This window comes from Plectropomus leopardus, chromosome 11 (assembly GCF_008729295.1).
Source record: "Plectropomus leopardus isolate mb chromosome 11, YSFRI_Pleo_2.0, whole genome shotgun sequence".
NCBI classification, from domain to species: Eukaryota; Metazoa; Chordata; class Actinopteri; order Perciformes; family Serranidae; genus Plectropomus; species Plectropomus leopardus.
Window position 1 is genome coordinate 32,203,452 of NC_056473.1, and position 123,261 is coordinate 32,326,712.

At 39.8% G+C, this 123,261-nt stretch overlaps 2 protein-coding genes and 1 long non-coding RNA gene across 3 annotated transcripts; all 3 read right to left on the reverse strand.

Annotated features, from left to right (window-relative positions):
• Positions 1–5,819: 5,819 nt before the first annotated feature.
• sf3b3 (splicing factor 3b, subunit 3) lies at positions 5,820–46,677 on the reverse strand. Its single transcript, XM_042495824.1, has 27 exons — positions 46,579–46,677; positions 45,028–45,168; positions 43,875–44,030; positions 43,452–43,622; positions 42,349–42,521; positions 30,650–30,791; positions 29,766–29,878; positions 29,021–29,158; positions 28,671–28,774; positions 28,300–28,465; positions 27,495–27,590; positions 26,914–26,986; positions 25,853–26,004; positions 25,572–25,727; positions 25,058–25,213; positions 24,211–24,354; positions 23,574–23,696; positions 23,215–23,369; positions 22,706–22,880; positions 21,783–21,988; positions 19,936–20,092; positions 17,992–18,117; positions 16,090–16,302; positions 15,738–15,836; positions 8,711–8,854; positions 8,476–8,580; positions 5,820–7,759 (listed from the first exon to the last, which is right to left on the reverse strand). Exons 2-27 carry the CDS (start codon positions 45,095–45,097, stop codon positions 7,619–7,621), a joined length of 3,654 nt encoding a protein of 1,217 aa, XP_042351758.1. The 5' UTR covers positions 45,098–45,168; positions 46,579–46,677; the 3' UTR covers positions 5,820–7,618.
• Positions 46,678–52,559: 5,882 nt separating this feature from the next.
• st3gal2 (ST3 beta-galactoside alpha-2,3-sialyltransferase 2) lies at positions 52,560–73,278 on the reverse strand. The gene is given in 9 exon segments (XM_042496128.1): positions 52,560–55,274; positions 55,437–55,556; positions 57,607–57,652; positions 58,145–58,324; positions 61,061–61,194; positions 61,630–61,689; positions 71,718–72,074; positions 72,077–72,310; positions 73,201–73,278. Coding segments are annotated over 9 exon segments (1,383 nt in total). The 3' UTR covers positions 52,560–55,100.
• A 408-nt stretch (positions 73,279–73,686) lies between these two features.
• LOC121949739 lies at positions 73,687–119,043 on the reverse strand. Its single transcript, XR_006106293.1, has 3 exons — positions 118,865–119,043; positions 74,254–74,434; positions 73,687–73,752 (listed from the first exon to the last, which is right to left on the reverse strand). It is a non-coding gene; the product is annotated as an uncharacterized LOC121949739 (long non-coding RNA).
• Positions 119,044–123,261: the final 4,218 nt, after the last annotated feature.

Below are 123,261 nucleotides of genomic sequence, written 5' to 3' on the forward strand. Positions count from 1 at the left end.
TTTCTGCCTCTGTCCCAGTCGAGAGATATGAAGGCGGAAGTGGAAATTATAAATGAATGTTTGATGGTATGTTTGGTGCAAATTCAGGAGGCTCATCTAACTACACATCATGGAGACCCATTCAAAAAAAGAGCTGGCTCAAATCCATCAGAGGAGCGAAATCTCAAAAGTTGACGAGATGGATGACATGTACGGCAGCATGCGGTAATTAATATTTTTTTATCTTTCAGAGCGGGGCCAGATTTAAAGATCCCATTCCATGTTTTATGGAGCCTATCTCCGTATCTGGGGCATAATGTCAGTGAATTTGAGTAAAATACAGACATCACTTATGTGTAAATGCATTGCACGAAACACAGACGTGGAGGTGTGATTTCTTACACGAGGTCCCCGTGTAATTATAGACCCGTGCAAACTGGGCTATAAATCTGATAACTCAGCAGCTCAAAATGAAATTACGCTAAAGCTGGACATTGGCCAAATTAAGTGTCAACAAACAAACTATTACCTCATCACACATTCAAAATACAAATTTTTGATTAATATTTCTTGATCAGGTCTCAGCTAAATTTCAAACGACACAGGAACTGCTGACATTAGCAGGAGGTGTCTCACATGTGTGAAGTTAAAAAAGAAAGTAACAGCTGTCTGGTTTCAATATGTGATGACGCGATGACTAAAATGGAAAACAGGCACATTATGTGAAAAACACAAAAACCATGACTGACATGATTACGGTAAATCAGTTTAGCGTCACTGTGATGGATGTTAAATAAGCGTTTGAGTTTTCACACAGAGTTCTGCAGTGGGACGTCCCACAAAGAGTCCCGGCTGCGTCTGGACCTCTTGCCCAGGCTCAGGCCATGACCCCCGTTCTTAAATTGACCCTCAGTCCACCCCATCTTTTCCGATTAGAGAGATAGACTTTAACCCCTGCACAGGGAGGATGTCTCCCTTTTGTGCTCTCCCATGGGCAGACGTGGAGTTAAACTGGACACAAGGACCGGAGTATAAAATGGTTACTTTGAAAATAAATTTAAGACAAATTTTCATAACTTTTTACTATATTTGCAGCTGACTGAATAAAGAATTTTGGGCTAAAATCCTGTTTTTATGCTTATTTTATTAACAATGTCAGTAGATTATATTTTATTTTCCATTTTATATCATGCATTCTGTGCACTACATTTTTACACTTATATTTTCTTACTTTTACTAGTATTATCACGTGGATTTTATCCATTGGAAGATGCATTCTCTGTATTCTGTTCTGATTTTATTTTATTTTCACATGCAGGTTGTATAATATCTTGTTGTCTTTTATGTGTTTTGATGTGAAGCACTTGGTTCATTTAATTTATTTCTTGTAAAGCACGCTGGGCTGCATTTCTTGTATGAAAGGTGCTATACAAATATAGTTTATTATTAATATTAACACACTTGAGTAATGTTGGAGATTTAGATAAAATCAGATGCAAGCAAAGAAAAAGTTATATTTTAAGGGATATTTGATGCCCCTTTGCCACAGAGACAGGTGTATAATCTAATTTATAATTCCATCATAAATACTAAATCACAGTACTTTTTACAATTTAAAATTCTATACAAAATCTTGGTCACAAGAAAAATGCTTTTCATTTGTGAGATGGAAGAGAATCAAAACTGTCGTTTGTGTAAAACTGGAATTGAATGCATGTTGCGTGTGTTTTGGTTTTGTCCACATGTGGTGACATTTTGGATGAACCTGAAAAAATGGCTTTACAGCCTCTATAGTTAACAATGTGCCCTCAAACAATAATACTTGGTGGATTCAGAAACTGATGTCCACGTATTGTAAATACAGTTATTTTACTGGGTAAGAGATTTATTTTTGAACTGAAAGGAAAAACAACATTTTACTTTAGAACATTATTTTGCAACAAAACAGGGAACAATTAAGGAGAAGAAGAAAACGTAACACATTAAGGGCTTTTTATAAGACTGATGATAATGATGACTGTATTTTTGTTTGTTTTGTTCTTTAGAAATAATGTGTTAGTCTCTGTGTTGTTCTTTTTGGGTTTTTTACTCATTTTGTGGCTTGTTGATGGTTTGTGATCTGTTGCTAATATGATGCATCTTGTGTGTATTGTTTTAATGTTATAGATATAATAATAATAAAAGAAAAGAAAAAGTTAAAGAGGAAAACAATATGACTAATTGACCTTTTTTGTAATATTTTTCTAATATTTCTCTCTCTGTATCCTTTTTTTCAAACATTCATTTTCAGATTGCTTTCTTCTCATTTTTTTTCTCAATTTCTTACAACTTGCTAAATGCCTTTTCCCATGTTTTGGAAGAGAATGAAACCTTATTGTGCAGGTTTTTAAGGTTTAAACAGTTGTGAAATGCATCCAAATGCAGCAAAAGAAAAACCTATGTCTATCCAGGTTTCAAAGGGTTAAGGGACCACAAAAAGAAAAACTATATATAGTTTATTTTTAGATGTTTTATTTGATATTTGATACTAATTTAATACGGTTGAAAGGTGCACACATTATGTTGATTTTTTTTTCTCAAGCGCAGTATTTTAAGCTGGTTTCAAGTTTTGCAAATGGAAAAAAAAAGACTAAATAAAAGACACAATCCACCCAGTTACTCCCTCACATCACAAGGTCGTACACTGCATTTTAAGGAGCATCATACCCTCTGTCATTCTGAAATGAATTGGTAAAGTAGCATGTGAAACCAGTCATTTTCCTGAGGGGCATTCTCACAGGTCCAGATGTTTCTCTCCTCTGTCCTGAAAACTTTGCTGAAATTAGGAGCACATGTCCTCTGGATGAAATCCGCTGCAGGGCACCGTTTTGTTGTCCTTTACATATTTAAAAAAGCTGACCATGTGGTTATAGTTCTATAAAACAGTGCAACACCATTGTTCTAAGGAGGAAAGTTTAGTCTGGCAAAGTCCTTTGCTATTTGCAGCAAAACCCCCGACACGTGCAGAAGCACCAAGACCACATGTGAGGATGTTGTTGTAGCTGAGTGTTTGTTATTCTACCATGTGACAAATCATTATCCTCATTACGCACTCCTCAATTACCGTAGGGAGACGTCTTTTACCAAATGTGGAAAATATTTGCTTCCTTGGTCAGAGGTTGATCAGCAGATGATACCACACTCACACCTGTATCTTAAATATGAAGCAGGAGCCAGGAGACTGTTAGCTTACGCCTCCTTCCTACTGCACAAAAAAACTTGCAACACCCACTAACATCTGGCTTTTTAGTGTAATGAGAATACACATGATCAGCATTCACACCTGGGTCAAATGACTGTGCAGAAGAAGCAGGTTGTTATCGCCTCCAGCTCTGATCAGCATTGATGGGAACACGACACCCGAGTGAACAAGATACTTTCATCTCCTTAACCGGTGAGATGAAATGACTGTCAGTCTCCTCCTAAGCAGTGCTAAAACATTTTTCAAAGAGTCTGTGCTGAGTTTGAAATAGAGCCTGAATAAGTCCAGACCTCTGTTCCTGCTTCTGTCTACTGTTTACTTGTTCTCCGGCCTGTCTATGACGACGCACAGAAACACCAACAAAACCCACACACACAAGCTGACAAAAAGGCAGACTGGTCTGCAGCAGCGCTGTGTTCACAGGCAATGACCCGTGTTTACCCGTGTTTAAAAAACCCGAGTAAACTTCATTCACTCCCAAAGGTCCAGACTATCCAAATCCAGCAAATATTCAGTCCAAACATACAAACATCCACAAACTGCCAATGGCAAAGTTTCAAACATTCATATTTCTTTAAATTTCTTCAGAATGGCTTCTCTCATGTAAATATGCTGAACCCTCACTGTCAAAATGGCGGCTAAACTCTGACCTTTTGATCAACACCTCTCTTGAGCCAATACAAGCTTCCGCACTGTTGCTGTGGCCTCAATAACCAGCGAGGCCCTGTGCTGAAACAAACCTTACCAAACAATCACTATCCAGCAGTTGGCCCGGTGGTTTACAGCTCTTGTGTACTGAGAGTCCTCACCTAAAGAGGAGTTTTTAACTCTTTCTTGTGTCACTTTATGCTATTACTCTCTCTTGTTTAGAGCTGTGAGGGCTCGGCTGCCTGTACATATATTATGAGAGTGAGTGTTGAGCTGCCAGGCTGAAGGAGAGAGATTTGGGCCTACCTGTTGCCTCGCTGTGTCAGCCTGGAGAGACTGGCCTTCATGCTTTTAGCTTGAACTCCATGATCCAACATTGCTTTGCTTATGCAATTCTTAAACAGTTCATCTGTAGACATCAAACACGCAGAAAATAACATGGAACTAAACTTAATGGGAAAAGGAGGAAACTCCACCATCTGACTTCCTTGTGCTGCTCAGAAAACACCTCTTCCTTGCTGGGGCTGCACACCTGGTCTGAATCACCTCTCTTAATGACTTCCGCCCGCCCCCCTTCAGACTCACACAGGCTCCACCCCCCAGGTAAGCCCCACCCACCTAACATGACAGCCATGCAGGACAACCAAAAAAGGGACAGTGTGCCATGAAAAAATCAATATTTCTTATCGATTTAGGTTTCTAGAAGTGTCTTTATAGACTCTAAGCTGCTAAACAGACATTTCTGTCTGTGTTGATTTCTTTTACACTCACAGTCACACTTCCAGTGCATGGTTTGACCCTTTTTTTTTTTAAAGTGATGGGACAACACCATAGATATTATTTTCTGTGATACTGTAATCTGCTTTTAATTTGGACAATGTGAAGCTTCATGCTATGATCTAAGTCCCAGTTCTAGTTATCTGCAGCTTCTTTTTATATAATATAACATAGGTGAAGATCAGAGAAACTTTTATTTAAGTGTGTTTAACCATATATAACTCAATAAGAGAAGCACTTAGTGATTCTGACTGTTGGGGAAAAGAAGTTTTCCTTTCATTAAGACTATGGATGTATATCTACTAAAAATGGAACAAGAACAGGATTAATATAATTTTCCAGAACTTTTCCACGATATTTTACCCCTTTTTATTAACTTTATTTCAGCAAACTGCTTGCACTTAAGCTTGCACTGCTTAGCTGCAAATGCTAATAAACCAGACCAGCACATACAGGGACTTTGCAAAACATAAAAACCTCTCTTTTTGGGAAATAGAAATGAGAGATTCTGAGACGTCCCTGCAATTTGACATGTAATTAGGTTTTGATTTTGACAAGTTTATATGTATTTATTTCTTGGTAAATGTTTGCTTTACAGATAATTGTCAAGCAACACAGCATTAGATTTTATATCAGTAACGCAACAAATGTATTTTGCATAACTTTAAATAGCTTTTAAAGAATAGATCGCTTTTGTTTAATGAACACTTTTTTAAACAATAGCCAAAATATTGGATATTCCAAATTCAATTTTTTTTTCCAGGAATTTCATAACCATGGGAACACTGTTTAAAGAAACAGGTGCTGAAGGAAAATAAAGTGGTTTTAAACATTAAATTATGTATACTGGTAAAACCCCAAATCTAATTATGAACCTGAAAATGAGCAAAATAAAACAAATTTAGAGTTGGCGGTTTTAGCCAGTTAGTGCACAATAACCTGACTGTTCTGCCTGCAAGGTCTAAACCACATCATTGTGTTAAGCACTTTTTTTAATTTAAAAAAACAAAACAAAAAACAGCAGGAATACTGTTCCTGTGACGCCATGATAAATCGACAAAACTTAATATTGGATCTCTTATGTGTTAATGATTGAGACAAATCAATCATGAATACGTTGGCAGAGTAATGGTTACACACACACACAGGCAGGAAATGACACAAACACACAGTATTATAAAGCACAAAAAACAACAACTTTATTTACAAAAACAGACCACTGCCCCCATCCCACAAACCCCTAAATTCAGTGACTACTGAGGAATGCTATGTCTGTGCCTGTGGCTGAGGTTGGGAATTTACAGGACTGAGAAGAACAACACCCAGTGCAAACCTTCGGTGTTCTTCCACCCACTTATTTAGTCTGAGTTCAGCCGTCGTTTAATGCAGCAGTATGGCAGCACTTGTTGAACCGCGGCCTGAGGCTCAGACCGGCTCGGACATTGGCTTCATTTCAGTTGTAAGGAAGCGATGTGCTTTAATGAGCCTGGGGTCAACAGACAGACAGGTAGGACAAGGAGGTATAGATTTAATAATACCATATTATGGTATATGCATCATTAACAGATCATCCTAAACACATTTTTAAAAAATCATACCGTACAAAAACATGTTGGTTTAATTTAGCTGAGTTCACAAAATAGAGGGCACGCAAACCGAAAAACACATTCTCGCTCGATAGCAGACACTAAACGTCTTCTGTCCAGGCAGAGTGACATCAATCTCTACACACTGACTACAGTTACATGCACACCAACAGTTCCCCGTTATTCCGAAAGTTTCATTATTCTGAATTTGATACGGGTCATATAAACAAATATTCAGAATTAGGCAACGTATGCAGCCAATTCGGAATATCAGTTGGGTTTTTTACTACGCTTGCGACCTCTTATCTCCACAGTCGGCTCTGTGCATCGTCATGTTGTTCACAAACCAACTTGCCAACAGTGTGCCAGGCTGTGTGGGGTAGAGATGCATGACAAAAAAAAAATCCCACGGAAACCGAAAAAATGCCATTTTAATGCAAAGAAGCACAATGACAAGCAGCTCCACTTCCACTCTTCCATATTTTGGCGTGATAAACGGCATGTCGGGCACGTTATTTGGAGAACGTGCAGCTGCAGGAGTGTTTATTTTCATTGGCCGTGTAAACAGTTTGGTAGGAATAATGGGTTTTTTTCTCGGAATAATGGCAAAAACTGAACTATTTTGTGCGTGTAAACGTACTCACTGTGTGACACTAGACTGTCTGCTTGGCATGAGCTAAAAAGCCTTTAAATAAAATGGAGTCGCTCGCTGACGGATGACGACAGGTGAGACGGGTCAGTATGTTCTGTATGTTCTGTTGTGCGTCAGTGGCTCGTCACGTAATCAGGTGCATGTGAATGCTGTTCACACGGCTGTTTGTGACTGTGGCCCATCAGTTGTGTGTGTGTGTGTGTGTGTGTGAATTCTGTTCACACGGCTGGGTCTGTGTGTGTGTGTGTGTGTGTGTGACTGCAGGTAATTGTGGCATCGCAGTCTCGCAACTTAACAGAGCTGAAGTGGCCGGGACTTCCTGCCATGTTTCTCTGTAATGATGTTGCTGCTTTGTGTTTGTTTTCTGCTGACAGCAGCTCAGGGGAGGTGTGAAAAACTTGACAAAATTCTCAGTAACTGAGTCAGCATGTGTGTACGTTGGGGGTTGTGTGTGACGGGAATACTGTTCACACAGCTCTGTGGGTAAATGTTCACGCCCTTTTAGTTTCAAATGCAGGTATTTGCGTCGGCAAGTATCAATGTACGGGAATTATAAGCATATGACGTGTTTCCATGTAAAGAAGTGTGTGTCTGTCCCCAGTCAACCACACAACACAACCTACAGTGTCCGCCAATCTGTCCTCAACAGACGCATACTGTGGCGGTGACGGATTTGTGTGTTAATGGTCCTAATGAGAGCGTCTCTGTACACTCCTGCTGCACGTAGGTGAACGATTAGAAAGCGTAACGAGTGCGAATGTCCTCCAGTTTCTTAGAGACCTCCGGCGGCGTTCTGTCCAGCTCTTCTGCCACACTTTTCTGCTTGTGAGGGTCCATGCTGTTAAACTGCTCACACAGATCTCCATCAATCACATTCTGTGGAGAAAAAAAACAATAAGACAAAAACGATTTAGAGCAAGCTGGTATCTTAACAGAACTACAACTACCACCCGGCGGTTGTATGCTTCTGCAAAGCAGTCAAGTTGCAATTACAGTTTTCATCCATGTCTGTAAAATCATGGCTGTTTCACATAAATCTTCAGCACACAAGAGCTGCGCAGTCGGTGGACACCCAAGATTAGTTTCACCCATTCAGTATCTGACCAAATTTCTCCCCTTCTGTTACCGAGATATGATGTTGAATAACATCCAGAAAAGTGTTTTTGCAGAACACCATGATCCCACAGTTGACCTTTTGGATATAAAAAGCCATCACTTCTTCATTATAAACTTTTAGACATCTGTGTGAAATTCTGTCAACATTAGTGCGTGAATTCTTGACTTATGGCCAAAAACATGTTTTGTGAGGTCACATTGACTTTTGACCTCTTATCTATTCATTCAGTCCGTATGGATGTTAAGAGCCGAACTTGAAGACACCCTGAGGGCCTTTTTGAGATATTGGGTTCATTATAACGAGATAAACACAAGGTCGCATTGACCTCTGACCACCAAAATCTGATCAGCTCATTAAGTCAAAGTGAACGTTTATGACATATCTGAAGGAATTCCCTCCCCTCGAGAATGCCTCCTCCCTCGGCTATTGCCGGCTCGGAGGCATAAAAACACCGACATGTAGAGGAAATTCCAACCTTGACGGGGAAGTAGTAGGATCTGAAGCTGAGATGATCTCTGCCGCACAGCGGAGGAAACTCAGAGCGCATATGCATCTCTAAATGCTGGAAGAAGTCATGGTCCTGCACAAAAAGACAAAAAATAGAGTGAGACGTGACAACAAAGACAACTAAAAGTACGAAGTAAAAAAAAAAAAAAGTAGTCAAATGTATCATTGAATAAGAACAGTGCGTGTAGATGTTTGCATTTTACCTCGTGTGAGGTGAATGGGACCAGAATGCCGATGCCTCCGGACAGAGTGGTGTAGACCATGGACTCAGACCCTCCGGGGATCAGAGTGGTTTTCTGGAGGGACAGCACCGTCTCTCCTACGTGGTAGTTCACTATCACCTCGGCCTGGAGAGACAGTGGACAAACAGAAGGACAGCAGGGTTTTTAGTCCACTTCAGTAGTCTGGTTTAACTTCTTTAACTAGTATTTTATTTTTTAATATGTATTTTATTGGTTTAACTTAGGTGTGCTTTTACTTTTATGGGTTTATTAGCTTATCTATTATTATTATTATAGATTATTATAGATATTATTATTATTATTTTGTTATATTTTAATTTTATTTTGTCGTTTTTAGTTATGCGTTGTCATCTTCTACTGGTCTATTTATTGGATTTTATTCTGTTTATTCTGTTTTTTTTAATTATTTGAGTTCATATCTATTATTAAAGCTCTATTCTTAGTATTATTATTTTCTTGAATTTTAATGATTTTTTAACATCAGTTCTGACTCTTATGATTTTGTATCTTTTATTCTATTCTTCGTAAATATTACTTTTATTATTTTTACTACTTAATATTATTACTTTTATTGTAAGTTTTAATGGATTTGATTTGTTTTGCGTCTGCTGCTTCTACCACACACATTGTGCTGCACATTGTGCTTCCTCCTGGAATGAAATGTGGTATATAAATAAAGTTTTTCTTGCTAACTTGGTAATTGTCTGGTGGAATCCAGTGCTGAGCCAGAGACTTAAACAAAAAGATAAAAATAGTAACACAGACAGCAAATAGTCTTTTATGTTACTATTAGATTTATTACGAGATATTAGAGGACAGAACATGTATTATACAGTTTTAATCATTGAGAGATGACTGTAAAATTAACAAAATAATGGCCAGAAGCATCAAAGTCATTAAGTTAAATTAGAAAATAAAAGTAATTTTAAAAAAAAATCATCTTCCTCACCGGCAGCACAGAAGAGCTATACCTTTGTTACAGTTTCACTCAAGATTAGTGTCACCAATTTAGTATCTGACCAAATGTCTTGGGTTTTGGCCAAAAACATGTTTTTTGAGGTCACAGTGACCTTTGACCACCAAATTCTAATCAGTTCTTGGGTCCAAGTGACCATTTGTGCCGAATTTAAAGACCTTGGGATGTCGCTTTCACGAGAATGAGAAAGATGCACAGTCACGGTGACCTTGACCTTTGACTGCCAAATTCTTATCAATTAATTGTTAACTCCAGTGGAAGTTTGTGCAAAATTTGAGGAAATTCCCTCACGGCATTGTTTCGATATCGCATTCACAAGATTGGGACAGATATATGAATGTAAGTATGGACAGACCCAAAAACATAATCGTCGACGCCAGAGGCATAAAAATTGGAACATATGTCCAATAAATGAAATAATCTTGTAAGACTGTTTATGTGACCGGGAGAATCGGAACACGATGTAAGTGGTACAATGTGGAAACTGTCTTGACAATATTGTGAAACATCTGCTTTATATTAAAAAAAAAAAAAAAAGATGGTATAGACAGCCAAGAATGATATTTCAACGACCTATTGACCTCCTGTCAGTGACTACAGATTGTAACTTCCATCCCAATTTAATGGAAATATAGTTAAACCATGAAAATCTAATCACATGATAACACATCAGATATGTCACTGAAAGCCCAAAGATCATCCGTCCCGTCAGCTGCATGTATACGCTGAAGTACATGTGGACTCTGTGCCAAGGTCACATAGGAGACACACGCTGTCATCGTCTGCTAAGAGGAAATTGGTCCGGATGGTCAGATCTAATCCAATAACCATCAAAACACCACTTTGCTAAGAATTAGAGGTAATAATCAGGATGTACCCTGGACACACAGGCAGCATTCAGGAGCAATAAAGCGTCAGTATTAGTTTGAGCAAACTACATACAGGACATACGTTACACTGACACCATGAGACCAAGAGAGCTCACAAGAAAGACACGAGTGAGACAGAAAGGCACGGAGCGCCAGAGGAGGGATGGGAATTGTTAAAATTTCATCGATACCAACGCCGTTACTGTGTCTGCTTATCGGTCCAAATTCCCCAATTGATTTTTGATCTATTGTCTGTGTGGAAAAAAATAGAAAGTTACACAAAATCAGCTAGACCTGCCGCTGCAGCGCTGCGTTTATCATAATAAAGCAGGGGTTCTCACACTTAATATTCAAAGGTCTGAATCTGATTTCGATTTAAGGTCAAAGGTCTGGAGCGATTGAATATAAAGTGATACGTTTTTGCGCAGCACCCAGGCCACTCTGGGAGAGGCTTCAGTCGCTCTCTGTTGCCGTGTCACTGATCTCACAAACAACATGGGAAGATTTTAACTGCTGAAGTCTTGTTGTCCTCACCTCTTTTATTCTAAGATTATAGCTGTTAAAAAAGTCTGTGCTTTGCGTCATAGTGGCTTTTAAAAAATCTTGGCGATGGTGGCGACAAACTCGATCACTCAAAAAAGTACCTGCCCATCTGGCAGCCTACAGTTCATCTGGTTGAGAAATCAGAATTTTTTTTAAGCACGCAATGAATGCCATTAGCACCGCTGCTAACTGCACCCTGGTTTTGGTGAGGATGGACGGATGGACGGATGGACGGATGGACGGCGATGGATGATGGTATCGGCTCGATCCTAGATGTAAATCAGTGGCAGTGTAGAGGTGAAAAACACGACATTCCTCAAAGTTACGCCCATGTTGTGTGTTTCCAGCCACACTTTGGTCCGTTTCTTCCACTCTGTCGTTACTCCTTCTTGTTGCAGATTTCCAGCAGTGCACATGCGTGAGTTTTAAGTACTTATTTTGCAATGTGTTAGGGCCAGAAAAACGTTCCAGCATCAATAAGAGGAACTGATAAACTCTGAGGAATACATTTTCTTTGGAGTAGACAATTTAAAACTAGTTCTTGATTCCAATTCTTACTTCAGGGTCCCGGAGACAGGGACAGAAAATGTTATCTTACTCCTCCTCGCTCCCTACGAGACATTAGGCTTCAGTGAGCTCTTTCTGTTGTATTCGGTCCTTGGCAGCATGTTGCGCCTCTCCCCATGACAGATTCATCTCTTCCAGTTCCTGTGTCACAGTTCTGTGCCAGGTGGTTTTGGACCTCCCAGGTTTTTTTTGCGTGCTGGTGGTGCTCCTCTGCGGTCCAGTTTTTATTCTCAGCACGGAGCCATCTCAAACGTCTGTGTGTGATTTTCTTCACGATGCTCCTGGTTTTTGTTTTCTTGTACAGTTGATGGTTGGATATTTTGTTGAAGATCCAGCATATTCATCTAATGCATCCATTGTGAAAGACTTACACTCTCCTCATGTCTGTTTGACCACTCGCCAAACTCTCTAAGAACACAATGTGTTATTGATCACTCTGGCCAAAGCATGACTGGATAAGAAAAAAAAAAAATATATATATATACAAGCCATGATTGACTTTTTTCTTTCCCTCAGAGCATCTCAAACACACTATAGCTCATTTTATGAATGCAGGAACATTCCCCAAAAACTAGGAACCTTTTGAGTTTTTTGACCACCGGGACAAACACTCAGATGATAAAAAGATGATTTACAGTGAAGACAGATGCTCTTAGTTTCATTTCCCTCCTCTGCATTTTTTATTCATTACATCCAACTTGCAGCAACACTTTGCAGCAGTAGATTTTGTCGCAGTGAGACAAACGGTGTTTAGATGAAACACGCAGTCAAACTGAACTGCAGTCTGCAGAGTGTGTTAACCCCTGAGACCACAAGCAGCCCTTCTCCAATCATGTTGCTTTTAATGCCTCAGCGGACTAGTTTGTCCTCTCTTCTTGGGTCTTTAAACTGTCCAAACGCAGATAAAAATGGGCTGAAGGAACCTTTTAGTTACGCAGCTTCTGAAAACATCCAAGGCGTCAGTCTCACACTCTTTTGGTGAAGTAGGACATCCATTGCTTGGACTTTATGTCATGACTCACTCTTTTGTGCGTATAAACTAAAACACTGACAATGATGCAAGAATTTAGAAAAAAACAATTTCGAAAAAACAAGTCTCTAGCCATACTCTCGTCTCTGTGAGGTTGTTCTCTGACACATATCTCATCTCATTCTGATCACCAACTGCAGCCTTAAGCTGCTGTCCGTAAGCACAGTTTCCCACACATTTTTCTATTTGTGGCAGCCCACCACAGCTAAATCATCTGCCGCCACAACTACAGTTCTGGAGCTGGACTGGTAATTAGGAGGGCCACTGTAACATATATATACTGATTGGTTATTTATAGAGCACCTGCTTCAGAGACATTGCAGCAGAACGTCAGGCGCATTACAAGAGAAACTTAACTGTTTATTCGGCTGGTCTAAAACTTCACTTTCACTTACAAACAGCTCCCCTCATCCACTGATGTGATTAGATCAACAGATCGACAGATCAATTATCCATCCCACGAATGACAAGTGATGCAGGAGGAAAGATAGAGACCCACAAAAACATCACATTTTAGAGTAAGTCCACAGAATTATATGATTACATGATGATGATTAAAAAGAAAAACAAACAAACAAACAAACATGAGCCCCATCCACCCCCCAGCCACCGCCACACATACACTGTCATTCTGTGGGAAACACGCACATTTTTGCTGCTGGGGGAGTCCAACACAGTCAAAATGTCACACCAGGCCAACAAAGGCTAAGCAGGAAGACTTAAATATGTTTTCCTTTCTGATGTAAGGAGCTTAGAAAAGGAAGTCAGCACAGGCTAGCGTAGCCTCGGGGACACAGAAGACTTCCCAAGAGACATTCAGAAACAACTTGACCGAAAGCACCCTCACATAGTCTGACATTTGGGGTTAAGACAGTCAACTCTTTCATTTTGCTCAACAGACAGCTGTGTCTCCCTGACCTTGATCTTTTGAGATACATTAATCAAATAGAAGTGGAATGCAACTAATTTAATGTAAGACAGCATTTAGCCGAGCCATGTATGGATAATTAAGTTCATCCAGCCAGATGTGCACACACACAAGGCATTCTGCGTAAGGACAAATCCAGGTTTCCACACCCACATCTAAATACAGACACGGTACATTTCCAAACTCAAATGAAATTCTCAATCAATGTGCACAGAGACAGAAATAGCTGACAAACACTGTGTCACAAAGACAACTGGGACCAGCTCACAATGTCTAAATCGGAGGGACTTTCCCAGTCCATCTGCTACCTAAACAGTTTTTGACCAGAATTTAAATATGGGATGAGTGAAGCTGTGTGTGTGTGTGTGTGTGTGTGTTTCTCTAAACTGTGTGAGTGTGTGTGTGTATGCATTGGCATTTGTGAGAAAGGTTAAACTTGTGGCCGACGATGTTATGCAGTATGTGTATGTGCATGTGTGTAGTGTCTGTGTGTCGGCGGTTGGAGGTCAGAGAAGTGGAGGAGGCAGATTAGTGCACAGGCCGGACTATCTGGACGTTAGAAGGAGCCGGCCTGAATCATTCAAATGTGCGCGACCTGAGCTCTACAGAAAACACATGTTTCTTCCTTAAACATGGCTCACAGCCTGAAGAGACTGATCAAACAAATCTGGTTTTTGCCTCCTCTCCCTGTCTTACACATAAATGCTGAGGAGACGACTGGTCGGACTCTAAAAAATACACACAGAAAAGTTCAGATGTGCAGTAAAGACAGCGGCAGTCTGGTCTCAGGCTTTGTTGGCTTTTTGACATTGGTTGTTTGCTTCTCATCTGCATGCTTTGTAATCAATATTTCCTTACATAATGTTTGGTTTTGATGGATATTTTTCTACTTCAGACCCTAATCATCACCTCAGGCCTGAAAACAGGACTTAACCTTTGTCATCTACTGAACTCAATGTTTTTTGCGACATCTATTGCACGTCTGTTTGTCCTGGAAAAGGGATCCCTCCTCAGTCGCTCTTCCTGAGGGGGGAGTTTTTCCTTAGTCAATGTGAGGGTCTAGGCAAAGAGGGATGTTCATGCTGTAGAGCCCTCTGAGGCAAATTGCGATTTGTGATAATGGTCTGCGCTGGATCGGGTTGTCGAGCATTTACGCGCTGGAGCGGGATGTTGGACATTTTCGTGCTGGAGCAGGATGTTGGACATGTCCATGCTTGATCGGGTTGACGCACATTTATGCGATGGAGTGGGCTGTTGGACATGTCACGCTGAGCGGGCTTGTTGGACATGTCCGCACTGGAACGGGCTGTCGCACATTTCTGTGCTGGAGCGGGATGTTGGACATTGTGCGCTGGAGTGGGCTGCCGGACATGTCCACGCGCTTGACCAGCCCGTCGACACGACTGCGTGCTGGAGCGGGCTGTCGCACATGTCAGCGCTGGAGCAGGCAGATGGACATCAGCTGACAGGGACAGTGTGGTCTTGCCCCTGAGTCAGGAACGGTGGTAATAACAGCTCTGAAACAATGTCTGTATAAAACGTAAAGCTGGAAAGACGTGACCATGGGCAGCACGGATGTGACGTTTTGACGACGTATTTAGTTGCCTGTCCCACGTGGGAGATTTAAAAAGCTGATGTTAGAATAGTGGTTAATACAAAGAAGGCTGTAAATATCCGCAACCTATCTAAAACAATGCAGTTTGGGAGCTTCTTACCTTTGAGCAGAGGACAAGATCAGCCGCCATGTAACAGAGAACGTAAGTGATTACAGCGTTATGGGACTGTTATTGTTGAGAAAGCGCAGCTGACGCATATATTATATGTCACAATAGAGGCGAACGCTCGTGTGTTAAACATACCATCACCCCTCCTTTGATGACAGGATGCCACAATGCAGTATGGAGCAAAATGATGCCTACATCGTCTGGATCTGTGTTGAAATGTAGGAGTGGTATAATGGGCGGACTTTATTACGGCCCTATAGCGCAACCTCTGTGTAAAAGCAGCTCTTGTCATTTTGGTAAACGTTTAAAAGCTTTACAGGCTGTGTGATTTGGGAAAAAGAAGGTTTTTACCTTCTGTGATGCTCCATTAAGGAGGCCTCTGTCCCATAAAGCTTTGTTTCCTGTGGGGTCTTCATCCACATCATCGCTGGTGTTGGGGGGAAGACGCACCTGAGAAAAATAAACAGAAAATGCAGACATGTATTTATTTAGCTCATCAGTCTTACAGGCTCTAGAGGTTTTTTTTGGGTTGATGTTTTTGAGTCAAGTGCCTCAAAGAGGCCATTGTAGGGAGGGTACAATTTTGCCTAATCTGATACATCATATACTGTATATTTCATTGTGGATTCCAGCCTGTTTTTTTTGTCCCCCAAAAGTCCGGTGACAGATTTACACAGCTGACACTCCCCATCCCCAAACTTACAATGCTGATGTTCCCAAACTTGTCAGCAGAGGCCATGGTGTCGTAGTCGAGCAAGCAAGCCGTGGTCACCCAGCGGGGATACGTGTCATCGGCAAAGATGATGAGCTGGTTCTCATTGCGTCGGTAGCGCACCCAGAACAGACTCTCCTGAACGTCAGACACGATCACACGCTGACCGATGGTATGGATGCCAGTCACCAGGTTGGGGACGTGCTACACGGGAGAGTAAAAGAGAGCAGTGAAAGGACACGATGCATTTACACTGTGAAGGAAAATCACCTTTTTTTGCACAAGAGAAACGTGATGAAGCCTGACTATTTGTTAAAACAGATTCAGTTACAGACTTTCTGAAATGACATAACAAACAAGGGAGGTAACACAAAATTGTTACAAGTGCAATGATCAGCTGGCGTATTGTGTCAATATATCTAAGGACCTGTTCATAATTTATGAGACGGGAGGGGATGATGAAAAAAGGGGGATATGCCATACAATTTTGTTAACACCTAAGCGAGACCTTTGCTTTTTAATAAGTAGGTTTATGGGATGGCCATAAAAATTAAAATGGCTGTATTTTGTATTTAGTGTACCGGATATACTAAAAGAAAACATTTTTATGGTGATTTCCAAAACTTTTAGGGTGCACTCAGTTTTCATAAACTTTTCCAGGCCAGAAAACTGCTATTTGCAAATGTCCTTTTTTCAGGTTTTTCATGACTGTACGAACCTTGCCCTATTTTCTTTGCAAACAAAAACTGTTCTGTGTTCATCCTCACAAACTCACAAACATGGCGAATGAATTTCATTCCTCATAAAACATTTGCAAAGCCTGTTTTGTTTTCTAACAGGCTATGAAACCCGTAACGTTAGTGTCGCATTGTTTCCCCACCGACTGCTAATTTGCATTACCACACTACGCAAATGGCAAACTTGTGTTTACACTTGAGACAACACACAAGTGACAGAGGAACTCACTGAAAACTCATTTTGCTCTTCAATGCCTCCAGTGCTCACAAGCGCTATAGCCTACATTTTGGCAGCTGTCAAAGACATAAATATTAATACCTAAACACAAAGCCTCTGCAAACAACACTCGTGCACATGAAAGGAGTCGGGTTATCACAGTGATACTTCATCCTCTGGCTGAAGGTTTATTCTTTGATAGATGATCATATCTGTCCTCGTAAGACTGTGCACCTTTGCTTTGGTCCATTTTAAACTAACGTGCTTCAGAATTACGTTTAATCTACAAAGGAAGAGGCGGGAGAGCGGGAGACTTATTATTGAATTAAACAATTCAACTCATTTAAAGCAGTGCTGTCGTGCACCGCCAGATAAAAATAACATCTTTGTGTTCGCAGGAGGGGAAAGCCAGCGTCCCCGGCTCATCTCTGCTGAAATTCACCTACGAATCAATCAAGGTTACATAGAGACGGCAGATCAACGGCTTGTTTAGCTTTTAAAATCATGAAAATAATATAGACTCAATCCTATATTCTGGATTTACCTGTACTTCAGTTTAATTAATCACATTAAGAGAAACGTTTGGAGAGCTTTGCCCAGTCACCAGGTCCATTGCTCCTTAGTCATCAGTTCAAGGTCCACACATTATAAATTACCATATATTAAATTTTGTTTCACAAAATGTAAACAACACTTTCAAACACAAAGAAATAAAACATATTGAAAGAATTGACACAGGTGGCTCTTTAAATAAAAACTCAGAGCCGGAAATTCTCTGCACTTCAAATAAAGCGTGTTTTTGTTTACAAACTTGACACATTCATGGGTCACTTTTTTTGGACTGCGACCCACCAGTTGGGGAATAACTAGCTTAATACAAAATGTGACTATCGAACATGTTCACATTATCAGCTCAAAGAGATGTGAGTGTGTTTTTACCTTGTTTTCACACTTGCGAAGAAGCTTCTTTTTGCCCAGGTCGTAGATTCTCAGCAGTTTCCCGACTCCCACCAGGACTCGTCCTTGGAACGGAGCGATGGCCAAAGGCACGTCCTCGACCGGGGTCTGCCGATCAAAACACAATGAATTATTAAAACGGAGCTCATCACATTATTTTAGGTGACATTTAGGAGCGTTTACGTTGGGATGCGGCGTGTTTGTTTAAACAGAAACATACTACTACTTTAGAGATTGGCCCAATGTCTCACTAGACAGCGTGAGTCCTCAGCTGCAACTGTGATTTAAGAGGTCTAACAATAAAGAGCATGCCTCTCCCAAATACTTCCAAGCTTCATTCATAATATTGTCATTTGAATTCTAACGCAACTTTTGAACGCTGAGCTGACTTTTTTAGTTTTGCATGTCTTTTCATTCTGTTTGAATGTGGTATTTCTGCTCAGCTGTGGTTTAAAATTAGGCTAATGTTATTAGTATTAAACTGTTTGTAGAATTAGAATTCATAGAATTAGTGGTCGCATAGGCTTGTTTGTGACTTGTGCGATCCAAATATTTCCAAGAATTACTGTGATATGAAGTCCAAAAGTAGGGCTGAGCAATTAACCAAATCTCATTTTCAATTACAATTTGGCCTCCCACTATTTTCAAACAAAATAGTCGTGATTAATTGATTTTGTGCCACATGACGAGTCTACCAATGTTGCTCCTGTTTTGTCTTTTATTTTAGTAAATCACGTGCACCCACTCCAATCAGATAAATCCTCCAAAACCATGTTTTCTGAGGTCACGGCAACCTTTGACAACCAAATTCTGATGAGTTCATTCTTGTGTCTAAGTGGATGTTTGTGCCAAATTTGAGAAAATCCCCTTAAGGTGTCCCTGAAGTTCACAGGAATGAGACAACCATACGGATGTGCGGAAAACCCGAAGACATAAAGCCTCCGACCACAGCTGAATAATCTATCTGTGTGCATGTGTTGTGTGCATCAGTACGAGAAAGTGTGTGTTTAGACCAGATAGACTCATCTAACATATCTGATCTGGTTAAGTGGTTGGGAAATTCCTCTAACATGAACGCCACTGTGCAGCACATAACTCGTGACTCACTTCCCTTGTTAATCCACATCAGGTAACACATGCATGTGGCTGATTCACCCTGATGGACTCCACCCTGCCTGAATTTTTTGGGGAATTGCCCGGAGAGAAGCGCATGGTGCCAAGAGCAGACACATCTGTGTTCAGAGCTTTACTCAAGGCTGTTGTACTTTGACGACCCTCCTTCTTCTCGTCCAACCCCCATCAATCTCAAACCGCGAACTGCTTACTCGCATTTCAGTGATAGAGAACACTTTTCGCCCTCTGCCATGGTCATATAATGGTCATATATTCCAACTACTCTTCCCCTACAGAAAACTGTTTAATAAACAGGTGTCTGATATTAGCTTCATGTCAGACATACCAGCCACATTTCATTTTCACTCCCTTGCACTTTGCATTTTATGTGTTATCAGGATTTAATCACAAAACTGTCACTTTTACTTCAAAACTAGGCTTATCTGAGATCACCCACCTGCAGATCAGTTCGAGATCTGCAGTTCCAGTACAACATGCACCACCTATTCACAAGATAAGTAAAAGCAGCAGTGGTTTTGACCTGCTGTGTGTAAACTTTCTGATGTCACCACCTACAGGCAAAGAAAATTCAGCAGCTGTGCCATCTGCAGTAAATGTGTCACTTTTATCTTTACCGTTTTACCATCTGCTGCATGTGAATGAGTAAATTCAAGTAACTAAGAACATAGTGCAGTTCCTTAAGGTGCTTTGCATGTGAAAATAAGTATTCAAGAAAAAAATTGAAAGAAAAAGTTAGTTTTCCTCACAGAGATGTAAATACACTTTCGGTGTTCAGTCAAGTGTCAAACCCACCTTGTGCACAAACTCCAGCTTCTCCCCTCCGCTGATGAGCCGATAGGTGTAGATAAAGCCGCCGCCCACTGATCTGGGGTTGAGAATCATGTCTCTGGCAACGCCCACCAGAACATACCAATCATCTCCCGTGTTGGGGAAACGACACACTGCAACGCTGAAAAATATCAAACACAGGGAGGTAGGGTTATTAGGGGAAAATGATAAAATATGTCCTATAATTTGTCTATTTTCCCGGTGGTATACAAATCATATCAGATATGATTATTGTTCACGTTATTGTATCCAAGTTAAGCATTCCATAAATGTGACAACACTAAGTTGAACATGCACATATGCGATGCCGGATTATTATGACTTGCTATTGACAATTGTCCTGATTCTAAAATATTCTGTATGTAAATAACGTAGAATCAAACAGTTTTTTTCTTTTTTCAGACAGACATTTAGGTCCTGTTGCTGCTGCTGCTAAGTTTTGCTGTGAGTGCAGGGAGTCAGTTACTGTAGGGAAGGAGGATGATGCAACACCACCAAACAGCCTCTCTTTCTTAAAAAATAAGTAGAAAACCAAGTCCCGCCTCATTACATGAAACATGAAATTTTATAGGATCATCTGTTCCTTTCGGCAAAAGGTTTCACTGTGTCTGCTGGTGAAATTGAGATGGTTAAGAAACTATTTATGAGAGGCTGGCAGTTTTGGATTGTGACTCTCGATCAAAGTGAAAGGCGTAATAATAACTCTGGACTTTATCACCACCACACCCACACACCGCCTAAAATTCAAAGCTATGACACGCTGTCAAGCAAAACCTTTTCTGCAGCATTAGGTGCTTGTATTTCACAAAAAATGTTGACCCTTCCTAATCTCTACTCATCCTCCCACTCTTCGCAGCTCCTTTCCTACCTGTTTATAAATCACTTCATAACGCTTAAAGCTTCACTACAACCATCTGTAAACACCCCCCCCCCCCGGCTGAAGATGCCAAATGTATCAAGCTAATCCAACAACTCTTCCCTTTTTCCTTTGCATCATCATCTCAAATGTTTTGCTTCAGACACATAAGAATCACTCTTATTGAAATTCCTTGTTGGTCCATTACTTTAACCCTTTGAAACTGGACCAACTTTTCTCGTGCTGTATTCAGATGCCTTTCACAAGTATTTAAACCTTTGAAACACGAGCAAACTAGTGTCATTTTTTTTAAACTTGGGAAAAAAGGAAATGAGCAGCTGGGAAAGAAATGTTGCGCAAATTGCAAGACATTAGTAGATCTAATAACTAATCATCATAATTGTATATTTCAATTTTTTTACAGAATGATTGTAATTTTTAAGCAATTATTTTCGGGTCATTTTCCTGTATTTTTTTTTTTACTTTCCAGTTTGTTTGTGTGCTTATTTTCAGGTAATTTTTTTGACCATTTTACTAATTTCTTGCTAATTAGTTTTTCAAAAGAAGCCAAATTGCTGAGGTTTCAAAGGGTTGACCAAACACAAATTTTATCTTTTATTACTATTTAATAAAATAATACATTCAGAACAACATTTTAATTTAATTATATATAATTTATTGTTTCCCTCTGCTAATGTGGAGTCACTACCTGGCAGATCAGGCTGTTGATCAGGAGTTGGTACGGCCAACTCCGCCAGAAAAGTCTACTAGATTGTGCCAAATTTTAGCTCCTGTGTGTACGTGTGTGTGTGTATTCTGGGCTCGTGTGTTATGAAAAATACCAGGGAGTAAAAAAAACAACCTGAATTTCCTCAAAACAGATCAAGCAGTTTTCACTGTTGATCAAGTGTCTGGACATCCAGCCGTGCAAAGCCATGAAAGTCAACGTGCTCACCTGAACGCAGCTTCGTTCTGTTCCAGCTGCACCTGGTCCAGTGTTTGACCCTGGATGGGGTTGACAAGACGCACCAGCGAGGCCCACTGTCCTGCTCCGGCTTTAGGCGCACCAAAAATAGCCTCTGGGAGATTCTCGTTGAGGAAGGCAGCGGCCATCTCAGCGGCCAGCTCTCTTTCATCCTCCCCGGCAGCCTCCACCATCTCCTGCAGAGGCAACAAACAAAGCAGGTCAGCTGGAGGAATACCACACCGGTCTCTCATGTAGCTTTTGACCAGCGACAGACCTCGTTTTAGTTTTGATGTTAACAGCAAAGGTAAATTAAAATAGTTCGATTTATGTGTAAAAAGCCAGACTTGGTCTCATGTGCTTATGGATTATGATGCAGATTTGGTGTGTATTCATGAATGATTGAACTAAAGGGCAACTTAAACTTTTGCATGGTGCCTCCTATTAGCTAGAGATGGCCCTGCTGGCTGATGTGTCTACTGGAAAAGTTGCAACATTCACGAGAAGAAACGCAGCTCGTTGCCAAGGACAACATGCGATTGAGAGATCTCATTACGACCTTTTGTCCCACAGGGGATGAAGAGGAGTCAGTAAGTGGTTCACATCAGCAACATGATTTGAGCTGTAGCAATGTTTGGATTGCAATAAACTGGCAGAAACAGCTGCCAGAGGCAGCAATTTCTCATTATGACTTTGTGTTGTTTGGCTCAGTTAAAGGTGTGTTTTCAGGCACAAGATGAGTAAAGCCCACAGACACGATCAAACATGCTCCACAAAAAAGGCAGAGCAAAGTGTGGGTTACTAATGATAAAGTATTTCTTCTTAAATCTTAAGCTGGAAAAATGAAAACAGATACATCACCAGCAGACCAACTCGCTGCTCTAATAAATATGTTACTGTCTGCGACTTCATACCTCCGCCATTTGTTGCTTTCTCTGAGCTTTGGTTGCCTCGGTGTAGGCATTGTGGTCAGTCTCAATCAAAATCAGGTTGTTGGTCTCCGGGTGGATGACAAATTTCCTGGGGGTGTACTGCAGAGGGAAGGCCACCTGGTTAAAGACGGCTCCTAATTTCTCCAAAGCCAAGATTCTGATAATAAGAAGATAAAGGAAAAGAGAACAACGAGACAGTTACAAATCATTTCATTCACAGGTCAACCTATGATTTCTGTTGACTGTCAGACCAGCATCACAACACCAGAAGGAGGTGTCGTACATTATCAGGCAAAGCTGTGCTCATTATACACCTGAAGTGCTTTTATTCAATCTGTAGCCCCTTTTACACAGAGATTGCAAAACAGAGTCACTACAAAGTCACATCTTTAGCTGCCTTTAGTTGTTTTTTTCTCTCACAGAATCAAACAGCGCCAGCCTTATGCTGCACCAGTGTGTGTATGTGTAACTGCTGCAGTGTGTGTCCATACCTCAGTGTGTTGGTGGAAATGGCCACTATGCCTTCGGGGCACTGCTCGGAGGCAAAGCCGGAGGCGTACTCCAGAGTCTCATATGACAGAGGGGTCAGGTGGAAGCGAGACTGGTACGAGTAGCTGAGCCAGGAGCGACTGGACATCGCCAGCACCTGTCAGTGAGAAGAGACAAAGACAAGTGTGATACATCACATGATTATTTGGCCTTTAAAATGACAAAAAATGATCAGAATTTTGGCAAATCAACAGTGAAAAGAGCCTTAATGTCACACTTGTATGAAAGCAAGCTGATGCATCCTTTCATAATTAAGTTTGAGTTATATTATTGATCATAAGTAAATGTCTGAGTCACATACAGCTTCCTGTCCCTGCATCCTGACTCGGAAGAGTTTGACAGGTCGGGATCCCAGGTAGCGTGTTCTGGTATCTGACAGGTCACCAGTCACCGGGTCCAGCACAGTCCTCAGCAGCACACCGTTCTGACAAAGGGGATCAAACACAGACACATGATTTACAATCTATATCCAACAAACTGTCACAACAGCCCTCAAGAAAAATACATGCAAATAGACAATAACTTTTTTTTTTTATCAGTTAATAGTGCATGCTGGTAATCCAAAACCACTACTTCTATTAATACATCAGTAATTCTGATTAGGTATCACAGGCTGTTGGAGATATTCTTAGAATAATAACAGAGAATTCAGAATATTATCATATTAGAAATTCCGATATTCGGCCGTAATATTCTTGCAGGACAAATATGGAAAAGGTGTTATTCAGAGTTTTCCTCTTGGATCTATCACTCAGTACAGGATCAATCTGAGCCGAAGCTGATGTAGATTTGACTGTCTTAGGTTGTAAAGCCTCAGGAGGCAAATTGTGATTTGTAATATTGGGCTCTTTAAATAAAAATGAACTGAATTACTGTCTAAAATAATGTTATTTTAAAACAACATTTCTGGGATCAGTTCGGTGAACAAGAAACAATACCTGAAGTCCGATGTTGAGGTAAAGGAAGCCGATGGTTCCCTTTTCTCCAAGTTCATCCTGTTTCTCGACGCCTCCCATCTCAACGATACACAGGCTCTCTGGCTGGGCTGGCAGGGCCTGCATACTGAGCGGCTGCAGGCAGTCCTAAACACCATAAACATTCAGAGGGTTTGGACTCTTTCAACATACAGAAGGATGCCGACACACACAACAGGCTCACTAAAGTGCGAACACATAAATATGTAAATAAAAGAGGTTCGCTTCCTTTAAAATATTAGGTGGTATGAACAAACGCTGGAAAAAGACTATTTACTTGCATTGGGTGATTAAAGGAGATTTTGGTAGCAATCTGTTATCAGTGAATTTCAGCAGTGATTCCAGCTCTTCAGAACGAGCAACTTGGTAAGAAAGGGTCCACAAATTGCAAGAAATTAGTAGATTTAGATTTTTTTTTATAAATAAAAAAGCTTGGGAAAATGTCTAGGGAAAAAAAGACAAAAGCTAAAGACAAACAAAATTCATCACTATCATGAATAAATTTTTAAAATTATGTTGCAGATCTTATGAAATCATTTTTAAGCACTGTCTTTTACTTTTTTACTATTATAATTATTATTATTATCCTATTCGTTTATTTATTTATTTAAAACTAATTTTAAGGTAATTCTCATGTACTTCTTACTAATTTCTTGCCAATAGTCTTCTTTTGTTGCTCTTAGCCTTCTCCCATGTTTTTGGAAGAAATCAAGCCCATTTGCTCGGGTTTAAAGGGTTAACTGACACTTACTAACACAAAGAACATTTAATCTAATGGTATCAGGTGCTGGGTGTGTGTTTCTGTTTGTACCGAAGGGTCCAGGGAGATGATTCGGACAGTGTTGTCAACCAGTCCCACAGCCAGGAACCTCGAGCGCTGCTCTCCAGGTGGAACGTTGGCCAGACTCATACACACCACGTCTGCAGACATCTCCTTCCGCTCGGTGTACTCGTTCAGCTGGCCGGACTAGAGGGAGGAAAAGGACGGAGACAAAAACAGAACAATATTACACTGCAGATTTTCAGTCATCTCTAGATGAGTTAATAAATGTGTCAATGACAGTTGTCAGTGAGACGGTGCTCACGGATGAAGAAAAAAAAAAGTTAGAAAAAGGTATAAAAATTGGCATTTTGCAAAAATGGTTGCTCTATAAAAAGAATATAAACTTATTTTTGAAACTTTAAGGCCTGCAGTGGTAGATTTACCCCCCCCACCCCCAAATCCTTTTGAGGTTACACTGCGATTTTGTGACTTGTTAAATATGAGGTTGAAGCAGCATAAAATGTGAGATATGAAATGCTGAAACATCCATGTGCCTTCTTACCGGGTCCATCTCAAAGTAGACCAGCTCCCCTCCAGTGAGTGCGATAACAACCTGTCGCTGGTTCACAGCGCAGCGGACAATGGTTTTTTTACCCGGAGTCTTCCACTCATTTACACGCTTGTCTGCTCGGATGTGGCGAATACCGTCTGGGTACACCTGTACGGAGGAGCCCGGAGGGAGCGAGGGAAGAAATAAGATGGAAAGAAAGTACGTTGGTTTCATTGTTGGTATCACTTTGTATTTAACAAATAAAGATGATGTTCGAGACTCATCACACCCACCTGCACCAGCGCGTCTTCACCGAGCAGCGAGCAGGACAGAGTAGGCGTTGTGCCCAGAAATCCAGAATCTGTCACTTCCTCTACGGTCTCCCCGATGGACAGAACCAGAGTAGCGTTCACGAAAGACACAATGATGTAGGCGTCAAACTCATCTAATGAAAAAAGGAACAGAGACAAACAAAGACAGAGAAACGCTGATTAAAAAGTCCTGCTGAGGCTAAACATGATGAATAAATGTCAGGAAAGATCAACGAGACCACGAGGACAAACACATGGGAATTAAGACAAGAATTATTAGAATAATTCACATTAAAGATGTGTTATAAACGACTACTTCAGTGACATTTGTTGAAACGCGCTCTTACACATCTGCAGAAGACCTTGCACAGGTTTAAAAATGGTGAAGGTTCTATAGGCGACAGCTGGCCGTCCACCCTCACCTCTTTCTGAGCAGGCAAAATGCTTTTAAAGCTGAAATTAAATCTCAGAGTAAAGTGACCTCCTAATCAACAAGAAAGTATTCTTGTCCTTTTAATGAAGACAAATGTGAACATAGGGGGCGACCCAACAACAAAATTAGAAACAGTCTTTGATACTGAATCTGTTGATATGGTAGTTTTTGTTTGTTTTATCTTACCTTCTTATTCATATAATTTGTATACTTTTTTCTTCGTAGTTTCTTCATGTATCTTTTTATCTTTCTGTGAAGCACTTTTATTTTATTTAATTTTATTATTATTACTATTACAAGTTGTTATCAATCCTGTGTTGACTGAATAGCAGATTCACAGACTCAACACCAAACAACTGAATCCAGCCTGAAGGTGTTACCATGCTGCTGTTTGTAAACACAACACCTGGGAAATCTGAGAAGTGAAATTCATTCATTCTGACAGCGTTAAGATACAGTATCAGAGAATCAGTCGTCTCCAGTCATCTCATTAATCCAAGCCCGTCACTGCATCCTTTAACTGACTGTAAGCCCAATTGTAAATTAGGTTTTTGAGACGTTGTTTAAAAAAAGACAAGAAAAGAGAAGGCTGAAACAGGAAGTTCGTTACCTTCTACATGTCTGCGTACTGTCCACACAGCGTTGGGGTTACCGGGCAGCTCGGACACAGCCATCTCGGATACCTGACAGAGACGGAAAGTGAGGGAGGAAGAGAATAAACAAAGTAGAGAAGAACAGAAGAGACAAAAAAGGGATTTAATGTTAGTCACAGTATCATGACACTGTAGGGAAGACTTAGGTCGGTTTCATGCAACGTATAACACAACATTTTAAGTTTGTGTGTGCATGTTATTAAAGAAACAGCATCTCTCAGAGCCGTGCTGCACGTGTGTGCGTGTTTTCTCACAGGAGGGATCTGCTCTCATCACACTCAAAATGAACCAGGAACGCCACACAAGCAACAAACAACCAGTGACTGTCTGTTATGTTTGTAATCAGCGAGTGACAGCAGCTTTCAGTGGTGACACCAGATTCTGTTCGCGCTAAAATCAGAGTAATTGACAGACTCTTCAGCTTTTACTCAGAGAAGAGACATGAACAAACTCATCACTTTCAGCCTGCAGTGTGTCTGCGCCTGAACTCGTCTGCATGCAAGTTACACGCTGTGTTGTTATGTGCGTGTTCATTTACCTCCAGTCCGTGTCTAAGGACCCTCAGGGTGGACCGCGGTCCTCGTCCACAGGCAACGTACAACTGTGGTGTATCTTCATTGGCCAAATCAGCAATCTGTCAAAAACAGGAAGAGAGTAGACAACGAGCCAGCGAGAAATTAGACTTTTTTACAGGGTTTATACCCATTTTTACCAGAAATTCATTCATTTATTTTACTGCAGATCTGTAGAGAAAACATGCCTTTCAAACCCACAGGTATCTTTTCTTTAAATATTTTGGCCTTTTTTAAGGCTAAGTGGGCAGCCACCACTTTAAAAAGTATTTGGTGATTTTAAAAGAAACATTTTGGCTTTTTTTTATTTCTGAAGTAAACATTTGGGCTTGTTTTCAGTATTTTTTGTAGTGTTTTTTAAAGAAAACGTGGGGTTTTTTAATTTGGGGATTTTTTTTTTTCTTTAAAACAAAACTTCCAAAGCCCTTCATGTTTTCTTTAAAACTCACCACGATGTCACCATTTATCACAGCTAGAAACTGTAAAAACAGACAATATCATTGGATTTTCAAATTTCTGATTGTCCTTGGACACATCATGTATTATTTAAAGTTTTGTGAAAGAGATTTCCAGGACTTTTTCCAAAATTTTCAGGGTATATTTATTTTTCTAAAACTCTGCCAGGCCTGTTTGCAAACAAGACTTCCAAGACTTTTCCAGGTTTTTCTTGACTGTACTAACTTTGTTATTATTAAGCGATAGAGCTCACAGGTATCTGAAGGCCCAGTTGTGAGAGAACTAGTGCAAACACACACACACAGACACACTGACCTGACAGGACATGATGGGTGATAAGTTCTCCTGTTCGTCCACCAGCACCAGGTTCTTGAGGGGGCGGGGCTGGAAGAAGAAGGTGTCTCCCTCTTCCAGCGGCATCGCAGAGGAAAACTCAGGCTCCTCATCGTCGTCACCCAAGTGAGCGATCTGGTAAAGGTAACTAAAGGGAAGCAAGGCAAACATCATGAGCAGGAGAGATTAGAGAGAAAAAAACAATAAACAGACAACAACACGGAGCTCTGAGGACTTTTTTTACACCAATCTGAAGGTTGAAAAGAAAGAAAAGTACAAAAGGTTGAAAAATCTGGTAAAACAAGGTAAACATAATTAACCTGAAGAGGAACTGATGCTGAGACATGACTTACTGGTTTCCAAACTCTGAGGACACAAACAAGAAGCCAGTCTTCAGGACACACATAGCAGTTGCCACAGGGATTGTGTCAAAGTATTTTAGCCTGATTTCTGTGACCTGAGAAACAACACAGACAACTTTTAAACACACATATATGTGCCAAAACATTTAGCTGAAGAATCAATTCACAGGAAATGTATCAAAAACTTTGCATTTCTCGTTAACATCAGAGGTGAACGGTATGCAGCACCTAATAAAAAATCATTTCTTTCACTTTGAAACTGTCATGTGACAGCAAAGAAAGTGTAAAAAGACAACACTACAGAGGCAGGGACCCTCCATCCGCGCTTCATCTTTGCTCACCATTTCTTCATCTGTTTCCAGGGTAACCTTAAAGATGTCTCCCTGCTCCGTCTGGGCCAGGAAGAAGAACATTGACTTGGTCTTGTGGGTGGCTGAGCAGACAAAGATCATGCCGCGCTCCGGGTCATCCAGGTCATTCTGCAGGAAGAGACAGATGAAGGAAAAGAGATGGGGGAGGGGAGCAGGAAAAAAAAATGTGCACGCAGAGACAAAACGTGACTCAACACATAAAAATAGGTGGAGTGGGTGTAATGACTTAAATTATAACAAAGCTTCCAAAAACACAGGAGAAAAACATCCTTCTATGTCAAACCGGAATTACCGCCTCACGGCTGTATGTGAAGCAGTCAAGATGCAGATAACATTTATGTCTGAGAAAACATGAATGCTTCACACACATCTCGAACCCGGCAGCACAGGAGATCGATGCAATCAGCACAGTTTCACGGTGGACGCCACCAAATTCTATTAAGTGTATTCTTGAGTACGAGTGGACTTTTGTGCCAAATTTAAGGAAACTCCCTCGTGGCAATCTTCAGATATCAGAACCAGAAGAACCTGAAAACTGGCCACAGCTGTCACCAGCACAGAGGGCTTTTACTAGTAACTAAATTATATCTTAAATCCTTAAAGTCAAGAGAAGCGTCACATTCAGATGCTCAAAAGAAAACTCTCGAAAAAGGAGCTCAGAAAGTTTAGAATAAAGATTTGTTTTTCATGATGTGTTTCTGTATTTCGGACTCACCCTGCGTCGTGGGATGGGACAGCGAATGTCAGGCTGGTCTCCAAAATTCTTGTATGTGATGTAATTTTCGGAGCAGATCAGAACTCCGCTGGGCCCGTCTGAACCACCGGGAACTAGACAGAGAGGAGAGTTTAGTGTCAGTTTCTCTTGAAAATGATGACTGCAGTGAAATCAGCTGATATCCAAAAGCAAGGTGGGCTGTTTTTAGGCTTGTCCTCGCCCTCGTGTGTTGTTGTGTCGGTAGACTTGTGCTGAGATCAGAGGTGTTAAATCTTTCTCCAGTGAAAGTCAGAGAAGAGACATGACAAACTCATCACTTCCACAACACTTTGATGAGGGCAATATTTTATAACCTAACAATCTCTACATGTGGTCTCCTGAAAACGAATTCAGTCCTAAAAACTTACAAGATATCGTCATCACGTCATTGTTCAAACAGGGTAAACTGACCGAGCACGAAGCTCGTTTACAGCAATGCCCTGATTCACATTCAGTGGGCTAAAAGGATATATGATAGCAATAAATTCAATAAAAATAAATAACTAGCAGAAATGGCTGTCAAAAGTTATAAATAACAATAAAATCAGCAAAAACGATAAAAAAGATTAAATAAAAAACATATCTGAGAAACACCAAAAAAACACAAGAGAAAAAAACAAACACTTAAACTTATGACAACATAAACAATAAATAACGATCATGTGAATTAAGAGGAGCAGGAGCACTGTACAGTAACTATATTACCCAGCATACACTTAAACACATTTCTAAATATGTTTCTAAATTTCAATATTTTGACACACCAGCCTGTTTTTGGCATCACAGACTGATGCAACTTTTGTTTTATCCTCCGAGTTTGCAACCACATGTGCCCAAATGCTTACCAGTGATGAGGAAATTCCCGTGCTCTTCCAAAGCCTCGCTGTATTTGCGGACCACGTGATTCAAGCCGAGGTCCAGCTCATAAAAGGTGAGCGTCTGCTGCGTGTTGGCGGCAGCTTCTCCTGTCGGGTCGTTGTCAGCTTCCTATAACGAGCGAATATCAACACACAGGATCAGATAAATCTCGTGTTAGGGCACAGAGTCGAGCCTGAGACAGTGACAAATGTTTAAAGCATCAGGAGAGTCAACAAAATTCAGTGTTTCCTCTACACTCATTTAGGAGTGGCGGCCCACCACTCCTAAATCCTACCCGCCGCTCCTTCAAATGTCGTTTTTTTTTGGTGGTTTTTTTTTTTTTTTTTAAATTGCAAATACACCACCGCCGCATCACAGCACAGTCCTGCACTGCGTTGGGTGTCGCGAGTGCTGAGGCAGATAACTATCTTGCTCCGTATCTACTCTTTGGGGTAGATACCGCCGCCCCCTCCCACCCCCCAACAGAACTAACTGGTGCCGACGTTAATTAGCTACTCGCATCCAGGCATCAGGTCAGAGTCAGAGGAGTGTCGGCTTGAAAATAGCGTGCAACTTACCGGAGAAAGGTAGACTTATTTTAGCTTAAGAAAACTATAATAGATTTTATTAGTTAAATAAACATTCGCAAAATATTGATGGCCAGCTAAGGTTATGTAGCTTAAATTAATTGGGCCCGGTGCCAACTCAACTCAGTGTCGCTAACGTGAGTAAACTAATTGATAGCATTAAGCGATATACACAGCCATGATGTAACTGCTGACTGCATTTTCAGATGAGCTTGTTCAAATATTTTTCAAAGAAGAGAAAGGACACCTGATGAGGATGGCGCTAGTCAGGTATCATTAGCCTTTTTACTGACTCAAATTATGATGGTTAGGTAAAAAATTATGTTCACACTTGTAATCAAATGTGACGTGAGTGTAAAATTATCTAACGTTAATGTTTTATGTAATGTATAAGACAAGTAACAGACAGGGAGGAGCAGTGGAACAAAAGTGAAGGAGAGCAGAGTACAGGAGGGGGAGTGCCGAGTGAAGGAGCAGGAGAGCAAAGTGATGGTGCAGGAGAGAGAGATGAGAGGAGAGGAGAAAAACATAAAGGGAAACACAGGCTATCAGGCTGGGACCCTAATGGGTTGAAAAAAAATACAAAAAAAAAAAAAAAATTATTGTTTTTATTTGTAGGTGAAGACTGACTTGAGAAACAGGCTGCAGGGGGATCACCTTGCAGCAATGTATGCTGCTGAGCATCAACGGGCCACCTCTTGGGGAATTTCCGTACAACAGAGCCTTAGAGCTGTTTCTACAAAAAACCAAGAAAAATCCATTGTTCTGAGCCGGGTGCAAACTTTGCACTGATTACAGCCCCATCAAGAAAATATTATTTATTGTTTTTATTATTTTATTGTTGAATTTTTGTTATTATTTTTTATTTTTACATTCAGCTTTAAAAAGCGTCATTTGTTTACGCCGCCACGGCTCCCCGGAGAGCCTGCCCCCGCTGCTGAAAAAAATCCTAGAGGAAACACTGCAAATACAATAATTTCAGCTCATTGAACACAGAAAATGCTGGTCTACCGCTGTTAGATCAGCTAGTTAGTTTGTGTTATTGTGTCACTTTGGAGAACCTGAACTAAAAACCACTTTAAATGACAAAATCACACAATCTTTTTTTGGGATGGGACTTTTTTTAGGTGGCTATAATACATTTTGTTACTGACCCGTTGCTTAAGCTTCCATCTCGAGCTCCAGGCTGCTTCTCCAAACTATGTTACCGAAAAATACATAATAAAACCCCATTTAAAAAAATCTGAACTATCCCTTTAAATCAGACTTGTTGGATGTAGCTGATTTTTGCAGCTATTCTCAGTTAAATTTCATGTGATTCTGACAGTTTCTTAAAGGAAATTTAGGACAGCAAGAAATTTCATTATGACAGTATAACACTAACAGTCCAGCTTTAAAAATTCAGACTGTTCTGATGTTCAGTTCCGGCCCTGTTGAGATCTTGGCTGTCATCGCTCGTACATGTCAAGTTTAGAGACGGACACAGCAGAAGAACACCCACTTTGGCAGATTGAGATGGGGGTGTGTGAACCCGCCACAACAGACAAGATGATGTGTGCCCACACACACACACACAACACACACACACACACACACACACACACACACACACACCACACACACACACACACACACACACACACACAGAAATAGGCATTGACACCACTTTTAGCCTGCCTGTGCAGGCTGTTCCCACAGACCACAGCTGGGCTGGCTGAGTCACTGTGGTGAGAACCCCTCTGGCAGAGAGTGAGTGAGAGAAAGAGAGTGAGAGCACTGCAGGGTGGAGGAGAGAGGGAATGAATAAATAATTTTGAGTAAATGTTAATTGTAACTATGTTGGGCTCATTGTCAGATTTATTATTTAAAACAAGCAGAAACTTGTCTTTTTTGGTATAAAAATGGGTGAATATAACTTGGATAAGCTCTGTGTGACTTTGTTTTATTTAAATTGCATCAATAAGAAAATCTTCCTGTTAGTAAGATACATAAGCAACAACTTTTTGGTACGTGACGACAATACAATTAAATTTGAACCACTAAAAGTTCTAATTAAAGGTGTGTGTAGGATTTAGTGGGATACACTGGGCAGAAGTGGAATATAACCTGGCTGGAATCTGCAATCCACACCACTGGATGTCACTAAATCCCACTGCTCAGGGTTTCCCCTCTCATTTATATGTGACAGCCTTGATTAAAACATCTTCTACCACATAATGATTTTATATTTTCGGAGCTGGACCATTCATCATTAGGGCTATTGGGAATATATACACTGTTCAGTTGCACATTGCACCACCAGTGAGGCAGAGCGCACTGTGGCACAGACGGAGCAGTGGAAGGTTCAGGCGCAGTGAAAGTGAAACTTTATCGCTTATTGCACTGGGTCTTAAAGTTTGCTTTAAACTTGCCTCTGCAGCAGCTGCTCCTTTTTTTCCATCGATCCGATTTTAGCTTCTGATGGGGAATTGACAGATTCAATTATTACCCACAATTCAAACTTCACAAACTAATGCTGCCAGGAAAATAACAGTATGGTCAAGCACCGCAAAAACAGGAGGACAAAACACAGGCTGACAAAAAAAAATTATGAACCTGAAGAAACTCGTGGGAGTCAATTTAATCTACACAGCCTTTGTAATTGAAAAACAAAAAAACAAATGTTTACATGTTTCTTGTCACTAATGCTGGGATTTCATCAACAAAGAAAAAAAAAAACAACGAAACACAAACTTCAAATAAAATATTTTGATGTACAGCAAATCTTTTACAACACACAAGGCAAACACCAATTTTGAAAATTTCTCAGTTAAAAAATTAAATAGTCTAACCATAATTAACCACTGAAGGACTGATAAGGTCACAGGTTGCTTCTGTAAGGCTCTTTGTGTGTCTGTTTGTTATCACTGGAAGTCAGCTGTGGTGCAGTCAGCAGTGCTGCCGCTCTCGTAAGCAGCCACGGTGAGTTTCAGAAATCCCATCACATCTTCTCTACTCTGCATGTGTGACCTTCACTAGTCATCACTCCAACCCTCAGCACCAGACCTGACCAAAAAAATAAAACTAACCGACGGCTCCCGCTGGGTCACATCATCATTTTTTCAGCTAAGAGCGCAGGCAGCAGTATCACTGTCTGTGTTGGTCTGTGTGGTCTCAGCCTGTTGTCTCTGTGTTCCACAGGCTGTAATTAGCAGTTACTTTGCTAAAGAGGATTGGTTTAAAACAAAAGATACTATGCTTTCACATCAAACATCAAAGTCAAAGCTCGACGGAACCCTAGGCTGACTCTTGGCACAATTATTATACTCCTCTGACTGAAACAGCACTGCATATTTCAGTGAAACTCAAGGCTGATCCTTCTGGTTCCACTAGGGTAATTAACCCTTTGAAACTTTGCAAATTTGGCTTGATTTCTTTCAAAAACATGGAAGAGGGTGACCACATGACACTTAACAAAAAATGGCCAAAAATTAGCAAGAAAACTTAGTAAAAATAGCAAATTATTAAAAAAAGTATGAAACAAAAAACAAAGAAATTACTTCAAAAAAGTGATTAAAAAAATATAGTTCAGATCTATAGTTTTAGGTTCCCGTTGGAAATGCTTACCATATTTTTTTGATAATATCTAAATTAATCCCCCCTCTGCTATTATGCTTTTCAGATCATTCTCTTGTCACATTTTACATTTTTTTTTGCAGTTTGTGGACATTTTTTGCCAAGTTGCTTTTAATGTTTTTTTCCTGTGTTTTTTTTTCTAAGAAAATTAACCTGTTTTTTTCAGGTTTCAGAGGTCTGCATGCTGCTAAATGGCAAATGAACTGCATCACAAGGATGCAAAACTGATGTTGATCCAGGAGTTATAGGGTTAACTTGAAGACTGTGTCACACTGTCTAAATCAGTCTCTTTTGATTAATACTAACGCACAGCACCCAAAGTGGGTGGCAAGAAGGAGTCAGCGGTCTTTCTGGAGGCTGCTGATGATCAGTTCAAACACACTCAAACAGACAGTGGGAAAAAGCTCGTTTTGTTGCCCCAGTTAATGTGGAAGTGATTTCAGGGGACAGTTTCCCTACAGAGACGCTGGCATCAAAGCACTGAAAACACAATGCACTGGCACAATACTGCCACAAGAGGGCAGAAGAGCTCCTTGTATTAATTCTTCTCCGGCATTCATGACGGTTAAATTGCTATTTATACAGGAGTGATTTAAAGCCAAAAAGCATGAAAGTAACCTTCATCCTCCAAACTGGGGCAGACTGATCCATTACAGTGGTATTAAGTGAGATGGAAAATAGGAGCTGAAAATCATCATCCTGTTTCGTCCAAAATCAAGAACAGAATGAATCAGACAATTACTTCTTGACCGCACTAAAACTTGGGGATAATTCTTTTCTTTTTTTTTTTTTGCAAAATATGCAGTGAGAAAAATCACTGATGCAACAACGGATGGGAGGAAAGGGAAGGAAAGATGAATGGAGAGGGATAGGAGAGAAGAGAATAGATGCAGGAGGGAGAGGAGGAGAGGGGGGGTAATCTCATTATCACAAACACACACACACACACTACATCTGTTGTGAGCTGCTGTAATCCTCAAACTCCTGTTGACTCCTCAAACATTGTCTTTGTCTCCTCCTGACACTTTTCCCACCACAATTAAGATAAAAAGCCTAAAAAGCCTGATTGATACAAATCCAGTGAACCCCACTTCAGCTACAGCTGCGGCTTCTTGAATAACATTTTCCCTGCGGAACAATGGTTTTCAGAGTAAATCGCCCTCTTTTTTTGCAAGATCTTATCCTTTTTTCTCATCAGATTAAATAAGAAAAGCTTTAGCCAACATTTTTCTTGAATCACATAGTCGCATCAAGTTGTGTCCAAAAACAGCAGTTCAGATGTTCTTTTTTTTTGTAAAACATGAATTTGTCTTTACACTTCTATGAAACTCTGGGTTGTCTTCTTGTTTAAGAAAATTATATTAATGGAAATAATATATTAAAATAGAAGTGCTAAGTAGGAACGCAATTAATTATGTTACTGTCCTTCTATATTAATTTTGGCTCTTCCTTATCTAATGATACACAGTGGGAGAAAGCATGGGAAATTTGTAATAAATACTGCATAAATAACAAGATATTACAGATAATTTACTAGGTAAAGCTTGTATTTGAAAGATTCAATTTCTCATTATTTCTATTTTTTCAGTATTTCTATTTTTTTCCTCTGTATATTCACAAAGGATATTTTGGATTGATTTTGCCACTTTTCTCAGAATGAACTTCACATCAATGTTGTATTAAATGTTTGATGTAATGCCATAATTGAAAATGACATGTATATCAAACAATCTTTTAGGAAAAACTCCATATTCATCAGAAAAGAAAAAGTCAGAAACTAAAACGCCTGCACTTTATTATTTATTTAAATCATAAGACACCATCTTATCTAATGTTAAGAGCAACAAAGCTATTAAGACCTTCGTAAGTCACTACACAATTATAAAATGATGCATAGCAAAAACTGTCCATTATGAAGGTGTAATGTAATTATTTTTAGTTTGTTTTTTAGTTTGTTTTCTCATTTTATGTTTTCTGTTGTGTTAATTTTCATGTTATGTTTTACGGTTGTTTTTTTGTCTTTGTATCTGTATATATTTCTGTAAATTAACCTGTCGGCAATAAATAAATAAAAAAAAAAAAACAACATAAAATGTACTTTCCTGTATTTCATTTTGAAAAGGTTTTCACTCCTAATTACCACTTTTACTTAAATGGATATCTTGCACCCCTGTAGTATTACACACTGTGGTATATGTAACTGCGATTTACATACTCTGACTCTGTGGAGCACGCACGAGAAACCATTAGTTTAGTGTTAGATTTAACGCATTAAAACTTGAACATCAGCAAGCATCTACTTTCCCGTAAAGGCTTATGACTGCACTCAAATCTGCTTTTTAAGAGATGAAACACAACCACATGCTGCAGGCTGACGATATGTCGGCTGATGCCTGAGCATCTGCTACATTCTGAGTGTAAAACGGAGCTTTAATTCTATTCTCGAGCTTAGTCTTCGATAAAAAGGGCGAGTTGACAGGTGAATTTTAGGATGTCTGTCCACACCCTGACAGCCTTCGTGCAATGCTCAAACGGTTTCATTCTTAACACCCTCAAGTACAAACATCCCCCTGTTATTTCGGCTGCGTCCAATATTTAGTTTGCCATGCTGAAAGCTTCTGGAGCCAGAGCTAAATGAGCTTGCCATTGCTGGTAGGTAGCACTGCACTAATACTGGTAAAGGGATACTGGAATAACTGCGAGTTAAAATGAGGTGTTGCTACCTTGTTAATGTCCATGTATTTTTGCAGGATGTCAAGACTTGAAATATATAGAAGTTGAGAGCATTTTCCTCCATATAAACAAAATATTTTATATTTCTCTCACACTATCAATCATAAATATGCTGACAACAACAATTTAGTCTGATTGCTACATTTTTCTAAATCTTTCACCTCAAACCAGTCAAGTTGCACTCACAGTTTACATTGATGATGGTGAAAACAAAACCCCCACCCAGCAGCACAGAAGATCTATACCAATCAACACAGTTTGAAGGTGGGACACCCAAGGTTAGTGTCACCAATTCAGTTTACTGACCAAATGTCTCCCCTTCTGATCCTGGCTTATGATGTTTTCTTCAGTAATGCCACAGGAAAGTGTTTTTTGCAGAATATTATCATGTCACGTGAAGTTGGCCTTTGACCTTCTGGGTATAACATCATTGCTTTATTATTTCTATCATATAAGAGATTTGTGTGAAATTTTGCCATGATAACCAAGTGAATTATGGTAAAAAAAAAGTTTTGTGAGGTGACCTTTGACTTTTTACTACCAAATTCTAATAAGTTTATTCTTGAGTCCAAGTGGACATTTGTGCCAAATTTGAAGACATGTTCTCAAGGTGTTCCAGAGGAATAGCATTCAAGAGACTGGGACAGACGGTCAGATGGACAACCCGGATGGGCTTGCCTGTAATAAAAGTACTATTGATATATTCCTACAAAGTAAAAGTTTAACTGATAAAAACAAACGTTCATGGTACGCAGCTTCATTTTCTCCTTGCCCATGTAAGGTGCTGTCGAGCTCAGAGGATGTTGTGGGTTCTCTGGTCCCTGAGCCCTGACTGATACAGAGACGGGGAGAGGGAGGAAAGTGAAGACACCTCACTGTTACCACAGAAGGAGATGGGACGGCCTGCGACGGTTACCTCACTGCTAACCCGTGTGTTTATGGCACCGTGGGTTAATGTGGGCCAGACAGTGGAGATGCAACTGTTCACAGGATCCACATTACACACAAATAAGTCAAATGTGCTTCATATGTACTATAACTGCATGCATGTATAGGCCCATAAACACACACAATTGAGTAATCATGACTAAGGCTCGTGTGGGTGGACAATTACTCGAGGTGAACTGCTGAGACTGCTTAAGTGTGAGTGAGTAATCATCCACAAAGCACCCTGAATGCTAATTTTTCTCAGTATTTCCACAAAACTGCGGTTCCTTTGTCCGATTTAGCGTAAAATTACGGGGAAAATAGAAACAGTGTTCAATTGATAAATTATTCATTATGTGCAACTACCTGGTAATCCAAGCATTACCTTCTTTTACTAAGTATTACTGTTTGTCTTTGCTCCACTCTGCAGTAAAGGGTCTATATTCTGTGCAGACCAACAACAAAACCTCTTGTTACTGTTCAACCACACTGCACTGCAGAGCATCATTTGGCACAGACTACAAAACTCACTACAGTAACAATTGGTTAAAACTGGAAACTGGTTACCAGGTGCAGCCTGTTATGAAAATCATCGCCGTTAGGAAATCAACCAACTACCCCAATGATCTGTGAGCAGACAGGCCCAAAAAAAAAGTCCAGACTTGGAACCAGATCAGGTTTTATCTACACTGTGGCATCCAAACTACAACCCTCCGACAGAAGAAAACTCAAACGCGTGGGTACATATATGTATTGTCTCAAAAACAGTATATACATATTCCCTGAAGTCCTTAAGTCCACAGCTTCAATGCCTTACCTAACTATACACGCTGCTTGTTCAATAAAGTCTATATTCGTCAAATGTCTGTGTAGTATGTGTGTGTTTGTTTGTGTTTGTGTGTGTGTTTGTTTGTTTTGTGTGTGTGTGTGTGTGTGTGTGTGTGTGTGTGTGTGTGTGTGTGTATCCTTTCATGCAGCTGTGCAGTCGTCATAGCAACCAACGCCAACAAGGGACACTGCCACACACCCATAAGCCACCGGGAGGAAGCTAAAAAGGCCTTGCATCCGTAACAAGGGTTTGTGGCGCTGTGGTTTGCAGAGCACAAGAGGTGTGCTGTTCGAACACGACCAGCCACAGCAGCGGAAACACACCTCATCAGATCAAACAGCTTTTTTTTCCTGCAAGATTTCTTTACGTGTTTAAACACACACGCAGCTATTTTAGAAATGATTTTGCCCCACAGATCTTTTTTAAATGATTTCAAAGGAATGAGCAGAGAAGGGCTTGTTTGGGGCAAAAAGCTGAGGCGATTTAGATGCGATCAATCTTATGATGGCAATTAGATGTAATTAATCTAATGAAAGAAGCATGTTGTTCAGTGTTACTGATTAAATGGTGTTAGCCATAAAATCATTTGAAGCTTAGTTTGCCAAGTGCCCTCCAGAAAAGGTAAGAGGTGAGAGCTTGTTGATAGATGTTGGAACACCACTGTTTGATCAGACAATCACACACTGAGGAACATCATTTACAACGCTTCAGGGTGATGCCTCCGAAAAACCAATTTAAATTAAACTTACAGTTTACATCCAAACAACAATGATTGTTTATGTTGATTCTTTTTCAGTTAATCAGTTAATATTTTAATCTATTTACTTTTTTTTTAATGCCAAGTTTCATTTTCAATTTAGATCCACGGCTGTGAAGCATGGGTGCTTCACACACATCTTCAACCCGCCAGCACAGAAGATCTGACCAATGAGCACAGTTTTAAGCTGGGCCCCAAGAGATAAGTGTCACTAATTTAGTATCTCACCAAATTGTGTAGTGAAGGGATGACATATTTTTGTAGGCCAACCAGGAAGTTAGCATAGCACTGGTTCCCTCGTCAAAAACCTTACAGGATTTTTGGATGAAATTTTTAGTTATCGCCAAAAAAAAAACTCTCTGACGAACACACTTACACATTTTGTTCAGCATGATAATCTTCACAGATGAACACCACTTCTGCGTGTTTCGAAGAATAAATGCAATCGTCAGAAACAAAAAGCTATTGTTAGGCTGTACAAGAACTACATCGCAGTCGCACCATATTAAACGTCACAACTGCAAACACGGTGAAAACTGACACATTAAAAGACAATCGAAAATTATTATAAACAGATAATTTCTACAAGTTCGAGTCAGCAACTCTGTAAAGCTGAAAAGGTGGGCGAGTGGGTTTAATGAGTTTCTGGTTAAAAGTGTTGGGATGATGGGTCGTATACTGTGAGTGTCTAGGATAATGGGTATAGTCTTTCTGGGGGGGAGTGTCTGATGTGTAGTCCCCTTCCTGCTTTGTTGTTTCAGCAGCTAGACGTTTGACTGCAGCGGACAGATACAGTATATATGGCACTAGAGACAGGAAATGTACTGCAAGACTGGCTATTTTCAAAAAATAGGACTTTGAAGAATGACTGATTATCTGTTTGTGACAGTGATAAAAAATTTGATATAAATCACATGTATGGATCTTAGTTTAAATCATTATATAACAGTGTTTCCTCTACACTCATTTAGGAGTGGTGGCCCGCCACTCCTAAATCCTACCCGCCGCTCCTTCAAATGTCGTTTTTTTTTTGGTTGTTTTTTTTTTTTAAATTGCAAATACACCACCGCCGCATCACAGCACAATCCTGCACTGCGTTGGGTGTCGCGAGTGCTGAGGCAGATAACTATCTTGCTCCGTATCTACTCTTTGGGGTAGATACCACCGCCCCCTCCCACCCCCCAACAGAACTAACTGGTGCCGACGTTAATTAGCTACTCGCATCCAGGCATCAGGTCGGAGAGTCAGAGGAGTGTCGGCTTGAAAATAGCGTGCAACTTACCGGAGAAAAGGTAGACTTATTAGCTTAAGAAAACTTATAATAGATTTTATTAGTTAAATAAACATTCGCAAAATATTGATGGCCAGCTAAGGCAGAGACGGTTTTTTGCTATGGGCAATGTGGGCGACCGCCCAGGGCGCAATCTATTTGGGGGCGCACGAGCACCCGCAAAAAAATAAATAAATAAATAAATAAAAATAAAAATCGCAAATTTTCTACCGCTCATTTCCACGTCACGTTAGTGGCGCAGGTGCGGGGCGCCCTTACTATCATGTCAACTTTCTGCTGAGAGTCATGTCTGCAGGTTGTGTGCGTCAGAAGAAAAGGCAGCAGGGAGACAGGAGGGCGATCAGCTCACAGCTGCAGAGGCTGAGAGCAGGCTGAGTTTAACTCTCAGAGGAAAAGCAACTATTAAAATTTGAGGCATTATGCTCAGATAATACGATGTTAATGGATGACTTTTTTTTGGGGGGGGGGGGGGGTTCGCCCAGGGTGCAAAACTACCCAGGACCGCCTCTGAGTTAAGGTTACGTAGCTTAAGTTAATTGGGCCCGGTGCCAACTCAACTCAGTGTCGCTGACGTGAGTAAACTAATTGATAGCATTAAGCGATATACAGGCCATGATGTATTTTTACATTCAGCCTTTAAAAAGCGATTTTCATGCCAACCATTCAATAAAAAGGGGCATTATGCTGGGCATAAAACTAAAATCTGCAGTCAAGTGTCATTTGTTTACGCCGCCACGGCTCCCCGGAGAGCCTGCCCCCGCTGCTGAAAAAAATCCTAGAGGAAACACTGAAATTGTATACCAATGATGCTGGAAATGAATGGTACGTGCTGAGATCAGAGGCGTTAAATGTTTCTCCAGTGACAGTCAGAGAAGAGACATGACAAACTCATCACATCTGCAGCACCAGCTGTGTTCGTGATCTTTAAGGCGTAACCTTGACCTCACCTCATAGTCCATCTCCAGGCAGGCAAACATGGGGTTTTCAAAGCCCACGTCGACTCCGACTACGTGGTAGACCAGTGTGTTTGCTTTGTGGGCCTCCAGTGGAGAGGAGATGGTCAGTCTCGCAGCTGCATCTCTGTTTAGAATATAAACCAGCTTCTGTTTCTCTATCGCTCCTAAATGGAGGGAGACAAAAGGCATCCCAAATGATTAATTTTATTTAACTTACAGTAATGGCTAAAGACCTCTGAATATGCCTGCTGCCTTCAAATGGAAATCTGCTCACGATTTCCATTTGAAGGCAGCATGTATATTCAGAGGTCTTATTATGACATAGGAAGGCACGTACTGCTAGGGCGACAGTGTCTAGAAGTGAATTGGGCTAACAACTTCACAAGCTGGAAAATGTATTTTGCAGTGATATGACAACATTGCAAGGCTGTGCAGAATTCACGGGGATTGCCTGATTTTGCGTGAATTGTTGCGACCCCAACATCGCCAAATCGTGGATGGACTGATTAAAGGCATTCCAAACTCCCAAAATGTTGGGTTCAACCACCTTTCTATGTACTTTCTGTGAATTTACAAAGCTTGTGACCATTTTTGTTATCATTTGAATAATTATTATACAGCTAAAAACTACTCAGAACATCCTGACAAAGCTCTGTGAAACACAAGCAGAGCAATCTCACAGATATTTGAAATATAATAATTCATTTCTGTATTATTTTTCACAAACATCGATATGACATTTGTTGTCTGCAAAAAATTAAAATAAAAAAAGTATATTTAAAAATTACTAATATTATTCAATTACATTTTTTAAATTAATATTTGAAACCCTAAATTAAAAACTAAATACCTTCAAATACATTCAATGTTCATTTCCAGTGGTATATTGAACTGTGCTACACAGTAAGTAAACTCTTTCTAAGGTGTATATGGAAAAGATGTTGGACAAAAGACGACTGTAAAATACGGACACATTTTACTGTGTTTTAGAGTTATACTGACCTCATCTGTGTGATCACAAGCATATACTGACTATTATATTACTGGGTCGTTTAGATTCATGGAGAAACATTTAAACTCTTAGATTTGCTTACCGATCATGACAGCTCTGCCTTTTGGGTCGACAGCCAGGAACTGTCCGGGGACGATGCGCCTGCAGCCGCTCTTCCCAAACGTTTCCTGGTGGATTTTCTCAAACATGTTTTTAGATGGATGATATTCCAGGATGACGATACGACCGCTGTCACTGCCAACAACAATGTAGTCTGGAAAACATAGAAGAACACTGATAATACAAAAAACTGAGAGAAATATGCACTTTATCAACATATTTATATATTTTTGTGAGGTCATAAAATGATGTTTCTTATGTTTCTCCCAAACTAAGATCTCAGGAAAAGAGGAAAACCAGAGACTAACTCTGCACTTACATTTATCTATATTTAAGTATATATTTAGAACGGTGTATTTAAACTGTATGATCCATGTTAGGGGAACATGCACCTTCAGCTACGTACCTTTGGTTCCTCCGGTGAGTCTAAAGGCCATCAGCGACCTCACGATGCCAAAAACCTCCACTGTGAGCAGAGTGTGCACCTTTCCTGTGTTGGCATCTGGCCGCAATAACTCCAAGATCTTTCCCCTGGAAACAACAATCTCCTGCATCTTGGTTCCTATGAATACACAAATATCTTTCTTTTAGGATTCTGCATGTGTTACGTTTTAGCTGAAAACAAACAGAGTTGCATCCTTTCTGCTGACTGCAGTCAGAGCATACAAACACAAAAAACGCGTATTTGGAAAAAAAACAGAAATGACAGCATGGAGAAAAGGTTTCTATATTTTGACGTGATGAACGTTAATCGGAGCATGCAGGCCTGCATGTTATAAGGTTACATGATCATATCAGCAGGTCATCAGTATTGGCAGATAACTGCTTTAAAATTAAATATCAGCAATGGCCCAAATTAACTTCTCTGCTGATATAACAGGCTAATAAGATGACACTTTAATTATGAGACTTTAATTAGTTAAAATTTGCCCGGGTATCAGCTGTTGTCAGGATTGTCTCAGAGCATCATTCAAGCCTGTTTAAGTGGGAAGAATTTTTCAGTTTTTTTTTTTAAATTTATTACATAAGAATGAAAGTGGTGTGTTTTACTTGTAACCAACGTTAAATTGGCTTTACTGTTTTACCCAGTGAATGTGTACATTTTGAAAAGCAATGTATTTTATGTCGCATCTGACATCCATCACGATAGTAGGCGTAATATGTTAACTGCTACAGGAGAGACTTGATGTTCTCTGCAATTAGCTGAAAAAATACGTGCAAATATCAGCTGGACAAAATTAGTTAGAAATAATCACTTGATTGGATACTGACAAAGACCTAATGTTGTGCTTCCTCACTGCATGTAAACAGAAGTATTAATGTTCATTTTTTATTAGGAACGTTAACAGCTAAGCAGGACTCGGAAAAGCGGGGAAAAAAAAAATATTTAGTGCATGTTAACGTAATCAAAAAGTCGGTCCAAACCAACTTTTTCCTCACACATCTGAAGCAAACTAGAGTTTAAAATGCTGCCCAAGAATACTATTGTGTGGAAAAAAAGAGCCAGATATTGCACCACGACACCCCCAAAAAATCAATAAGGCAGGCAGCGATCTCACCTGAGAAGTTTCCATGGATGGCATGAGTGATGCCCGTAGCGCGCTGCAGGGTGATGTTGTACAGAAACATGGCTCCTTTTCTGTGGTTTCCCCACAAGGTTCTTCAGGGGCTGCAAACAGAGCACTTAGCCCAGCTCAAAACTGTGGAGAAATGATTAAAAACAAACACATATAAGTACTGTAAAACATCAAATAAAGCTAGTCCCAATTAAATGCACAGTGCCTTTTACTAGTCCGATGTGGCGGCACATTTTAACAAATAAAGGCCGGTCTAAATTACAGGCCCAGTCTGACTGCAATGCAGTTTATTTTCATTACTCTTATTTATGACTTTTGGTTGTTTTTTTTCTGCTAATGTTTTATCTTGTAGCACTTTGGTATTTGTTTCTCGTTATAAATAAAATCTATTATTATTTTATATAAGATCTTTGGATGTATAAAACCCGTTTGTTGGCGACCTGCTTCAGATAACGTTTGTTCGCTGCTGAGATCACACAAACAAATATAAATGTTTAAACTTTTTTCAGTGTGGACATACATTTTTTAAAAAAATCCCAGTCAACTATATTCATAATTCTATATATTTACAATATTTTAAAGAATTATTATAGTTTTTAGACACTCTTTTAAGACCATCTCTTGCTTTGTGTTTTTTTATTCTACTTTCTCATTTTTCTTTCTTTTTTGGCGAATTTTCTGGTATTTTTTTGTACTTTTCACAGATTACTTACTAACTTTTGAGTAATTGCTTCTTCTTTTGTTGATCATTTCATTTTTCCCATGTTTTTGAAATAAAAATGAGCTAATGAAGTAAATTCCCACAGGTTTCCAAGAGTTAAATAAAAAAATGGTTTTATTTCCATCTTTTAACAACAGTTTTGTGTGAAAAGAAATAAAAGCCACAAATATAGACGCCTGTCCCAAATACAAGCCTGCTGAGGTCAATGATTTGGAGTTTTAAAACATTAATTTACAGTAATAAGCGTGTTTGTGCGAAGGACAGCTCAGTTTATTCACCATGTGCAGTCTTTTATTCTACATTAATCTGATGTGAAACTGAGCTGAGCTGCACTGTGGAGGAAATATCACCGTGATAAAATAAATCAAGCTTACAAATATAAATACACTTCTCTAAAAACAGCTATTAAAAGTTAATTAAGGGTTAACATGCTTGCTGGACACACATATGAAGTTGTGGTATTTAAGTTACATGTCAATAAACGCTGCTAATGTTAGCTTAGCAAGTCCGAATAACCATAAATTAACGTTTATTTGCAAACTTCGCTCATTTGTTACAAACACGAAGTAGCACAAGGTTACCTATCATTATCTTTGATGACTGAAATTAGCCCAAATTCTGCACAGTCAGCCTACACAGCTTAGATATCAACTTGCATTGATCGGACTGAGTCCATTCATAGAAAGCGCCACTTTTGCCGGACGCCATCCTTCATTTTCGTGCTAAATAACTTCAATCTGTGCGCATTTTACGCGCATATCACGTCCCTTTGGTTACTAACAAACTGCAGATATGTGTGATAAAATATTTACCGGCGTGTTCTTTAAGATGATTCAGATTTCAGGTGGATAAAGTTTCATTTATACAAACAATCTCAATGAAACTCCGACGACGAGCCGCCGTTTTGGGGTCCTTCGTCAGCCAGCATGACGTCACGTGAGGTGGCCCACACAGCGCCTGACAGAAATGTGACTCGTGCTGTAATAGCTCCAAATCTCCGGCAGATGAGGACAAAGACCTCCATAACGGGACCTGGGTACAGATGAACACAAGTTGGGGATATTGTCATGTGTTTTCTTGATACATTATATTTTTTTTAATATTGTTTGTTTCCTTTTAACCCCTTGTAACCTGGAGCGACAACACAAAAACTTTTAAAATAAATTTTAGATTGTTTTTTTGACAATTGTTGATGATTTCATCATGCTGATGCAGCAGGTGCCACCTGGCTGTTCGCTGGTGGACAATAACACCGTGTGAGTTCTGTGTCCGGCCACATTCTCACCTAACGCCATCCAGCGGCGTGTCATGCAGACGTGAAGGGTGGCTTTTGGCACCGTGATCTTACGCCAAAAGCCCTATCAAAGTGGAGGTTGTTGACTTGGGAATTAAATTTAAAATATATATATATATGTATATGTATATATAATCTTATCTTAAATTTAATAATAAATATTTTTTGGGGGGGTGGGGGCTTATTTAAAAGAGTTTTTCTTTATTTCTTTATTTAAATAAGTTTAGTAGATTGTTTTTTCTTTTAAAATATACATATAACAAATAAAACCAACTTGAAGCTAGTTTTAGGATTTTTGTTTATTCAGTTTCATTATTTCAGCAGCTCAGTGTAAATCAAATCAGAAACAAACACATCAGACGTCAATCTCATGTTTCATGAAGCTTTTATTTGTACAATAGCATGAGATACAAAGTGTTGGATCACATATCATACAGATGTTTCGATGTAGTAAATACACATGTACCACCTTGTCCAAAAGGCCGTCCTACTGAAGAATGGGACATTGAAGCCGGGACTAGATGATGATGACAGATCCAGACAGCAGGGAGCCGCCAACATGGAAAGATTTCACCATTCAAACTCTCTGAATCCCTGAACTGCTCTTTCTCCTACAGTATCTCTTTTATATGCACCACCAGTAAATTTGCTGTTCTGGCAGATGTATGCACTGAGCAGCCTTGGCTTGATACTTCATACTTGATAGCTGACAGAGGTGTGAGAGTTAACGTTACAATCCACAGCGACAGTCTGATATGTGCAGTCTGCAGCTCGGTGACTGCTGCTAAAGAGCTGCTGCTTCTGTTCAATGCAGACCAGTGAGCTGATGAGCAAAGAGCTGCCTGAGGCTGTCCTCACCTCAGCCTCAAACGCCGCGGCACGCTGCCAACAGGCGCAGGCGATGTCACGATGCCAGCAGCCTGAACCGCCAGTGTTTTGATCAGGATGCATTTGTTCCTTGAAGCTCTCTTCCCAGCAGTCAGTTACATTTCTGTCCCTGCTGCAGAGAGCTACCCTTCATTACCTCCGAGCTGCAGCATCCTTAACCATGGCAACTAGAAAGACACAGGTTAAGGAGACAGAAGTGGTATTAAAGTAATTTTTGAGCCACAAGAACTGCGATTACCTTTTCTTCTGGTACTGACTGTTATTTATTACAGCTGGAAACGCTGCCTTGACTGTTTTGCCGCCACAAGACAACCACAAATTGATCCAATTTTTTGTTAAGGCTAGTTCAGTAATGAGGCTCTGATTAATATGTTTGAGTAATAAAGCCTTAAGTAATACAGCTAGAAAAAAAACACAACATGCCCTTAAGATAGCAAGAATATATTTTCGTTTTTGGGAAAACAACTTTTCTTTCTCTGATATCCGTATGAGAGCAAGCCAAGCTCTGTCCAAAGGTAACTACTACCTCAAATACACTACCGCAAATTAGCTTGCTTTCTTTCAAAAAAAACGGGGAGAAGGCATTGAGCAGCTTCACAAGAAACGACCCAAAATTAGCAAGAAGTTAGTAAAAAGTGTTAAATAAAGTTGCTATTTTTAATTTATTTATTTTTTCCAAACTTTTTTAAAACTCATTTCAGTTTGTTGCCTTGTCACCTTTTCCAATTTCTTGCAATATGCGATATATTCCTTTGTTTCCATGTTTCAAAAGAAATAAAACCAAAATTGCTTTGGTTTTTAAAGGTTTAAAAGCTTGTGAAAGGCGTCATGCACCACAAAGGTTAAAGGTCATTTAACTTTTATTATTACTTTAGAGGGAGGAAAACAACTATAAATGGCTGTATTTTGTATTTATTTCACTGCTGATTTTTGACATGTTTTCTTTAAAGTGGGCCATTTTATAACTTTTCTTTAAAGAAAATATCTTGGCGAAACTTTTTTTTTTAAACATACCTTCCATTCATCCCGTGCATGTTGTCTTTTAAAAAATTACCAAATTTTACCAGATACCAGATTTTTAAAAAAAATTCTGACAGTTCCTGAACACATCATGTGTTATTATACAAGTCTGAGACACAAAACTCCATGACTTTTTTTCAAAAAATCTAGGGTATATCTAGTTTTCCAAAATGTTTCCAGGCCTGGAAATTGCTATTTGCAAATTCCATGACTTTTCCATGTTTTTCATGACTGTATGAATCCTGCATTATTCTAAATTTAGGGCTGATATGTATTTGGGAGTTGTTCTCCATACTGACAGAGGAATTACTGGGACTCTCAAAGTCATGATGATGGTCCCTATCCTAACCAATGTCATAGTAAGCAACTAAAGCTGGGCAGCAACATGTTCAGGTTCGTACTTTGACCCTGGAAACACAGGGTCCTGGGAGAGCACGCATGTAGAACTGGGACACATAGGACCCTTTGTCATGTTCCCATTATGTGCCACAAAAATCTGGGGAACGTAGGACCCTGAGAACATGGCAGTGACCCCATTGAGATGCTGTACAGATATTCTCTCTCTCGGACATAAAAACATCAGTGTCCACTTTTTCTGAGCTGAACAGGTGTTCTCGCAGACTCTGTTCATTTACACACTCATTCTGTTTAATTACCCCATCAAAATGTCATTTAATGAGTTTAATGTGCCTCCCTCTCTATCCAGGAAGGTGGAAATTGTAAACTCCAGTGGTTTGCTTCTGCTGCTTTGTGCAGCCGTACACGGCTCAATAACACATTTTCAGGCTATCAGCCCGGGTGTTTGTGGCTTTTACTGAAATGTGCCTCAGCGCACAGCGTGCGAGACTAAATGGTGTAAAAATAGTCCTGGATATGAGAGGAACCTGGATACCACTGACAGCAGAGCAGAACAAAGATAAATGATTTTAGTGTGGAGATGTTTTGCGCCTGGAATTTCAAAAAAACTTCACAAAACGCCGTACAGAAAATCAGTCCGAGTTTAATTTGCGGCAGAAGCTTAAAGTCAGCTCTCATTTGTTTCTGTCAGCGCCATCAGAGGACTGAACCGCACATTCAGATTTCACCTGAGAAAACATGCTGCTGGACATCTGACCATCACAATCAAAACTCACGTTTCCCAAAATGCTCTCAACCAACGCAGCTCGTTATGTCTTGATGGATGTTTCTCACACAGCCACGGCCCAGAGAGTGACCTGAAAAGTGGTGCTTCTTCCAGTTATGTTGAGAATCAACTCTGGGGGACAGAAAAAAAAATCTGTGTATTGGGTTGGCGACAGGAGAAAAGACCTATTTTGGGCTCTAAATGCTACAGGGAACACTCTCAGATCTATGTCATGTGCTGTAAAACCTCCACTCTGATTTAGGGCAGCACAGCAAAGAGGGATCACCCTGCCTCCGCCTCTATCTGATCACAATGTTCTGGTCTACAACTGGGAGAAATTGAGGATGCTGATAACGCTATGCGTGGTGGATCGGGGTCTCGCCTTGTTTGGGGGCACATTAAGACTTTTCTTGCCCACTGCCGGCTGCGAGAGTGTGATAGCAATGTGTTACTCTGCTGCCAGAGAGCCACGTTATCTCCGAAACAATTTACACATTCCTTTTGAAGTTGGAAGGAGCATCTTGGGAAACAAACATCAATAACGCAGGACCACAGTAGCTGGCGACTCTGGGAAAACGGCAAACCACGAAAGCAGCAGAGCACTGATATGTCTAAACCTTTGTCATCTTCGCCATCTGTTCTACAGTCGCTGTGTACCTGCAACTTTGCGGGCTCAAATCCAGATTACCTTCTCCGTCTAGCATTCTTCAGTATATGTTATCTAAAAAAGCAGATATGCCTCGAAAGTATAACGTTATATGTTGAAAAAAGTAGCAAATGCCCTAATGTGGATTCACAGCGAGTCACGCTGCATTATCAGTTTACATCCTCTCGTTTACCCTACAGCCATCTTTAGAAAACAATGTCAGTGCACGAAGCAGTAAGGAGCGAAGAGCAGGAGGCCTGTGCACCCCGAGCAGAAGGCAGAGTGTGTGTTTTAATGTGTGTGTGTGTGTGTGTGTGCGTGTGTGTGTGTGCAGCTCAGAAGGCACAGCTCTCAGCCAAAAGACATGACAGTGTGTGTGTGTGTGACTCAAAAAAAAAAAGGTAGCAGGTGTGTGTTTTGCCAATGGAGCAGCTGTAGGCGAGAAACGTCCAGCTGCAGGACAAGGCACGAAAGCATGAACGTGTGTGTGTGTGTGTGTGACAGAGAAACACAACTAATATGTCCAGATTCAGCCACGCGGACTCTTAAAGTTAGCCTAGCTCAAAGCATCCTATAAAATCTGTGATGTGCAAAGCAGGATAAAGACATTGTACGCAGATAAAGGGCAATAAAGATACATGGGAGTCACACGTGTTTACACATGATACAATAATACACCAACGGAAGTGATATCAGATCAGGAGGCACAGTTCTTCTGCCGGGGCGATGTGACACCCTGATCCTCGTCACTTTGTATGTGTGTGTCAACTCAAACCTTTCTCAGCAGGAGCAACGGCTGAACTACAACTAACCAAATAAAACACGTTATAACAATGTGGTTAAATCCCTCCACTTTTAACAGCACACTCAGATGATTGTGTGCTCAACAATGCTCAGTAGTCACACATGTACGGGTGATATTTCACACGACGGTAGCATCTGCTGCAGCGGCTGGCACTCATGGTTCCTACACAGCTTCTGTTCACAGATGTAGCTTCTTTCTAACCATTTCTGGAGGTGGCACATTAGGTTTTTTATAGCTCACTGTATAGCACATTATGAGTCACTGAAACAACACACGACTCCCTCTGAGGAGAAAGAAATATTTGGAAAGTTCTGGTAAACTTTTAGCTGTAACTATAGTTTTCTTATAGTTTTAAAGGAGCATTAAAATAGTTGATGCCCCCAAACTCAAAATATATGTTTTTTGTTCAGGCCCAACTCTTGACATTTGAGTGCAAAGTACTAAAATTCTACATAATGTGTCATAAATATGAATAGTGACTGCCCTCTAAAGGTCGAAACCAGGCTATTGCAATTTAATTTTGCTATTGGCTGATCCTGGTAGCAGGAGCCTACTTTCATCACCAACCGAGCCCCCCGTAGTCACCCCGTCACCACTCTCTGTGTGGTTGGGGGCAGGGAGGTGCTGTGGATCAAGGGGCAGTCCCATTGGGTAACTAGACATATCTTAGCCCCCTTACACTTTGCCCGATTTTGAGATTTTTTTTCACATTTCAGGCAGGAGGTAGTCAAGCCAAAAGTGAGTTTTAGTTATGCTTTAAAGGTCCTCTAACAGGGTTATTTCTATATTTGTTTGTCTCTGTGCTCTTTGTATTGGTTTGTGCTCAGATGGAAGAAAGTGATGTCATATATGTCTGCACACTCATAAAACTTTTGCAATGTTTGAGTCTGACAACATTTGGTGGGTTGTTTCTAGGGCTGGGTACTGTTTAAAAAATTACAACATCAGTACAAATATCCAGGATCTTGTGGTGGCCTACCACGGTGACAACATCTGCCACCACAAGGTGGTACTCTATTTTTGGATCTAGACCATTAATTTGCTGTTGAAGTCCAGTTTCTGTTTAAATTCAGTCTTACTCAACAAAACACATTGTGCGTATCCTTGAGCTCCAAACAATACTTAAATACTTAGTAGCCTGTAACTGACATAAATACTAATTTGTTCCTAAATAGAGTGCAGTCTGGGAAGTGAGTTTTAAAATCCAGCGCTCTCAGCATCACATTAAGTTACTGCTGAGTCATTAATACCGATCAACAAGCACTCAAAGCCATAAATACATACATTAGATTGGTGTAAAGGAGAAAAATTACTTGTCGCACCTTAAAAAAAACCTTTTCAATCACCACTTCTGCATATTTTCCAAACCTGCGTAGGAACCCTGAGTACTCTTCATTATCAGCCACCAGCTGCTTCTTGATTAACACATCTGTCACGGCGTCTTTGGATGGATTTACAGCCTCTGGTCAAACCAAATACTGTTATTTTCTCTCCTCTCCGTGGCACACATTTTCGGGTTTCCACTGACGAATCTGTTTTTTGACACCCTTCCATGACTGATGCCTCTGTGTTAAGATGTAAATAAGTAACAATGGAGGCTATAAATGTATAAATGGGCATTATTTAAGGATGCCAAATCATGATAAGAAGCATTAATGTGCCACCTGGGTGGAAGTCTAATCTGAGCCGACAATAAATCCAGCCAAAGTGTAAACTCAAAGCTAAACAGTGCATTAAACTAACAGATGAGATCTGCTGCAGTGTGCATTGGGATATGTCATCAACATGAAAATCAGAACAGGAAGTGCAGTTTATGTAATACAGAGGTGAAGTCTAAGGCGTCTGGTGGCTCCACCCCCTCCAGACACAGCTGAAGTTTTAATTGGTTGAGCGGGGACCAGGGCTAGTGGTTAATGAAGCTGAGCTGCTGACGAGTTTAAGAATTCCCGGATCCAGTAGGGTTTTCTTGCACCCCATTACACGGGCCTTAATCTGAGCAGAAATGTTCCTGACAGGCTCCAAGTCCACAGGGATACAGGAGTCAGGTCTGTGAAAGGAAAAAACGACAGAGCGCAGCCCATTTGTGTCTCAGTCCTTTCAAAACCAAAGTGGTGAACCCAGTACAGTTTGTACAGAGGCGAGAGTTTCTGCACATAAACCAACGTATTTTCTTTTCATCCTTAAAAACAAAGAAGCAAAAATGCTTCTCATGCCGCCTTTGTCAGACTGGTTCTTCGTGCCCCGGCTCTCTGTCTACTCGTCTCCCAAATTAGACCCTGACAGACCACAATGGGATGAAACTCCAGTCCACAAACCAGCGTGCCTCCATCCAAACATGAAACCCCAGGAGACAGACTTTTGGCCTCATTAGAGTCTCACGCAGTTGAACCGACACTTCTCCCACAACACTTCTTCCCTGTGTCTGGATGTGAGGAAAGACTGGCCTGCGGTCGGCGGTGTCTGAAAGCAGGTTAACCGGCTCTACAGAAGCTGAAGCTCATACTGGTGCTGCAGGGATCTATCTGAGTCAGAATGGCCAAAAGGCAAAAGTCTTGACTGTGTTTCTGTGAGTCTGCTGCCAGGTGTTGAGGGCTTACTGAGCCTTTGAGAGTTTAGAGGACAGTCATACAATATAAACTCACAGCAATCACCTGTCGTCTTAAAACCGACCATTTTACAAGCCATCACAGTCAGAGGAGATCCTTGCAACGCTCACATGAAGTGGAGTTGTGACCGTGAAAAGTGGCAAGTGAGTTTTGGCCTCGTAAAGGACTTGAGAAGACTTCTTTCTCAAGAAAGTCATGGCCCAAAGTGCAAAATGTTCAACAGCACAATGGCTTCTCGCAGCTCCACAGTTTGTGTCAGTCTTGCCTGCCGGCCAGCAGTCCAGTCCCTCAAGCTTAGAAGGTGAAGAACAGTGCGTTTTTACACACTTTGTTACTTTCAGACACCACATGGCTGCAGAACAATAGTCTCCTAGTTGCTGACGGTGCTGTTTCTGTGGCCTTTTCACTGCACAGCATACTGTATTTTTTTGTTAAAGGATGAGGGTTAGACATCCAGAGTGAGTCCAGAGGTGGGACGCTTGCATGTGAGATCTCTCCCTCTCTGGCTCTCCCTGTGCGGTCATTTATATTTGTGGTGACTGGTTGAGTTTTCCTGCTGTCCGGCTGAAGTTGAAGTTGCCCCTGGAAAAGAGATCCACTTCCACTTGCTGTTAAAGGTCGAAAACTACTAAGAGCCAATTTCTCGACCGTCAAATTTAAAGTTCCACCGCCACTTTTGTGTCGGACCAAAGTGAGCAAAACATTTAGATGCTCCCTGTTCCTGATTGCTAAAAGTCTAGTGGGCAACCTCTTGAATATTAGGGAAAGTAAATGATCTCTGATACCATTTCGCGACTGTTTCATCACCTTCTGTAAGCATTTACTTCAAACTGGGAGCCCAAACTGGTGCAGGTAAGTGAAAGCGAGTATATCTAACACGTTCTAATCTGCCTCTATAGTGTCTGTTGCCGTACCAGCATTGTAACATTAAACACACGGGGTGGTTTGCTGGTTATTTCCCAGGGAATACAGTGATCTTGCCAGCCTTGGCCAGCCGTTGGATGATTTGCGCTTCGTAGTCAGCATCATGGACGCCGGTCTTCCTGAACTCTCCAGAGTAGCGGTTCTGCTCCCAGTAGTGGTGCCAGTTTCCCCGGCTGTCTGCTCCGAACCCAAACACATTCACCTAGAGGAGAGTCAAAGAGAGGGCGTTTGAAAGCAAGTTTGTGATTACAAATGTGTGTCTGTTCAGGAGGAATATGATGCAAGTGTAGTTTCAGCGTGATGCAAGGGTTTACAACGTGTGTTTTTTTTTTTAAAGCAGAGAGAGAAAGAAGGAGAAACTGACCTCATCACAGACATGCAGGGCAAAGAACAGCACTAGCATGCCAGTGGAGGGGTAGCGCCCGTGATGTCTAGTCCAGCGGTCATGGATGTATTTAAAGAATGCTGGGTTGAAGACCTGGACCTGGGGGACGGACAGAGACACAGAGAAAGGGAAATACTGTAATACACTGTCTCCTTGCTCTGTTTTAACTTAGAATCAAACCCAAACTCCTGAATGGAAAGTAGAAGAGTATTTTTACTCAGGATGCACAGATTTATCAAAAAATATCAATAACGGCCGATATTTGCCTTGTTCACCGCAATCAGCCCATCTGTTTATCAGATGACATCCACTGATGGCAGTGGCCGATGTTTTTCTGTTGAGTCACATTGATTTTATGCTGAGTAAAAAGCAAAGCTCCTAAAAGTCATCCTGTCATCCCAGGGACAAAAGAAGATGTGTTTGGGACAAACAGAGACGGCTTTGGGATGAAAGGATGCAGTAAACTTACTATCAGCGTGTCAGGCGGTGTTGTTTCCCTGATAATGCTACATTGTGAACAATAAATCCCTGTGGAAATCGGCAAAAAGGGAGTTAATTAAAGTTAGTTGTTAGCAGGCGGTGGTTGGGACTAACAGCTAACGGAGGTTGCATTGAGTTACATTATTATGCTTTCAAGTTTAATTCAGTAAAAATGAGTATTGGGAGATGGTAAATTATCATGATGTGCTCGATAAAATCTTGTAAAATGACATTTTTGGTGAGAAACTTGAATAAATACAGCTGTTCTAAGAAATTTGTTGAATTTTTCACATCATCGAATTTGAACAATAATGAAGGGGGAATAAATAACAACAAAATCAAAATTGAAAACAACAAATAAACCCATCAGTATCACAGGGTTCCTACATATTTTCATGGACAAATTTTCAAAACTTTTCCATGACTTTTCAAGGACCCATAATGACATTTTCTTTCTCTTGATCCACCTGCCTGTTTTTTTTTTTCAAACATATCAGACTCAGCCTCTATTTTAACATAATTTCAGCCAGCTGGCATACGTTCTGAGAGCGATGGAACAAAGTGATAAAATGACGAAACGTTACGAAACATCACATATTGATAAATATTAGTGCTACATTAAATTGACAGCTATAGGAAATAAGTTTGCAATCACATGACATTATGTGGGAGGTTATCCACAGAAGATTACTGTAACAATTTAACAATGACTTTTCCAGGTTTTCCATGACTTGGGAACCCTGACATAAGCATAGGCTATTAGCCAAATTGCTATGTTAAACATCAGTATTTGTATTGGCCCAGAATTTCATAATCAGTGCATCCCTAGAAATACTGTTTAACACATCTTCTTCTACTGCTGCTGTAGATTTAACAAGGAATGAAACCCAATCTCCTGCATGAAAAGGAGAAATACTTTTTCTAAACTTTTTTGGCTTTGTCCCACAGCCTTATATTCATTCAGATTTGTCTCTTCAAATATTCCTTGTTTATGAGTAGTTAAATCCAAGTTCCTCTATGTTCAAATTTAAAGCATTCACGCAAGTGATTTATACAATAACGCAGGAAAGATAACCTCGTGCAAATTATAGCCTCTGCTTATCCAAAAGGTCCAATCCCACAAGGTTCCAGGTTAAATTTTAATACTCCCCGAAGTTGTGATTGCTGTGAAAGATTAAAAGCACTATTAACCAAATGAACAGCAATTACAAATTTATCATGTGCCTCCAGGTGATGCTCAGTCCCAACAAACAGGGCTTTAGGCTGCTCAGAGCTCCACGGCGGAGGAGTAAGTCTTCTAAATGTAGATTTTTGGGCCGGCCCCAAAGACACCGTGTCTCTGACCAGGCGAAGATATTCCCAAAGTCTTCACATGGCGGGGATTAGTTAGACTTTATTTATTTTCACAGATTAAAGAGCGAGCAGAAGATTATTTAAAACAAAGGGAAGGTTTCTAATCTAACTGTAATCCCCTCATCAACAATGGGGAGGGGATGATATAATTGCAGCAAAGCGGGGTCACTCGCTCTGTGTGTGTGTGTGTGTGTGTGTGTGTGTGTGTGTGTGTGTGTGTGTATGTGTGGCTGCATATGTGTATGTGTTGGCGTATCACTGGAAATGCGTGTGAGAATGGCTAAAAGTAATTGCAGTGGATGCTGAAAATACACACCTTGTCTTTGTCTACACGGAGGAACTGCTTCACTGGAGCGTAGGTACTGAGACAGGGAGAGAGAGAGAAAGAGAGACAGAGAGATGGAGACAGGGAGAGAGACAGGCAGGGAGAGAGACAGGCAGGGAGAGAAATTGATTAACACATTCAATCAGCACTTCATGTGACTGCTGCAGCTATGAATTCTGGATGATTGACGGCTGACAGATTGTTCCAGCCCAGCGACTCCGCTTCTCACAAATGTTAGAGTGTTTTTGTGTGTGTGTGTGTGTGTGTGTGTGTGTGTGTGTTTACGCCCACAAACTGTACTCATGTGTCTGTGTGCCTGAGTCTGAGTCAAAGCATTTTCCTTTCCCAACACTGTGTGCAGCATGTGTCCAAAATTAATTTTATGTGTGTGTGCACTCACATGTGTGTTAATCCGTGCTTATAAATATCTGTGTGAACGTGTGAGTGTGTGTGAGTGTGTGTGTGTGTGTGTGTGTGTGTGTGTGTGTGTGTGTGTGTGTGTGTGTGTGTGTGTGTGTGTGTGTCTTACAATCGAATCTGGCCCGTGGACAAGGCGCTGGTGATCCAGACGAGATCCAACGTTTTGAAGGGAACCAAGACGAAGCTGACGTTGGCCGCCAGGTTCTTGGCGCTCTCCGGGTACATGAAGTGGTGAGTGGTGTGGCTGCCGGCGTCTTCCTCGTAGCCCACCGTGGGCGCCAGGTTTATCCTGGGAGGAAGGGAGGGATGGCATAAGAGGTGCACGTCTCAAGGTCACACTGTGTGAGCTTTAATTGTAATCAAACAGGTGAACTGATTTGCAGGATCTAATTTTATGCTGAATGGAGAACCCAAAAAATGAGTCCTAAAACCCAGAAATGAGTTAGCATTTCGGCACCTCAGGTTCCCTCGTCTCAAAGTCAATGGGGTTTTTGAATCGGTTTTTGGTTAGAAGCCTGAAATAAGGTCTGTGGTTAACACAAGCTAAAGAGGCTTAAACATTTTGTCCTTGGACATAAAATTCGTCAGTAAATACCCCACTGTGAACTTTGAAGCTTTTATGTGTCTTGAATCCAGTCAGCTGAACAAGGCTTCACAGCTTTACAACTGTAGTGTAGTTACTTCTTAGTCAAACATTTGCTTTTTACTTTTGGCGATTACATTTTGGCTTCAAAACTCCTGAAAGTTGCGTTTCCAGTGATCCAAAACACAATGGAAAAATCCCATAGGCTTTTTGACGAGGGAACCAGGGCAACATTAGCTTCCAGGTTGACCTACAGAGAAATCATCATCCATTGGGCTCTCTACTGTAGATCATGCTGAATTAATAGCAGTTTCTGAATTTTATTGGAATAAAAATTTGTGTAACATTTGGATGCAAACTGCACTACCGTGCTGGAAGAGGCTGAAACGCTCCATAGAGCATAGAGAAAACTGCAGAGTAAAGTGATAATTCACTGAGTCACTGTGTTTGTCACTTCTAGTTCACAGCAGACGAAGTCATTTTATTATTGGTTAGAGCGGGGCGGCTCATCTCGTAGCTTTAACGCGTCTCATGATGACAAACACTTCCCAGGAGCACACTTTAGTGTATAATATAATAAACATATTTGTCCAGTGCAACCTTCAGTCAGACAGTAAAAGTGAACCACTAAGCTCCGTCTGCGTATTTGAGACCTTTGCTGTATTTACAGTAGATGTGACTCACTGTCTGGAGGAGTCAGCTGCTTATGTAAACAGGAATTTGCACCTGAGAGAAAACAAAAAGGCCACAGAGAGCCCCTGCCCATATGTCAGAGAACAAAACAGATGTTTGTTCAGATAGCGGCAGTGAGAAGGCAGACAGACAGGAGGTGGGTAGCAGTGCTGGTGTTTGGGACCGCTGCGGGCCAAGCTGATTATAAAAACAAATGAGAATCAAACCGCAGCAATGAGAAAGTGTAACAGGAGACGGAAGTTGGAGGCTGCCCACACAGGTCTGCTGAGAGTGCAACGCTAATGGATGTTAATGCTTTTAGCACACAGAAACAGAAAAAATACCAGTCATTCCTATGGAGGCTTCCATGCCACGAGCACGTGGCAGCAACACACACAGTCACTGCAGGAGACAACATATAGCTGTGTGTTCATGCCAAGTGACAACAATCAGGCACTGTGATCCATCACCGCCGCACGAGAAGGACCGGGGGAAACGGATTTATGTGCCTCTCTGTCTACACGACAGGCACAATGTATCTATCCGCTATAGCTTCTTAGGAGATAAAGCTCTCTGTGGTGACCGCAAATGAGCCAGGTGACCTCTCTGTCAACCAATGGGAGAGCAGCATTATATAGTAAGATTAAATACAGTATGATAAACACACATCTGCTGTCTGCCCTCTTTTGCACATTCAATGTGTATGTTTACATGCATAAAATAGTCTGTTTTTCACCCTTATTCCAAAAGGGGAAAAATAATCCAACTAAGCTGTTTACATGTGTAATGAAAATGAATATTCCACTGACACTCATGCAGCTCTGCATACTCCCGTAACATACCCTTACATCTTCAAAGTAGAACAGCTGGAGCTGCTTGTCAATTTGCATCAAAATTTTTTTTCCACAGTTTCCTTCTTCAATAATGTTTAAAAGCAGGTGTTTTTCTTCTTACGGCCAGAGATGGGGGCTTTTCTGCATGCATCCCTATCCCACTCAGGCCTCCAGGAAAGCACCCCCCTTGCAGCAATTTTTCCCAGTGGCCACTTGTGGTATTGCAGCAAAAACCTCCCTTGCAGCCCAGAAAGCTTTTTTTTTTTTTTTTCCAAAACCTCAAACTGCAAACAAGGTCAATTATGACTCTAAGCCATGGTGGATTTCTATTTGTAAAACTCTATGAGGCGGGCTTGACGGGCGGGGTCAGCAGGAGGATCGCTACTGCGCATAGTTAGTGGGCTGCATACCATGGAAGTAAACCCCAAAGCTAGAAAGTTTTTTAGCGTTTGCGCCGGGCAAATAGCTCCGCAGCTAAATCTATCCTGCTGCTTTTAGAATGTAAAACCAGCAGTGCTCCCAGTGGACCACAACGTGGACTCAAACATAATCATAATGTGCAATTTATTACAATGTGCAATTATCAATCTGCAGCTGGTGTTTCGCAACTTGTTTTTATATATATACTGTTCTTTTTGCTTTATTTTTCTTATACATACCTTGCTTTGGCACCCTTTGCTGCTAATAATAATGCAAATTTCCCCGTTGCAGGAGTAATAAAGAAATCAAATTCTGCATCAAATTCAAAATATCATCATATTTGGAATTATAGGGGAATATTGGTGTGCATGTCACCATAGACAGTGTTGCATAGAGTAACTTTAACGGCACATAACATTTTCAGTCTTGTCACTCTTGCTGTATCTTATGCAGCCCTGCATCCTCTCTCCGGTCTCCATCTCTGTGCCCGTCTATCTGTTGCTTCCATCCCTCTCACCTCATGATGTAGTTGTGTCCATCAATGGTCGCCCCATATCCGGCCCCGCGGAGGTTTCCGGAGTTCCCCACCACGGCGCAGCGCAGGCAGCGTCCCGGATCCCACGAGCCGTACGGCGACCTCCCGGGGATCACCTGCGAAACACAGACCGTGATTGAATCAAGCTGACTGGACTCAAACTGCACAGGAAATGAAATAGGACACTAGCTCTGGAACAGCAAGAGACATAAAATAACCTAACCTGCAGCTCAGAGCCTGATTGTAAAAATACATCCTGCTCTCAATACTGGGGTGAGTTCTTCATGAAAAATACATGAGGCCCCTACTGCCCTCAGACTGAGATATGGGAACACACAGCATTATGTGAGAGCACTGCGCTGCACTGAGTCAGAATGAAAACAACAAAAATCTAGATACATTAAAAAGGAATGAGGCAGGTCACTGATGAACCCTAATGTCTTATAAATACAATCTGTTTCCCTCAGCCTTTGCCCAAGAGCGTGCCGTAATGACTTGGCTGATTTGAAAGCACCAGAGTAATGGAACGATGAATTAATAATATAAAGTACCTGGAACAACCTCAGCAACACCTGCTGGATGCTGTGGGGCTTAAACTGAGGCTGTAACATCTACAGAGAAAGAAGGAGAGAGAAAGAATGGTTAGTATGCTTCGACAAACACATCCAGTGACTTTATCAATCAATCAGACTTCATTTGTATGCACTTTTCATGCAAGCAAAATTAACACAAAGTGCTTTATATAATAAAACCAGAAAAACATACACACAAATACACAGGCACATGGGTAAAAATGCAAGACTTTGTAACTAATAAAAAAGATGGCTCATTAAAACTGGGAACTGAGGAAACTCTACCATAAGTGAGGAAACAAAGGATAAAACCTACAGATAAAAGGATAAAAATCAATACATATGATATTAATAATAAGTAAATTAAAGGGTAAATGAAAGGATAACAGCACAAATAATAATAGATAAAAATGTTAAAATTATTAAAATAACACTATTTAGTAAAACTAAACAGAGTTTTAGGGCCAAATTGAGAAAAAAAATGTTTTTTGAGACTTTGAGAATGAAGTCAAAATATTCTGGAAAAAAAATGTAATATTATATAATCATAATGTGCAATCCTCATAAACTAAAGAATAAACTCATAATATTACATGAACAAAGTCATAAATTTACAGGAAAAAATTCAAATTTTTACAAGATTAAATTCGTATTTTCACGAGAAAGGGCATATTATATTACGGAAATAAACATATTGCCAGCAAACAATAAAACAGGTGCACTCAGACACACTCGTAAAAATATAACTTTATTCTTCTGAGATTATGCCTTTTTTTCTCATAAAATTGCAACTTTATTCTCGTAATATTGTGACTTTATTCACAAAATCTAACTTTTTTGTTTCTTAAACATGGCCCTAATCTTCTGTCGTATAATACAGTAAAAGAGACGAAATTGTACAAAATAAATAGGTAAAGTCAATTAAAAGTCAAACTAAAAAGGGTCAGTCTTTAAGTTACTTTTCGTCTGCTCATGTACGTGTGCATGCATGCCCTCTCCAGCATTCATGTGCAGATAAGCAGCTGCTTGTGCCCGTGCGTGTTTAGGTAACAGCCGTGTGTCAGACTGACAGGATGCAGTCAGACCGGGCGAGCTGTGGTCAGAGGAGCACAGGCATCGCTGTCCACATGTCAAAAACAAGCTTAAAACATATGGCAGAGGAGGAAGGGATGGAAAAATGTCAAAAAGAAAGCACAAAGTGTGGGGGAGTCCAAATATCTTCTAAACTTTTCACTCCCACTGAGTTTTATTTTGCTTCTTCCAGACTCCTTGTGTCTGTTTGTCTGCACATAAACTGTTTATTAAACATGAAGAGACGGTGTGCTTAAGGTTTTTTTTTTGAGTGTGTCTTTTCAGGCAAGTTTTCTATTATGCTGTCCGTCACCAACAGCAGGGAGATGTCCAAAGTATCCAGAATTCTGCTCGGAGGGATAAACAAAAGTGACAGCAGGGATGACAACACGTCTCTCCTGTCTGGCTGAACGACCAGAATAAATAGAGGCTGGATGAAAAAGTTTAAGTTATGTGTTGAATGTAAAGAAGGAAAGACAATGTAAGTGGAGTTGAAAGAAAGACGAAGAGGAGAGTAAGATGATACTGTGGCTGGTTTTGACTATAGACTTCAAAAAATTGACGTAGTCCCCATGACGTCACCCACTGGTTTTAAGGCCTCGATCGGTCTATCAGCCATCGCCATTATGTTTTTTTGGAGCCAGAAGTGACCATATTTGGGCGAGAGACTGGCTGTGGAGGTCAGTCCCACCCTTAATGTTACATAACTTTAAGACTTAATTGGGCATCCAGTGGCTCAGCTTCCCACAGTTTTATAGTTTTATTCACAGTTTTATAGTTTTATATTTTACACACTTTCCACACCCAGCACATTATCCTTATTATAATTTAAATTTTCACAGATTGGTGCTGATTGTCTGTTTCTGTACCCTACATTTATGTTTTCACACTTACATACTTTATTTTAAATATTTACATACTGTGCCAGTTGCTTACTCTTACTGTATATCTATTTTTTATTTTTCATACTAGTGTTGGCAATTATTTCTACTTTTTCATTTCTCAATGCTGGCATCAGAGAGACTGTAACGAACCGCAATTTCCCCCTGGGATCAATTAAGTATTTCTGATTCTGATTTTTGATTCCCCTCTCTCATCATCTGTCCTTTCAAATTAAGCTGAAAAGCCTAAAAAATTATCTTTAGAAAAAAGGCAAAACTTTCAGCTTTAATGAAATGTGAACAGTTAAGTCATTTTAAAAATTCACCCCTGTACAGTTGTCATGAATGGGAAAATTAGTTATAGAGACCAAAACTGCCTTTACTATCATTATTTAAGGGTTTATATTTATTCTTTTTTTTAAAGATCCATTTTGGCTTATTTCAAACGTGGTTTTTGTTTCTTCGGTCAAACTGTAAAGCAGTTTGAATTGTGTTTGATTTGTTTGAAAGGTGCTATATGAATTAAAGGTTGAGGTTGCCGTTTGGTTTTGACCCGCCTGTTAAAGACTTCCTGGATAAGTAACACCATTGATCTGAAGTAATTATATTTCTGTGCACAAAACCTTTCATTTAGGAGTGCCTCTTCAGCAACCTTGAAAATGGCCTTAATTCAGTGCAGAATTTCATGTTTGAGAAAACTAAATACCATAAAAGTGTTTCAGCCTGATTAGACTCCATTACAATATTAATAAGCAAGGGCACTTACGGTGATAGTTTGGGATTTTTGGAGTGTGGCTGTATGAGATACTTATCTTTAGTCAGTGTACTAAATACAGTAGCTGGTGGTCGTTACGCTCACGGTTTGCAGAAACAGACTAATAACCCAAAGCTCAGCATTACTCTGCAGTGGTTTTGGATGGAGAAAAGATGTATTTTAGCCACTTTAAAAAAGGCTTACCTAAACAAATCAATATCAGTCTCAGTGGACGCTGTATAAAGAGTATTTTTAAAGCTTAACCTCGCTGTCACACAGCCCTTTCCTTTGGTGCTACTTTTTCTCAACCGTATAGTCCCGTATTCCTACGCAGAGACCGAAGTGTGTCATGAACTGTGTTAAAAAGTCTGGGCTATCATTTTATCATCTTAATTTTTTTGTTTGTCTGGGGTTTTTTGGCCATATTTTGAGACAAAATTTGAGCTATTTTTTTCTTTAAAAAACTTTGACTGAAAACTTTGACTGATTTTTTTTTTCCTCGACCTTTTTTTGTTGTGATTTTTCAAGAAATATATGCGTTCCAAACAAACGGGCCCAGGCCTTTTTTTTTTACTTTTTACTTTTTTATTTTAATTTTGGCCATTATTGTTGTTCCTTTTCCCCCCAGTTTTTAAAGAAAAAAATGCTTTTTTGTCTTTCTGGGTGAATTTTAAAGAAAACATTCTTCAAATCCGCAGTCTGGAGGGCATCTGTACTTTAAAAGTTACTAAAACTTATACCAATTATCCCAGCCAGAAACTGTAAAAACAGAGAATATTGTTAGATTTTTATGGTCCTTGAAGACATCATGTGTTGAAAACTTTCAGGGTATATCTAGTTTTCCAAATCTTTTCCAGGAATGGAAATTGCTATGTGCAAATTCAATGACTTTTCCTGTTTTTTCATTGCTGCACAAACCCTATATATGGGCACCTGTTTTTTTAAGATACGAGAAAATTTGTGAACCTCCCCTTTAATATCAGACTGCAGTCACTTTAAACTGACAGAGTGCTCTCGTTCTTAGAGGCAGGAAACACTGTGAAGTCACATGTTCACAGTCGAGAATAAAAATATCTTTCTGCTTTGTCTGTTTATTTAAATGCTAAGTGTCTTTCTGATTTTTTTTTGGATCACGGTTTTGAACTGCCTCATTGTGCGATGTAAAGAGAATGATGACACACACAGGCTGCGGCTGACAAAGAGAAGTTGTCCGATTACAAGAAGAAAAAAAAAAGGAAGAAAAAATCTTGTTCCAATTTTGTTATCTGCCAAACCACACAGGCAAATGTGCATTCATGCGTGTAAAGAGAAAGCCAGCACCTGCACACACACACACACATAAGGAAGAAAAAAAATCCCCCAAAACAAAACTGCAAAACACAAAAGTTCCATCAGGATATTGGCAGCTTACATGGCTGTTTCTCTCCATAACCGTCTTTTCCTTTCTGTCTTTCTCCCTCTCTCCCACACAGCAATCTTCATTTTCCCTCTCCTTTGTCACCACTTCCTTTTCACCCACCATCGGCCTTAATTCGCTTTTCCCAACACAGATCTCATTCGCTTCCCTTTTCATTCACACATCCTCTCCTGCAGTCTCCGCGCCCTCATGTCTAATTCCTTCTCTTTAATTTCCCTTGCTCCCTCTTTGTTTCTCCTCCTCCTCTTGTCTTTCTTCATCTCTCTGGGACGCCTGTGTACCACGCTGCTCATCAGTGCTGATCAGAGACCGCTAAATCTTTCTTTTACTCTCTCTGACTTTGTTTCTCATGCTGTTACCTCTCTGTAGTTTTTCCTCCTTCCCTCTCTGTTCTTCCATCCTGCTTGATCCCTCCATCCTTCGCCCTTCTTCTGCGCCTGACTCCCCGCATGATGCCAGGGCTGGCTTGGCACGCTGCGCCACTGTTGTTCAGGGGCTTCTAATTTTTGGCAGATGTTTTTTGGCAGCCACGCCAAATGCTGTCTTGCTTTCTTTCTCTCAGCTGTCCTCTGACTCCTAAAGTATAAGCTTCCTGGCACCTACTTTCAAGTAAATACCCCTTTCTTTTTTCACTTACAGTAAACCAATATTTTACATTGGCAGAGGATTGCCACTTCCAAAAGCCACTGCACCAGCTGTTCCTAAGGTCAACCTTAGCCTATTCACAATACAAGACACTAAGTGGAAATTTATGAATCACAAAATAATTACACAACAGTTTCTTGCACAGTGATACAACTGAGCATTTACACCCACTAACTGCCAGGTAGAGCTGCTGCCTGACTGACTGAGCCAAATAACTACCATTAGCTTGCTAATATGAACTGTGTTGACTGAAGCATAACAGAGGCGATGTCGTAAACAACTAATCTGTTAAAAATAATGTAAACTTTTGCAAATTTATTGCAACATAACTTAGAGCAGTGATACTGAACTTACAGCACACCAAATCTGTCACCCGATAGGATGTGAGGTGTCCCCCTAACCATGTCCAACATCCCACTCCAGCACGGACATGTCCGACAGTCAGCTCCAGCACGGACATGTCCGACAGTCTGCTCCAGCGCAAACATGTGAAATAGTCCCCAGCGCGGACATGTCCAAAAGCCAGTTCCAGCAGGGACATGTCTGACAGTCTGCTCCAGTGCAAACATGTGAGATAGTCTCCAGTCCCCTGCCCATACCATTGATTCATCACATGTATATCTGCAAGCAAGGCATCACCAACTGGTGGACCGCAGTCCGAATCCGGACCAAAACATTGTCCTGTCGGGACCCTGAAATCCTAGAAATGCACTAAAATCCTAGAAAAGTCCTAAAATGGGAGAAATGTCCTAAAATCACAGGAACATCCTACAATCAGATAAATGTCCTAAAGTCCTAGACACATGTATAGGGCTGCTGTCCTTATACTACAACCAAACCCTGGACTCAAATCAGACATCTTCGTAGGTTCATGTCAAAGCCTGCATTCAAGTTTTAATTTTCTGTTCCAGCTCTCAATTTCAAAAAAGAACTTTCAAAAATGCTAAATAATTCATCGACAACCACCTCATCAACGAGGATTGGTGGCTGAGTGCTCATACTCTTAAATGTGAGAATGTTTCACCAAACTTAGAAATCACTTAAGTCCTGCCGAGCAAATAATTTTTTCAAAATGTGTCTTTCATTTAATGCTCGATTCGCTCTCCTCCTGAGGCAGGAGAGCGCAATAACACATTAGTTTTGATTGAAGAGCATATACTCCAATCATGCACACACATAATAGTTTGTTTTCCTTCCTTCCCTCATCCTGGCTGATTGGACTCGGGATTAAAAGCAAGTCAAGTGAAAAAAAAGAGACAAAGCAGAAGGGTTATTTCACCATTTTGTGTGGTTACACTGAATCTCCATATTAAACCACTTTGGACTGAAGAATTTCCCTTTAGAAGAGAGAAAAGCCAGTAATTGACTAGGGAGTACTTGCAGGGCTACTTCCCCCTGTGCATCAGTGATGTCTGCCTCCTAAACTCTCTGCCAGGAAACAACCTCTTATCGTGTCTTCTAATTCCCAACAGAAAGGGCTCTAAATTGGTACAGTATGTTTATTCCAGTCAACTGGTTCTGTCCCTAAAGGTGGTAACGACTTGTTGGTGTAACTCAACATTGTCCATATGTCCAAGAAAATCTACAATTTGTCCACTAAATTTCTATTCTAAAACTAGGGCTGAGCAACATGGCTAAAAAGCAACACATCACCTTGACAACCTCATTCATAATGGGCTGAATGAGGGGATATCATTTGCTTGTTTCCTATAAATCTTAATTATTTATTTATTTACTTACTAATATTTATCTATGTGTTTATTTTTAAAATTATTATTATTATTTATTTATTTTATTTATCCAGTAAACATATTATCTTTTATCTCTTTATGATGTAAATACATATGAATTGACTTCTATATCTATTTTTTAAATTTATTTATTGATCTTCTACTTCTTCTTCTTATTATTATTATTATTATTATTATTATTATTATTATTATTATTATTATTATTATTATTATTTTATTCTGTGCCTTGAAAAAATGTTGGCTCCTGCTGCTGGGATGCACTGTTTATGTTTTCATGTGGTGACATATAATTCACCCCACCTGTGGGCTTCCATTGTATTGCCAAATTTACAAGAAGAGAGGAGGGAGGAGGGAGGAGGGAGGGAGCAACATGTCCTCATCCCAAGTCGTCACAAATTGCCGCTTTGAAGTGGACTTCCGCATCTACATATTGCACTCTGGGTATCTTTGTGCATCAACCTTTCATGTTCTGGGGAGCTACCAACGGTGGGATGTCAACACAAGCACATGGTGGGATTACACTGCATGTGGTTATGTTTAGAAACAAAAACATATGGAAACCAATGCCGGGATGTCATGGATAGTTAGGATTAGGCAATAAGGGCACAGATGCTTAGGATAAGGGGAAGGAGGCACATGGTACGGTGTCTGTAGGTAAGATCGGACGCAAACATCGGAGCAAACACTGGACTCTCACATGAAAGTCCAGGGTTTTTTGGATCCATCCACCACCCTTTCCCACAGGGACCTTCGTGCTCCTTATATTATGCCGTTTGCATCAGCGTTTCACCCTGATGTCATTCAGCTGCATATCATGCTGACACAAACGATTCCCTCCGGCCACGTTCTCAACTGACGCTGATGGTCCACATAAAATGCTGTCGAAGCAGGTGCCAGCCAGCCGTCTGGCGGCGTATAATTAGTCTGCAAACCTTTCCATCTGGCCACATTCTCAGCTGATGAGCTGGAGCAGCGTATTATGCAGACCCGAAAGGTTGCTTTTAGCGTTGCAACAGAACAAAAACACAGAAGCCAATATCATGCAGGAGGCTTAACAAAAAAATAATGTGACAATTTATAGGCTACATGATGTTTGCAGTATAGTCATTTTATATCCATGTGGAACAAGCTGCAATACAATGAGTATATTCGATATATCGCCCACCTCTATCTAAAACCATCCAAAACTTGCAAAAAACCTTCGGTCAATCCCACTAACAGCTCTAAACCTTTGGAGGGACATGGTGCAGTCATGGCCAGCTTTTGACTGGAGAACAAAAATCAAGAATTTTGCACTGAATATTTGCACCAAGGCAACATTTCAGTGCAAGACAACTCCATGCAACCGGAAGGGGTGTACTCTCTCCGATACAGAAAAGCAGAGAGGCATCCCTGACGAGAAAAACACAAGGTCAAAAACAGATAGACACGGCTCTAATAGGTCTGCAGAGACTGGTATGTTTATCCTGCTTGGTATGGCCCTGTATCTTCCTTCTGTCTGTTCTCTCGTTCCCTCCACTGTATTCTACGCTGTATTCTGTCTTTTTCCCCTTTGTCTCCAGTTTATTTGCAAATCTTATTCATCCCTCACTCCCTTCTTTTCTATTTTCACCACTTCCATTTTCCTACTGTGCGTGTTTACCTTTCCTTTGCTCTGTATGTGATCTCCCCTATTTCTTCCCTCCCCAACTCCCTCTCTCTGTCTTTTTTCTGCTCTCATTTATTTCTCCTTTCTCTGCCCCAGTTCATCACCTCCCTGTTGCAGTGTGACCTAATGACTTGGCAGCTGTTGGCCTGTGTTTGCAGTTTTCTGCCATTTCGGAGCCCGCACTGAGGCCCTGAAATAGGACTCTAGACCGACCACTGAAGGACACTGTGCAACACTAAAGATAATCCTGGAAACACATTTATACACTTGGATTCAAGTGGGCATACAAAGACAAATGAGTTTACCGCCACAGAGACTACTACACACTCACATACACAGAAAAGGAGCGGTTATGTGAGTTTTCTCTAATTAAGTGCTTTTTGTAACTCTTGCACTCTCTCTGAAGACGTTTTAACTCGTTTGTCAGACATTACATTACAGCGGTTTAAGCCCAGCGATCAACCATGTAATGATCCCCCAAGACACATGACTGGCAGAGATACATGAGGAGCATGTAGTCCTTGTAAGAGGGGATTGGTTGGCTCGATGACAAGGAAGGATGAGGAGAACGGAGAGATCCGCGATTATGATGTATTACTCCTCCTGTGTTGCTGTCCCAATAAACCTATATCTCCCATGTAACTGATTTCCCCCTCTGTGCACACACACACACACACACACACACACACACACACACACACACACACACACAAAGTGTTTGATGATGCTACAAGCACTTAAAAAATACTGAAATGTCATTAATATATGATAATGCTGTTTGCAATCCATCCTATTTGTGTTTTTAATGCATATAAATAAAGGTAGGGATATTAAATCAGAAAAACGCTCTGCGGGTTCACTATATGTCATCTTCAATAATGTATCGCAATGTGTGTAAATGTTCATTTTGGGAGTTTTATTCCAAACAAAATAAGTAATTAATGTTAAGTTAAAGCCCCCGTGTCCAGGATTTGTGTATATGGTGACTGTACATGTTGGTAACAAAAAAGACACAGCGGCAGACAGAGCTGGGGACACTGAGATGATACGGCTGAAAGCTAAACAAAGAGTACACGCGATTTCATCAATTGTGTCTTTTCTACAAACAAAAATGTATGCCATCAGAGTAATCTGCTTTAATTTTACAGAAATTCTACAAATTGTGACAAGAGTGGTATCAATCCTCTCCACTGACTCCAAAATGTTGAACTATTTCTCGAGCCTCATAGCATATCAGCTGTAAATGATTTTGAAAGGATAATCACCCAAAAGATATCACCCAAAGTCTTGTCTGCAGGCGGATTTCCATAGATTACAGATTACAGATTTGCGCAAAACTTAAGCCATATTTTCGAAATGTTGATAAAACACAATTGTGAGATGACTGCATTTCCAATTTTTCGACTTCTCCTCTGGTGATAACACTCCAAGAAGCAAGTCGATGGACATTCAAAACATTAGCAGGTTTATTTCTATTGCAGCCACCGCACTAGCCGTCATTATTTCCAATCGAGGGCGAAGTAGGCCCGTTTTTTGAGCGATAATGGAAAGGTAAGCCCTTTATACGTGGGAGCGGCCACGTATGAGGGATTTCTGGGAGGTGATAATCCATGATTTTAGAGTAATTGTGGATTAAAATTCCACAATTACTTTTAATTAATTTTCTGGATGATCCGCTCAACTTCTGAGGAATTATGCAATGCTTTAACACCTCAGTTTTGCAAGTTTTTGCAAGTTTTTTTTTCGAAATTGATGTTTCCATTCGGGGGATTTTATATTCGCAATTTCAATGTGTGCAATTTGCCGGTACACAGAAACCCGCCTAGAGACGTATTTGTTAACATACTACACACTTAAAGTTCTATTATTGTCACACGTGTAAAGTAAAATCGTTACTTACCACCCACCAGTAGTAGACATCAGAGGGCAGCTGGATGTTGTCTCTGGTCCACACAGGTGAGATATCCGGGTCGTAGTTCTCGTCGAACCAATCAGAAACCCCGGGGTCTCCGACACAGCGTGGGCAGGCACATGTCTTCTGCTGCTGGGTGTCTGGCGGTGACAGCCTGTGCGCGCCAACGTAGCTGGGCACCAGCTTCACCCGCCTCGACTCCTCCCACCCGGGCGGCTCCAGGTAGTTGAAGCCAACGCCCCCACGGAGCGACACAGAGAAGAAGAGCGAGGTGAGGAAGACGAGAACCAGCGAGCCGAGGAGAACCCAAAACCTCCGAGTGCATCTCACCCTGCCTCCTTTCTCTCCGCCCCGCCTCCTCCCCCACTACTACCTCCGCCCCCTGCCGTCGTGGCGGTGCTGCCACTTAGCCACGGCCTGAGCTCGGAGAGCCTGGGAGCTCCCCTGGATGGACCCCAGGACCCCCAGGACCCCCAGCCCCAGCGCCTGTCCCGGTGCAGGGTGGAGGACGGGATGCGGCCCCCCCACGGCCATGCCCCCACCCCTAGGCCTGCCACTGTCCCCAGCGCCTGCGCTGCCGCCTCCTCGCAAAGACCACCAAGGCCTTGTCAGCGTGATTGGGACGACCCCCTGACTAACACTTTGGACCACAGGATCACCCACTATATCAGTCTAGTAAACGCACACACACACACACACACACACACACACACACACACACACACAGACGCACACACACACAGACAGAGAACTATGTGTCAGAGTCAATTTGTCTCACAGTCAAGCTGTGCGCTCAGCGATGCTCCTACGCTTTCTCTCTGTCTCCCTCTGGATCCTCTCCCTCTCTCTTCACAGCTATGTGCTCGTCTCACACACACAAAAACACACACACACACTGGAGTCGCAGCTGAATTACACACAGCTGTAGCCCGACTGCTTCCTTTGCTTTCAATGAGAGGTGATCTCTCCCACAGCCTCAATCACTCTCTCTGCTCTTTCCACCTTCTTTACTTTCTAACTTTCCCCTTTCACTGTCTTTACGTCCACCTCTCTCTTTTCCCTCCCTCCTTTTTTTTCTTTGAATTAACTGCAATGTCCATCTTCAGTGAAATCCAGAGCGCGGCGTGGATGGATGCAGCAGGTTCTTCTCGTTCTCTCTGCCATCTGTGTGAATGCCGAGCTCAGCCCCGGCGCTCCGCTTTCTCTCTGTCTCTCTCGTTGCACCGAAGCGACGTAGCCAAAGAAAGCTGGCAGACTAGTTGAGAGCAGCAGAGGGAGGGAGGGAAGATGGGAGGAGGAGGTGGAGAGGGAGGAGGAGCGGTAGATGGGAGGAGGTCTGGCCTGAAGGGTGCTCCATCACGTCTCTAGCCATCCCTAAACCAGAAAAAAAACAACCTCTTTTTCTTTCCTTCCCTGCTCAGTTCCTGTTATCTGTTTTTTACTTTTGCTTTCCTCTCGAGGTTCTCCTCGCCTCGTCACTCTCTGTCTCAAGGTCTCTCCTCTCCTCTTTCACCTCTTTTAGTCCATTGTCTGCGTCTGCCTGTTTCATGGAGGCGCTCTGAGAGCTACTCGGGTGAATAATGTTGAGTTTAAAGCACTCCTCTGACGCCGCTCCCCTGCACACTTTCCTCAAAGTTTGAAAAAGTTTGGGGGGGGTTTACTTTGTGATGAATGATGAAATCTTAATGAGAGGAAAAATCATCTAAAGGAGTAGCAGGAGACTTCATGATGCCACCTTCACCTTCTAGATGTCAGTTCTGGAGTTAAAAGTTTCTGCAAAGCCTAACTGATATCTGGAAATTTGAAAAAAAAAGTCCAACAACTAATCAAGAAGTCCTTTTCCTGCTCCCCGATGGACCCACAGAGATGGAAAAAAGAGCAAAAATAACACTCTGAGAAGTAATCAAAGCATCCCAAGTGGTTTGTCCGATGTTCCTCCGGATGGAAAGATTTTTATGACGACGGTTCATCCGGGGGCAAAGCCGTACCAAAGAAAGGCAAAAGTGATGGATGGAGTGATGTGCTGCGATGGAAAAAAAGACAAAACCAATCAGCCCCAAATCTCATCTTCTCTCCAGCTGGCTTTACAGAGATGACAGGAGGAAGGGTGGGGGCAGCGCCTGTCCTGCAGCCCACAATGTGTGTGTGTGTGTGTGTGTGTGTGTGTGTGTGTGTGTGTGTGTGCACGTCTTTGTGCCAGTGATTTAATATGTGTATAGTGTTAAGCTGGGGCTGCACACCGTCTGCCAGTTGCACTAATTTAATTGTGTTCTACAGCTGTGCCGGTGTGTGTGTGTGTGTGTGTGTGTGTGTGGGTGTGTGTGCATGTGAGTGAGTGTGTGTGTGCGTGTGTGCACGCCCTATTGGCTGCCAGCGAAAGTTTCATGAGGCTGGTGAGCTCGAGGTGACTGCTGCTTAGCACTAATCGGCTACACTGTAATCCCAGGGTAAGACCCCCGCAGCGCCCACTTTATGCCAGCTGTGTGCCGCGCCCATGTTCGTCCGAAACACCTGCTTGACTCACCTGCACACACACACACACTGCTTTTTTCTTTCCGCTACCACTTTTGTGGTGTTTCTGTGCAACCCCTGAGGCACGAACCACTGCTCCCAGTAAAGTTATTTATGTCATGATCAAACGTGCGTGTCTGTGTGTTGTTTGGGGATTTCTGGCCCGAAGAGTGGCTTCCTGTTCGGTGGCAAACCTGCAGAGACAGAGAGAGAGATAAAAGACAGGATGTCATTTGCTGCCATTAGCCTCATTGACCATATTGACACTTTTAATCCTCCTCTCTTTTCTCTCTTTGATCCACTTCCTCTCTTTCTTCCATTTCCTCCTCTCTCCCCGGCTTACCTCAAACTGTTTTTATTTGTCTCCAGCAGCGCTCTGTTTCTGCAATCTCATCTGATCTTTTTCCACATCTCTTTCCTTCTTTTTTTTCTTCCTCTTGCTCACTTTGTTTTTTTTATTGTGTCCGTCAAAAAGGACAAGGGCAAACCAGGAGCAAACTTCTGCTCCGTCCTGTTTGTGCGTCCGCTGATTGGTACTGAAGAAATTTCAAAATGTCACAACACCGAATTGGAAATGCTGAAGCGGACTGACAGGATACAGATTGAAAGAGTCGGGGCAGAATACTAAGCAGAGACACAGACCTCCTCTCAGATCTGGAAGCGGCTGTGTTTACTGCCGCTGCACCAGATGATCGTGCATCTGTGTGGGGGAGATTTGCTAAGCCCGCTACAACTTGCCATCAGGTTGCAAAATTTAGCAACACGGGAATTTTTTTTTTTCAGTGTGAGGTATTTATTGGGACTGCGCATGTAAATGAGCTTAGCTGAAGTTAATCTGATGTCTGACTTATTAAGTCGTGCTTATTAAGATCTGATGCCGGCGGGCTGTTTCGACGCGTGTTGAACACAGAGAGTTTTCTGCTGCTAAACTTGGAACAGCGGGTAGAGGAGAAAGCATTTCAACAATTTCAAGTGTCTATTCATCCCACAAGAACAAGGCTGTATTTGAGGAAATGTGCCTTAAATAGCCAAATGTCATCAGCTCAACAAAAAGGTCAATGACTGAATAAGATGTACAAAATCAATATGGAGACTTCTGGTAAAACTTTTAGACTCCTTTGAATAGAGTGTTGTGTGCTGTAAACAGATCAAATTAATATAACAGGCCAACTTAACTGGAACTACTGGCTGATTAACCCCTTGAAACCTGAAGCTGGCTTGATTTCTTTCAAAATCATGCAAAAGCAGGCAATGAGCAACTTTTAAAAAATGACCAAAAAGATGCAAGAAATTAGTAAGAAGTTACAAGAAAAATTCACTCAAAGAACCAAAACAGGAAATGACCTGAAAAAGTGCTGAAATAAAATAATAATTTCTGATAATTATAATAACTATAAATACAGTTTTTTTTGTGGTATTTTTCCTTCGTTATCTGTCAAATTTCTTTCTTTTTGAGCAAATCCTTTAATTGATTATCTTGTCGCTTGTTTATTTGTTTTGTTTTTTGAAATTTGCAAAACATTTCATGCCAAGTTGCTTATTCACTTTTTTTTCTCTCCATGTTTTTGAATGCAATCACACAAATTTGCTCGGTGTTTCAAAGGTTTAAATGCTCGGAAAAGGCACAAGAAACCGGATGACGATCCAGGTTTCAAACGGTTAATAAAATTGAAACAAAAGACCACAGGGGAAAACAGCATTTTCATTTTCAACATTTTCTCTTGTGTGCTATTTTCAAGTAGATTCATAATGCATCTGCTGCAACATGTTTTTTACAGTTATCATCAAATGACTCATTTTGTCTGAACTATTGAAGGTCCAGTGTGTGGGATTTAAAGCGATCTGTTTGCAGAAATGGAATATAATATTAACAATTATGTTTCCATTAGTGTATAATCACCTGAAACTAAGCATCATTGTGTTTTCATCAGCTCAGATTGAGCCCTTTATATCTACATAACCAGCAGGTCCTCTCTACTGACATGTTTCTACAGAAGCCCAGAACAGGAAAAATTCAACACTAACTCCAGAGAAGGCTTTTCACTTTTTCATGCAACCAGAAGGCTACAATAGGTTCTACTCAATAAAGCATTCTGGAAAATGAAACCAACACAGATGTGCCAAAAACTGCAATTCCTCAAATGGCCACTAGAGGCTGCCTCCAAAGAGTGAGGCAATCCCCACCGATCCCAACGTTAAAATGCACAAATGTACAGCAGAAATAAACGTGTTTACAGACTGGTAGAAAAACAGTTTTGGTCTCTTCAGCTAATTTCAAAATGTAGGACAATTGTTCAGAGATAAATTAAGATAATGTAATCTAATGTCATTTTGAAAAAATTGGGAAATATTTGTTGTCTTGGTTATTTTTAAATTTAAAAAAGGCTTTTGCTCTCTTTAAAAAGTTTTTGGCGATTAAAAAGTTTTCTGGTGATTTTATTTTGTTTTAAAACATGTTGTAGATTTTTAAAGAAATAAATTGGCAATATGATTTTCTTTAAAATATTTTTTGTCATTTTTTTAAAGCAAAAGTTGTTGCAATTGTTGTTTCTTTAGAAAAATAAATTTATTTTTCTTGGTGATTTTTAAAGAAAAAGCCTGTGGGTTTGGAAGGCATGTTGTCTTTGAAAATCACCAAAAATAACACCAATTATCACAGCAGAGACTGAAAAAACAGAGATTATCGTTGGAGGATAAGGATGTGCTGGTTTTCTTTGTCTTGTTTGAAAGTAAAATGATTTTGATTTTATTTGGACTTGGACTATTGATCAGGAACATAAAACAAGCAATTCAAAGAAATCATCTTTGGCTTTAGGAATATGGGATGGATAATTTTCATTATTTTGTGAATTGATCAGGAGATTAATCAATAAAATTGTTGCCAGAATAACAGAAAATTTAAAAGAAACTGTTGCAAGATTATAAAGACTGTGTCCAACTATCTCCTCTCGTTCCCATTTTACCACATCAAAACCTAAATGTGGTCCTTTAGTACACGAGGACCAAACTTTATTGTGCTGAAAAATGGCCACAACTTGTTAGTAAATATGCTCATGTGTTGGTCTGAGTCACACAACACTTGGTCGTTGACTGGAGTGTCCCGCTCTTTGTCCTGCTCTTTGTCCCCTTCATCTATGAGGACAGAATTACATTATGTAGACAGTCTGCCTCTTGCTTGTATTTGCTACACCAACCCACCCACCCACCCACCCAGCAATGAACCATTCATTTCCACTACTCTATTTTTGATGCATCGCCATGGCAGCCAGGAAGCGTTGCGGAGTTGTTACGGCAACACAAACCACAGAGTCCCCAACCTTGACCCATCTAATCCATGCTGGAGAATCGGCACAGACTCTGCTTTCCTGCTGTTGACATATTTCTTTATGTTCTATTTCTATAATAGCTGTATATATCACACCGTCCGTGACAGAGTGTTGCACACATTTACACCTGGAGCTGCATTGCTGGCCGTCCTGGTGGTTTTTCATAACTTTGCTGGTGTCATGGGGTGCCATCTGGGTGTAAAAGTGCAGTGACAAACAGCAGCCAGATGCACACAAACAAATTAAGAGCTGACAGAGCTTGAGGCATTACTGCAGCCACAGTCCTAAAAAGCTGCAGGTTCGCATTAACAACTTAAAGGGACAGTTCACCCCAAAATCAAAAAAGACTTATTTTTCCTCTTATCTGCAGTGCTATTTATCAATCTGGGTTGTTTTGGTGTGAGTTGCAGAGTGTTGGAGATATCAGCTGTAGAGATTTTCTCCAGTATAATGGAACTAGATGGCACTTAGCTTATGGTGCTCAAAGCAACAAAGAAAATACATTTAAATAACTCAACAGCAATGTCTCCTTCCAGAAATCATGACCCAGTTACTTAAGATAATCCAAAGACCTTGTTATGAGCAGTTTAATGTTGGAACTATTTTCTTTCTACCGAACTACACATGCCAACCATATCACTGCACAGAAGGAAGCAAGCCTCATGAAAAGAGGCTTGTGACAGAGCAAAATGTTAACATTAACGGTGTCCTTATTGCATGGGTGGATTATGAGACAGTGGGTCCCAGGGCACAGACATGCAGAAGGCCCCACCACCTTTCTTACACAGGAGCACACAGACTTTATAGTTGTTTAGCATCTTTCAGGGCTCATACACATTTTTACAAAAGCATTTCAATGACAAATTGAAACCATACATTCTCTGAAACGACCATCAATAATCCTTATTGGTTATTTTTCATTACTATCAGCTTTTTCAGAATTTATATTATTTTAAAAATATAATAAAATCATAAAACGATAGTTATTTATGGGGGGGGGGCACTGTTAATTTTTTTTTCTTTAAAAATGTTAAAAATCACTAAAAATTATACAATTTATCAGCCAGAAACTGTAAAATACAGAAATTCTCACTGGATTTTCAAATTTCTGACAGTTCTTGCACACACCATGTGTTATTATATGGGTCACGATTTCTAGAAATTGACATTGCTGTTGAGTTTTTCAAAAGTAACATCACAACATTCTTTACTGATAAACAGCACTATGGGTAAGAGCAAATATATAAAGTTTTGATTTGGGAGTGAACTGTCCCTTTAAGCTGGTTGGTTTTTCTACCACTAACATTCATTAAACTCAAATGGTTCATTTTCAGACTGTAAAATGGCTTGTTAGCAGTCCCCCTATTTTTCACCAAAGCCAAGGGATACAATTAATTTGAGCCTTAGCCGCTTTGGTTTTAATAAGAAATGCTCCCATTGCAACTGAGAGCGCTCTTTATTGAGTTCATTTTTCATTTTTGAAGAAAGCCAATGACAAATGCAGATAATTGTTGACTATGGCAGCCAGTTAATAGAAACAGCTGTCAGTATTTTCCACTGGATTTCCCACAGTTATCCATAACGTCCTTTGGAGTCCACACAGCTGTCAATTAAATTTCTGTTAAATGATTCATGGCGTCACTGAACACATTTTTACGCTCCACACTCGTTGCAAGAAAACACAGTTAATCTATGTTGCATCGATGTCGGCAGAGTCAAACACGTGCCGCGGCTCAAATATTTTCCACCCGCTCAGACATCACCTGTCGAATTGTTAATACATTTATACTCTGGGAGCAGGTGAACTTGGCTCGTGTGTTTTGTATTCTGCCCAGTTTTTGCACACTGCTTTACCTTGTGAATGGTAACATTTCTCTTGCATTGATTTCAGTCCAACTTTAACAGGAGCTCACCACTTTAAACTGCCAATCACCTCCCCCACGTTCCCTACCTTCGCTCTCTCCGTTTTCGCTTTAGGCGTACCTATTGTCCTGTCATATTCTTGGGAGTTTGATGCCATCACTTTTTTTTACAGCTAGCAATTATCATCCAATACCCTCCTGCTGGCCTCGTTTCTGTAACAATAGCTCTTAACAGGTGCCGGAAAAATTTCAATCTTTTCTCTCTGCCTCCTGTTGAGTGCTCTCGTCTGTGACGCCCTCGCTCCGCTCAGTCTCACCTCCTCTATTCGTTCTGGAGGTGATGCTGTCTAATGACTGAACAAAACAATGACTAACTCAAGTACAAATCTTTCACAATGCATCCGGCTTTCAGGCACTCGCTGGTCCAAAGCCCAGGCCACATGCTCTATAGTGTGTGCCAGACAGTTCTGGCAACTCACAGCAGCAGTTTAACTCCACATTTTTGTGCACTGCTGCAGGCAGAACAGCCAGTACCAGCATTATTATTATTATTATTATTATTAGTGACACTGAAAACCTGCTCTGGGGAGACTGACAGGTCTGCTCCAGGGCTGCACTCCATGAACAGTTGATGAATAACTATAAGGTAGTTTTATTATTCTGATGTAATAAATGTGTCATCCACCATGTAACCCTTTAAAAATCTGAGCAAATAGGTTTGATTTCTTTTAAAAACCTGGAAAGAACGCAATCAGCAACAAAAGAAGAAATGACCAAAATATTGCAAGAAATTGGTGAAAAGTACACAAATGCAAAAATTTGTTAAATATAAAGAGAGAAATAATAATATTAATAATAATAATATTAATAATAATTAAATGACCTGGAAAAGGTGCTTAAAAAATATAAAATTATAAATTTGTAACACAATTTTAAATATGTAATTATGATTGCTCATTGCTTGCTTTTTTCCCCAAGACATTTTCCCTAGCTTTTTAAAACTATTTGCACAAATAATTTTGTACGAATTTCTTGTAAATTGTGAAACATTTATTACTAACTTTCTCATTGCCCTTTTTTTAAAAAAAAATAGAAATTAATTTAAACCAATTTTCTCATGGCTAAAAGGTTAAATTACTTGTGAAATGCCTCTGAAAGCAGCACAAGCAAAGTGATGTTGCTTTAGGTTTCAAATGGTTGAAGGATAAGTCTAACAATATTCTATATTTAATTAGTGCCAAAAATATCCTAAGAAAATGACCAAAACCAACATGAATTGATCCTTCTAACACACAGTGTTGCCAAAGCATGACAGATTATGTCTCCGTGCCATAGAGCTCCATTGTTGTCCAACAAGACAAAGACTGCGTTCAGCACTGCGTGAAAAAACCCTCTGATTCATTTGAATGAGGTCAGTCCGGCGGTGCCGCGGGGGCACCGGCAGATATTTTCCTATCACCCAAAGTCAGGCCAATAAAGTGAAATGTTGACTGAATGAAACTGTGTGGGAGGGATTGTGTATCTACAGTTCTGTCAGTAAGCTCTGTTATGATTATAATAGTAACATGCTTTATTGTTCTGTTGGTGAAAATCGTTTTTTCATCCTGTTGTTATTTACTTTTAATGTGGAGAGATGCCAGAATGATTGGTCACCAACAGTTAGGACAGTGCGGGCCAAATCTGGCCCCCAATAGAGTAACGGGTGGCCCCCCAACTATTTTTAATTCAAAATAAATATATAATGACTGGGAATTGTTATTGTACCTGTAGTATACATAAGATGCCAGAGTACATAAAACAGCATCAGGGTGTGTTTTTCGATACAGTCATAAATACAGGCACTCCTCTTTCTATTAAAACATTGCATGTAGTGCACAGCATGCACCATCAAAGCCCAGTCTGCAGTCTTTACTGGTAGAACAGACAGCTGAGCTGAAGGACACAGCATCACCTAGTGGTGGAGGGAGAGGTTACAGGACTGTAAACAGCCGGCAGCCAGCAGGCAGAGCGAGACTCTGGAGAATAACTGCATGTTTTTGACATCTAACTTGTTGAATTAAGGATTTATTTCGACCAAATCAGAGCTAGTGATTTTTGGAACGGTGGACTTCCTAACTAGATCACCAACAAGAGATACCAAGACCGTGAGGATAATTTTTTTTTTCTGTCACATTTGAATGAAGTTAAAGTTGGACTGAAATCAATGCAAGAGAAATGTTAACATTCTGAAGGCCGAGCAGTGCACAAAAAGTGGGCAAAATACAAAACACATATGTCAAGTTCACCTGCTCCCAAGGTATAAATGTATTAACACCTGTGTTTTATGATGAGTTAAGGAGGCAATCAAGCCTTGCAGTTTTCACTGACAAAAGAAAGTTGAACTCAAAATGTGTACAGTTGTATTTCTGTGTTGTGAAAACAGGTGTGAGAATATTACTTTTCCTAAAATTTTGTGAGTTTATTTGTCACCTTATTTCTCTTAAAAGCTGGAAGTAAGTAGCACATTTGCCATCCAGGGATGGAGGGTGGGAATGGGGGTTGGTGATAGTGTTGCAAGCATAAAAATTCAGCTAATTCTTTTTGCCTGTCGTCCACCATGTCTGTTTACTTTAAATGCACATTTTATTGTGTCTAATTGACCTGTCATATGTTTGCCATCAGATAAGATTTGAAAAATCTTTCAATGAGGGCCTTGAATCATTGCTTCCTGTTCTCATTCATCTGAAAACACTCAGTTACCAACAAAGCAATTAGCTGCTTCAGCCAGCCTGCATGTCCGAGTGCATATATTCATGCATATATCTTCCAGGTTTAATTACCAGCTTTAATTGCTTTAATTAGTCGCCTTAACTGTTGCTGTCACTAAGCACGTTGTCGCCAGCCTGCCATTAGCCTACGTGGGAGAGTCGAATCTTGTTCTCGGTCGCTCCGCGTCTTATTTTTCTCCATCTCCTGTCTGGCTCTCTCTCATCATCACAAGTTTAAAATAAAGCATCAGCAAAATTCTGCAGAGGAAGCATCTGTCATTAGCAGCTGTTATCGTGGCACGGACCATTTTCAATTACTTTTCCCAATCATCCTCCTATAATCTACTCCCCCAACAGCCACTGCTTCCGCTATCTGCTGAGGTTACCATTTGTTTCTGACTATTTCCTTGTGCCCTCATTCATCCCCATCTCCTCCAGTCATCACTATAACTAGAGTGTGTTTATGACGATGAAAGAATGATGCCGACATTACAGGTGCGCGGCGCCCAGTGTGACACATCCCCCACCACACACAATGTCGTCATCCCTCCCACCTTGCTCACTCTCCACCATCCATCCTCACAGTAGAAGCATCTGTCTATAGCAGTTGATCTTATTGATTTTCTTTAAAGGTTCAAACAGGTTCTAATAATTTTCCATCTCTTCTCTCTCCTTGCTTTCCTACATTTTTTTTCTCTTGACCTCGCTGTCTCATTTGTCATTGTTTTTCACCGTTCCCCTCCATCACCCTTCTCTCTCTCTCTTTCTCTCTTTCCATTTCAATCACGGCTGCAGATGGCGCGAGTCATACACAATGAAATTCAGCCATTTTGGTTGTTACAGGTGCCCCTTTCATCCATCCTCCTCCTATTTTGTCTGTCTTTATAAGTATCCCTGCTGGGTGAGGCGTTTACTGTAATTTCACAAACCAGCAGCCACCTTCACCATCAACATAAATTATAGATGTAGGCTTCAACAAACAGTCATAGTAAAACATGATCTATGTTTTTGTCATGCAATCTTATCTTCTCCACCCTGCCTGCACATAAAAAAAAGCTGGAGGCATAATGAGACTTCACTGTTTTATTTATATCTACACATTTTGTCCTTCTAAACTCTCCCTGTCCTTCCTCACTGAAGCTAAAATCAGTAACAGTGTAAGGATGATACCACAGCTGCTTCTATCTTTTTTGTAATGTAATAATGTCTTTCATTCTCTTTTCCTATTACAGTGCGCCCTGCAGCCTCAACAAAGTGAGTCTGAATAAAAATACTTGACCTTTGTCGTGTATGAATAGATACATTTGGTCTTTGGTTTGTTTGCTGGCTTAGGGAAAAGCAATCATTGAAACATATTAATACTGACTCTATCCAGGGTTTCACATTCATTCGCACATTTATTTATTTGTGGCAGGCCGCCACAGCTAAATCATCTGCCGCCACAAATACATTATAGAGAGCCCCAGAGATGACGTTTTTGTGATGGCAAACTCAGAGGCTAACGTCGCCCTGGTTCCCTCATCAAAAAGCTTGAGGGATTTTTCCATTGGATTTTGGATCATTGCAGAAATTAAGCTCTGCGTATACGTAGGATGGTGAGTTTTATGATGGGAGCGGAGATTTACATCATTAGACGGGTTTCCATTAACCCTCAAATTGTGCAAATTGAAATTGCAAATATAAAATACGCCTACTGGAAACATGTCAATTTCGGGAAAAAAAACCTCCCATTTATTGCAAAAAAGCAGTGGCCAGTTTATAAAGAGCTATGGCGATGTGCTTGTCGGTCGGAACTGACTCCCTCAGACATAATGCAGCGGGCGCTACAAGAGGTGTTACTGCATCGCATAACTTTTCAAGAAGTTGAGTGGATCATCCAGAAGTTTTGAATCCACAATTTCTCTGTGAAATCGTTGACTATAACCTCCCAGAAATCCCTATTACATGGCCAATCCCATATAAAAGGGGCTGGCCTTTCCATTATCGCTTGCATAACACGCCTACGTCGCCATCGATTGGAAATGATGACGGCCAGTGCAATGGCTGCAATAGAAATAAACCCACTAATGTTTCAAACATCCATCGCCATGCTTGGAGTGTTAGCATGAGAGGAGAAGTCACTTAATATCACTGAACGGAAACGCATTATCATCTTGCAATTATGTTATATAGACATTTCAAAATGTTCTGTACACACCACATCTATTGCACATCTGTCCATCCTGTGAGAGGGATCCTTCCTCAGTTGCTCTTCCTGACGTTTGTACCATTTTTTCCCTGCTTAAGGGTTTTTTTCGGCAGGAGTTTTTCCTCATCTTCTTTGAGGGCCCAGCGAAGTATGCTGTAAAGCCCTCTGAGGTAAACTGTGATGTGTGATATTGGGCTTTGTAAATAAAATGGAATTGAATTCATCCTTTTTAAAAAAAAAAAAAAAAAAATGAAGGTGTTGCAGGGATATTTCAACCTTTGAGCTTTTCTCTAAATCACAAACACCGCCTTTAATACCCAAAAAGTTTGCAAAGCCTCCTGTCTGAAAACATCACTACTTCTGAGCCTTCAACAGAAGACCTTTCTGGATTTGTGTTACATCAAGCCACTTAAAGAAAGACCTTCAGCAACAACCTGGATCTTGTGTCTGTGCTTCGACAGTATCTGAGACAAACGCCCCTGACTTTGAAGCTACTCGCCATCTGGAAATGAAGAGAAAGTCATGACCAGCTTCGAGCAACACAGAGAAGAGAGAAAATGAAAGCATGAAATGAAATATAGCAAGATGAGAAAATAATCCCAGACACAGTCAAAGAGCAGCCAATTTGAAGGGAAGATAATGGGTTATTTATCACTGAATTCAAGTGTTCATTTTTATGAACTGCAAGCAAAAAGCCTCGCTCTGCAACTGGGCTGTAGCCATGGAAACCCACTATCTGTTTCCTATGGAAAGAGATGATTCTTTCACTCCGGCCTCCAGTTAATTGTGCCATACAGCCACTCTGATTATACAAAATTACTGTAAAAATCTAGTCCTTGAAATATAATTGGCAAAACAGCGTCATTATACAATTTCACTATTCATATTCCTGCTTTTCAAAACTCCTGACACCTAATGAGGCGTCTTGCATTTATTTAATCATTAAATAGCAATAATTTATTCTGATTTAATCACAATGTTTCCAAGCCAGAATAGTCACATTTGGGTGGTTTCAACTTAACAATGTATTAAAATATCTACAGTTCTTTGATTTTCCAGCAACTGACTGATCACTATCTTAAATCTTATCGATTTTTAAAAATCACCAGGAAGCTATACTTTACCATAATACTTGGGAAACATTGGTTTTTAGAATGAAGGAAGACGTAAATGTTGTTTTTTTAAATGTAGCTGCAAGTTTGCAAGTTAATTTTTTTTTTTAATTTTTGTCGTGAAATTTAACCTCTCTTGAGAAACGGAAAGTCTGTGTGGAACACCTACATATCACATAAAATATGGTTTGGGATTTGATAGCTTATTATGGAGATTATTACGGAAAACGCAACATTTTTTAGTTAACGATTATATAAAACTAAGAAAGGCAAGAGATCCTGCCATTGGAGAAAATGGAACCAACCATTGTATAATTACTTCTCTCTTACTTACTACTTCTCTATCTGTTTTGGTAGTTTGTTTTGTAGCAGAGACAGTTTCCTTGTTATGTGAAAGATATAGTCATGCATTTATTTTATGGCATGGATATAATTCTAATGTAAAAATATAAGACATAAAGCTTTTATTTCTATTGTAAAACATACTTGTGGTAAGAAAAAAAAATCAAACCATCTCTTAAAACCGAACCCTAATGATGAGCTTTTTACATCTTCCTGACACTTTTCTTAACAGAACATAATTTCTAACACAATTTCTCAAATGGCACCAATTAATACAAAAAAAGTACATGTAAAAAAAAGCTTTAAACTTCATAAAAGAGGAAATAAATACATAATTTAAAATGGCAAGTAAGATGAGAAGGGAGGTACTTTAGGCCTTTGACTTTTGATTTAAAATGTAAACTGCGTCGGCCCTTCTATGGCTCCCAGCCTCTGTCTCTCTTGAATGTGTGATACAGTCAGTGGGAGCGTTTAATTGTTAAATCACAGGCACTCGGAAACCTCTGAAGGGGCTCATCCATTAAAATCTTTAAAATCAGATAATAATTAAAAATCTGGTAATTCAAAGAGCTTTCAAATCGATTCTATCTGATATGACAAGTGACAAAGGGGAGGGCTGTTATTATGTGGTCTCTCATTTTTGTCTTTGCCAAGATCCCAGCAGCATTTTGAATAATTTGAAGCTCTGCAATTGCTGAGTGCAATTTCCTACTTTAGTGCTGTCAGCAAGGCTATAATTAGAGGAGCCTGGGCCCTATGGCAAAAGATCCCTTCAGAATAAAGTCTCCTGGTCTGAATTCATTAACACTGCAAGTCTGGATGAACAGTCCAGGGAACAATAAGATGTTTGAAAATGTCACTTATTGTATTTGTCACATTGACAGTTTTTTAGGGACATTTAACTATAAAATAGCTTTTGAAAATATATATACTTAATATATTTCTTAAAAATTTTTTTAAAAAAACTGTTTTTTTTCTTTTTTTTCTTTGTTTTTATTTCTAAAGAAAAAAGATAGCTGATTTTTTTTTCTTTAAAGAAACTGAAAAAAAAAATGTTTCTTTGAAAGTTTTTGTGGTTTTCAAAGAAATCATGCCTTCCAGGGCCCGCAGGTTTTGGAAGGCATGTTTCTTTAAAAATCACCAAAAATTACACCATTTATCACAGCCAGAAACTGTGAAAAAAAACATCATTGTAGGATTTTAAATTCCCAATGGCCCTTGGACACATATTTTATTATACAGGTTTGTGAAACAGATATGCATGACTTTTCCAAAACACATTTCAAAGGTTTAAAGACTTGTGGAAGGCATCTGAATACACAAGAAAAATTATGTTGATCCAAGTTTCTGAGGATTAAACTTTTACCGAGAGGGGTCAATTCAACTATAAGTAATGCTAAACTGTCCAGAAACCTCCAATATTTTAAAGCGCTTTTAGATTTTTTTTCCTAATGTAAGACAATATCAAATATAGATGCACTTTAACACGGCTGCTCTATGTAATGCTTAAACCAAGTGAAATGTTGAAACAAGAGGCACAGTTTTTATGGCTACACCATTACATTAGGTTTAATGGTTTAGACAAATATTAGGACGGGTCCTCTGCATCATTTTAAGCACATTCCCTGACATGCATCCTGACACATTCTGAATCTGCAGAAACTTTTTGTGGATACTTTATAATTAGAATTTATTATACAGTTTGGTGGGGGTCATTTAACTGAGGTTAACAAAGAAAAACTTTTTTGGGATGGGAGATGAAAGCACAGATGACTTGTTTTCCCAGAGGTCTCGCAAACTGACGAAGAGTCACTGAGATAATCAGGCCAGATGGGAATTTGCATACTGAGGAACAACGCAAAAGCTTTCACAAGAGCAGCGTGTTCCAAGCATAAGAAATTAAAAACCGGCGTGGACATACAGTAACGACATTGTCAGCGACGCTTTCAAACGAGGGTCAAGGGGACATTCACTGTGGTTCATTAGATAAAATTTTGTTTCCTAACATTTAAATCAACAGCGAAAACAGTGCTGCCCTATGAACTGCTGACATTAATTAATTACTGCCATTATTTGCCTGAGAGGTATTATTTGCTTTTTATTATCCATACGGTTTCTGGAACCATCCTTAGCATCACAGAAAGGGCATGACACCCATTGGGCAGGCTTAATTTTTAATGTTTGTGACCCGGCGTCAATGTGCAAAGCTGTGAAACTCATTAAAATTCCCAACAGCTGCTGTGACCTCTATTGAAATATGTATACTGGAGATACAAATACAATTTACATCATCTTGCATTAAACAATAACGGTTTAATCTGTCCATGTGTCGACGGATGTCAGGTCTAGGACTGCAAAAATCATTTTGCTGATAAAATATTCCCTTAATATAGCAAGTGACACATTTAAATGGGGGAGTCAAAGAGAAATTCCCAAAGGAAATTAATTTGAGATGTCAAGCTATTTTGAATTAAGTGACTGAAATTCATTGTATTCTGCCGAGCTGTACACTAGAGTATTGTCAGTGGTGAGTCTGAATTAAAAATCTTTGTTTTCAGCGAGTTGTGGGCTTTAATCAGCAGTCAAATGGAGGGAAGGAGGGGGACAGGATGCTGGATGCGGGGTAGGTTATGAAACAAAGATAGTGAGAGAAAGAAAAGACAGAGAGAGAGAGAGAGAGAGAGAGAGAAAGAAAAGTCTGTCCAAAAGCTCCCCAGTGGCCAATTAAACACATCAGACATATTTCCGCTGGAGGAATTCAAATGAGTAATGCGTGACTGTTTGTGTGAACGAGTCTCTAATACTGTGTGTCATGTAAGCATGCTTTATCTGTAATGTTGCCAGCGTGAGACAGACAGGGAAAGAACAGCGAGTGAGAGTGAATGTGTGATCCAAATACTGAAGAAACTGAGAGTCCCAAACTCTGCTGCTGGGAGGCCACAGATCCGGCTTTGCTGCTGGCCAGAGACCAGTTTCCTGAACCAAACCATGAATTTTTCTGCAGCTTTTATATGACAACACTCAACTTTCTGTCGACAACAGTGGCTCCATTCCCCCTGCTATTCTTTTATTAAACACGTGAACTTGTACTAAACGCCAAAAATAAATATTGGCTTTGTATGTTTCTGCAAACCGCAGACACTCTTCGTCTGTACCTTATTTGTAGCAGGTGTAAATCACGTATTTTTAAGTTTCAACGAGGCTGTGGTGCAGAGTCTGGTAAGGTTTCGGCACAAAACCCACTGGATTATAAATAGGCAAAGATCATGTTTGTGCTTCACAAAAGCCTTTAAAAAAGATGTCTCTGTGAAAAGAAAAAAACTGCTTTTCGCGGCACTATCCAAGCCGGAAACGCAGCAATGTCTCGATGATTAAAACACTGCTTTTTGTGGTACTATCTGGTGGGAAATACAGCAGTGTTTTGGTGAAAAACAACCACTTTGTGGCACTATCTAGCAGGACAAAGGCAGCAGTGTCACAGTAAAAAAAAACTGCTTTTCATGGCACTATCTGGAAGGAAAGCAGCAATGTCTTGGTGAAAAGCAACTGCTTTTGTGGCAAGATTTGGCAGGAAATGAAGCAATGTCTTAGTACAAAACAACTGCCTTCATTGCCCTGTGCTAGCCAGAAACGTAGCAATGTCTCAATGAAAAACAACTGCTTTTTATTGCACTATCTGGCAGGAAACACAGTGATGTCACAGTAATAAAACAACTGCTTTAGTGCCTAAGTAGTCACTAAAATCACAAAAAACACAGTGATGACTCACTTAAAAGCAACCGTTTTGTTTTTTTGTTCTGTTTTGTTGTGCATCTCTCCTATGTGATACACAGTCCACCATCCCCTCCACCTCAAGATGACAAAGTCAGCTCACTGTCACATAGATTATTATGATACATAATAAATAAATAACGGTACGTAATCGTGGTTTCTTCTGGTGACTGGTCTACCAGATTTCAACAAACTCATTCAATAAATTAAATAAAAACTAAAAACAAAAAAAAAGAAGTTAAAAGTAATGGTGATTTTTGCTAAGGATTTCCTACATGTTATTGTAGCCATACCCTTAAAGCAGTGATAAAATCGTGCTTATAAGAACAATAAATATTGTATTTATGTTCAGAAGTCAAATGGCTGGAAGCCTGACAGGCTAATGCTGCAACATCTCTGCTGGATGTGTGAAAATGAAACTGCTTGTTAGCACATAAACTTTATCAGATGTTAATAAGCCAATAAATGTGTCCAACATTCACTCCTGCATTACATTATGGTCACTCAATTACAGCAGATTATATCTATAATCATAATAGACTGAGATTTTGGACAGTTTTGAGTCATTGTCATTTTGCATCATCACAGATGGGTTCAGAATCAGAATTTGGACACACAAATCAAACAGCTGAGGATATGTAGTGCACCAGTAATTAGAGAAAGATTTCAAACACAGCGTATGTTTGTTTGCAGCTTGTTCTGTGGTCCTGGGTGGGTCAAAATATCTCGTACTGCTGACGGCACCTTTCCTCACAAGTCAAATGTGGAACCACGAACCAAATTACCAAACTTATGTGCTTTAGTTCGTCGCTCGCAACAATGTTATCAGCCAGGAAATGTGTTGAGCAGAGACTAGCTCGTGGCTGCCTGCCTGAAACCAACACACACACACACACAAACAACACACACCTAGTCAAAAAAGGCTGAAAAACAGAAGCCATTAACTCAGTAAGCTTCACTTTAGGCCACAATAATGCCTCATGCTGACTGGGGGATGCGTCCCATTTACCAAACATAATTTACACCTTGATACAGGAACAGTGGGCACGCTGTAAGATGAGTTATCATCACAGGAGGGAACATTACGAGACGCACTTTGCTTGCAGGTGCAGATGTTCATTCAAAAACGTTATTTTCTTTACTCCTGCTCTCACTCTCATTTTGCAGTACCTCCATCATACATACGCCATATGCCTGACCTTTTCAAACCACAGATGTGATGAGGTCTGAACCTGGTCACCTAAAACCCAAGCCCTGGCCCCAGAAGCGGTGATGGTGGTTTGAATTTAATGCCTCTGCGCCAGTGATAGCCATGGCTGGCGGCATTATGTCTGTGATACTCTCAAACCTGGCCCCAGATAGGTTTTCCAAAACTTTGTACCTTGAGCTAATTGTTTTGATTTTCTATTGAAAAAAAGGAACAACTTGGCAAGAAATTTCCTGAAATCTTATGATCAGAATTACTATATATTATATATATTTTTTTATTTTTCCATGCAGGTTTTATTATGTCTTTTTGTCTTCTGTCTTTTTTGTAAAGCACATTGCGTTTGTTATTATTATTATAGTATTATTAACATATCTTTAAAATTATTCTAAAGAATTATTATAACTTTTAAGCACTTTTTCCAGCTCATTTTCTCACTTTCCCATTGTTTGTTTTGTTTGTTGTTTGTTTGTTTGCTCCTTTTCAATGTATTATCTTGTACTTTTCACTAATTTCTTACTTTTTTATTTGGGGTAACTTCTTCTGAAGTTGCTCATCGCCTTCCTCCAATGTTTTTGAAAGCATTTAAGCAAATTTGTGCTGCATCCCACAGCATCTGTGTGCCGTTTGCAACTTTAATGCAATTTAGTTAGGTTTAATTATTAACTGCTAGTTAAAAAGCAGTAATATGGTAAAATATTCATCCTTTAGAAGTTGAGGTATTGCATTAACATGTCTTGTTGTTGGAGAGTTATAAAAGGTTGCATAGTGACTCATTCTGTTTGCCTCGATAAAGGTAGCACAACGTACAACAAATTAACCTAATGAGAACCCAACCAGCCACTAATGGTCTTTATTTGGCAGTTCATCAGTTTTTATTACTCAGGCAATATTATACAGTCAACACTATTATTAAAATAATAATGAGAGAGGTGCTAAAAGCAGCAGCGCTAATGGGGCATCTCTACACAGAAAAGACACCTCGCTTTCATCATCTCCCTCTCTTTTCTGTTTGTCTATTTCAAGTGCACGTTGCATGAGAACATCTCCCGGAAATATAGCTGTGACACCCCCAGCCTGCTTTGCATAAAGCTAAATTCAACTTTATGTAAAGCAGGTCAAACATCACAAAGGCCAATAAAAGTGCACAATACTACCATATAAATAACATAAATTAACGTATCTGTTCATTTATTATCAAAAATTGTAATAAATAAATAAATAAATAAATCCCACAACACGTAACTCCAACATATGACATGACCACATAGTCATATGCATTTGATGCAGTTGTTGACCCAATGAAATTACAGCAATTTTACTTGCATTTCCTTTTCTCATCATTATTATTTGAAGCTTGACACATTGCTTTTAGAGTATAAATCAAAGGGAAGAGCTGGGAGGATTAGCAGGCGTACACAGGTTTAACTGAGACATATATATTTACTCCATAAGCATTTTTGTACTGTCATTTTGCCAGAACCCAGCGAGCATTTTTATGGTGATTCACTTGTGAAAATCCTTTTACATATTTAGGCTAAAACAACTACCTTCGTTGAAGAAGTTTGCAAGATGTTTAGCAGGACTGCTTAGGACTACTCTTTCATAAATTTGTTCAATTTGACTAGTCCAAGTGAATTTAGACTTCCACTTTGAAACAATGCTCACTTCACATAACACAGGGAAGCAGCAGAGGAGACGGTGAGCTAATTACTTAACTTGTGTGCAGGAAAATAGAAAACCGAACACTAAACACAGTAAGACAAGGAAGTACACAAGCTGCAGGATCAAGATATGTAGGCGGGCAAAGTTTAATTTAAATGTGTGATTGAATTATGCATCATTAACCCTTAGAAAAAAACATGGAGTGAAGGCAATTAGCAACTTATGAAGACACGGCCCATAATTTGCCAGAAAAGAAGGAAAAGTCACACTTGTAACTTGTAAAAAAGTCACAAGAAGATTACATGAAAATCACAACAAAAAATAATTACAACAATCATGAATATAGTTTTCGGGACATTTTTTTTTTAAAGAGGTCAAACCGATTTGCTCAGGTTTTACAGGGTTAATCAGTTAATGACCTGTATTTTTTTCTTAATTTCTTTTTTTTGGGCTGTTTCTTCTGAGGTTGCTCTTTGCCATCTTTCCATGTTTTTTGAAGGAAATGAAGCCAGTTTGCTGAGGTTTCATGCTGCACAGACAGTGGTTACAAGGTTGTCCATTTTCTGACAGAAGCACTCTGCTCTGCGACCTAACTTCAACTTCTGGTATTAAATAGAGTTCACCCGCTAACTGGGTTATGCCAGCCTGTGTGCTCTCATTGTAAAGCAGCCCCTTCCCCTGAATAGTGAGAGTGTAAGGCAGAGCCGGTAATGAAACATAATGAAGAGAAGCAGAGAAATGTGGCAGAGTTCAGCCACAGCCAAATGAATGAAAATCCTGTTACTTGTTAATTACTTTTCACGGGATAACAGTTATATATTAGAATTAATTAAGGAACAATATTCATGTAGCAAGTCCTTCAAAACCGACTGAGTAAAAACATGTGATTTGCAGACACTGTGTACTTAATAAAGTAAATGCTGCATATTCTTGTCTTCCAAAAACTCTCTGTCCATCTTTTTTACTGCACCACACCTGCACCCTACCCGCCTACTACTACTCCACATAATACAACAAAACAGACCAAGTAATCTGATTGGTCAACAAGACATAAATGTGCTCAAATCTCCATGACAGCACACCTTCCTCATGACTGAAAATATTACTCCACCACCTCTTTAGCACTGCACTTTCAAAAATTCAAAAATTGGGGAAACGTTCATTAGTTGGGTGACACGGAGCATTTCAGGGCAGTATTATAGTGTATCAACAACACGATGTCAAAAAAAATCTCCACAACATGAGTGAATTACAGCTCAAATTATGAAAAGTAACAGCCAACTCAATAATGGTGTGAACTATAAACTTTCACAAATATGACAAAAACCTGCATAAACCACCATGTTCTGAGCAGACACATTATAGACACTGACAAAAAGTGACATTTAGGTTTTAGAACAATTTCTGCGTACCTGAATGTGGGACAGGTGGATCAGAGGGAGCACAAAACACAAAACAGCAAAAAAAACAAAACTACTCCATCCAGATGCGGGCATGACGGGTAATAAAGGTGATCAGGACCGCAGTGAAAACATTGTTTTGGAAAGGCTAAACAGCATCAAGAAGCCGATTGAGCCAGTATATTTAGTTAGATAACAACATGTTGTATTCTGGAAATTATCTCTCTTTTTTTCATTAATTTTGACTTTTGGACTTCACCTTGCTCTTGAGTTATTGGAAGTGTTTGGTGTCCACAATCAGCTGTGCCACAGCAGCTACAAGCATGCAAATACAGGCAAAGTTTGCAGATGTAATAGTTAAATCTGCATAAAACAAGACTGAGCAAACGGAGCATTTTTGTGATTATATGTGGTTTACATATTTAGTCTGGAAACCCCACGATCTCTACAAAGCATAAGCACAAGTTGGCCAGCAAACGCTACAGGACTACTAAGGTTCGCCCTACTTTCTGGAGTAGTAAACTATACGATTCTACTAACATAACTGATTGTTCTCCAGTTATTAGTCAGACCCCGTGTATTTCCATGGAAACAGGGATCACACTCCATAAAAAAAATCATATTTTGAGAACTAATTGTCCCAAAACATGAATACATTTTGATTAAACAGTTTGATTTTGTTGATAATAGCTGTATAATCACATTACACTCAAGGTTGTGCTTTCATGTCGTTTGAGCACTTCAGTGATGTTTGCATCACAGCTTAAGTCCGCCATCGTCACCACGATCAATAATTCTTCTCAAAGTTTCCAGCTAGCTGTAATTTGTGTGACTGCCTCTCCTCTTTTTTTCTCATTCTGGTCCCTCCTTTAGTATTTGTCCTTTGATTCATTTTCATCCGTCCCTCCTCCCTCTCAGCACTTCTTTACTGTCTTAAATCTGGCAGCACAGATATATACTTGACCAGCGAGTCATTACTTTGAAGCAAAAGGACGCGGCTTCCTCTCCTCAGTTGCTCACTCACCTTTCTTCCTCTGGATTTATGACTCGTTACGTCCTGTATCTGAATTAGATAGCATTGCATTTGTCCAATCACTGGAAAAAATGGCTGCACTTAAAGAGCAGTTATAATATTTCTTCCCCGACAGCTGAATAAAACGTGGCGGCGGCCTATCGCCAAAAACAATCACCTCTTTCTACTGCTTTCATATCCCAGCTCGATTATTCCTCCCTCTTTTTCTCCTCGTCCACCCTTTATCATCTTGCTCACTTTCAGCCTTTCTGTCTTCTCATAAACACTTTTTATATTGTCTTTTATTCAACAGACAATCAATACAGACAGGCTTTTTACATAAAATCCTCAAAAAAATATGCTTTTCATCCCTTCCTGCAAGTTGATGCTTAGTTTGGATTCATGCTGACAATTCTCTCCCTCATTTTCACGTCTGTCACATGTTTCTCTGGGTCTCAATTATTTGTTTTTAACGCTGCTTATATTCACACACAAATTATATCTCAACACGTTCACACACAGTCAAACGCTTCCTTGTCATATCTGCCACACAGCCTCACATTTAAGTCTCGATTGCTCGCTGCATCTCGACACCTCCTCTTCTCTCTCCCTCACTTTCTCTTTGGGCTTCTTATCATTCAAACCCCTGCTGTCACACGCAGATTTCTCTCACACGCCCTCCCTGCTCGCTTTTTAATCTTTGCTCCGTGCTGTAATTTTTGCCTATAATTTGCATTTAGGTGAGTGCTGCGTGACCTATATGCAACTTACAACAAGACCGATCATTTCCGCTCCTTTTAAAGTGGCCTGTTCGCGGCTTTCGTGCTGTCATGGACGAGTTCTGCTACACTGGCAGAAACTGTTATTCACTGTGAGCGTGAAATCCCAGTTGGTGATATTATATGACTGTTAAGCAACTGGGACATTTAGTGCTTAACATCCCTGATGCCCAACAGAAATTGCTGTTAACAGAATTGAGATGAAAAACAGTTTGGGTCTATTAGAAAAAAAAGGGAAAGGCATTTATACTTGCTGTGTTGTGTGTGAAAGACTGTACTATCTGAAGATTTAAAGGTTGCAGAAAAGGCCCTAAAACAGCAGCAGTCCAATCAGAGCTTAGCAACTAGGGATGAGCAATATGGCCCTAAAACAATTTTTCAATAACGTCATTCTTGATAATAGGAAGAAATACGGAAAAATTTTGAATTAATTTCAAGAACATTAAATTGCAACAAAATAGGTGTTATAGTTGTATATGTCAGCAGAAACAGTTTGCCTTTAAGTAATCAATAAAAACTAAAATAACATTGTCTCTAATTTCTTTAGTTTGCAAACAACAATAGGCGGGTTTAAAATTTAAATGATATTTTCAAAATGTCGATAAAACACAACTGCAAGATGACTGCATTTTCATTGAGTGATGTTATGCGACTTCTCTTCTGGCGATAACATCCCAGTAACCATGGCGATGAATGTTCAAAACATTAGTAGGTTTATTTCTATTGCAGCCACCACATAATATATAATAATATAAAAAAATAAAGAAAAATGTCTAGAAAATTAGATTTTTATTATAATTCTAAACTATTCTATGTATTTATTTATTTATTGATTAGTTTTGTATTCAATTTATCTTTATTTATGTGCTTTTACCCTTTTTTGCTTTTTAATTGTTCATCATTATTATTTTTTATTTTTTAAATTTCAGATAATTTTCTTGTAACTTGTAACATCTACCCATGTTTTTGGGAGAAATCAAGTTGTTCATGTTTTAAGGGGTTAAAATGAAAAAAAGAAAGAAAAACAAAACAGTCATGAAACACAAGAAACAATACCTTTAAGGTGCAATGCAAGAATAATGCTCCATGTACTCTAAATGGATCATTATCTAGTAAGGATTTTTTTTTGCCTGAGACATGTAACTTTAGCCTCAAGTCTTTTAGTACAATTAGTCATCAAATGCATATTTAAGACCCATTAGACAGGATTCTCATTTTAAAAGGCGTCAGCTGGAAACATTACAAAGCTGCCGACAGCGTTTTAGACTAATTCATGGAGCTAACACTAGCTTAATTGGCTTGCTAGCAAGAGCTGTTAAAATCATCGAGCGACAGTTGTCATTTTAGCTGCCAGTTGTTGCCAGTCGTCAGCAAGAAGTGTAAAGCCTGCTTTTGTTTCACTTAACTGTCGAGAATGAGGAGTTTGACAGCCATATTAACTGTCATTCAGAGGGATGAAGATAAGGCGGTGGTCAGTTGTGGGAGATTTAGTATTTTCTGTGCAACACTTGATATACTAACAGCAGCACTTCCACAGCATGTGACAGGTACTCTGTCATATTTGGAGTTGAGAAAAAGAAGACTGCCACAGCACACAGATGGCATGTCTGCATTCGTATGGTGCTCTGTCATTTTTAGCTGCACAGAAAGAATGAACCAACCACTTGTCTCTGTTCCCTCTCGCCTCCCTGCCAGCCTCGCTAGTGTCTCTGGGCTTTTCCTTCACTCCCCTCCCTTCCCTTTTCTTCCCATTAGTCTTCAGCCCTAAAGAGAGAGGCGAGAGGAATACAAAAGGGAAGACGAGGAGGAGAGTCCTCCGTCCTGAGGCCCAGTGCCAGCTGCTACTGCTGCAGAGACTATCCATCCAAAGGCAGGCACGCAGGGATGACACTGCTTTGGAATTCAGCCCTTGATGCAAACTCTGGTCGCTGTGTGACGCTCTGCTCTAATCGTGATAACAGAAGACACTCCGGTCTACTCTCTATGGACAATGTTAACATTACAAGCATGTTCGTCCCTTTTCTGTCTTGTACAAAAAGTCTTTTTATCTTTCCTTCATAGACCCACGTTGTTGTGTACAGTATAAATACCTAGAATTACTGCCACATGGTTGTCAACTTGCAGGCAGCACAGAAGCTCTCTGCAGCCAGCACAGTTTTTACATTAGTGTCATCGGTTCAGTATCTGACCAAATGTCCTCCCTTCTGTTTCTGAGTTATGACGTTGAGTAAAGGCCAGAAAAGTGTTTTTTTGCAGAACATTATGATGTCACAAGGTCATTTACCCTAAAATTGCACAAATTGAAATTGCAAATATAAAATACGCCTAATAGAAACACATCAGTTTAACAAAACTTGGAAAAAGCTGTATTTTGCAAAACTGCAGTCGAAACAGGTCACATGCTATGGCTATGTGCTTGTCGGTAGGAATTGGCTCCCTCGGGCATGATGCAGCAGGAGCTACATGAGGTGTTACTGCATCACATAATTTATCAAAAATTGAGCAGAGCTTTCATCCGAAAGTTTTGAATCAACGATTCTTCTGTGAAATCGTGAACTATCACCTCCCAGAAATCCCTCATACGTGGCCGCTCTCACGTGTAAGGGGCTTGCCTTTCCAGTAACGCTTGTATAACACGCCTATGTCACGTTTAATTGGAAATGACGACAGTTAATGCATTTATGTTCCAACATCCTCGCCATGCTTCTTGGAATGATATGGTCAGAGGAGAAGTTGCTTAACATCACTTAAGTTTTGTGCAAATCTGTTATGGAAACCCACCTTTAGTGAAGCTGACCTTTGACCACCCGGATATTAAATCTTGGTGCTTCATCATTGTATCCTATTTGACATATATGGGAAATTTCAGCAAATTAATTCTTGTGTTATAGCCAAAAAAGTGTCTTATGAGGTCATGGTGACCTTGACTTTTTAACCTCAACCACCAAAACTAACTGACTCCAAGTGGACGTTTGTGCTTAATTTGAAGAAATTCCCTCAAGGCAATTTTGAGATATCGTGGACAGATGGACAACCTGAAAACGTAATGCCTGAAGCCATCACTATCGCCAGTGCTGACACATAACGAAATGCTTGCATGCATGGAGAATTCAGTTAGTGTAATCAGATCTCTGTGTAACATTCCTCTGTGCAGTACAAACGGGCAATAAACTGGTTTTTAGCACTATGTTGGGAGGCCTCAGTAATTCTTGTCTCTCTGCTACAACAGCGAGATAAACTTGAGTCAGCAGCACATCTGTTGTTTGTGTCACATCTATCACAATGCACGCCCACTGCTCACATGAGAAAAACTGTGCATAAATGTGTCTATTGAGGAGACAGCATGGCAAATCTTGTCCAAACACAAAGGAAACAGAGCATATCCGACATTCTTCCATTTCAAACAAGCCAAAAGACGTCCGAGTAGGAACTTCAAAGACTTGTCGATCATTAATCAGCTTTTTTATCAGCCAGCCACAACATAAAAGCTGCACTTGTTAACACAAAACTGCTGTATCAGTTCAATCTGAAGTAAATAGATGCAGCAAGAGAAAAGCAGCTTTAGATTAACCGCTGTAATTACCACGAATGAGCTCTGTGAGCCAGGAGCTGTGTCAGCAACTGAGAGAATATATTTCACCGTAAAATGAAGGAGTATAGTCAACATTTTGGGTCGTGGACGCTGAAAAATGGACAGTTTACGAGGCAACTTTTGCACTTCATGGAAATTACAGTAATATACGTTGAGGCATGCCTGGCATTATTTTGTAACAGCTTAATCAAAGAAAAAAAACCATTATGTCCCAACAGGCATATCATCTCTATTAACAATTCTGTTCAGACTAACAATTAGGAATAAATATGAGATGTCACATTTATTGCACAATAGGGGTTTAATATGTGAAAGCCATACGACATAATTGCTATAATAAAATCAGCATAGGCTATTACTGTATAATAAAGTGCTGATTTAATTTGCCTCAAATCTTTCATGAACAGCAAAAAGCTGCATTTCGGATGCTGAATGTGTGACGCTCGGATGTACTCATATTTTCCTGTCGGAATTCACCGTTGCCATGACAATAAGTAATCCTTACACAAGGGATACTCGACTTGCTTTGCTTGAGGGCCACTTCGGCAAAATGAAAAGAGGCCAGAGACCCGTCGCAGCAGCCCCATACATGTAACCCTAGTTACACGTCTCCAACCGGCACCAGAAATGGCATGCAAATCATAAACTATGGGTGTCATACAAAGGTTTCACATGACCTAAAAAAGTGTTTTATGTGCACTAAATAGACTGCCCAAGCAATGAATCCTAAAACCCAGAAATTTGCTAGCATATCAGCAGTTCTTTGTTTTGGTTTTTGGTTACGTGTCTTACATAAGGTATGTGGTTACCTCAAGATCAAGAGAATTTTGCATTTTATTGTACGACAAAAATTAGGGGTCAGCCGATATTGTTTTTTCAGGGCCGATATCAATATTGTTAGTAGTAGTTAAAAATATTCATTTACAATAAAAATAACATTTTTCTGTCAATATTAAGTTTGAAAGATAAAACAAACTCCAACACAAAACTTTGTGTAAATGTCTTAAGCAAATGTTTCACCAAAACTGAAACATAATATACAGAAAGTTTCCAGCACTGTTTTTTTTATAAAGTTAATTGAAAATGTAAATAAAAATGAATGAATAAAAAAAGCTCTCTGAGGTTTTAAACGGTAAAAGGTCCTCCCATGCTGACACTTTCTTTGCACTTCCTAATTAATTGCTTTTATTGGGATCAATGAAATAAAATGCCGATACAGATAATCAGGATAATGCCAAATATGTGTCGACCCCAAAAATACACAAGTTAATAACCTAATCGTGAATTTTGAAGCTTTTATGTGTCTTAAAAAAGGCAGTGGCTAAGAAGAGGCTGAATGAGTCTACAGAAAGTCATCATGTTGATTCATGCAACCGTGGATTAGTTAGTTTACAGCCTACATTAGCTTTTTACTCATTGTGATTGCATTTAGGCTTTTAAAATCCCAAAAGTGGTGTTTATTTGTGAAGATTATCTTGCTGAACAAAACGTGTAAGTCTCATAGACATTTGTACGCCACAGAGCTTATTTTCTGCAGAAATCTAATAGGCTTTTTGTCAGGGGAACCAGGGTGGTGCTAACCTCTGTGTCGGCCTGCACAAAAACGTCATCCCTTGGGCATTAGATAGCATGTCTGTGAAATTTTGGACACAGTCTTAGATCATGTGTCAACGGTTCTAGTTTTAAACAATTCCTTTAGAAGAGGGAGAGAGCCTGGGTGAAGCAGTGTTGCAAGAATTCAAAACAGTTGCGCTGGTCACAGAGTTAGGGTGAGTCACACCCAGTTAGGTGAAGTAGACGGGGTATAAAATTCAACCTGTCTCCATTTACTCAAAACCTGGTTGAGATTGCTGCAGCTTTCATGTCACGCACGCTCCCTCACAGAAAGCTAATGAGTACATCTTGAATTCAAGTCAGGTGGTGGCTCAGAGCGTGCAGAGTCTCTCTGGTTTTAGGGGGAAGTCGATTAACTAGGCCTCGGCCCTGCACGTTTCTTGAAAAGAGAACAGGAGGGATCCCTTTGCTCTTCCTCATTCTCTCCCTTGGGTGCTCTTTCTTGCTCCGCAGAGGGATGTGAGGGTGAGGAGAGACAGAGATGAGAAGGTTTCTGGGAGACAGATGAGATGAAGTGAACACTTGACAGACAGCAGCCCTGGAAACCGCTCCTGTCTGTGTTGCCGTACAACAGAGAGACAGACAGAAAAGAAGCTCGCTCTTTCTAAACTTGGGGAACGGAGCCCGCAGCTTATTCTTTACGTGTCGGATTAACTGAAAAATACTGTAGAGGAAGGCATGAAAAATCTGTGACATGAGCATTTCTGGTGACAATATGTTTCTAAGTGATCTGGTCTCAGATCTGTGCCATGGTGCCAGTAATGATTGCGACTGTAGAGCTGTTACCAATATAGCAAGAGCAACATCAACTGTGTTTTTGTGTTTGCTGGAGCTCTGGGATGGGGCGTTTTCAAAACTCCAAATCTGATTATCAGTGGAGTGAAAATGTTATGATGGCTGTCTGTACATGCGCTCCCAGGTGATGGCAGGACACTGAAAGAAGGCACCTTAATCCTGAGAGAACAAAGCCCTCAGATCACCAGTAAGCTGATGTGATGGACAGCTGTCTATACCTTCCTGGCTTCCACCCATCTGGAACAAAATAGAGGCTCTAATAGGTGCGACATACAGGTCAGGCATGAACTGACTGACCTGAGCTGGCACACACATACACACTGGAGAAAAAAAGATGCTGCTACCGTCATTATGTTTACATGAGCAGTTAAGTCGAGCTACTGTTATTCCTCATTTAACTGGATCACAGACCGCCACCATCTACAACACTGCATCCTTTTGTAGGCACATTATTACGAACTGGACTCTGGACTTATTTTGTCCGTTTTTGTGTTTTCTTTGAGCTTACAGATGGAGGCAGTGTCAAAAAGTTCAAGCAAAACACAAAAGTAGGAAACGTAAAGTTGTTTAACAGCACGATTTGTTGATAAACATTATAGATCTATGGTAATACAGTGAGAAGAATTCTTCGTTAATATGTTGCGATATTTTTAATGGCCTCACAGACCATCGCCAAAGGTACATTATTACGATCTCCTCCACCATTGCATCATTTGTTGTGTTAAACTTATGACTCTGCATTCTAGTGCCATCTGTTGGTTGTATCTCTGCCATCAGAATGGACAATATGAGGGCAGAGACGTTTACAACGTTTAAAACAGACGTCGTAGCTAAAGGGAGTATAAATGAGCCTCGAGTCTCTGAAAAAAAGTGGATAAGCAAATTTCCCAACATGTGGAACTATACGTTAAAGGCAAAGGGTAACGTTTGGCTCACCAACCATTTTCTACAATGGAAATAAACAGATTCACATGATACAGTTTTTGTGCTTTGAGCTCATAAAAAGCATCAAAGTAGAGCTTGTTTATCAAAAAAAGTGCCAGGGGAAGATCCCCCGGACCCCCGACAGACATCTAGGCTAAGTCCCAAATACCATCAAATCCTAGAAACATCCCTGCATACACCTGACCTGTTTGGGGCTGCTGTGACAGGATTTTCCTCTTGGCAAAGATGAGCGAGGGTGGCAAACATGAAAAAGTTAAAATCCTTTTTTTTAAAAAAAAATATCATTAATGTTTGTTTATTAACTGGCCCCCTGTCTTCCTGTCAGTTTGCAAAAGTGACCCCAGAGCAAAGCATGATGAGTATTCCTGCTTTGAGGTAGAGATATCTGTATTTACCAGCATCACAAGCACATGGAGTAGAATGTAACCAGAGTGTTTGTGTCCATGTTTAGGAGAGTTTTGCATTAAGTTCTGTTACCACAACTGACTCAAACAGCGACCTGGGGACCGTCCTAATCATGCTGTCAAGGGGCATTTTCATTTTGTTATTATGGCTCACCAGCACATACAACTACACACAGAAAGTATCAGAGAAAATCACACCACACATCAGTAACAAAGGCCATTACCAGTTTGTGACAGCACTGAAAAGTCAACCATTTTCTTACACCCATGACATCCCTACGGAAAAACACCAGGAGATCCTGTAAGTGCACTGTCCATGGTGCTGAACAGGTACGCTACTGAAACACAGATGACCCTGCCGCAGAGAAATTCTCATTACAAGAGGTGTTTTAAATATGCAAAAAAATAAAAATGGAGATAGAGGGAGAATGACAGAGAAAGCGGAAGAGGAGGTTGAAGGTGGACTTGTTAATGCACGGCCTGTATTGCACGCAGTGTTTCTACAAATAATTTAAAACTCAGAGCACTGCTTTGAAACGTTTTGACCCGCTCTGCCCAAACCCATGATATTTTCTAATGAGCTGACTCGAACCCACTTGCAGGTGTTTGAGTAAACAAACAAAAGCCAATGACCACAAAGGTCATGGTCAAGGTCAAATTTATTACATTAGCTGCAGATTTCTATTATGTTTGTGGTTTATTGCTGGCTGTTATTACATTGGTTGTCGTTACAAGACCATTTTATTAGGTACACCTGTACAACATAATGCATGTAATGTTTTGACTAACACTGTCAGAGACATGGTGATTTGTTATAGAGTTTGCAGTTTACATTTATATTAAACTAAAATGCATTATATTGAGGTGTTTCCAATGTTTAGCCCACCCCATGATTCCCCTCCAGCTACCTGATTCACTTTTCTCAGCTCGGCTCTCACACTTTATTGGAAAAATAAAACACCACAAACAAACAACAGCAGAGTAATGGTGCTTTAACAACACTACTGAAGTCTAAAGTTCAAGAAGGGCCAGAAGCAGAAAATATACATTAATATGACTTCAATCAATTAAAATTTCTAGTTAAATGGATCAAACCCAACCAATTATGGACAAACACCAGAGGGTGCCTATTCTAGGATTTCAGATTTTCCATTGATTAGTTCAGCCATTAAGAAACACTGCTGTTTTCAAAACATAAAGACAGAACTCACATTTTTGTCGAAATAATCCTTTGCAAAAACAGAAGAATACCCATTCCCATCTCTAAATGGGAACAATAGCTCGTTATTAAAACCAATACAGACTTCTGAATGGCGCCTCACTCACACGGAACAAAAAACAATGGGATTAAGGAATCAGACGTGCACACATTGCTTACAAAACAAAGTAGATGCTTAACTGCATGCCAACTGGCACTGTTAACTTAGTAATCACTTTTGGCAACAAGTCACTGATTAACAAACGCGCATACTTGGCTTCCCTCTCCGTGCTGAACCAATAGCACTTTCTTAACTCTCTTCATCACCTTAATAATCTGCAAAAATATTCCTAACAAGAAATCTTAGTAATTATATAAATTCAATTTAATGCTGTAATGCTCAAAATTCTCCTTTTAATAGCTGTATCAGTATTTCTTCTTTATGATCACTAGAAATGCTCAGATCTATCGGCCAAACATCGGTATTGGCCGATATTTGCCTTTTTGACTTTCAACAGCCGAACAGCAAATAAGATGACATTCATCAAAGGCAGTGGCATGTATTTCCACATTTGTTTTGCACAGGCTAAAATAAGAAAAAATGTCCTGAAAACTATGTCTATAATGATAATATTTTTTATATATTTTATATTATATTTTATATTGTTTACTTTTTTTTAAATTCTCTTTTGTACAGGGTCTTTGAGTGTGTGAAAAGCGTTTTATAAATAAAATGTATTATTATTATTTATAAATTCTTATAATAAATAAAATGTTTTATTATTATTTATTATTATATTAAAACCTAGAAAAAGGACCAATATGTAAAATTATTTTTTAGCACATTTTAGGTCATTTTTTGTTGTTTGTTTTGTTTCTTTAATTTTTTTTTTCTTATTGTCAGGTAAGTTGATCGTTGTCTTCTCTCTATGTTTTTCAAAAGAATTCAAACTAATTTGCTCTTGTTTCAACTGGTTAAAAACAGACATTTCACCTTTTCAGGTATGTAATGGGTTTTTGGTCACCGGTGACCCTGTAGTTTTCGACCCATCTGTTCAGGTGTTTCTGCTCACCGAGGGCAACATGCACCTATTATATATTATATGTATTATATATTATACCACACCTGTTTATGAATCAGCATATTCAATGTTTGGCTTGCCGTATGCATTTATGAATGCCCTGTGCATCTGTCACACAGCCCATCTGTCTCACACCCAGCATGTCTGTCACCAGAGCGCTCCTTTCACCAAAGGGAACATCAGACTGACACCTCGATGCTGTGAGTCTACTCATTTATGCTGTGGACGATACTTGTGAGTGTCTTGTGCAATTGAGGCATCTCCTGTCATGAGTAATGCATGTGAGGAGCGGCAAGCAGTAAGGGAGAGACAGAGAGAGAGAAAGTCACCTTTGTGAGGTTTTGCTTTATGAACAGGATTATCTGTGTGCGTTAACTTGGAACGACCCCTGAAAGTCCGAGACTCGAAACATCAGTCAGAGACCCTTCAGCTGAGGAGAGGAGAGGAGAGGAGAGGAGAGGAGAGGAGAGGAGAGGAGAAAAAGCTAACCCAGTTAGGTTTGTGTGGCTCGATTAAACCTCTGCTCCCTAGGTATCAGATTAACCTAGTTGAAGCTTTTCCTGCTGAGTTAATTAGACAAGATTGGAGAGGGCTTCTGAGCCCCGCCACTGCAGATTTCTAATGATGTGATGAACATCAACGGCTCTGGACTCAGAATCGGGCTTGCGAGCAGGACAGTGATCTATAATTATATTATTCGTCTGAGTTCGAGTTACACAGTACCCTCTGCAGTGCAAAGCACATGGCTGCCTGGATATCTAATCTGGTATTTGGGCATTGATTTCATCAAGCGGTAAAACGCTGCAATGCTTATTGTGTTTTGCTGAGTGTTTGGTCTTGAGGGGCAGCTCGAAACTGGCTGAATTTTAATTGTATTTACTGGTGCTTTTGGTCCACTTGTTTTCCTTGACACCTTCATGAAATACATCAAAGGGCAAACATTTTAGCTGCCTCCAGTCTGCTTTTAAAAAGCACAGAGAGAGAGACTGAGGGCCGGAGAGGACAATCAAAGAACTACTTCACTTCTACTCTTCAGTTACACAACTCTCCACAGAACCAGCAAAACCTGTTCACACCAGCATTTAAAGCAACTTTATGCAGCTTGTCTGCCTTTAAATAGCAGTTTTGGAGCTGATCTGATAGTATGCACTAACTTTCTATAAGAAGAATGGTGTCTATCCCACTCCAACAGAGCGCCCCGGTCGCCTGTTTCAGCACGATGTAACTACAGTCCTCGAGAACTGAGAGAAGTGACGCTGAGCTCGTCTTGGTAATGTTTGTCACAATGGCTGGCCTGGAAATGTCCTAAAATCCAAGAGGCACCCTAAAATCCTATAAATATCCCAAAAAGCAAGACATGTCCTAAAAGCAGAGAAATGTCCTAAAATCATGTAAATATCCTAAAATCATGTAAATGTCCTACAATTCTAAAAACCTGTTAAAATCCTGGAAGTGTCATGAAATCCTTTAAATGTCCCCAAGTCCTAGAAACATCCTAAAATACTAGAAACATGTATGGACTGCTGCGACTGGCCCCTCGGCCTGCTGTCATTTTGCAAATGTGGTCCCCAGCAAAGCAAGTTGAGTATCCCTGCGCTCGATCTTAAGTGAGCACACGATAGCAGGCTGTAAACAAGCCGCCCGCCCGCACCACCAAGCCAAACAGCATTGGAAAAAGGCTCATTTGTGACGTGAAAACTGCTTTTTTCAGTGTGTTTACCAGTTTAAATGTGTGTTCTGTTTTTTTCTGACAGGAAGAGACCTCTGCAGAAAATTCTGCTCCCGATGAAAATGAACACTGAAGGAATTCTAACCTGGAGAAGTTTCGGCAAGTTGTGTCATCTTAAATCCTCACTGCTCGACGCCACCAAATCCCCCTAACTCACTCACATCCCCCTTTAAGGGCGTCTGGAGGGTTTTATTTTCTAGATGATTCCATTTAAGAGCTGTGGTGAAGAGGGCACTCAAAACAGTATCTGTATGACACGAGGAGTCAGAATCAACACGAAACATTATTTATTCAGTCGACTTGCCTCTTCAGTTCAGTTTTGACGTTGATTTGATGTAAATGGTGTTTTCCTCTTTCCGCTCCCTGAGCACAAAGTGGCACCAAATTTCCCCGCCACCCATCTGTGATTTTGTGTGTGCCGTTATCAGCTCAAGCAGAGGCCATTGATTGGTAAACAGGGTGGAAATAAATGGACTGACATTGCCGGCGTTATCTAATCTGAAGGTTTGACTGGCTATTTGATTTCTATTGGAGGAATAATTAGAGATAAACAACAATACCAGATAACTGTCAATGACGTGGCAGACAAATTAAAATTAACACAACCAAAAGTCAGACTGAATTGATTTCCAGTAATTCATCTAAATAACAATACAAAGTACAAGGCTTCCTTTGGTTTTACACTGAGTGGTTTTCGGCGCTGATTCAGATACCCGTGTGAATAAAAGCGCTAGATGAGTGTGAGAAAGTTAAGTAGTTTACGGTGATAGGATAGAGAGTGCACGTTTATCTGTGTGAGGGAGCCGATAAAATACAGTTAGTGTAACTAGTTTAAAATGATAGGATTAAGTGTGTCCGTCCGTGTGCGTGTTTGAGCGTGCATGCACGCAGAAAATGACTTTTCCCACCATGTGCTCTGCACCGTGCCCTGGCCTGTTCAGTTTTCCCCCCCGTGCTACTGTACACTGTGGTTTAATACCCAACGCCACAATGTGAAATCTGCCAGCTGCCTTTTGCTATCACAAGTCTTTCATGAAAGCCCATAAACTTAACTTCTCTGGAGGCCTTTTACCTCAAGGCAGTGTTTAAACTGGATGCACATCATACAGTTTCTTCAGCTCATTAAGCACTCAATTTGCTGCCGCAGCCAAATTTGCGTGCGCACACACACACACACACACACACACACACACACACACACACACACACACACACACACACACACACACACACAGTGCCCCAAGAAAAGCTTTCATGGAGAAGTTTGGAAGTTTAAAATCAGTTTCTGATTTTTCAACCCCTAACCTTCACTATAAATTTGTTGTGCAGAGTAGTGAACTTAATTCCTTTCTTTTTTAGAAGACCGCCCACACAATTTCGCCAGGGAACCAAATTTCAACGCAGCCAAAGATTTTGGACTTTTTAAAGTTTTTGCATTTGTTACTGGTTCTTATTTGTGGTTTGCTGTGAGTACACACACACACACACACACACACACACACACACACACAATCAGACTAAAGGCAGGCAATTAACAGCAGCCACCAGCAACTGAACTCTGCACATTTTTGGCAGAAGTTGGTTAGTTTGGATTTTTGTTCAGATGTGAAACACTTTTGTTGTGAACACATTAACAGTGAGGTTGCTGTGTACTGACTCTGCGGGCGCTGCTGTGGTCGGTCGGTCACAGACCCTGAGAAGACTAAAGGCATTCGACTGCTCAACTGAGGGGATTTACATTTCAAATCTGTTCTCAGTATCCTCAGAATTTAGCAGTATAATGAGAGTGTGTGTGTGTGTGTGTGTGTGTGTGTGTGTGTGTGTGTGAACGCACATGGTTTAAAAGGTAAAATCCTATTAGCAACCTCTTGGCTTTATGCTTAGTCTGTCAGCTGATGTTCTGTTGTGAATACTAGAGTCTGGCCCCTCTCTCTCTCTCTGTGTGTGTGTGTGTGTGTGTGTGTGTGTGTGTGTGTGAACGCACATGGTTTAAAAGGTAAAATCCTATTAGCAACCTCTTGGCTTTATGCTTAGTCTGTCAGCTGATGTTCTGTTGTGAATACTAGAGTCTGGCCCCTCTCTCTCTCTCTGTGTGTGTGTGTGTGTGTGTGTGTGTGTGTGTGTGTGTGTGTGTGTGTGTGTCACAGCTTTGCAGTTCTATTTGATTTTTAATCCAACAAAAAGTATATGTTTGTGTTGTTGATTAGATCGTCTGCAGTGGTCAATTCATGTAAAAAATTAAATGTAATACATGCCAGCCTCACAGCTTTAAAGCTGCTCTTAAATGCAAATATGACAATGCAGAGTTAGCTTGTATTCAGGCCCCCAGCAAAACTGCTCAGCCTTGCAGCAAGTGTTGAGTGGCTACGTAAGGTATTGCAGTGAAACATCTCCTGCCGCCAAAAAAGCATTTTGCCCAGACCACTATTGTAAAAGACACATCTGTAAAACATCTGACTGCAAACAAGGTAAATTAATAATCTTTCTATCATTAACTCTTGAGCAATGGAGGTTTTATATTTGTAAAACTGTCCCAGAGCTGAGAAAAGCAAATTTAAAAAATTCAAAATCTATCACGGCCACAGACTGTAAAAAACAGACATTATCGTTGGATTTTCACATTTCTGACGGCCCTTGAACACATCATGTGTTATCATACAGGTTTGTGAAGCCAAATTCCATGACTTTTCCCAAAACTTTCAGGTTATATTTAGTTTCCCAAAACTTGGACATTGCTATTTGAAAATTCCATGATTTTCTAGGCTTCTCGTGACCATAACAAACCTTTTTCTAGGTGATCAAAATACTCTTATGAACTGAAAACACAACTGAAAAGCAAAAGCTATGGCTATGGCTATACTGAATCTGGGGTTAGGCGATGGTTACATTGCCTAACCTCTGTTGTTGCCGTGGTAGCGACTTGTCAACGACAGCAACCACCTGTCTCTCAAAGTGGCCCTACCCTTAATTATGTAAAACTTTAAGCTTTAATAAAATTTTAAAGGGGTGAGTTACATAAAAATTCAGACAGACTGAGAGACACATAAGGGCTAATATTCCTAATTTCAATATCATACACCAATAAAAACTGTCCGATCCTCCTTAAAACTCAGAAAAAGCCAGGAGATGAATGGAGTTGAGATTCTGTCACACCCTAGTTCCAAATTCAATGCCCTGAAGTCCATCTACAATACTCTAATTGGACAGGTTTTGTTGTGAAACACTGAATTGAATGTTTTATTTTGACAGGTTTTGGTAAATAGATCTAGAAAAGAAAACACGTCTGAAGCAATCAGAGTGTTTCCATTAAACGAGCCTTTCTCGGACCTCCAAGGTCACTGTCTCGTCTCGGTGTTTTACAGTGTGACACATTTATATACAGACATCGTTAAATTTTACTGCCATCGAAACATTAAAAGCACTCTTGCCTTGTAACAGTGGCTGTCCTACTTGGATGTGAGCTTGTAACAGATTGTTTTAACGGCATGGAAAGTACTCTGGTCTGAAGAGAAATCATGTGGTGTGATTCATCGGTCCCTCCAAAGTGCGAGCATTTGATTTTATGTTTGAAACCACTGAGGAAACACTCACACTAATTAAAAAAATCTTTTTTTTCACACAATTACTTTGTGATGAATCATTTAAATACATGGAAGAAAAGCGTATTTTTAATGCAGTAAATGTTATCTTGATATGCCTTTTGGTATATAAATGAGACTGTGGAAGTATATACATTTTTGATTAATTATTTTTCTGTGTTTTTATGTTCAAACAGAAACTTTCCACATACAGTGTGTATGGGCACAAACTTTTGCTGTGTTTGTTTTTTGCCTGTGTGCATGGGGAAAAAAATCTCTAAAATGTTAAATATTAAACATAAAGAATTATAAATGAGTCTACTTGGCACATCCGTTGTTTACATGTAGTTTTTTCGATCTGTGTGCAGATATTTCTGCTGATTTATGGTTCTTCAAGATTATGTATGTCTTAACTGCAGAACAAAAGATCACATCATTTATTACTGTATCAGCTTATGAGGAATCTGAGTCGAACTGACAGACAGAAGATTTTTCTCAGTGGTCACTTTGCTACAAGCAATATGTCAGTAGTGTGATGAAAGAAGTTTAGCTTGTGCTCCGAGCTGAAGACAGCGCTCCCTCTGATTAAAGGATTCTCTTCACATTTTGGGTTTAACACCAAAATGAAAATTTCGAGATGGTCGATTTAAAGCAATGGATTCTGACAAATGATGGGTCTGCAGTTTCATGTTAGCCAGTGCCAAAACACTGTGTCTATACAAGCGTAAAATTAGAAAAGAAGGGGTTTGGGTGTTATATTGGCCATGATTACAAAGTCAGGCCTGCTTTGTTTCTGTGGCATCTAAGCCTCTTTTAAAGCCAGGAAAAATCCAGAATAAAAATTAAAGCATTGTGTTCAATGCCATGAATACACATATGGGCCCTTTCCATCGGCAGCGATTTGCGTTTCCTTTGTCAGGTTTGATGTGATGCACGCACCCTCTCTGGAGTAGGGCCAAAGGGCGCCCAACCACCTCCAAGAGGGTAGCGCTGATGTTTCGCCATCTGCAACCAACCCCCACGACCACCTTCTCCCCCGAAACAAGCGCTGGCTTTCAGCCGTATACAGGAAGGAGTCAGGCAGTTAAGTTAATTTCCCTTATTTTGCCGCTTCACAATCAAATCTTTTACACAACAAAATAATGTGGGACTTTTATCAAGAAGAATCTATAGGAAATAAAATGTGTTTATCACAGAATTAGCAGACCTTTGTTATCTTTTTCTTCAGTAAAAGCAAAACTGATAATACCCCATGCAGGGAGGAAATTAAAAGCAGAAACAGCCACAAATGCACGCTGATTTTCCTCTATTATTCCCAATATGACAATATTCTGAATTTGATGCGGGTCATATAAACACCATATTTCGTTTAAATATTCCAAATTAGACTGTTTTCTGATTTTAGCATTTTCTGATTAAGACATGTGGGGTATTATTCGGGTTTTAGGAGCATCATTGGGGACGTAGGCCAATATGGAATATGTGTCCCCATTGGGGTTTTCACTGCAGTTTAGGATACATGGCCTGTTGTCTCTTTACAGCCAGCGCGATACGTTGTCATGGATACATTGTAAACAAACCAGCTCGGCAACAGTTTAGAAAGCTGGGGTAAAGATGCATGCAGAGAAGCCCACATTTTCGGTCAGAAGAAGAAAAATACATGCTTTTAAAGATTAGGACAGACTTGACATACTTATATCAACAGGTTTTTGGATACGCGCAAAAATTGCAGCACTGACTTTTTTTAAAGACGGAGGTTGAAGGAGTAAAAGAGGGAGGATGAATTTCACCACAGCCAGGAAACTTTGAAAAAATCCTATTTTAATGCAAAGCTGCATAATTACAAGCGGCTCCAGATGTTCTACTTTTTCATATTCTGGCGTGATAAACAATGTTTTTGGGCATGTTAATGGGAGTACGCATGGCTGCATATAAATGGGAGTTACTGGAATATACATTTTCACTAGTCATGTAAACAGCTCAGTAGGACTTTTGTCTTTTTCGGAAAAAATGGCATAAATATGACTATTCTGTGCACGTAAACATGCTCAGTGAGATGTTAGATAAAGAGCTGCAGACAACAGGCTCTTACTGCTGCTCTGCAATCAGCTAATCTCAAAGACGCTTCTTTCACCTGCCTGCTGTGTGATGGAAAAACACTTGCAGCAAAAATGAAAGAGGACTTAAGCCGTGGATCAGCCCGCTACTTTTAAACGTCATCACGTAAGACAAGCCCTCATCAGTTTAAGACTCTCCTTCAAGCAGGTATCCCTCTTGTAATGAAGATGCAGATCTCTGCCACGCTGGGCTGACATGCTAAACCAAACCAAGCCAAGCCAAGCCAAACCAAGCCAAGCCATCCCACAGGGGAACCACGCAGTTTTACCAATTCCAATAACTTTTTCATATTATTTTACCCCATTTCCATGACTTTAATTAAGTAGTTTACAATGGGTAACACAGGGACAAGTCAAATCCAATTAGTTTTCAAGTACTTTTTCAAGCACTTATTTTTTATTTTCAAGGATGAAACTGTTTTCCCAACAACCATCTGCTGCAAGAGAATTGTGCAAATTCTCCCATAAATGGGAGCAAACACAGGCCACAGGTCATGATTTTTAATCATTTCATTAAATAATAAATCTTCCAGTTTATTCAAGTACTTTTTTTCAAAGACGAGGTTAAAAAAATGCCCAATTTCGAAGATATTCCAGTAATTTCTGAGTGCCAAATTCAAGTACTTTAAGCACATCAAGCATTTGTATAAACTCTGCATTAATTAAACACATTTCTCGTGCAAACTGCTCACACTTGCTAACTTTACCTGCTTCTCAGATTTGGCGGGCTTGGTCACGATGCGATTCCCGTCTGTGTATGACACAAGTGATGTTTTAAAGGGGTTTTTTTACATTTTTTTTATAAAATTGCCAAAATACTGGATACTTCAGACTTTTCCAAAACATTCTTTTCATTCCAAACCATTTCAAGGCCTGGAAAACAGCCTCTCTCTCTCTGCCATTTGTACAGTCACTGCTGAGATGCTGGGGGTTGTTGCTGCTTGTGATTTTACTTCCCTGGGTGACAGTCTGCTGACGTTTCTGCTGATTTTAACAGTTAGATGATTAAAGCAGAAGGCCGGGTTGAAGGTTGTGACATTCAAAGGATTATAAGCTACCGTGAGAACATCCCTGCTTACATCTAAGCCCCCGGGTTTTCTTAGAGGATGAAGTGTCATAGTGCTCCTTTAAAAATATGTCCACGTGGGATGAGAAGAGCGAAAGATGAAGACGTTAAGGGTTTCTATTTAAAACCAGTAAGGACACATTTAACACACACGTTAATAAACTGTCATCACGATCATACAGTGAGTTTTGGGTTGAAAGAGAAATATTTTTCCTTTAATGGCCTGAAAAATTATTTTCTCAATCATCTTCTTTCTATACACACGATGGAAACAGTTACATGCACACTAAAAGTACCTTAATATTCCTAATATGGCAATTTTCTGAATGTAATGTGGGTCATATAAAGAGCACATTTAGTTTAAATACTCACAATTAGGCTATTTTCCAAATAAAGCGTTTTCTGATAAAGACGTGGGATATGGCGGTATTATTCGAGGTTTTGGGAACATTCTTTGGGCATGTACACACAACTGGGGTTTTCCTGCAGTTTGCGACACAGGGCCTCTCACCTGTTCAGGTTCAGCTCTGTGCGTTGTCATGGTTACGTTATAGACAAACCAACTTGCCAACAGTTGCAGAAACTGTGGGGCAGAAATGAATGTCATGAAAATCCCACATTTCTGAACGAAAGGAGAAACACACCTGCTTTTAAACTTTATGTCAGACTTGGATATCCACAGATTTTTGGATATGCGCAATTATCATACCTTCTCAAGAAGGTGACGGGAGGAAAGAGGCAAAAAAGTCTGCGGTTGGCAGGAAAGTGTGAAAAAAATCCTATTTTGATGCAAAGAAGCAAAATGACAAGCAGCTCCAGCTGTTCCACTTTTTCATGTTTTAACATGATAAACATGTTAAACGTTAGTCGGAGTATGCATGGCTGCAGTAGGAATACTGTCTTTTTTGGAAAAGGGGACTATTATGTGCATGTACATGCACTAACTGTTTAAAGTACAGGAGGAGCAGGCATGGGCACATCGTGTGATTCTGGGTGTGTGTGCAACAACTTCTTTGTGAGTTACTGTTACCCAGAAACCCCCTCTCTGTATACCTATGCAAAGGCGCCTATGTGTACTTTCCAAAAACCTGTTTCAGCATAATCTCTCCACCTTCCCCTTTCCTATAGTATAAACCAGTGATACTCAACTCAGCTGTTTTTGTACTTTTAGTCTACAAAAGGTGCCAGAGTGCATAAAACAGCATTAAAATAGAGCTTGTTTGTTTAAAAAAAAAAAAGTGCCAGTGGAGGATCCACCACATCCCCCGACGGAAGTCTGAGCTCCCAGTGTCCTAAAAATAGGGATGCACAATATTGAATTTTTTGTCAATATCCAATATGCCGATAAAAAAACAACTAATTTGGTCGACAGCCAATACAGATACTGATATAACCGATTTTTTTCCACCAGCTAATTTTAGTGATCATCAAGTCTCTTCTGTGGTGGAAGTAACATCATATTATCTATGCATACTCTTATCATGATGGCATGAAAAGATGATATCTGTAATATTCATTAAGACAAAAACTTGGTGTTTTGTACGTGCTCATTTTTTCAATAAAACAAAAAAATATATATATTTGTGATATGGGCAGAAATCATTTTAAAGCCAATATCAATGGCGTGCCCATATCATTGTGCATTCTTACCTAAAATTCTAGAAACAAAAAATATCTAAAATACAAAAAATGACCTGAAATCCTAGAAATGTCCTCAAATCATCCTAAAATCCTAAAATCTGAGATACATCCTAAAATCCTTGATACGTCCCAGAACCCAAGAAAAGAAATGTCCTTCTTGAAATGTCCTAAAATCCTAGAAATGTCCCAAAAAACAAGAAATGTCCTAAAATCCTGAAAATGTTAAAAGTCCTTGAAAAATCTTTAAATCCTAGAAACATCCGAAAATCCTACAACCGTCCTATAATCCAAGAAACATCCTAAATCAAAGAAACATTGTTACATCCAAGAAACACCCTGTAACCCTGGAAACATCCTAAAATCCTGGAAATGGCCTAAAATCCTAAAAACAAGAATGGGGTTGCTGCAACTGGCCCCTGGCCTCTGTCTTTTTGCAAAAGTGGCCCCCAAGCAAAGCAAGTTAAGCATCCCTGGTATAGATAATTTCTGACTTCTCCACCAAATCAGATAGAAAGACGGAAGCTTAGCAAATGTCCTTAACTGCATTTATTCGGAAGAGAAGAGAAGAGAAGAAAGAGAGAGAAGAGAAGAGAAGAGAAGAGAAGAGAAGAGAAGAGAAGAGAAGAGAAGAGAAGATCGAGCAGACGACGCTGCCCCTCCATCTACTCTATCCTTCACGGCACTCAGACTGCTGTTTCTCTTAGCAACACCGCCAGGCAAATCGATGGAGGGGAAAAAGAGAGCGATGGAGAGATGAATGAAGGGGGGGGGGGGCAGGCGAGAGGACAAAAGGCGAAAAAGAAGTGGGGAAGAAGGGCAAATGGGTGTCAAGTGTGCAGAAAGAGGGAGCAGAGAGGGGATGTGGGAGGGAGGAGAGCGGAGGAGAGCGGAGAGGGAGCAAAAAGCACACAGAGGGGAGGAAAGGTGACTAGAGGGAGAAGGGAGCGAGAAAAGAAAAAGAGGAGGAAACAGTAAAGAAGGAGGGATGCTTAAATGTCAAGCTCTAACCAAGTCACTGCATTTAATGTCATTTAGGAGCAAAATGTCAAAACGATAAAGTAGACTACAGTTTGAGGGAGAGTGCGTGTTGACTACGTTTCTAGGAAAATACTTTACTAAGAGTCTAAAATGCCCTGAAAACTTCCTGGAAAGGACTTCAAAGTACGTGTCAAATTTTTTTTTACTGTAACTTTTTTCTATGATAATATCTATTATTATCATAATTATATATATTTCAAATTACAATACATACATTTGTATTTTTAGGCACTGTTTCAGTTCATTTCCTTGTTAGTTTTTTACATTACTTTTTTAATGCTAATTTTCAGGTAATTTTCTTGCACTTTTTACTAATGTCTTGAGGGTATTTTCTTATAAGTTGCTCAGTCCCTTCTTCCCATTTTCAAAAGAAATCAATCCAATTTGCTTTTTTTTTTTTTTTAAACTGTTCATAATTACATAATTTTTGAAAACTTCTATGATTTTTTTAATGTCAAGCTCTAACCACATCACTGCATTTAATGTCATTTGGGAGCAAAATGTCAACGCAATAAAGTAGACCACATTTAAAGGGACAGAGCGTGTTGACTGCATTCACTGGAAATTACTGAAAATATACTGAGAACTCTCTGAAAAATACTTTAAAAGTACATGTTGGACATTTTTACTGTAACTTTTTTCCCTGTTACTACAACCAGGGTTCCCACACAAATTCATGGACAAATTTCAAAACTTTTCCATGACTTTTCAAGGAACCCTTGATAGTAATTGGGTTTTTTTTCCGTGTCCCTCTTGTCCGGCATTGTAATACAATAAAAAAATGTCCAAAAAATGTCATCACACATCGATGTATTTCAGAGCTACATTACATCAACAAGAAACAATATTTGCCTTTCAACTTTCATTTCTAATTAACCCTTCGAAACCTGGATCAACAACGATTTTCTTGTGCTGCATTACGGTGCTTTTTGCAGGTATTTTTTCACTGAGCAAGGGATGCACGATATTGGATTTTTTGCCAATATCCAATATGCCAAAAAAAACAGCTCAATTGGGAGATAACCAATACCGATATCAATGTATCCACATTTTTCCTCCGTCTTGTTTTAGTGACGATCGAGTCTCTTCTGTAGTGGAATTAACATCGTATTATGCATACTCTAATCATGACACCCTCTCCAGCAGATGGAGACATAAAATGCAATGCTTTTAAATGTATGCAATATTCATTCATTGTACAAAATAGGAAAAATACTTCAGCTTAGGGCTGATGTTTTGTACATGTTCACTTTGTCAATAAAACAATATCTGCTTGTCATATCAGCAGAAACAGCATGTTGGCCGATCTGATATTTCATTTTAAAGACAAAATCTGCCGATACTGATGACGTGCCAATATTATCGTAAATCACTACTATATTAAAAATAATCATAATTATATTTCTTTTTACAGTTATTTTACAGAATTGTTATTTTTAATCACTTTTTAGGTCATATCCTTGTTTGTTTTTGCTTTTTAAATTTTTTTTGTGCTAATTTTCACACTATTTTCTTGTACTTTTCATTAATTTCTTGCTGTTTTGGGGGTATTTTCCATGGATGTATTATGGAATTTTTCTATGAGTTGCTCAGTTCCTTCTTCCCAGTTTTGAAAGACATCAACTTGATTTGCACATTTTTCAAAAATTTCAAAAATGATGTTGAATGGGAAATATGTATACGTATTTTTTTAATTCTCTGCATTTTTTCTAGTAGTATATATATGATCTTTTTTGACAACTGTAAAGTGTCTTGGAGTTTCTTGAAAAACGCTCTATATATGAAATGTATTATCATTATTATTATTATTATTATTATATCTAATAACATTAATTATACAATATAGAAATTAAGTCTTTAAAAACAAATCTCCAGGTCATTTGTTGTCACCTTTTTTCCTCTTTTTTTTAAAAAACACGTAATTTCTCTTAATTTGAGGTACATTTGCCAAGTTGTGCCAAATGCCTTTTTCCATATGTTTTCTGATCATTTATTTGTTTAACTTTAATTTTCTAGAAACTTTTTACCAGTTTTTGAAATAAACCAATCTGAACATGTTTGATAGGGTTAAGTACAGCATTTGAGTAAATGTATGAATGCATGAATGAATTTCACCACTGATAATTTAAAAACCTGCAAAAATTAAATGTGGGACTGAAATAAGTGCACAGTTTGTCTGAGTGCTCGGACTTTGTGGAGGATTTCCATCATCGTGAGGCAGGTCAAGGACTACAATGGGCAGAGGGAGATGCAAAGAGCCGATGGCCTCCGACACCAGCAGACTGGAGACACTGGAGGAGGAGGACCATCATGCCTCCTCTTCATCACTACACCACAAAGCAGCGTTTCACCGAGCACAGAGGAAAGCACCCCGTGCAGAGACCATTTGGCTGCATAAAAAAACATGCTCTCACCTTGCTGTGCCGGCGGTGTTTCTGGGTCCTTTTCAGCCGCCGCTGCTCATTTCAGGCACCCAGCAGCTCTCGTCGTGCAGTCACGTTGTCGCCACATAAATATGTGTTTCCTCCACTCTTTCTGGATGCAAAGTCAAGCGAGCGACGGAAATTAAACGGACCGAAAAAAACAAGATGCTAGCGGTGTAGCTGTGCAAAGGACCAGATGTTTGAGACGCTACAAACCTGCTAAACCCGCTCGCTGAATAGTAATGAGCGCCGAGCAGCGTCCGACACAAGGAGGAGACCGGGGACTGCTGTCCAGGACGGCCCTCAGAGACCAGGCAGGAGGAGCAGGGGGAGCAGGAGGAGTAGGAGGCGGTGTCGGTTGGTGTCTTCCTGGGAGGGACGGTCCTCGTGAACCCCGTGGCCACCGCTGTCATGCTAACTAGCATAAATCTACAACTTCCTGTTACACCTTTTCACATCAAAATATAGCGCGTGTGTTTTAAACCTATAACATCATGTAACTAGAGGAAATCAATGACTTTTAAAATTATATTGATAACGTTATACAGACAAAAATGCAGAGAATGATGATGATGATTTTTTGCTTTAGTATTTAGTATCCTTATTTTTATGATTTGTTTTTGTCAAATTTTGCTGTATGAACCAACACAAAATCCTAAAAACAACATACAGATTATATATATTTATATATATATATATATATTATATATATATATATACTCAATTAAAATTTGGTTTCCTTTGACCTATAAACATCATGTAACTAGAGGAAATCAATGACTTTTAAATGAAATTGATAATGTTATACAGACAAAAATGCAGAGAATGATTTTTTTTTTTTTTTGCTTTAGTATTTACGATCCTTATTTTTATGATTTGTGTTTGTCAAATTTTGCTGTATGAACCAACACAAAATCCTTAAACAACATACAGATTAAATATATATTTTATAGGTTTATATATATATATATATATATATATATATATATATATTAATCTCAAATAAATTTGGTTTTCTTTTAACCTATAACATCATGTAAATTGGGGAAATAAAAGACTTTTAAATCTTACATGCAGTGTATGATTTATCAATACAAAGTCGTTAAACACAACAACACATATAATTTATAATATATATATATATATTATATATATATATATATATATATATATATATATATATATATATATATATATATATATATATATATATATTGCAAAAGAAGACAATGTCAAAAATGATATTCTCTTTTAGTTATAGTGGAACATTCCCCAAAACTGTCAGGAAGCAGCACAGCTACAGAACAGTCCCTAAGTAACAGCTTTGTTGTGATCTCTGCATATTTACATGTTGTTGTACTTGTTGTTGGAAGGAATCAAACATCAGATATGAGTTTATTCTTTCAGCATAACTGAGCTGGAAACTCACTACACCTGAACTCAAACCATGTCCAGGGTGTCCTCTCATCATGTCCTCTCATCATGACCCCATCACACACACAGAGTAGAAGGAGGGAGACGGCGGCCGCTTACACCGGTGTTCAGCGGCTACTGCAGGCAGCGAGCACGCTAATAAATGACCGTATCAGGACCAGATCGAGACATTTTGGTGCCCTAGAAGAGATTGGAGTCACCTGTCGGACAATGAGAGCAGAGCGGACAGCTACATGTTTACTTCATCGAAAGAGAAATATATAAAACATATATCTGTTTGTGATATCAGCAGAAATCAGCATGTTGGTCGATTTATTGAAACCAGTCCTGAATAATATAAAATATGTTCAAGAGTAGGAAACACACAATTCCAGAATAAAATAGAGAGTTTAGATGCTACTTTTTGTAAATACAATTTGTTGTTGACATGTTGCCAGTACCTATTGCTGCTTTTACTTTGAAAAGAAACTCACAGGATGCGTCCTAATCAGGTGAACTCTCCAACTTTATGGAAACAACTGAATGAATCCCTCAAAAAGATATTCAGAGGAGCAAAGCCACCACACAAAAGACAGTCCTGACTCTGGAATAGGCTGAAAACTCACCTTTAAATATTTGAAAATTGATTATAAATCATTCACATTTGCCTCCCTGATCCACATCAATCATGAGGATGTGAACCCACTTACACTCACTTCATCCTCTTTGTATTTTCAGGAGAAAGTTCCCCATCTATGGGTCATGTTGTGGCATAATGCCTCTCCTTCTCTGCACCCCTGATGCATGCAAAGCATCTTGGAATAAGTAGTTTTTACAAACAATGGAGGTTACTGCATTTTCAGAGACTCGTAGAAAAGTTAAAAGACAAAATTCAATCACAATCTGCACTGAAGAAAGAGTGGAAAAATAAACATGTTTCCCTCCAAATATCACACAGAGGAGAAATTAATAACCAGAACGAGTGAGGAATAAGAGAGGCTTTTCTTTCTTTGTGTTATACAAGGCCAACCACTTTCCTATAATCAAATAATTTCGCATTACACTGGCTTTAAAATTAGTTCATAAATAAAAAACTACTAAGTTGAACATGGCACTGCTGCAGAGGTGATTTTTCACCGCTCACCAGGTTGCCAAAATAACTTCATTTTCTGGTTCACTCAGCACATTAAATGGACCGTGGAGCTGAGAGTCCATCAGGGCTGATATTATGTATTGTCAGAGACTGGTAGTGTTTTTAGAGAGCATCCAATCCAAACATAAGTGAGGCCAGCACCGCAGTAAAAACCCAAACAAGTGTTTCAGCAGTCCACCTGACTACTAATGCTCTCTTTTATGTGTGTGTGTGTGTGTGTGTGTGTGTGTTTTCTACATTTAAATATGCTTTGGCAATATGTAGAGTATTACTGTACATCCTGCCAATAAAGCCTATTGAATTGGGGAAAAAAAAAGAAGAGAGAGAGGGAGAGAGGGAGAGCATGCACAGTGACTGTGCTTTTTTCCAGACATCATTGTCAGCTGTGGTTTTGCACCACTGTGAATACCACACCACTCTGAGCCTTTGGGACACCTGACAATCAGGACGGGGAAAACAAAAAGCTGCTGCTGCAAGCAGACAGAGACAGACAGACAGACAGACAGACAGACAGACAGACACACACACACACACACACACACACACACACACAGACACACACTTTTGCTCTGCTGTCAATCATACACTTCAGGAGAACTGACTCTAATGTTTAACCCCTTTGAACCTGAGCAACTTGCTTGATTTCTATTAAAATCACAGGAAAAGGAAAAGGAAGGAAATGAGAAAATTAACAAGATACAGCCCAACAATTAGTGAGAAATTGGAAATAAAAATAATATTAAAAAAAAAAAAAAAAAAATCACAGGAAAATTATCTGATAATCAGAAAAAAGGAAAAGGGAAAAAAAACAAATAAGAAATTAACCTAAAAAAAAGTGAAATAATGATAAAAAAAAAAAATGTATACCTTTTTTTCTGTAATGTTATTTGTGTATAATTTTAGGGACCTTAATATGGTTTTCTGGTGATTTTTCATTTTTTGGATAAATACATTTAAAAAACAAAATACAGGAAATTTATCTGAAAATAAGCACAAAAAAAAGTAAAAACCAAAAGCAAATAAGAAAATGACCCTTAAAAGTGATATACATATATATACATACAAACACATTTTTGTTCACTTCCATCCTTTTAAATATATAATTTTAATAAATCTAAATATAGTTTTCTGAACATTTTTCCCTTTTTTGATGAATAAGTTAAAAAAAATACAGGAAAATCTACCTGAAAATAATTTTAAAAAAAGAAAAGTAAAAAAACAAAAACAAATAAGAGAATGAACCTAAAATGTGCACCATTATTTTACATTTATACTTTTGATAACTAAATATAGTTTTCTGGATATTTTTATCCTGCTTTGCATAATTTTCCTATAAACTGTGCAGTGTTAATAATAGATCATTTTAAGGCTTGCTAATTAATTCATACATCAATCATTTTTGTTCCAATAATGCGGTTTAATCAATCATATCTGAAGCCAATACTTTAAGCAAATCGAGTTTGCATTTTCTTCTTGTAAATTAATAACTCATACACATTATATCACACATTTGAAAAAACACAGCGTAGACAGCGTGGCATTTACTAGTCGTATTTATTCCATTCTTATAACGTGACATTTCTCCGACATGGAACAGCTACAATGATAAAAGACAATTAAATGTCAGTGAAATGAAGTTACACAGATTAGTTATTGGACTCGTTCCTGATCATTTTATACAGTTAATGATTTATCACTCGACTAAATTAAACCCGTCGGATAAATGGCTTGTTATTTGATAAGCTAGACTATGATACAACTACCGTATGAACAACTCAAGTCCAGCATATCACAGGAGAGCGCTCAGATGGACGGAGCCACT

Excerpts from the sequence above, each read along its gene's own strand:
- sf3b3 (XM_042495824.1), bottom strand. The coding sequence starts at position 45,097 with ATGTTTCTGTACAACATCACCCTGCAGCGCGCTACGGGCATCACTCAT. Across the intron at positions 23,697-24,210 it reads ACCTCAACATCGGACTTCAG|AACGGTGTGCTGCTGAGGAC; the intron begins GTATTGTTTCTT and ends CCCCTTTGTCAG. Across the intron at positions 16,303-17,991 it reads TTCGCAAGTGTGAAAACAAG|CACGTCCCCAACCTGGTGAC; the intron begins GTAAAAACACAC and ends TCTCCCGTGTAG.